The sequence below is a fragment of the Cervus canadensis genome, chromosome 2, assembly GCF_019320065.1.
Source record: "Cervus canadensis isolate Bull #8, Minnesota chromosome 2, ASM1932006v1, whole genome shotgun sequence".
Lineage (NCBI taxonomy): Eukaryota > Metazoa > Chordata > Mammalia > Artiodactyla > Cervidae > Cervus > Cervus canadensis.
Window position 1 is genome coordinate 18,434,640 of NC_057387.1, and position 105,537 is coordinate 18,540,176.

At 37.2% G+C, this 105,537-nt stretch overlaps 3 protein-coding genes, 2 non-coding genes and 1 pseudogene across 7 annotated transcripts; 1 reads left to right on the forward strand and 5 right to left on the reverse strand.

Moving 5' to 3' along the window:
• Positions 1 to 202: 202 nt before the first annotated feature.
• Positions 203 to 43,137, reverse strand: GOLPH3L (golgi phosphoprotein 3 like). Of its 2 annotated transcripts, XM_043457578.1 has the most exons (5): positions 42,932 to 43,137; positions 40,682 to 40,876; positions 23,329 to 23,460; positions 22,085 to 22,199; positions 203 to 2,605 (listed from the first exon to the last, which is right to left on the reverse strand). In XM_043457578.1, exons 2-5 carry the CDS (start codon positions 40,862 to 40,864, stop codon positions 2,178 to 2,180), a joined length of 858 nt encoding a protein of 285 aa, XP_043313513.1. In that variant the 5' UTR covers positions 40,865 to 40,876; positions 42,932 to 43,137; the 3' UTR covers positions 203 to 2,177. The 2 variants fall into 2 exon arrangements, with proteins under 2 accessions (XP_043313513.1, XP_043313523.1); XM_043457588.1 differs by lacking the exon at positions 23,329 to 23,460.
• Positions 19,462 to 19,568, reverse strand: LOC122437405. The gene has a single exon (XR_006268234.1). It is a non-coding gene; the product is annotated as a U6 spliceosomal RNA (small nuclear RNA).
• TRNAG-UCC lies at positions 26,747 to 26,819 on the reverse strand. Its single transcript has one exon. It is a non-coding gene; the product is annotated as a tRNA-Gly (tRNA).
• Positions 43,138 to 43,965: 828 nt separating the features above from the next.
• On the reverse strand, positions 43,966 to 63,001 carry HORMAD1 (HORMA domain containing 1). 2 transcript variants are annotated; one of them, XM_043446561.1, is made up of 15 exons: positions 62,839 to 63,001; positions 61,859 to 61,935; positions 61,019 to 61,163; positions 59,193 to 59,256; positions 58,754 to 58,790; positions 56,588 to 56,608; positions 56,298 to 56,324; positions 54,945 to 55,012; positions 54,294 to 54,445; positions 52,774 to 53,033; positions 51,267 to 51,333; positions 51,105 to 51,178; positions 50,283 to 50,366; positions 46,344 to 46,415; positions 43,966 to 44,636 (listed from the first exon to the last, which is right to left on the reverse strand). In XM_043446561.1, exons 2-15 carry the CDS (start codon positions 61,889 to 61,891, stop codon positions 44,556 to 44,558), a joined length of 1,185 nt encoding a protein of 394 aa, XP_043302496.1. In that variant the 5' UTR covers positions 61,892 to 61,935; positions 62,839 to 63,001; the 3' UTR covers positions 43,966 to 44,555. The 2 variants fall into 2 exon arrangements, with proteins under 2 accessions (XP_043302496.1, XP_043302487.1); XM_043446552.1 differs by lacking the exon at positions 58,754 to 58,790 and adding an exon at positions 56,904 to 56,982 and having other exon boundaries at positions 44,201 to 44,636.
• Positions 63,002 to 72,592: 9,591 nt separating this feature from the next.
• Positions 72,593 to 99,936, reverse strand: CTSS (cathepsin S). The gene is made up of 9 exons (XM_043457613.1): positions 99,918 to 99,936; positions 97,732 to 97,826; positions 96,625 to 96,751; positions 93,331 to 93,453; positions 92,298 to 92,447; positions 88,254 to 88,481; positions 86,852 to 87,017; positions 85,490 to 85,592; positions 72,593 to 73,310 (listed from the first exon to the last, which is right to left on the reverse strand). Exons 3-9 carry the CDS (start codon positions 96,748 to 96,750, stop codon positions 73,211 to 73,213), a joined length of 996 nt encoding a protein of 331 aa, XP_043313548.1. The 5' UTR covers position 96,751; positions 97,732 to 97,826; positions 99,918 to 99,936; the 3' UTR covers positions 72,593 to 73,210.
• Positions 99,937 to 104,608: 4,672 nt separating this feature from the next.
• On the forward strand, positions 104,609 to 104,951 carry LOC122426803 (annotated as a pseudogene).
• Positions 104,952 to 105,537: the final 586 nt, after the last annotated feature.

A 105,537-nucleotide genomic window follows, 5' to 3' on the forward strand; every position in this document is an offset into this window, starting at 1 on the left:
TGAACAGAGGAGCCTGCGGGCTACAGTCCATGGGCTCACAAAGAGTCAGACATGACCTAGCAACTGAGCATGCATACAGTTTTCCACACAGAATGAAACAGGCTGGTATCCTAGTGTAAGCAGGGAATCTTACTGGCCTTGTATGAAAGTTATTTCCAGTTAAAATAACTTTAGTTGTAAAACTGCACAGAGAGACCAGGGAGCCAATAATTGATCTTTATTATACAGAAATGCGAAGACCATATGCATTAAATGGTGTTTTGCAGTGAACATTATGCAGATTCAAACTGAAGACATCCTCATCTTAATGAGATACAATATAAAAATAAACACTGACCAAGAGTTGCCAGAAAGAACTCAATTTCCACTCTCCCAATCAAGCTGAAACTCTCCACAGGAAAACCTGGCTTAAATTCATGCCAAACTGTTCAAATGGAAAGAAAAACTAAGTCAGGTAGAGACACCCTTGGACTGGGTTTTATAGTTTTAGGGAGCCAGACTGAAGCTCTACTCAGCTTCACATTTTTTAGGAATTTGTTTCATTTAAACTTTTTATCTTTAGTCACCTAAGTGATAACCTAAAGTGAAAAAAATTAAGTGAGTTGGGGAATTTTGTGGGGCTAGACAGGTTTAGAGGAGGGAAAATTACAATCATTCATTTAATTACTTCTGATCAGGAAAATTTGATATCAGGTCTGGGACATCTGTATTAGCCCTTTGATAGACTGTTTCTCTGTAGTGGTCAAGAGGCAAGATCCTTGAAGTATCAGCATTAACATTAGCACAGTTTGGTGCCTGTCCTCTTTATATTCCCAAATGCTGGACTTTATATAGGATGTTTTTAACATCAAATTGCCCTTCTGAATAAGATTTTTCTCAATAAGCTTCTCTTTGCATTTACTACTGACTTAAAAAATGTTTTAGAGAATGAGTTAGACAAAGGATTGTGTTGAGACAAGACTAATGACTAGGAGGGCATCTGTGGATTAAATATAGATAAAACTACTTCCAGGACCTTTAAATATACACAAAGTAGGTAAAGAACCCGCCTGTCAATGCAGGAGACTAAGAGACGTGGATTCCATTCCTGGGTCGGGAAGATCCCCCGGAGGAGGGCATGGCAACCCACTCCAGTATTCTTGCCTAGAGAATCCCATGGACAGAGGAACCTGGCAGGCTACAGTCCATAGGGTCACAAAGAATTGGACACGTCTGAAGTGATTGAGCATGCACACACGTCAATTCATGTAGGATACCAAAACAGGGAACAAGGTCTAGAGTTTAGATATATTGTCTGAACTCAGGATGGTGCTATTCAGCAATTGAAATTTAAAACTCCCTAAATTCAATCAGAGTAGAGACATTTAAAGTAGCCTGGAGGAATCCAGATAGTCATGTGCTAAAGAGTGGAAATTCTGGTGCCACTTTCCTTCTTTGCAAATTTTATTGGTGACTGCATAAAAGAGGTGGTTGAGAGATACATTTTTTTTTTTTAATTTAGATTTCTGCTGTAATGAATGATGGAGTAGGACAATGCTGAGAGAGAGAGTAGAGAATATATTTATGGTTCTAGGACTGTGAGAACCAGGTAATCACATTTGGAATATTCCCATTAATTTAGAAAAGGAAAGATGACAAAATCACTAGTGGAACATACATTTATATCTCAGAGACCATCTGCTCCAAAAATCAGTTTTATTTCCCCTTATTCAAAGAGATGGTTACTTCAATTAGCTACATTACTTAGCAGAGCCTGGGAGATAGGCTGAAAACATATATTTAAGACAGAAAACAAACTTTAAAAAATGAGATAAATGGTTTGCTCTATATCTCATTCACATTCTATGGCTAGAGAAATCCAAATCTCACTGAAATATTCCTGATAGTCCAAAAGCACACTGGATGGAAGTGAACCAAGAAACGAGAGAAAATGTTTACTGGATGAGTGCTGGTTCACCCAATTTATTCACCTCTGGAGTGGAAGTATAAGGAGATATAAAGCCTGCTTATAAGAGACAAGGTCTACAGAGAAGCCCTGAATTGCTCTCCCCAAATAACAAATTTGATTCAAGAGGAAAAAAAAAATGATGGAAAACATCTCATCACACAAAACTTGGTGATGGTGTCTCTGACAGTCACTGGCCAGCAATGGAAAAGGAGAAACCCAACAGCTGGCTTTACGATTTATTGAAGGCTGCCAGCACAGCCCAGATCATCTCTGTGGCGCTGTGCTTTGTCCCCTCTACCTCAGGGTCCAGTTCTACTAGGTCCTTGGCTCGATTCATTGCCATATCGTACTTGTCGTCTGTCAGAGAGGAGAAGACATTCTCCAGCACATCGGAGGAGTGAGCCAGCACCAGAAGTGCTAGTGTTCGCTTGTCCATACGCTGAGGGTCATTTACCCACCGCTCTAGGACACTATCTTGAAGTTTTTTCACTAGTCGTTGCTTCTCTGTTGTATTGGTCACTGGGTGAGTAGTCATGTCAAATAGGAGGAAATTCTGCTTCTCAGTGGTTAGAATACCCTTCTCTACTAGGTTCTTTGCAATTCTCTCTCTTACATTTCTCAGCTGGTACTGTAATTTGAAAGGGTTCCAGGTCTCACCTATGGGAAAAATAAATAGAATGCTTGAACAAGACTATAAACCAACTAGACTTCAGAAGACATCTACAGAATATTCTACCCTATAACAGTAGAATGCCCATACTTCTCATTTCCATGATACACCATATGTTAGGCCATAAAACAAGCCTTAATAAATTTAAAAGAATTGAAAACATACAAAGTATGCTATTCAGTCACAATGGAATTATAAATTGATAACAGAAGGATATTTGGGAAATTAAAAAGATATGTGGAAATTTAAAGACACACTCTGAAATAACCAATGCGTCAAAAAAGAAATCACAAGAAAAAATTCAAAAATACTTTTGAGTTGAATGAACATACCAAAACTTATGGGATGCAGCTTAAAGCAGTGCAAAGAGGGAAATTTATGATCCAAATGCTATATTAGAAAAGTGAAAGTCACTCAGTCCTGTCCAACTCTTTGCAACCCCATGGACTGTAGCCCACCAGGCTCCTCTGTCCATGGAATTCTCCAGGCAAGAGTATTGGAGTGGGAAGCCGTTCCCTTCTCCAGGATCTTCCCAACCCAGGTCTTCCGCATTGCAGGCGGATACTTTACCATCTGAACCACCAGGGAAGTCCTGTATTAGAAAAGGAGATGTCAAATCAATAACCTAGCCTTCTAACTTCAAAAAACTAGAAATAGAAGATAATACTAAACCCAAAGCAAGCAGGATAAAGGAAACAATAGAATAGAGAGGAAATAGAAAAAATGAAAACAACAGAGAAAAATCAATAAAATAAAACTCTGGTTCAATGAAAAGATGAAAAAAACTGACAAACCCAGAGTGACCAAGGAAAAGAGAAGACTCAGAATTACTAAAATTAGGAATGAAAGAGGAGACATTAATACTAAACTTACAAAAATTAACAGGGTTATAAGGAATACTATGGAAAACAGTATGACAACAATTTAGACAACCTAGAAGAATGGATAAATTCCTTGAACTACAATTACCTAAAGTGACTCAACAAGAAAGAGGGAATTTCAGTAGAACTATAACAAATAATGCCCTGGTGGCTCAGACAGTAAAGAATCTGCCTTTAATGCAGGAGACCTGGGTTCTATCTCTGGGTTGGGAAGATCCCCTGGGGAGAAGGAAATGGCATCCCCTCCCCAAATGCCCCAGTATTCTTGCCTAGAGAATTCCATAGACAGAGAAGCTTGGTGGGCTACCGTCCAAGGGGTCGCAAAGAGTCAAACATGACTGAGCAACTAATACCACACACATATAACAAGTAAAAGGCTTTCTAGGTGATGCTAGTGGTAAAGAACCAACCTGCCAATGCAGATATAAGAGACGCAAATTTGATCCCTGGGTTGGGAAGATCCCCTGGAGGAGGGCATGGCAACCCATTCTAGTATTCTTTCCTGGAGAATCCTATGGACAGAGGAGCCTGGTGGGGTACAGTCCACTGGACTGCACAGAATTGGACACGACTGGAGCAACTTAGCACACATAACAAGTAAATAGATTGAATAGTAACTTTAAAACTTCCCACAAAGAAAAGTGTGGTCAAGACGGCTTTTCTGGTAATTCTACCAAACATTAATGGAGAATTAATGCCAATCCTTCACAAACAGTTAAAAAAAAAAAGAAGAGGCAGAGGAGGGAACACTTCCTCAGTCTAAACAGTAAATATTCCTCTGATACTAAAATGAGACAAAACTTCACAAGATAACTATAGACCAGCATCTTTTATGTATATAGGTACAAAAATACTGAATAAAATATGCACAAACAAATCTAGTAATATAATAAAGACATAGGGAACTCTTTGATGGTCTGGTGTGCTAGGACTCTGCACTTTCATTGCCAAGGGCATAGGTTCAATCCCTGGTCAGGGAACGAACATCCTACAAGCAGTATGGCTCAGCTGAAGGAAAAAAAACAAACAACCCCATCCCTAAACTACGTAATATGATAAAGGGGGACTTAAAACAGAAATGTAAGTTTGATTAAAAGTACAAAAATCAATAAAATGAAAAGCAAAAACCAAATGATCACTTCCATAGACAAAAGAAAAGCATTTGATAAAATCCAACACTCTTACATCATAAAAACACTCCATAAGCTAGGAATAGACAGAAACTTTCTGAACTTGATAGAAGAATTTATGAAAACCTCACAGCTAGCATAATGCTTAATAGGAAAGAACTGAATGTTGTCATCTTAGATCAAGGATAAGACAAGGAAGTCCATTCTCATCATTCCTATTCAGCACCATACTGAAAGTTCTAGGCAGGGTAATTAGGTAAGAAAAATAAATAGAAGGATCTGGATTAGACAAGTTAAACTATTTTTATTTTCAACTGAAATTTTTATTTCAATTTTAATTACAGCAAAATTACAAGTAACAAGAAAAAAGATTAGGTGAAATGGATCAAAATACAAAACCTATACTTCAAAGGATACCATTAAGAAACTGAAAAGACAACCCATAAAATTGGAGAAAAATTTTGCAAATCATGTATCTGAAAAGATTTGTATTTAGAACATATTTTAAAAGTACAACTCAATAGTAGAAAGCAAACCCAATTTAAAAATGGGCAAAGGATTTGAACAGACAATTCTCCAAAGAAGTATACAAACGGCCAATAAGCACATATAAAGATGCTCAACATTATTAGTCATTCAGTTCAGTTCAGTTCAGTCGCTCAGTCGTGTCCAACTCTTTGCGACCCCATGAATCGCATGCAGCATGCCAAGCCTCCCTGTCCATCACCAACTCCCGGAGTTTACTCAAATTCATGTCCATCGAGTCGGTGATGCCATCCAGCCATCTCATCCTCTGTCGTCCCCTTCCTGCCCACAGTCCCTCCCAGCATCAGGGTCTTTTCCAATGAGTCAGCTCTTCGCATGAGGTGGCCAAGTATTGGAGTTTCAGCTTCAGCATCAGGTCCTTCCAATGAACACCCAGGACTGATATCCTTTAGGATGGACTGGCTGGATCTCCTTGCAGTCCAAGGGACTCTCAAGAGTCTTCTCCAACACCACAGTTCAAAAGCATCACTTCTTTGGCGCTCAGCTTTCTTTATAGTCCAACTCTCACATCCATACATGACTACTGGAAAAACCATAGCTTTGAAGAGACAGATCTTTGTTGGCAAAGTCTCTGCTTTTTAATATGCTGTCTAGGGTGGTCATAGCTTTTCTTCCAAGGAGCAAGCGTCTTTTAATTTCATGGCTGCAATCACCATCTGCAGTGATTTTGCAGCCCCCCAAAATAAACTCTGACACTGTTTCCATTGTTTCCCCATCTATTTGCCATGAAGTGATGAGACCAGATGCCATGATCTTAGTTTTCTGAATGTTGAGTTTTAAGCCAACTTTTTCACTCTCCTCTTTCACTTCCATCAAGAGGCTCTTTAGTCCTTCTTCGCTTTCTGCCGTAAGGGTGGTGTCATCTGCATGTCTGAGGTTACTGATATTTCTCCTGGCAATCTTGATTCCAGCTTGTGCTTCATCCAGCCCAGGGTTTCTCATGATGTACACTGCATATAAGTTATTAAGTAGGGTGACAATATACAGCCTTGATATACTCCTTTCTTGATTTGGAACCAGTCTGTTCTATGTCCAGTTCTAACTGTTGCTTCTTGATCTGCATACAGATTTCTCAGGAAGCACATGGGTCTGGTATTCCCATCTCTTTAAGAATTTTTCACAGTTTGTTGTGATCCACACAGTCAAAGGCTTTGGCATAGTCGATAAAGCAGAAATAGATGTTTTTCTGGAATTCTCTTGCTTTTTTGATGATCCAATGGATGTTAGCAATTTTATCTTTGGTTCCTCTGTCTTTTCTAAATCCAGCTTGAACATCTGGAAGTTCACAGTTCATGTACTATTGAAGCCTGGCTTGGAGAACTTTGAGCATTACTTTGCTAGCATGTGAGATGAGTGCAATTGTGCAGTAGTTTGAACATTCTTTGGCATTGCCTTTCTTTGGAATTGGAATGAAAATTGACCTTTTCCAGTCCTGTGGCCACTGCTGAGTTTTCCAAAATTGAGTGCAGCACTTTAACAGCATCGTCTTTTAGCATTTGAAATAGCTCAACCGGAATTCCGTCACCTCCACTAGCTTTGTTTGTAGTGATGCTTCCTAAGGCCCACTTGACTTAGCATTCCAGGATGTCTCGCTCTAGGTGAGTGATCACACCATTGTCGTTATTTGGGTCATGAAGATCTTTTTTGTATAGTTCTTCTGTGTATTCTTGCCACCTCTTCTTAATATCTTCTGCTTCTGTTAGGTACATACCATTTCTGTCCTTTATTGTGCTCATCTTTGCATGAAATGTTCCCTTGGTATCTCTAATTTTCTTGAAGAGATCTCTAGTCTTTCCCATTCTACTGTCTTCCTCTATTTCTTTGCACTGATCACTGAGGAAGGCTTTCTTATCTCTCCTTGCTATTCTTTGGAACTCTGCATTCAAATAGGTATATCTTTCCTTTTCTCCTTTGCCTTTCACGTCTTTTCAGCTATTTGTAAGGCCTTCTTGGACAACTATTGTGCCTTTTTGCATTTCTTTTTCTTGGGGATGGTCTTGATCACTACACCTCCTATACAATGTCACAAACCGTCCATAGTTCTTCAGGCACTCTATCAGATCTAATCCTTTGAATCTATTTGTCACTTCCACAGTATAATCGTAACAGATTTGATTTAGGTCATACCTGAATGGTCTAGTGGTTTTTCCTACTTTCTTCAATTTAAGTCTGAATTTGGCAATGAGGAGTTCATGATCTGAGCTACAGTCAGCTCCCAGTCTTATTTTTGCTGACTGTATAGAGTTTCTCCATCTTTGGCTGCAAAGAATATAATCAATCTGATTTTGGTATTGACCATCTGGTGATGTCCATGTGTAGTCTTCTCTTGTTTTGTTGGAAGAAGGTGTTTGCTATGACCAGTGCGTTCTCTTGGCAAAACTCTGTTAGCCTCTGATCTGCTTTGTTTTGTACTTCAAGGCCAAATCTGCCTGTTACTCCAGGTATCTCTTGACTTCCTACTTTCGCATTTCAGTTCCCTATAGTGAAAAGGACATCTTTTTTGGGTGTTAGTTCTAGAAGGTCTTGTAGGTCTTCATAGAACCGTTCAACTTCAGCTTCTTCAGCACACTGCTCGGGGCATAGACTTGGATTACTGTGATATTGAATGGTTTGCCTTGGAAACAATCAGAGATCATTCTGTCATTTTTGAGATTGCGTCCAAGTACTGCATTTCAGACTCTTTTGTTGACTATGATGGCTACTCCATGTCTTCTAAGGGATTCTTGCCTACAGTAGTAGATATAATGGTCATCTGAGTTAAATTCACCCATTCCAGTCCATTTTAGTTTGCTGATTCCTAAAATGTCAATGTTCACTCTTGCCATTTCCTGATTGACCACTTCCAATTTGCCTTGATTCATGGACCTAACATTCCAGGTTCCTATGCAATATTGCTCTTTACAACATAGGAATTTTTTACTTCCATCACCAGTCACATCCACAACTGGGTGTTGTTTTTACTTTGGCTCCGTCTCTTCATTCTTTCTGGAGTCTCCACTGATGTCTGGTAGCATACTGGGCACCTACCAACCTGGGGAGTTCATCTTTCAGTGTCCTATTTTTTTGCCTTTTCATACTGTTCATGGGGTTCTCAAGGCAAGAATACTGAAGTGGTTTGCCATTCCCTTTTCCAGTGGACCACATTTAGTCAGAACTCTCCACCATGACCCATCCGTCTTTGGTGGCCCTACATGGCATGGCTCATAGTTTCATTGAGTTAGACAAGGCTGGGGTCCATGTGATTATAGCTGATAAGGTTCTTTAAAAGTTAATCATTGAGAGATTACATCTGGGATAATGGCAGCAACCATTAGAAATTCATCTCTCCACCGAGACAATAATTATACTAGTAGCATCTACCTGAAACAATTAGTTTTGGAACTCTTGAGTTTCCACCAACACTTGTAGGTTCCAGGCGAAGCTAGGCTGGCAAACTGTGGTCAATATCAATTTCAGTAAATTTCAGCCTTCAGTGCAGCAGTGACTACTCAGCCCCGGCCCCATGATAGGTACCTGTGGGAACAGCAATCTGTAGTTCTGGAATAGCCTGCTGGAGTCAGGGTGGGCAATGAGGACTCTGTCTTTGAAATCTCAGGACCAGTGTTCTGGTTCTGGATTTGTAGCTTCTGATGGCTGACATACAGCTAACGGCTGCCACTGTTCCAATCCCTACCAGTTGAAGCAGCTTCCAGGGGATTTAAAAGAGAAGCATTTTTTACATTCAGAAACAACTGCATGTACACAGTATTTAAGAAAGCAACCATGCTTGCTTAAGAAAACATGTAATCTCTGAAATACAACCTTGGAAAAGATCTGAAGCTTTCACCTCAGTTGGATCTACAACACAGAGAAACCATAATACAATCAACAAAATAACAACAAACAACTCAGCAAAACCTGGGAAATGGGGAAAGTCTGATCTGATTTCCAGAGTTACTGTATTGTAAGATTTCAATATTCAGCTTTCAACAACAAAAAAATTACAAGGCACATAGTGAAAGAAAAAGGTATGTCCCACTAAAAGGGACAAAAGAAAAAGACAAAATTTGTACTTGAGGAAGCCCAGATGTCATTTACTAGATAAATACTTGAAAACGGCTGTTTTAAAGATGTTTCTTTATGATGCTTTCTTTAGCAAATAGCTAAAGGAAGACATGGGCAAAGACAGGAAAATGATGAACAAAATTAGAATACCAATAAAGAGATAGAAATTACAAAAAGGAACCAAAAAGAAAATCCGGCTTTAAGGGAAATGCTTTCAATTTTTCACCATTGAGGATAATGTTTGCTATGGGTTTGTCATATATAGCTTTTATTATGTTGAGGTATGTTCCTTCTATGCCTGCTTTCTGGAGAGTTTTTATCATAAATGGATGTTGAATTTTGTCAAAGGCTTTTTCTGCATCTATTGAGATAATCATATGGTTTTTATCTTTCAATTTGTTAATGTGGTGTATTACATTGATTGATTTGTGGATATTAAAGAATCCTTGCATTCCTGGGATAAAGCCCACTTGGTCATGATGTATGATCTTTTTAATATGTTGTTGGATTCTGTTTGCTAGAATTCTGTTAAGGATTTTTGCATCTATGTTCATCAGTGATATTGGTCTGTAGTTTTCTTTTTTTGAGGCATCTTTGTCTGGTTTTGGTATAAGGGTGATGGTGGCCTCATAGAATGAGTTTGGAATTCCTCTGCAATTTTCTGGAAGAGTTTGAGTAAGATAGGTGTTAGCTCTTCTCTAAATTTTTGGTAGAATTCAGCTGTGAAGCCATCTGGTCCTGGGCTTTTGTTTGCTGGAAGATTTCTGATTACAGTTTCGATTTCCGTGCTTGTGATGGGTCTGTTAAGATCTATTTCTTCCTGGTTCAGTTTTGGAAAGTTATACTTTTCTAAGAATTTGTCCATTCCTTCCAAGTTGTCCATTTTATTGGCATAGAGCTGCTGGTAGTAGTCTCTTATGATCCTTTGTATTTCAGAGTTGTCTGTTGTGATCTCTCCGTTTTCATTTCTAATTTTGTTGATTTGGTTCTTCTCCCTTTGTTTCTTAATGAGTCTTGTCATCATAAAATTGACGGCTTGTCAATTTTATTTACCTTTTCAAAAAACCAACTTTTAGCTTTGTTGATTTTTGCTATGGTCTCTTTTGTTTCTTTTGCATTTATTTCTGCCCTAATTTTTAAGATTTCTTTCCTTCTACTAACCCTGGGGTTCTTCATTTCCTCCAAATGACCCAATCAAAAAAAGGGCCAAAGAACTAAACAGATATTTCTCCAAAGAAGACATACAGATGGCTAACAAACACATGAAAAGATGCTCAACATCACTCATTATCAGAGAAATGCAAATCAAAACCACAACGAGGTACCATTACACGCCAGTCAGGATGGCTGCTATCCAAAAGTCTACAAGCAATAAATGCTGGAGAGGGTGTGGAGCAAACGGAACCCTCTTACACTGTTGGTGGGAATGCAAACTAGTACAGCCACTATGGAGAACAGTATGGAGATTCCTTAAAAAACTGGAAATAGAACTGCCATATGACCTAGCAATCCCACTCCTGGGCATACACATGGAGGAAACTAGATCTGAAAGAGACACGTGTACCCCAATGTTCATCCCAGCACTGTTTATAATTGTCAGGACATGGAAGCAACCTAGATGCCCATCAGCAGACGAATGGATAAGGAAGCTATGGTACATATACACAATGGAATATTACTCAGCCATTAAAAAGAACTCATTTGAATCAGTTCTAATGAGATGGATGAAACTGGAGCCCATTATACAGAGTGAAGTAAGCCAGAAAGATAAAGCCCAAGACAGTATACTAATGCATATACATGGAATTTTAAAAGATGGTAACGATAACCCAATATGCAAAACAGAAAAAGAGACACAGATGTACAGAACAGACTTTGGGACTCTGTGGGAGAAGGCGAAGGTGGGATGTTCTGAGAATAGCATTGAAACAAGTATACTATCAAGGGTGAAACAGACCACCAGCCCAGGTTGGATGCATGAGACATGTGCTCAGGACTGGTGCACTGGGAAGACCCAGAGGGATGGGATGGGGAGGGAGGCAGGAGGGGGGATTGGGATGGGGAACACATGTAAATCCATGGCTGATTCATGTCAATGTATGGCAAAAACCACTACAATATTGTAAAGTAATTAGCCTCCAACTAATAAAAATAAATGGGACCAAAAAAAAAAAAAAAGAAAATCTGGAGCTTAAATACAACAGCTAAAATAAAGAATACACTATATGGGTTCAAAAATAGATTTAAGCAGGCAGAAGAATTAGCAAATTTGAAGATAGTACAACTGAAGTAATAGTTTAGGGAAAAACAACAAAAAAAGTGAATGGAGCGAAGAGGAGCCAAGATGGCGGAGGAGTAGGACGGGGAGACCACTTTCTCTCCTACAAATTCATCAAAAGAATAACTGAACGCAGAGCAAACTTCGCAAAACAACTTCTGATCGCTAGCTGAGATCATCAGGCGCCCAGAAAAGCAGCCCATTGTCTTCGAAAGGAGGTAGGACAAAATATAAAAGATTAAAAGTGAGACAAAAGAGCTAAGGACGGAGATCCGTCCCGGGAAGGGAATCTTAGGCGGTATTGCTTGGAGTAGGGTCCGGGCCTGAGTGCCCTGAGGACAATCGGAGGGAGCTTCTGTGAGTTGCCAACTTGAACTGTGGGAGACCAAAAGAGAGAGAGTAAATTAACCGGCCCGAACACACTGCCGGCCGTTCGCAGAACAAAGAGACCGAGAAAGTCCATAGAGGAGCTCGCAGGCTGTGGACCGGCCCAGCCCCGCCGGAGGCAGGAGGCGGGGGGAGGGGAAGGTCGCGGCGAGACACAGGGCGCGGGCAGGGACTGGGGCTGGGGACGCGGAGGGCGGAAGGCGCGTGCACCCGACTGGCGCCAGCGGAAACTGAGACTGGGTCCGTGGAAGGGAGTGGGCGCGCCACACCTGGGGAGAGAGCGCCCACCAAGCCCCTGGCTGCCTGGACCGCTCTGACGGGGAAGGCACAGAGAGCAGGAGCAGCTTTTCGTTCCGCGCTTTTGTGGAACACCCGAGGGCTGGAACCTCGCGCAGCGCAGGGTGCGCTCCATATAGAACAGCCGGGAGCCTGAGCAGCGCAGACGGAGAAACCAGCGTCAGCCCCTCCCGGCAGCACCAGCCCGCCCCCGCGGCGCAAGTCCGTCCCCACAGCGCCAGCCCCTCCCTGCCCCGCAGAGCGACGGAACTAGCTACCTGAATAAGAGTCCACCTCCGCCCGCCTGTGTCAGGGCGGAAATGAGGCTCTGAAGAGACCGGCAAACAGAAGCCAAATAAACAAAGGGAACCGCCTCAGAAGGGACTGGTGCAACAGATTAAAATCCCTCTAGAAAACCGATAACCCTAAATGCAAAACAGAAAAAGAGACACAGAAATACAGAACAGACTCTTGAACTCTGTGGGAGAATGTGAGGGTGGGATATTTCAGAAGAACAGCATGTATACTATCTATGGTGAAACAGATCACCAGCCCAGGTGGGATGCATGAGACAAGTGCTCGGGCCTGGGGCACTGGGAAGACCCAGAGGAATCGGGTGGAGAGGGAGGTGGGAGGGGGGATCGGGATGGGGAATACGTGTAAATCTATGGCTGATTTATATCAATGTATGACCAAAATAAATAAATAAAAATTAAAAAAAAAAAAAGTGAATGGAGCCTAAGGAATCTCTGAGACACCATCAAATGGACTAATATTTTCATTGTAGGAATCCGAGAGGAGGAGAGAGAGAAAGGGCAGAAAAATATTTGAAAAAATAGCTGAAAATGGTCCAAATTTCACAAAAGACATGAATCTACAAATCTAAGATATTTAATGAGCTCAATGTTGACTAAAACATCCGAGATACATTATAATCTATTGAAAGCCAAAGATAAACAATCTTTTAAAACCAATTTTAAACTGAAGTATAGTTAATTTACAATGTTATGTTAGTTTTAGATGTACAGTACAGTGATTGAGTTACACACACATATATTTGGGCTTCCCCAGTGGCTCAGATGGTAAAGAATACACTGCAGTGCAGGAAGCCTGGGTTCGATCCCTGGGTTGGGAAGATCCCCTGGAGAAGGGATGACTTCCCACTCCAGTATTCTTGCCTGGAGAATTCCACAGACAAAGGAGCCTGGCAGGCTACAGTCCATGGGGTTGCAAAGAGTCAGACATGACTGAGTGATTTTCATACACACACACACACACACACACACACACATATATTTTAGATTCTTTTCCATTCTAGGTTTTTATAATTTGCTGATTATAGTTGCCTGTGCTATATAGTAGGTCCCTATTGTCTACCTATTTTATATATCTGAGGTTAGTCACTCAGTCGTGTCCAACTCTTTGTGACCCCACGGACTGTAGCCTGCCAGGCTCCTCCTCTCCATGGGCATTCTTCAGGCAAGAATACTGGAGTGGGTAGCCTATTCCTCTCCTCCAGGAGATCTTCCTGACCCAGGAATGGAACTGGGGCCTCCTGCATTGCAGGTGGATTCTTTATCAGCTGAGCTGTTAGTCCCAAACTCCTAATTTATCTACCCACCCCACTTCTGCTATCCACTTTGCTATTTCTGTTTTGTAAATAGTTTATTTGTATCATTTTTAAAGATTCCACATATAAGTGATATCATATAGTATTTTTCTTTTTCTGTCTGAGTTACTTCATTTAATATGATAATCTCTAGGTCCATCCATATATACATACACACACACACATATATATTATATCTTCTTTATCCTTTCAGCTGTTGACAGACATTTAGGTTCCTTCCATGTCTTGGCTATTGTAAATAGTGCTATTAACACTAGGTTGCATGTGTCTTTTTGAATTAGAATTTTCTCAGATATATATGCCTAGGAGTGTGATTGACAGATTGTACATAACTCTATTTTTAGTTTTTTAAGGAAACTCCATACTGTTCTCCATAGTGGCTGCACCAATTTACATTCCTACCAAGTGTAGGAAGATTTTTTTTGCTCCACACCCTCTCCAGCATTAATTTAGTTTACAAAGATAAAGAATCTTAAAAGCAGGAAGAGAGAAGTGAGTTGTCATACACAAAGTATCTTCAATAAGATTATCACCAGACTTCTCATCAGAAACTTTGGAGGCTAGAAGACAGTGGGTTGACATACTCAAAGGGCTCAAAGAAAAAAATCTGCCACCTAAGAATTCTATATCCAGAAAAAGTGTCCTTGAACAATGAAATTAAGACTTTCCCAGGTAAATAAAAATTGAGGAAGGTTGTTACCACTAGACTTGCCCTGCAAGAAATGCTAAAAAGTACTGCAGGTTGAAATGAAGGGAAGCTAGAAGTGACTTGAAGCAGTAATGAAGAAATAAAGACACACAATAAAAGTTAAATACATGGACAACTATAAAAGTTAATTTTGGTTTGTAACTCTACTTTTTATTTTCTATATACTTTAAAAGACAGATGCATTAAAGAACAATTATTAACCTATGTTATTGGTCACACAATTTATAAAGGTATAATCTGTGACATCAAAACAGAGAGTGGAATGGAGCTGTATAGGAACAGAATTTTTGTTACTGAAGTTAAGTTGGTATAAATTCAAATTAAGTTGTCACAACTTTAAGATATAAAATGTAATCCCCATGGTGCAACAGAGAAAACGTCTACAGAATATACACTAAAGAAAATGAGAAGGGAATCAAAACGTTTCACTATAAAAAAATCAACCAAACATAACAGGAGATAGTAATGCAGGAAATGAGGGACCGAAGTCTACAGGCCATATAGAAAACAAATAGCAAAATGGTGGAAGTGTCTCCTTATCAGTTATTATTTTAAATGTAAACACATTAAATTGTTTAATCAGTAAAAAAAAATTGGCAGAATGGGTTAAAAAACATGATCCAACTAAATGATGTTTATGAGAGACTCAATTTTTTTTTTTTTGAGAGACTCACTTTAGATCAAAGGACACAGACAGGTTGAAAGTAAATGGATGGAAAAAGATATTCCATTCAAATAGTAACCAAAAAAGAGAAGGGATGGCTATACTAATTTTGGACAAAATAGAGTTTAAATCATACAAGACAAAAGAGACACAGAGACATTATATATTAATAAAAGGTTCAGTACAACAAGATAAAACAATTATAAATATTTACACTCCTAATAACAGACTGAAAATATATGAAGCAAAATGGATAGAACAGACAGAAGTAGACAGTTTTATATCACCCTACTTGCAGAATACATGTTCTTCTCAGATTTACAAGGCACATTCTCTAGGAGACACCATGTGTTAGGCCATAAAATACATCTCAATATATTTCAAAAGACAGATATCATGCAAAGTATCTTCTCTGACCACAGTGGTATGAAATTAGACATCAATAAAAGAAGGAAAATGAAAGTTTGCCTATATGTGTAAATTAAACAAGCTTAAACACCAATGTGTCAAAGAAGAAATCACAAAGGAAATTAGAAAATACTTAGAAATGGATAAAAACACAACATATGAAAGCATATGGGACACAGTGAAAGCAGAGGGAAATTTGCTGTAAATGCCTAAATTAAAAAAGTCTAAAATCAATCTCCTAACTTTATACTTTAATGGACTAGTAAAAGAAGAGCAAAATAAACCCAAAGTTAATAGAAGGAAGGAAATAGATTAGAGATATCCAAAAAGGGAGATCAGAAAAACAACAAACAAAATTAAAGAAACTAAAAGTTGTTTCTTTGAAGTGATCAACAAAATACACAAACATTTAGCTAGACTGCCAAAGGAAAAAAGATAGAAACAACTAAAAATCAGAAATGAGAGTGGAGGCATTACTATTGACCTTGCAGGGATTAAAAAAAGAATTATGAAATAATATTATAAATAACGTTAAACCAACAAATTAGACAACCTAGAAAAAATGGACAAATGCCTTGAAACATTCAAATTATCCAAACTGATGAAGAAACAGAAAATTTCAACAGATTTATAGCAAATAAAAATATGAAATCAGTAATCAAAAATCAAAACCTCCCTACAAAGAAAAGTTCAGGGCCAGATGACTTCATCAGTGAATTCTACCTTACATTTAAACAAGAATTAACACCAATCCTTCTCAAAGTCTTCCAAAAATCTAAAGAAGGAACATGTTAACTCATTCTGTGAGGCAAGATTATCCTGATACTAAAGCCAAATAAAGACATCACAAGAAAAGAAAGTTACAGACCAGTAAGTCTTATGAATGTAGATTCAAAATCCTTAGTAAAATATTAGCAAACTTAATCCAAAAGCATGATAAAAGGATTATTCACTATGATCAAGTAAAATTTATCCCAGGAATGTAACAGAAACTCAAATAGACTAAGGATCTAAATAGATATTTTTCAAAAGAAGACATACAAATGGCCAAAAGACACATGAAAATGTGCTCAACATCAGTAATTATCAAGGAACTGCAAATCAAAACTATAGTGAGATTATCACTTCACAATTGTTAGGATGGTTATTATTAAAAAGATAAAAAATAACAAGTGTTCAGGGAACTCTGCTCAATGTCATGCGGCAGCCTGGATGGAAGGGGAGATTGAGAGAGAAGAGATACATGTGTATGTTTGGCTGAGTCCCGCTGGCCACCTGAAACTATCACAACATTATTAATCGGCTATACTCCAATATATAATAAAAAGTATTTTAAAAAGATAGGGACTTCCCAGGTGGTCCAGCAGCTAAGACTCCACCCTCCCAATGCAGGGGACCCAAGTTCAATCCCTGGTTGGGGAACTAGATGCCACATGCTGTAGTTAAGATCCTGCATGCTTCAACTAAGACCCAGTGCAGCCAAATTAGTAAATAAATAAAAATAAATATCTAAATATTTTAAAAAATTAAAAAAAAAACACAAATGTTGGCAAGGACATAGAGAAAAGGGAACCCTCATGCACTGTTGGTGAGAATGTAAATTGGTGCAGTCACTATAGAAAACCGTATAGAAATTTCTCAAAAAATTAAAATAACTACCATATAATTTAGTAATTCTACTTCTGAGAATTTTTCCAAAGGAAATGAAAACACTAACTTGAAAAGATACATGTACCCCATGTTCATGGCAACATTATTTACAGTAGCTAAGACATGGAAGCAATTTAAATATCAATTATGGATGAACAGATAAAGAAAATGGATACACACACACAAACATACACATATACATACATTGGAATACTAATCAGCCATAAAAAGAGGAAATCTTGCCATTCATAACAACATGGATGGGCCTTGAGGGCATTATGCTAAGTGAAATAATTCAGACAGAGAAAGACAAATACTGTTATGATCTCACTTATATCTGGAATCTAAAACAAAACCAAAAAATTCCAAAATTTTAGATATAGAGAACAGATTAGTACTTGCTAGGGATGGGAAGGGGAAGAATGCCACAATGTGTGAAGATCAAAAGACACAAAACTTCAGTTATAAAATAAATAAATCCTGGGGGTGTAATATATAGCATGGTAACTATAGTTACTAACATTGTATTATATATTTTAAAGTTGCTAAGAAAACAGACTTTCAAATGGGCTTCCCAGGTGGCATGAGCGGTAAAGAACCTGCCGGCCAATGCAGGAGACATGAGCAACGTGGGTTTGATCCTTGGGTTGGGAGGATCCCCTGGAGCAGGGCATGGCAATCCACTCCAGTATTCTTGCCTGGAAAATCCCACTGACAGAGGAGCCTGGTGGGCTACATACAGTCCACAGGGTCGCACAGAGTTGGACACAACTGAAGCCACAAAGCACTCAAGAAAATAGATCTTAAAAGTTCTCATCACAAGGAAAAAACTATGTGTGATGATGGATGCTAACTAGACTTATTGTGGCGATTATTTCTCAATATACATAAATACTGAATCAACACGATGTACACCTGAAACTAATATAACATTTATGCCTATTTCAATAAAAATCAAACAAAGTATCAATAATACATCATTTAATATAATTAAGAAAAACCCCACATTACCATGTTACTTGATTCAGAAATGCAACTTAGAAACCAACAAAATTCTGTAAAGCAGTTATCCTTCAATTAAAAAAAAAAAAAGTAACTTGACGAAAACGAACACCCTTTCATTATACAAACTTCCAGGAAACTAGGAATAAGAGAAAAATCCCTCAATATGATAAAGAGTATTCATGAAAGCCTTACAGTTAGTATCATAATCAATGGTAAAAGACTGAAAGATCCCCCAAAAGTCAAGGAACAAGAAAGACAAGGATGCCTGCTTTCACCACTGCTATTCAACAATTTAAGGAAGTTCTATCCAGAGCTAGTAGATAAGAAAGAAAAATGAAAGGCATGGCAACCCACTCCAGTATTCTTGTCTGGAGAATCCCATGGACGGAGGAGCCTGGTGGGCTATAGTCCACGGGGTTGCAAAGAGTCGGACACGACTGAGTGACTTCACTTCACTTCACTTCAAGTTGGGAAGGAAAAACTACAACTATCTCTGTCTGCAGATGACATGATCCTATACATAGAAAATCCCCCCAAATACACAAAAAGCAACTAGAGCTAATAGACTTGACTAAGTTGCTGGGTACAAGATAAAAACACAAAAATCAGTTGTTTCCGTATATCAGAAGTGAATAATCTGAAAATGAAATTAAGAAAGCAGTCCCATTTGTAACAGTGTGTAAGAAAATTAAATATTTAGGAATAAGTCTAACCAGGGAGGTGAAAGATTTTTACACTGAAAACTATAAAACTGATGAAAGAAAATTAAAGAAGACCTAGATAATGGAAAGACAGCCTAAGTCTCTTTTTTTTTTATTTTTTATTTTTTTGCCTAAGTCTCTTTTAATGGACAGGAAAATTTAACACTGTTAAAATGGCAATAACCAACCAAAAGATCTACAGGTTCAACCCAATCCCTATAAAATTCTAACAGCCTTTTCCATAGAAGTGGAAAAGCTGATCCTCAAATTCATATAGAATTGCACAAGGTCCAGAACAGCCAAAACAACTTTGAAAAAGAAGGATAAAATTAGTGGATTCATACTTTTCCAACTTCAGAACTTACTACAAAGCTACAGTAAGTAAAACAGTATGGACAAACATACAGGTTAATACAACAGAATAGAGTCCAGAAATAAACCTTTGCAGATATGGTCAACTGATTTTCAACAAGACTTCCAAGGCCATTCAAAGGGGAAAGAATAGTATTTTTCTTCTATTTTTTTTTTTTTTTCAAAAATATGGAACGCTTCACGAATTTGCGTGTCATCCTTGCGCAGGGGCCATGCTAATCTTCTCTGTATCGTTCCAATTTTAGTATATGTGCTGCCGAAGCGAGCACAAGAATAGTATTTTTAACAAATGGTTCTGGGAAACTGCATATCCATATGCAAAAGAATGAAGTTGAACCTTTATATCACATTAAAAAATTAAGTAAAAATGGATCAAAGAACCAATTTAAGAACTAAAACTATAAAACTCTTAGAAGAAAGCATTGGGAAAATCTTTATGACATTAGATTTGGCAAAGATTTCAGTGATATGACACCAAAAGTCAGGCAACAAATAAATTGGACTTTATCAAAATTAAGAACTTTTGTGCATCGAGTTACTCTCAATAAAGTGAACAGATAACTTATAGAATGAGAGAAAATATTTACAAATCATGTATCTGATAAGGGATTACTGTTGAGACTATAGAAAGAGCTTCTAAAACTCAACAACAACAACAACAGAAGCCAATTCAAAAATGGGCAAAGGACCTGAATAGACATTTCTCCAAAGAAGATACATAAATCATCCATGAAAAGATGCTCAACATCATTAATCATTAGGGAAATGCAAATCAAAACCACAATGATATACCACTTTGTATCTACTAGGATGGCTATAATTAAAAACAAAACAAAATAAGTGCTAATGAGGATGTACAGAAACTGGAACCTTATCATGGCTGGTAAGACTGTCAAAGACTGCAGCCTCTGTAGAAAAGTTTGGTGGTTCCTCAAACTATTGAACTATCACATGACCCAATAATTCTACTCCAAGATACACATCCAAAGAATGGAAAGCAATGACTTTATCAGATATATGCACAAGGTTCACAGCAGCATTACCCTACAATAGCCAACAGATGGAAACACCCAAGTGTCCATTAACAGATGAAATTAACAAAATGCGGTATATCACATACAACAGAATATTACTCAACCATAAAAATGAATGAGATTTTGATGTAAGCTGTAAGATGAATGGACCTTGAAAACATGCTTAGCTTTCAAGTAAGTCAGGCATAGAAGGACAAATACTGTATGATTCCACTTATATGAGTTATTTAGATCAGGTAAATTCATAGAGACAGAAGGTAGACAAGAAGTTGCCAGGGAATGAGGAGAGGAAGGAAGAGGGATATTGGGATGATGAGAAAGCTTTGAGTGTAGAAAGAAGTAATAGTTATACAACACTGTGTTTTTAATGTCACTGAATTGTACTCTTACGATTAAGATAATAAATATGTATATTTTACCACAAGAGTTAACTATATACCCCCCAAATGAAAACACGTCCACACAAAAACTTGTCTATGAATGTTCACACTAGTCAAAAAGAAGAAATAATTCAAATGTCCATCAAATGATAAATAAATAACTGAAGTACTATAACCATTCAATGAAATATTATTTGGAAATAAAAAATCAAGTTAAAACTGGGGAAATTTGTGACTTCGCTGGCTGTTCAATGGTTAAGACTCTGTGCTTCCACTGCAGGCAGCAGGGTTTGATCCCTGGTTGGGGAACTAAGATTCCACATGCCACATGGCATGGCCAAAAAGAACAAAAAAACAAAACAAAAAACCTAGGCAAATTCTAACAAGATTGGTGAATTATATCAATTTCAGTACTCTGATTATCATATACTAAAACTTTGAGAAATTTTACCAATGGGGGATTCTAGACAAGGCATATAAAGATCTCTCTCTATATTAATTCTTACAACTGCATGGCAATATACTGGGTTGGCCAAAAAGTTCCTTCAAGTTTTTCTGTAAGATGTTATGGAAGAAACGGAACGAACTTTTTGACCAACTCAATACAAATGTCTCAATAAAAACTTCAATTTAAAAAAACTGTTCCAGAAGGTGACACTGGCTGTGACCTCAAAGTGCCCTGTGCAAGATTCTCCTATAATTTTATGCCATAGGCTTAGTTATTCATATTAAAGTTTTTGAACTTGCCTTTGAGGAAAAAAAGAATGAAGTGCTGATACATGCCACAACATGGATGAACCTTGAAAATATTATCCTTGGAAGTCAGTCACAAAAAACCATAAGTTGTATGGTTTCGTTTATATGAAATATCCAGAATAGGCAAATCTACAGAGATAGAACGTAATTAGTGGTTGTCGGAGCTGGGCAGGAGGGCTGGGAAATGTGGGGAAAACTGCTAGTGAGCATAGGGTTTATTTTGGGGATGATGAAAATGTTCTAAACTTAGGTTGTGATGATGGTTGCACAGCTGTGTGAATATACTAAAATCCATTTAATTGTATACTTTTAATGGGTCAACTGTATGATGACCCTGTGTGTGAATTACACAACCGTATGTGAATGATACATCAACACAGACGTTAAAAAAATTTATTGTGAGCTTATGAGGTGCACAGAGGTAAGGTGAAGCTTTGGAAAACTTTATGTATTGATTAATCATGCCTTTTTGGTCCCTCATTAGTACAGTTTAACAGTGAAATATATATATATCTTACTCAGCACCCTGAATTCCTATACTTCTTCTCCTAACCTTAAGAGTAGGGTAAAGATTATAAAATGTGGGATTTTTTAAATCATTCTGCATCATCTTACCGGTGAGTAGCTCTATCCATGTTTGGACAGTTTCTGTGGGTTCAGTTGCTTTGATGTGCTTGAGAGTTTCATCCAGTAAAACATCACCCGTTGGGCTGTCTGACTTTAGCAGTACCTTTCAGAAAAGAAGAAACAAGAGACTTTGCTTCATCTACTTCATTCAAATTAAAATCAGTGAATATGCTATACATATATTATTGGTTAAATGTCATAGGAAAAGCAAAGCAGCATAACATATTTTCTCTGTTTCCTCAAGAAATTTAAAACCTAGTATGGATAGATAAAAATAACATTTGAACTGGGCCCCAGTGGCAAACTGGATATAAATGATAATGGAGAAAAAAGATTCAATAATAACTCTTTGAGCCTGGAAAACCAACTTGTGAAACAATTAGTAAAGATAGGAAACTCAGGTAAAATTGATGAAGCTTGGTTTTAACTGATATGGGATAGTCAAGTTGAAATGTCTGGACAATAGTTAACTATGTTCCTGGAGGTGGAAAAAGAAGACAGGTCTAGAAATTTGAAAATATCATAAGGGTGATAGATGAAGCTGTAAAGGTAAATGATATCTCTAAAAGGATACAAAGTGATATAAATTGAGATTTAGATATTAAGAGGATGTAATATAACAAAGCTCAAGAAAAGAGGAAGTTTCAAACAGAAGGTAGTCAAAAGTGTCAAACACCACATACAGGTTAAAAGAGAAAAATAAATTGAAGACTGAAAATTAGCTGGTGACACCTAAAAATGTAGTTTCACTAGAGTGTTAAGTATGACAGTGAAGTTGTCAGTGGAAAAAATGAGTAATACGAAAATGGAGAGAGTGTATAACTCATGCTAGAGAGGACTTGCAAAATAATTGGAAGGAGGGAAACTGAATGGTTATCTGAGGTTGACCAGGGTTAAGACTGCATCTGACTCACATGTTTACCTCCTCATCATATAATACTCTGTTTCATAATATTACAGCTATAGATAAATACAGAAAAATAATCAACACCATCCTAGATGTGACTTTTCTGCATAAAAAGGGAAGACAAAACCGTGAACTTCTTATAACTCTTTAGACCTTGGATACTTAGATTTCTCTCTCTGCTACAGGATAATTAAACCTGTTAGACAATGGGACAAATGAATAAGTGGTATTTTTATTGTCTCACGTCTCAAATCTTCCTATTCTTCCAAAATGGACTGTTGGTATCTGCCCTTTCTTAAGAGGATATTCATGGAGGATGCTCTACCTTTCTGTCTAGTAGTCGCTTCTTACGCATGGTGGGGGGTTCTAGATAGATTCGACCTCGCATGGCCAGCTCTATCAGGATGCCACCTCGCAGGCCAGATGATATGCAGTCATTCCAGAAAGATGTGTAACCCTAGGAAACGGGAAAAGAGAAACGAAAGAACGTTCTGAAAGGGATATGGACTTGCAGCAAGCACCCAAAGAATGTTCCATTTTGTTCTGTGATTCATTTCATATCACATTACATGAACTCAAGGCAAAATATAGAATAAATGAAAAAAAATCTCTTTAACTTCCTTAATCCACCCCTCCCCCCAAAGTATGACTTTCTAACTTCAAGTTCTTTGTGAATTCCTATGGTTGGAATGTTAAGTTAATAATTGGCATGCCAAATTTCAATTTTTGAGAATAATTTTGGCTTCTTTGCTTTCATGACATTCTAAATTTCACAGTGGGATACAAATAAGTGAAGTAGAAAGATGTATACCATTTGAGCTTTTATACCGCCAAGGTATGTATTGGTTGCAAGCTATTTTGATGAATGGTATAGTAGAAACCCAACTCTGCCACTGACTAGTTAAGTGCATTGGGTGTGTTACTCAACCTTTCTCAAGTGCAATGTCCTCATCTATAAAACGAGGGAACTAATATCTATATAAGTTCGTCAAGAATAAGTAAGATATATATTATCAATATAAGAAACCATTTAGTATAACACCTGGCATATTGTAGGCACTTACATGTTAGTTTCCCTTCCCGAGGAACTACAGGGAATACAAAGATATACAATTAATAGCCACTATCTTAAGGATCTGAAAATGTAGCTGTAAAGACCTACAAACTTGAGGGAAGCTTTCTGTGACAATATAAAATTTAAATAAAGGCTCAATTGAAAAATGGAGTAGAAGAGACAGGTATAAATTACAATAGAAAGCCTGGTTTAGATGATACTTTTCCAATTATAAATTACTTTTGGGCTAGAGTTGTCAGGAACTCTTATGGGACTTGAGCTGGGATTTGAAGAATAGATTGGACTTAGCAGAGAGTGAGGGTTTTCCAGATGAAGGAAGTCATTCAAATTCTACCTATTCTTCAAAAGGGCATTTTAAGCAAAAGCATTAAGGAAGGAGACCTCAAATATGTTTAGAGATTTAACTCAAGGATTTAAAGAGAACTTACGAGATAAAGTTGGTCAGGCTAGGCTGTAGAAAGGCTGTAGCCTTGAAGCTCTGAACTTTTTACTGAAAGGCAATATTGAATTCTAAAAGTTTTAAGCAAGGAGTTGTGATTAACGCAAGGAAGACCTATCAGTTATGAACTGTGTAACACTTTTTAGCTATCTTTGGGTGCAGCTTTCCCTCTCACTGGAGAGAGGCTGGGTGTGATGTTGGCAGATTCTAGCATGGCTTTATTTATTTATTTCCTAGCATGGCTTTAAAGCATGACCAAGACTAAGTCACTATTCATAACAGTAATGTCTAATATATATTGAACACTTAACTATGTTGTAGATTTGTGCTAAGCTTCTTTGCATGCACTATATGATTATATCTTCACAACAATCCTGTAAGGGAGGTTCTACTATTATCCACATTTTAAAGATGAGGAAACTAAGGCTTATGGAGGTTATGTAACATGACAGAGGTCACAAAGCTAAGTGGCAAAGCCTTGAAAAACAGCTTTTAAAAATTCCAGGGACTTTCCTGGTGGTCCACTGGTTAAGACTGCATGCTTCTAAGGCAGGAGGTGTGGACTCGATCCTTGGTAGGAAACTAAGATCCTGTATGCCAAATGGTGCGGCCAGAAAAAATCCAGTTTTCCTATTTATTGATTTAGAAGTTATACATTCACTTTTCTTTAGGAAGTTATCTTTGAAATTTTAACATGCATGATAATTAATTTAAAATTAATATACTAGTTCATTTTTAAAACAAATCAATATATTAATCTATCCTAACTGGCCAATATTGAATCTTTTACTTCACAAATTAGACATCACTATTTTATACAGGTAGCACTTGTTTAGATTTACTCAGATGCTTACCAAATTCTTTGCTCACTATTCCTTCTTGCATCTCAGATCTCCTTTCTGGTACCATTTCCCTTCTTCCTAAAGTAGAATTTCCTTTAAGTAAAAGTCTGTTGAAGGCAAATTCTATTTTGTTGATCTAAAATGTCTTCATTTTACCATTGTTTTAAAAATATTGTTTTTCTGGACATAAAATTCTAGATAGTTTTCTCTTTATCATATTGAAGATATTATGCCCTCCTCTTCTAGCTTCCATTGTTGCAGTAAGAAATCTATCATTCTTACTGATTGTGGGAGGTGGCTTGTCTTTTTTCTTTGGTCCTTTAATATTTTTCTCTTTTGGTATTTTTCCGTTTGACTACAGCATAAGTGTGTGTCAATCTACGTATCCTGTTTGGTATACACTTCCCATATCTGTAGGCTCATTTATTACTTCTCAAAAAATGTTAATTCTTATTTCTAAGAATTTTGGCTTTCCTCTATTCCCTTAATTCTTTCAATTTTTCTTATTCTAACCTCCCGGCCTTTTAACCTCTCCTATATATTTTCCATTTCCGTTGCCTCTGTATTGCTTTTTCAAGAGTTAGTTCATATCTGACTTCCAATTTACTCTCTATCTATATTTAATATGTTAAACTAACCCTGAGAAAGTGTTAGTCGCTCAGTCGTGTCCAACTCTTTGCAACCCCATGGACTGTAGCCCACCAGGCTCCCCTGTCCATGGAATTCTTCAGGCAAGAATATTGGAGAGGGTAGCTATTCCCCTCTCTTTCCAGGGATTGAACTTGGGTCTCCTGCACTGCAGGCAGATTCTTTATCATCAGAGCCATGGCTTTACACTCTTAAAGTTTATTTTTCATATTTACCTGGTCATTTGTGATCATTTCATCTTTTGTGATTCATTTTGTATTCATTTTGTGATTCTTTTATTTCTTTACAAACATCATAGACATTTCATATTGTTTGATCATTTTAATACCTAAGGTCCTTGAATGAACCATTGTTACTTCTGCTGATTCTTTCTCATGGGTGTATTTTTCTTTGTATGTTTGATGACATTTGATTAAGAGGCCCATATTTAAGTTTTTGTAAATCTATGAGATTTTGGAGGCCTAAATTGAGGATGTATTCCTTTACTTTTTTTTTTTTTTTAACCACAACATGTGGCACATGGGATCTTCCCTGATAAGGGATCAGACCTGTGCCCCCTGCATTGCAAGCCTGGAGTCTCAACTACTGGATCACCAGGGAAGACCCTGAGGATATCTTCCTTTAGAGAAGATCTGCATTTGCTTCTGCTGTGAGTAAGGCATGGGTGGGAATGGAAGACTGCCAAGAATATAGTTTTGGTGGCGGTGGGGAGCACACTATATGACTTGTGAGATCTTAATTCCCTGACCAGGGATCAAACCTGGGTCCCTGGAAAAGGAAATACCAAGTCCTAACCACTGGACTACCAGGGAATTCCCCCAACAATACATTAAAAATTAAGTCTTACCACTATACTGCAGAACTAGAGGTCTTCTAATTCCATTTTTCCTATAATCTTCAAGCTAAAATAAATTATATAACTCCCTTCCCCTCTGCTCCTCCCAGTCAAATCCAAATTTCTTAGTTAAAGTAGTAGTGAAAGTGTTAGTCACTTAGTTGTGTCCAACTCTTTTTGACCTCATGGACAGTAGCCCACCAAGCTCCTCTGTTCATGAAATTCTCCAGGCAAGAATACTGGAGTGGGTTGCCATTCCCTTCTCCAGGGAATCTTCTCTACCCAGGGATTGAACCTGGGTCTCCCTTATTGCACTTAAATCAGGAGGCTGCTTACTTGTTCCTTTCTGGCTTATTTTCCCTAGAACACTATTCTCCAGCTTTCTGGAACAATTTTAAGTACTCTTAATGCATCTTTTTTGCCTACTGGCCCTTTGCACACACAGTTCTGTCTAAAGAAACAAAATTCTTTACTCAGCTCTTCCTTGTTCTTAAGGATTGAGTACAAGGGTCACATCTTCCACATAACCTTCTCTAACATTATCTTTCCCTCCACTCCACCCTTTGGGTTAGGTTCCTCACCTGGGTGTGTGTGTGGGGGTCTACTTCTCCCCTACCATTTATTATTTCATATTGCAATCAACTGCTTGTCCTCAGTAGAATATAAATTTATTATATATTCTATATAAGGAGAGAATATGAAACTGAATACTATCTCAGAATACAGAAATACTGTAGTATTTCTCAATAAATGTTTCTGGAAAGCACAAATTTATGATTTAAAGTAAATATGTTAACTTGGTAAAAGCTCAGTCTGAACTATAAGCATTCCTAGATTTATCCAAATTTTCTGAGGGTCTGATCTTAGACTCAAAGGTGGGATTAGTTCTCTTCGCTGCCTGCCTCATGGCTACAAGAGTAACCCTTGTAACTCCTCTTTAAGGAGGGAGTAAGCCCTACCCACCACCCCCCACTCCTGAGTAATACTTGGTTTTATAGAAGTTAGCTGCCTAGTTAAGGTTAAACTATAACTTTACTTTAGAATATATAATTTACTTAGGTATAACTTTTAATCCTGTTGACTATGAATCTCAACAGGTGTACAAACATTTCAATCAGTAACATAGCAATTAGAGGAAAGTTTTCCTTGTTTTTTCATTTCTACCTGACCATATAACTTCTGTTTCAGTAACAATGATGTCAGATTGTCAACAGAACTATAAATGAGAAGTACCGCAAATAAAGAAATAATGGCCAGGATGTACAAACTGTGTGTTTTTCAATATTACCCTTTCCCAACATAGTATCTCACACTATATAAAACTCTTCAAATCAGTTTTTTAACTTTCTTTTTATTGAATCATGTCATAATAGTAAAAACTATAAGAATACACATGAAGACTTTTAAATACAGTTATAACTCTGAAGTCCATTTTCCTCTAAATTTATCTAGCTGTCTTGGTAAATTCTCAAGCCATATATCTTGAAGATTCCGTGTTAAAGGGTCAGTGCTTTAGTATGCAGGATGATCTAGCATGTGCATACTGAAGTTCACCATTCAATCATTACATTTAATTACCAAAGGCTGTGTACGTGAGGGAAAAGAGAAAGAGAAAAATTTTAGAATCTACTGAGAAACCAAAATTGCACACTGCTTCATGGTCAACAGAAAATACTGGAGGACTGGCAGAATGAGATCTTTGAATAGTAGACTTTGTCTTGATTATAAATGTAATATATAATTGTCAAAAAAAGAGGAGAGATTTTAGAAATGTATAATTTAGAAAGTAGAAGTCTCATAATCTTATCACTTCCACGTAACAGTTTAGTGGATATTTTCTAGATTTCATATGCATAGTCTACTGTAGTATATGTTTGCTAATATTACATACAGAAATAAGATTATACTGAGTGGCAACTTTCCACTTAGGCATTATTTTGGATATCTTTCCACATTACTAAACACACAGCTACCTCAATCATTGTTATGGGCATAGTACTGCATTTTATTTTTTTTTTATTTTTTATTTTTTTATTTATTTTTTTTTTAGTACTGCATTTTAAATACACTACAGTTTATCTATTCAAGTCCTTATTGATATATGTTTGGATTGCCTACAGTTTTTTGCCATTATAAAAAAATGCTGTAAAGAAATATTCATTTGTATGTGTACTTCTTACACGTAAATAAATTCTTAGAAGAATAAATTCTTAACAGAAATGTATATATTCTTAGAATAAATATAAATTTATTCTTATAAATAAATTTCTTAGAAGAAATTTTTGAGTCAAAGATTATACATATTGAAACTTTTGATAATACTGTTTTAGTCTTGTAAAAGTTTGGGCAATTAGATTTCAGTAGGGACTTCCCTGGCGGTCCAGTGGTTAAGACTTTGCCTTCCAATGCAGGGGGTAAGGGTTCGATCCCTGGCAGGGAGTTAAGATCCCACATGCCTTGGGGCCAAAAAACTAAAACATAAAACAGAAGCAATCTTGTAACAGATTCAATAAAGACTTAAGAAAAAAAAAGGATTTCAATAAATTCTGATAGTCAACACCTTTGCACTGAATTTCCACTTAGTCAAGTGTTCGTTATTCAAACCTCTTTAAAGACACACCTTAAAACAACTCTGAAGGTTAAAGATTATAAAGTTGCCTGCTTGGGGTAAAAAGAGGAAAGAAACCAAAGAAGCGTAAAGCATCATTAAAAGGAGCTTCTAAAAATGTTAGAAAACCCTTACATTAAAGTTGAATGAAAAACAGGCAAATATATAATTGCATATTCAAGATTATCAGTTATGTAAAATACTGTCTACTTTAAAAAGTGGTTTTCTAATTTTTCCAAGTTAAAAAAATATTTTATTAGGAAGAAATCTCAGGAAAAAATCTTTCTCTCCCCCCTAATCTGAAGATTCAACATTAAAATTGCTTCACTTTCCATTTCAGAAGGAATTTTGGTGTGTCTTCCTGAAGCCTTTTCTATATGGGCAATGCTAAAGCCCAATGTCTGCAAGATGATTTCCAGGATTATCAAAAATTATACAAGAAAAAAAGTTTTACAAGCAAAATGAATTTTATTTCATTTTTTCCCTCTAAAAATTACTTTAAAGAAGAGTTAATCTACTATTTTCCTTTAAAGTACTCTATTAGGGACTTTCCTGGTGGTCCAGTGGTTAAGATTTTGCCTTCCAATACAGGGGGTGTATGTTCAATCCCCAGTCAGGGAGCTAAGATCCCACATGCCTCTTGGCCAAAATCCAAAAACAGAAAGTAGAAGCAATATTGTAACAAATTCAGTAAAGACTTAAAAAAAAAAAGTACTCTATTAAATGAATGGCTCCAAAATTTGATCTATTTTCCTCTTTTATAAATTAATGTGATTTATTCTAACTCCAATTAATATTTCTATGTCCACAGAGCTAAAAGAGACATTTTAGACAAGAGATTAAGCATTACTAAAAGCTCACTTTGCTTAACCACAATGGGGAATAAGGAACTGTGACCTGGATGTTATTCTAATTTTTTAACAGATGATTTCAGCATGATTGGGAAGAATGGATTATAAACCTAGACAAATGGATATAATTTCTCAATAAACTACATGAAGACTATATCCTTTTAGAATTATTCAGAACACTGGGTGGGAAGATGTAAAGCTGTTCATAATAATCAGTTTATTAGTTTTCTCAGGGCTGCCAATTGAGGTTTTTTGTGTGTGTATGTGAAAGCCAGGAATCCTAACCACTAAGCCACCCAGGAAACTCCTTTTTTTAAAAAAAATAAAAGCCACTATCAAAAGTTCAGAAAATAAAAACAAATAACACAGTGGTTGCACTAGTGGTGAAGAATCCAACTGCCAATGCAGGAGAAGCAAGAGGCATGGGTTTGATCCCTGAGTTGGGAAGATTCCCTAGAGTAAGAAAAGGCAGCACACTTCAATATTCTTGCCTGGGAAATCCCATGAACAGAGGAGCCTGGTGGGCTTCAGTCCATGAGGCCACAAAGAGTCAGACATGACTGAGCGACTAAGCAACGTGCCTTGTCAGTGCAAAAGAAATCCAAAATAAAAGAAAACTGGTCGCCCCCTCGCCTGTCACGCAACGTGTGTTCGTGGGGAACCTGGTGCTAAACCATTCATAGACGACCTGTTTCTGGGTCAGGGTTTCGTACGTAGCAGAGCAGCTCCCTCGCTGTGATCAATTGAAAGTCAGCCCTCGACACAAGGGTTTGTTAAATTAAAAAAGATATGAAATTTTTGAAAAAAGAAAACTGGTTATCTTTGAATATTCCTACCTTAGCTTTACACCTCATTCTGACCAGGAAAAAAGTCCTTAATTTTTATTCTAAACAATTTAAAAATGATTGTAGCATCAGAAACAGTAACTAACTTATATGCCTTTCTTTTCCCACAATCTGTTACTCAGCAGTATACATATATTTTAGAAAATACAGAAAGAAAAAAAAATCATATAAAATAAAATAAAAACTGCTCATAAATTCTGTCATCCTATTATTTGCATATATATGTGTATGTATATATAACTAGATTTTCTTCACACATATACTACCCATATCTTTTCTAACATCCACCAATTTACGCATCTGCTTCTTCTCTCACCACAGCTTTGGGGCTTTCCTCCATAGAACGTTTGTGTAAATTATGGAACAGAATGCACAAAAGAAAGTGAAGTCGCTCAGTTGTGTCCAACTCTTTGTGACCCTATGGACTGTTGCCTGCCAGGCTCCTCTGTCCATGGGGATTCTCCAGGCAAGAATCACACACTATAAATTTTCATAAAATGCTGAGGCACAGAGGCAGAAGAAACTGTGAGAGAATTTCGTAACTTTTCATAACAAGGAACCAATAGAATAGCCTAAAAGGGAACCATGATTTAAGAAAACATGATCCCAACACCCTTTTTGAAAAACACTTTTGGGAAATTCCCTGTTGGTCCAGTGGTTAGGACTCGGCGTTCACTGCTAAGGGCCTGGATTTGATCCCTGGTTGGGGAACCTTTACGATCCCATAAGCTGCGTGGCCAAAAACAAACAAACAAAAAATTGCAATACTATCACACCTGAAAAATTAACAATTCCTTAATACTATCAACTATTCTGTAAGCCTCCAAATTTCATTAATTGTTTAACATATTTTTTAGGATAATTGGTTTGTTTGAATTAGGAGTCAAACAAAGTCTACACATAGTCTTACGTTTCCCACAAGCTCTTTTTTAACCTTATTTGGGTCTTTTAGTAAATGACATTTATGAAAAGTGAGTGATGAAGAAAAGTGAAGGAGGAGAGTGAAAAAGTTGACTTAAAGCTCAACATTCAGAAAACTAAAATCATGGCATCTGGTCCCATCACTTCATTGGAAGTAGATGGGTAAACAGTGGAAACAGTGTCAGACTTTATTTTTTTGGGTTCCAAAATCACTGCAGATGGTGATTGCAGTCATGAAATTAAAAGACACTTACTTCTTGGAAGGAAAGTTATGACCAACCTAGATAGCATATTTAAAAGCAGAGACATTACTTTGCCAACAAAGGTCCGTCTAGTCAAGGCTATGGTTTTTCCAGTGGTCATGTATGGATGTGAGAGTGGGACCATAAAGAAAGCTGAGCACCGAAGAAATGATGTTTTTGAACTGTGGTGTTGGAGAAGACTCTTGAGAGTCCCTTGGACTGCAAGGAGATCCAACCAGTCCATCCTAAAGGAGATCAGTCCTGGGTGTTCATTGGAAGGGCTGATGTTGAAGCTGAAACTCCAATACTTGGGCCACCTCATGCGAAGAGTTGACTCACTGGAACAGACCCTAAAGCTGGGAAGAATTGGGGGCAGGAGGAGAAGGGGATGATAGAGGAGGAGATGGCTGGATGGCATCACTGACTCGATGGACATGAGTTTGGGTAAACTCTGGGAGTTGGTGATGGACAGGGAGGCCTGGTGTGCTGCGATTCATGGGATCACAAAGAGTCGGACACAACTGAGCGACTGAACTGAACTGAACTGAGGGCATAAAATATATAAAGATGTAATTTTGTAACATCAATAACTAAAAGGGGTGGGGTGGAGCTGTACAGAAGCAGTTTTTGTGTGCTATTTAAGTTGGTATAAATTCAACTTAAAATGTTATAACATTAGGATGTTAAATGTAATCCCCATGGTAACAAAAAAGAAAACAGTTACAGAATATACAGAAAAGGAAGTGAGAATTGAAACATGTCAGTATATATATGCTCAATTTGAACATAAATTTCACAATTTATTGTTTCAGTTTAACTTTGACTCCCATAAAGAGAGGATAATATTTGCTGTGCAGGATCAAGCAAGAGAAAGTGCAAACTGTTTTGAAAACTCTATTGCTATACTGATAAAATATAAGGAGGGAGGCAAGAGAGATGAAAAACTCACATCAAGTTTATAGAAGCAGTGGTCAGAGCCAAAAGTCCAAATTTAAGTGGATGGTTTTTGTCTTAACATCAATACCAGAAATGTAAAAACAGCGTGCTTTTGGGTATTTGGGAGCATATACAGAGGCAGGCTCTCAATGAAACAGCTTAAATTATATTTTCCTACTGTTAAGGACTTTGGTCACCCAGTTTATTACCTTTTGAACCAACAGTAAATAATCCTTTGGGATCACGTGACTATTTTTTTTAAAAAAGGGCAAGAAAAAGTTTCTTTTTTTTTTTTTGGTAACAGCCTATGTCAAAACCATAAAAGCTGACAAACCAGTCTTTCTGATACACTTGCCCTATTCACAATGGCAATACTAGTGACAAGAGATTTATTGTTCATTTTGTGCAATCAGGAAACTAAAAGACCAGGTTGTGACCTAAATTATAAATTACACTTTTAATCTTTTGATTGTAATAAAATGTTTTTGGACTGAGCAACTTTCAAAGAAGAGCAATTTTCTCCACCTAAATCCATTCATCCACAAGTTGTGTACTAACTTACTGCAACTGATTTTGCTTTCAACTTATAGATTGTTCACTGAGATTTTTTAACCAGCTTAAAAAAAATCTACACCAATCTACCATTGCTAATAAACTATAATGAGTAAATTACATTTGATGAAGGATCATTAGTAAGTTTGAAAAGATAAGCATTAACATATTTTAGATTTATAATTTAAAATGAAAGTTTTATTCAGTTTATCATTTTTCTTTTTTTTTTTTTTCAGTTTATCATTTTTCTATAGGTATGAATGGTGACATTGCTTGAAAGAACATTATTGGTAAAAGTACAAGAATATTGTTAGCAGCACTATTCATAATGGACTCCTGAGTGTTCATTTACCAGTAGAATGGCCATATATTCATATGAAATACTACACTGTAATGAACTGAATTAAATTATATTCAACAATATGGATGGATTTCAAACACAATGAACAAAAGAATACATGACAGTATTAACCCAAAAACATAAAGTTTAAAAAACAAGCAAGACTGAAATATATTGTTTAGGGATTTATACATGTTAAAACTATAGGGAGGTAAGGCAGCATATGGTAAGGGAAGGGCACAAGATGATGCCTCTAGGATGCTGACAATGTTCTATTGCTGGTAGTTACATAACTGTTTGCTTTTGGGGACTTCCCTGGTGGTTCAGTGGCTAAGACACCATGCTCCCGATACAGGGAATGCAGGTTCAATCCCTGGTCAGGGAACTAGATCCCATGTCTCAACCAAGAGTTCACATGCCGCAATTAAAGACCGTACGTGCTGCAACTAAGACAGCCACATGAGTGTTTAAAACTACTTGTTAAATTTTACATATGTGTTTTAAACAGTTTTTTGGATATGTTGTATTTTATAATTTTTAAAAGTTAAACAATAAAACACACAACTGGATGTCCAGCTCTGGCACTTCTTTAAAACATTTGAGTTTCATTTAAAGGAAATGGGATGCATTTAAATATCTGTGGTTATTCCAGTGAAATTATTACAAACATCCAACTGATGTTCTTTTTCCCTAGAAACTGTCTCTCTTCACTGACTCACTCTTGCTCATCTTCAGAATTCAGATTAAGACTTATCACCTCCCAGAAGTCTTCCCCAGTATCTGTTCTCTTTCCCTCTCCCACCTATTATTTTCCACACCCATCCAAGTTAGGGATCCTCGTTCCCTGTTCCCTCAGTGCTCAGAACATGGTATGCATATTTCTCACTGTACTGCAACAGTCTGCTGACTTTTCTGATCCCTCTCCTAACTTCTCCAGCCACTCTCAGGCCATAGACTATAAATAATCTCAAAAGCTGGGACTATTGTTTTTGTTCTCTTCTAATATTCAGCACTCGACCTATACGAGATACTCAATAGATTTTTGGTGACTAAACGAATGAATGAAAATATATTTCCAGGGGACTTCCTTGGTGGTTCAGCGCAAGGCAAGGGATACCGGTTTGATCCCCTGGGCCAGGAAGATTCCACATGCCCAGGGCAACTAAGCCTGTGCATCACAACTACTGAAGCTTGCATGCCTAGAGGCCTTGTTTAGCAAGAAGAGAAGCCACCACAATAAGACTGCACACTGCAACTAGAGAGTAACCCCTTCCTCCCACCTTCAGGTCTCTGTAACCAGAGAAAGCCCATGCTCAGCAACAAAGACATAGCACAACCAAAAAGAAATAAAAATTTTAAAAAGAAAATACATTTTCATAATACCAGTGAACAACACTTCTTGTCAAATTTTACTCCAGTGACATGAGAAGTACAGTGAAAAGCTTTTATGTCATATTGCATAGTTGTTGTTGTTCAGTCGCTGAGTCACGTCTGACTCTGCGACACCATGGGCTGCAGCATGCTAGGCCTCCCTGTCCCTCACAATCTCCCGGAGTTTGCCCAAGTTCATGTCCACTGAATCAGTGATGCCATCCAACCATTTCATCCTCTGTTGCCCTCTTCTCCCTCTGCCTTCAGTACTTCCCAGCATCAGGATCTTTTCCAGGGTCCAGTCTTCGCATCAGGTGGTCAAATTATTGGAGCTTCAGCTTCAGCATCAGTTCTTCCAATGAGTATTCAGGGTTGATTTCCTTTAGGACCAACTGGTTTGACTCCCTTGCAGTCCAAGGAACTCTCAAGAGTCTTCTCCGGCACCACAGTGTGAAAACATCAATTCTTCGGTGCTCTGCCTTCTTTATGGTTCAACTCTCACGCCTATACCTGACTACTGGAAGGACCGTATAGCCTTGACTACGTGGATCTTTGTTGGCAAGGTGATGTCTTTGCTTTTTAATACACTGTCTAGATTTGTCATAGCTTTTCTTCCAAGAAGCAACTGTCTTGAATTTCATGGCTGCTATCACCATCGCAGTTGATTTTAGAGTGCATATAAGTACTCAATAAAAGGCATTATTAAGATAGAGTTTTGCAAGGAAGGGAAGAGGGTTAAAAAACACTATCCAAATTTAAGATTATGACCAAAAGTCAAAAGCATTAGTAGGTTCATGCTTCTTATAGGTGACTTAGTTATAAAGATTTTCATAAAGGAGAAATTTTAAATATACTAACAACTTAATTAAAGCATTAGCTGTCCATGAGTCAATATTAGTATCTATAAAAAAACTTTTAACAAAGGTGATAATGACAAACAAGATCTTGATTTCAACAGGAAATAAACCTATTTTATTGTGGTCATGCTGGCACTCAAGTTTAATTCTCAGTTAACCTTAGTGTTATTGAACTGAGGAAATATCTAATTTTAATGTATTTGAAAGGTTAGACTCTTCAACATGTATTTAAATTTCCTGATTATTTCACAAGACAATGGAGCTTAATATTTTAAACCAGTCTATGGCAGTTACTCCTCAGAAGAATCTTGAGAAAGTATGACAGTAATATTTCACAAGCAATTTGACTATAAGACCTACTATAATTTCTTTCTAGGCCTATAATTCTTGAAATATTAGTCTCATTATGTTATTTTCTTACAGCTTTTTATAAATATAATTTTAAAAAATTATAGCATTAAGTTCTACACAGAAAATTTAATGGAAGTCTTCAGCAAAAGTTAACTTTGGGATGCAAAGGTTAACATTTCAGAATTTTTTTTTTGACATGTCACAAATGATGTAAAAACATGAAATTACACATATACCAAAGCACATACCAAAGAAAATAGAGCAAAAATATTCTCCAAGTAGACACAAAAATGAAATGGATGCTGCTGTTTTCATTAGGCTGATTCCCTTTTACTTAAAGGAAAGAGTCTACAAGTCTTGCCTGGCACTCAAAATCATTTCTACTCTGATCTGAGTCTAATTTGTCGATTTTGAGAAAACAATGAGATCACTGTTTTCTAAGAATACCACCTCCTTCAGTCATGCTGTTTTGGGTTGTTGTTTTAGCAGCTAAGTTGTATCTGACTGTTTCGCGACCCCATGTACTGTAGCCCACCAGGCTCCTCTGTCCATAGAACTTTCCTGGCAAGAATACTGGAGTGGGTTGCCATTTCCTTCTCCAGGGGATCTTCCCAACCCAGGGATTGAATCCATGTCTCCTGTATTGCAGGCAAATTCTTTACCACTGAGTCACCAGGGAAGTCCATATTTTAGTCATACTGGTACTCAATTATCTCCCAAATTCATCAAGCTCAAGATACCATTGCTAACTCATCCACAAGTCGATGAGTTCCATTCTCTCCATTTATGTAAATCTATGGGCTTCCCGATAGCTTCAGTAGATAAAGAATCTGCCTGCAATGCAGGAGACTTAGGAGTCTGGGTTTGATCCTTGGGTTGGGAAGATCCCCTAGAGAAGGAAGTGGCACTATTCTTGCCTAAGAATCCCATGGACAGAGGAACCTGGCAGGTTACAGTCCAGTGGGTCTTAAAGAGTCAGACAACTAAGCGTACAAGCATAACACCCATTCTTAAAGGTCCAGCTAGTTTCACTGCCTTTTGTTTTTCCCCAAATTATTCCAACCTATGATGATCCTTCCTCCCTCCAACTTCCTCTGCACTTACTGTTCTAACATGGAAAAACTTGGCGTTTTTAAATTGTTGTTTACTTTAAAAATCTTTTGGATTGTGAAATATAACGCACACAGAACACAGTACACAAAAGTGAAATGCTCAATGATTTATCCCTAGGTGAATATCTATGAAATTTTCTCCAAGTAGAGAAACAGAAAACTGTTAGAAAAGCCCCTTTATGCTCTTTTCTAATCACTAACACTTCCTCCTCCTCTACTTCTCACAAAAAGGTAACCACTACCCTAACAAACATGGTAATCCCCTTTTCTGTATAATTTTACCACCTAAATATGCAACCCCAAACACCATAGCTTAGTTTTTTGAAATTTACATACACATAATCATACAATATGTATTCTTTTGTGTCTGGCTTCCTTTACTGAACATTATATGAAAATCATATATGTTTTGTAAGAATGTTCATTTTCATTCTTTACATAAAATATATTTATATATTTTATTCATTTACATTATATATAATTCATATATTTTAATATAATTTATATATTTATGTGTATTTATTAATATATATTATATTATTTATTTATTTATATTCATTTAAGTAAATGAATGATTCATTTTTATCCATTTTGCTGTTGTTGGAGCTTTGTGTAACTTAATTTTTAAAAAGATAAAGATTTTGTTTCCCCAGCTAGAATGCAAGTTTCTTGAGGACAGGGATAATATATTATATTATAATATATATATTATATTATTTTATATTTACCTTACTATCTGTATAATGCTATGCTATGCTTAATTGCTCAGTCGTGTCTGACTCTCTGTGACCCCATGGACTGTAGCCTGCCAGGTTCCTCTGTCCATGGGATTTTCCAGGCAAAAATACTGGAGTGGGTTGCCATTTCCTGCTCCCAAGGATCTTCCCAACCCAGAGATCAAACCGCGTCTCCTGCAGTGGCAGGCAGATTCTTTACCACTAGTGCCACCTGGGAAGCCCTGTATAATGCTAAGCACATTAAATGTTGATTAAATAAATCAACAAGTGGTTTGAGAGATAAGAAAACAAGTTGAGTTGGAAATCAATGTAATATTTTTAGAGCTAGTTATGCGACTGGCATTTTGGAACAACTATTACAACTTTAATAAATCAGAAAGTTTGACTTCTCCTATTTTTGTATGCCTGAGGATTTATCATTTCTCATTCTTTTTGAACCAACCGAAAGCTAAAAACATATCAACTATCTCCCAAAATAAAATTAGAACAATTCAAAAGGTGGATATTATCTACCCATCTTTGTACAGTGTTTTACCAGTTTATCGAACACCTACTATGATCATATCTCTAAACAAGCTTCTTTATTTTTTTATCCTATTTCCTTAAGTTTATATTAACTATTATAAACTCAGAAACACAAGTTTCTGTGTCCAAAAGACAAGTCCAAAGTAAGTTTCGCTACAGAACCGAAGCAAAAATTCTAGTATCTAGGTTCAGCAGGAAATTAATCATTCCTATTCAAAACTAAACCAAACAAAACAGCTTTTCAGATCTAATATGTTGTTCTTTTATAGTCAGTGAATGTTTCTGAGGCACTATGTAAACATCTCAAAATCTTTATACCACCTAATCTTCAGACCTACTCTGACTTTGTCTTAGAGAGTCAGTTTTGCTTTTTCATTTATTTAACTTTTATAAAACTAGAGCCTCACAAACTTTCTCAGCAAATAGGAAAATATACTTCCAGGCAAGATTTTCTGGTATATTTGTGTCTTGACCAAGCACACACGGGCATGTCTCTAGTATTAGCTTTAACAATACACAGGTTATAATGTCTATAATGTCTTGTAATCTTGTTCAAGTTTGTAATTTGACATGACAAAAAAACAGAAGAGGGAAAAGTGATAGAGAAAAAAAATAAAATAGCATAATACAAAGTAAAACAAGTGTATTCTCAAGTTGAGGAGTCAGTGTAGTAAAGAAGAGATATTACTAGATGTATGTAGCCAATTCATTTCTATCTAAGGACAATTATCAAAGTCACATTTAGTATTTTTTAAATATAAAGTAACATTTAAATTTGATGTTTTCAAAACTGAGGGCAATAATAAATATGCCTTTTTGTATTTACCAAAGTCTTCTTGAAAAGGAAGTAAACTGTTTAAAATATTACTTATATATCTTTATAATCTCTTCATAAGGGAAGAAAGTGAAGGGAAAACACAATAATAGTTAAATTACAAATGAAGGATAATGTATACTACTAGTAGAAAAGCCAAAAAAATATTTGATTATATCACAAGACTTGCTATCTTAAAACTAATCTCATTATAAAATAAATGTTCTATTAATAAGGGAAAAATTAGAAAAAAAGAGAAAGATGAAATTAATTTTAAAATATCTTCTAAAATAATCCTCATCAATTGTTGATCATTAACTTCTAAAGATCCACAGAATAGAAGTTATTCTTACTGTACTATAAGAAACCTACCCACTATTTATTTTTGTAAGCAGTTAGCCACACATGTTCCTTGTCTTTTCATTTAAAACTTTTCTCCCTAAATCTCAAGAAGACTTCAATGTGTGTGGGTATTCTTTCTTAGTTTAGTAAGAGGTCATTTCACCATCAATCTCATTTGGAAAACTACACACACTTTACACTGTGTTGTATCTTCTAAAATTTTGGAGTAATTCTGTAATTACACTTCAAGTGATTATACTTCTGGATTTTACCCTCCAAGTATCAGCCATCCTTCCAGACTTCCCCATGCCCCAGATGGCTGAAGCACAATTCTAAGGCCAGTTTAGCATTAATGAAAATATTTTATCAGATACTTCTTAAAAACATCCCAATATTTAAGTCTTTGAGACAGCCAAGCAAACCGAACTGCATTACCTCTTTATCTTTTAGTCCCAGGAGCAATACTTCTTCCATAAGGGTGAGGCGGATATCCTTAGAATCTCCAGTGTCCTCACTGTCTTGATTTCGGTCTTGATTCATGTCTTCCTCACTTTCTACCTTCTTTTCAGAATTCTTCCCTACTTCAGTACGACGGGCCCGGTGAGTTAAGGTGGTCATTCTCACCTGTTTCTGGAAGGGGTGATGAAAAAATATCTATATGTATGCTTATGTAAATAAACATCTAGATATTAACACATACATACTAAAAATGTATACAGATAAGAAATACTTACAAACGTAAGTGAGAAAAGAAGGAAGGAGTAACGACAAGAAAAAATTAGGTAGATAACACAGTATCTTTTCCAAAGTATAACAAGTTGAACTGCACTGGAGGCACTGACAAGAAATCAAATCAGTAATTCCAAAGTCCAGGAGAAATGATACTGTTTTTTAAGCCTGCTGATTTCCTGTGCATAACCTATAACCTAGGAGGGAATGTCCATCATTGTGATTCCTTTCACAAAACGGATTCTCCACAAGTTAAATAATATGGAACAGCAAAAAAATGTGAGCATCCGACTCCAAAGAGCATACAGTAATTTATATATAATTTCTAAAAATATTCAATGATGCACTATAAAACAAAAAAATTAGTTTTAAAAAAATTAAGAAAAACTAAATAGAAATACATGTTCTAATACTTCCTTCCCAAACCCAAATGACTCATTTCATGCAACCACTTTGGAGATCCTCAGTCTAGAGAACACCACTCAGAATATCATGTATAGCATTTCCATATGGCTAAAAACTTTCATCTCTATTCCTAGGCTAATCATCTTGCAAATACATAAACAGGTGACAACAAAAAGTACTGGCAAGAGAATGTTAAAAGATTAGCAAATTCTCAATTACAAAAAAAATCAGCCTTTTTATATCATGCTTTTTATATCAGGTTTTTGGGGTTTTTTTTTAGCCTTTTCATACTGTTCATGGAGTTCATTTGGCCACCTGATGCGAAGAGCTGACTCACTGGAAAAGACTCTGATGGTGGGAAAGATTGAGGGCAAGAGAAGGGGCCACAGAAGATGAGATGGCTGGATGGCATCACTGACTCAACAGATATGAGTTTGAGCAAACTCCAGGAGATGGTGAAGGGCAGGGAAGTGTGGTGTGGTGCGGTTCATGGGATCTCAAAGAATTGGACACGACTGAGGGACTGAACAACAACAGCTGTTTTAAAAATCTACAGTCAAGAAAAATTGCACTATCATGTGTGATAAAATTTAAAGTTAGCATACTTTACATAAACCTAAATGCCAGTTCTTAAGATGAAGTACCATAAGTATTTTAAATCAGCAATTATTGAAAATAATAAGGTCAAAAGAGCACATTCAAGAGCCTCTGTGACTGGATTTCATTCTATCTTCTAGCAATATTTCCCATTACTCCAAATTATGTACTGTTAAGCCATTTCACAAACATGTCATGCCTTCCATTGTACAGGATGGAGTTCTCTCCCCATTCCTTTCCTCTCTAAATTCTACTCATTCTTTGAAGTCTTACTGAGGACCCACTGTAAAGCCTTCAGGGAATCTGCTTTTCCATTACCCTGTGTCCCATGGCTAGGTCTCTCCCTCAGCTGTACTTTCAAACAACTTTATACTTACTTCCTTTAAAGTATTTATTATAGTCTTTCTTTTGATATGGCTGTCTCTCAACTGTAAACTTCTTGAGGGCAGGGATATTGTCTTCTTGGGTTTTTATATTCTCCATAGCAACTAGCACAAATGTCTTTAACGTTGTAACTGCTCAACAAATATATACTGATTAAAACGAATACTCAGAAATGCATGAGAACATTTAAAACATAAATATAACGAAGTGACTTACAAGAGATTCTTTGTTCAAGGCTGTATTTCAAATAATTCTTGGTGGGAAGCAGGAGTAAGAGTGAAAAAAGAAGAGAACCATGAAATAAACGCTTATGGGCGCTAACCCTATCTGGCACTGTGAATAGGGCTTATTTTCTAATCCAATCCAAGAAACTTAGTATCTTCAGGGCAAAAAAAAAAAAGTGGGGATTTTCTTCGAAGAATTAATCATCTCTGGACCAGTTAAAAAGCCTATTAAAAAACAAACAAAAAAACCGATGGCCCCAAAATTAAATATAAACCTCCTTCTCTCCATAAAGTAAAATATTTGGAAGGATTTTTTTGGACGTTAGATATTTCCCCCGTTGCTTACCTGACGTTACTCCTGGGTTACAGCCAAACGCAGGTTGCAGCTTGAGCTCTATTTTATGGGGACATTTGTCCCCACCCCCACCCCCACCCCCTACCCCCGTCCTGCTAGGTGAAAAACTTCTCAGCCACGCAGAGAGAACAAACTTCCTGATCCTTCGATGCAGAGAAGGAATAACACATCAGCTTCCTCAGGATCACTAGGCAACCTACCTTGGTGTTTCTTCATTGGACCAATCAGAAACCTCCAAGGTTGAGTTCAGCCAATTAGAGCTTACGAGGGGAGGCTCTCCCCCCAGCTATTGTGTTGCGCTCCAGACAAACACCACCAAAAGGAGGCAGGTTTGGGTTTAACCTGACAGCTGGTCAATCCAATGAAAGAACCTCGGTAGCGAGAGGAAAGAGGGCTGCGATCCCCACCCCCATTAAACCGGCCAATCAAAGCGTTTAGTGAGCTATCACCAGCTACCGATCTACAAAGGTTTTTGTTGGGCAATCTCAGCGTAGCAGGTGTCTTCTGTAGCAGTGTATACTGGGACAATTAGGTGAGATGAGTTGGGATCCAATAAAGCTAAGAATACATAAACATTTAAAAATTGGTTGTTTTCGGCAATTAGCTTATCCCTAGCTTTCCTCTTCCAGAAAAACCTCATCTGTGTCAATTTGTGGACGTTTATTTGGTTACATTAAACAGGATAGGCACATTTCTACCCCAGCATTCATACTAACATTTTCCATTACTGTTTCTTACTGGCAAGTTCATGGATAATGTGTATTTTTTAGGATATGGCTGCTGAAAATACAAGAGGCAAACAGACTAAGTTTTAAGCCTTCCTTTTCCGGAGCACAAGAAATAGTCAAGTCTAGAACCAGGTCCCAGGTTTCTCACTAAAGGCACAATATCTTTCACACTACCACCCAAAAGTTCTAGGAAGTGTGCTCAACTCTTGAAAGAAACATCTACCAAAATGATTTCAAAATTAGTGCCTAAACATTTTCTACTATTTAAATAAAAATTAGAAGCCATGAGAGAGCCTAGACACTGAACAATATTTTATTTATGCTACCAAAAATGCTAGATTTTAAAATCAGTCATTTTGTCTTGTAAAAATTATTTAAAAAGGTAAAGTACCAATTTTAAATTGTACATTATATATTATCATGTTAATACATTGTATCAAAGTACTAAAGACATTGTTTTAATAACACAATTAACAAATACAGCCAGTTAAACTGTAGTTTTAACATAGGTAAAAAGTGAATTTCTAGAAAAATTTAATACAAAAATAAACATTGTTTACTTCAAAAAATGGCTTTTAGAGGGCCTTAAAAAATTAGTGTGTTTAAAGGAAGTGTCTGCCAAAATAGAAGATACATCAATATCGAGAGGATAATTAATAGAATTATGACACTGGTACTTCTGTTTTTATACTAAAGTTCTCTTGAATTTGTCTCAGATAAGATTAAGGATCATAATATGATAGTTAAGGATTCATTTTAGTGTGCTGACTGCTTAAGACTATATTTAAGTTTTCAGAGGTAGGACAAACACAACTTAAAACAGTAAAATAGCGACCTTTAGTTTAAGCGTTGTGAAGAACTCTGCAAACATGCAGAAAAAAAAAGTTTTATATATGCTCCTTCGGTTCACTAAACTTTCTTCTTTTTGGCACTGACTCCTGACTAGAAGAATCAAAGTGATGAAGGACCTGTCAAAAGAAAACAACTACTAAGAATACTTTCCAGTTTAAATATCTTTAGAGTTTTTTTGTGTGTCTCTGAGTTTCCTTCTTCCCTTTCTTCCTTCCTCCATTCCTTCCTTTTCTTATTTTAAAAATTTTGTTATTTATATCTCCTGATGGCTGCTGAAAACAGTCTTGCAAAGTGTAAGGTTTTCATTAGGGATATTGGAGTAGTTAGAAGATTTTATATTACGTCGCAAAATAGTAGAACTTCCCTGGTAGCTCAGTTGGTAAAAAATCTGCTCCAAATGCAGGCAACTGCCTGCAATGCAAGAGATCTGGTTTTGATCCCTGAGTTGGGAAGATTCCCTGGATAGGAAATGGCAACCCATTCCAGTATTCTTGCCTGAGAAATCCCATGGACAGAGGAGCCTGGCATGCTATAGTTCATGGGGTTGCAAAGAGTTGGAGATGAGTTAGAAACTGAACCACCACCTCAAAACAGTAAAATATTTTGAGGGGAGTGAGAAGGGGGGAAGATTAAAAAATGAGATGCAAATAGAGAAACATTTCACTTTGGCATCATGTAAGATTTAAATCATGTTTTGCTTTTTGTTTCACTGGTATTTAGCAGTGCCTGATAATTTTAGACATTCAATGTACCCTTGAATGAATGGGAGGATGAATTAGGAAAATTGCTAACAAGATTCTGAATTACAGAGTTTTTATTTCTCTGGTAAAACTCACTAATGATACAAACTGGATTATGATTTTGCAGAAAAAAATCAAGGCTTAAAATATTGGGAAAAACTAAAGAAACTAATCTATTAGTGAAATGTCAGGTTATTCCATTTCCTTTTTAAGATACATAAATTGAAAACAGGATTAACCAACTATATCTTTGAGACTATCCCTTTAACATTTGATTTTCAAAAGTTTTCAGTTATCTAATTTTTATTTATTTTTTTCGGTTATCTAATTTTTAAAAAGATTTTTCCTTTTTGGCCATGCCACATGGCATGTATGTTCTTATATGCCAGACCAAGGATCAAACCCACACCTCGTGCACTGGAAACGTGGAGTCTTAACCACTGGTCTGCCAAGCAAGTCCCTAAGTTGTCTAATTTTAACCTACTAATAATACTCAAAATTCTGGTTGAAAACATATAAATATTCATCTCAGAAATGACAAACACATTATCTGATTTGCTAAAATAAGGTTCCAAATATAACACAACTTGTTACAGAATTTAGGTCAGGAAAATTTTCTAAGGTACTAAGAGGAGATGCTATATTTTTAGAGAACATGTGGATTTAGTAACTTATCTTGTTTCTACTTTAGTTTTAATTTGTAGAAACCTCAGATCAAATCTGTGGCTCAATTTTAATTCTACATAAATAAAATGGCCTGAGTATTCTTGTACTCTCATTTTTTTCTTATTCTATTCATATTTTTCCTGATGTTGATTTTTACTTTATACATTCCTCCAACTATTTCAAATCATTCATGGAATAAGACAGTAAATGTTTACATGGGAAAATTAATAAAACAATGTACCACATTTTATTTTAAAATCACCCAATTTTTTAGAATCAAATATATTTAAACAAGATCTGAAAACTAGAGCTCTGAGGTATATCCAGGGATATCACATTTATCATTAACTTAATCTACAGCAATAATATTCTGATACTTGCCATTTCATTCAACCTATATATTATTATAAGACTTACTGTTTTCCCAGATTCAAGCTGAGTTCTCTTCCGATTTTCCTTAGAAGATTTTACATGTTGATTTCCATTAGCCTCCATAAAGAAAGAATAATTACCAATTGGTTACTTCTCAAAGAACAATCAGCATGATTGTTCAACCACAGGCAACTATATGCAGTTTTTAAAAAAACAACTTTACTGAGATATAATTAGGATACATAAAATTCATCTATTTAAAATATACAAACTTCAGTGGTTTTAAGTATAGTCACAGAGTTGTGCAACCATCACCGCAGTCAATTTTAGAGTACTTTCACCCTCTAAAAGGCTTCCCCAATGACACTAGTGGTAAAAAATCTGCCTGACGATGCAGGAGACACATGAGACCTGAATTTGATCCCCTGGTTGGGAAGATCCGCTGGAGTAGGAAATGACAACCCACTTCAGTATTCTTGACTGGAAAACTTCATGAACAGAGGACCCTGGCGGGCTACAGTCCATGAAGCTCCAAAGAGTTGGACATGACTGAGCACACAATATATCCTCTAAAAAGAAATCCTGTACTCTTCCCTGGCAGCTTAGACGGTAAAGTGTCTGCCTACAATGAGGGAGACCCAGGTTCAATCCCTGGGTTGGGAAGAGCTCCTGGAGAAGGAAATGGCAACCCACTCCAGTATTCTCGCCTGGAAAATCCCATGGACAGAGGAGCCTGTTAGTCCATGGGGTGGAGCTATCACTCCACTATTCCCCCATTCTTCCACCAGCATTAAGACTGTGTCTACAGAAATCCTTATTTTGGACTTTCATATAAATGGAACCATGTAATACTTTTGCATATGTGTGTGTGTATGATTGGTTTCTTTCACTGAGCATAATGTTTTCAGGGTTCATCCAAGTTGTAGCATGGACTGATACTTCATTCCTTTTTATGGCTGAATAATAATAGTCTACTGTATGGATACACCACATTTTGTTTATCCATTCATCTGTTAGGAACATTTAGGGTTTTTCCCCCATCTTTTGGCTATTGTGAATAATGCTACATATACAGCTTTTAAAATGAATATTAGATGGTGACAAGTTATTAGTTGTCATAGTATTATCCTCTAAAAGTACATATTTATTTTCTGATGCTCAAAATGTACTTTTCAATAACTGCCTTACTATATATATTAAATATTTTCATTTCCTGCCTGTTTCTAGCCATAATTCAGTCACTACTGACAAAATTAGGAGTACTTCAGTGGAGTAAAGGATAGTAAAGGATACTCATTTAAATAGAAGCTGCCAAAAAAAAAAAAAAATAGAAGCTGCCTAGAAAGAACATTTTGCTGCAAAAGATAGTAATTTTTGGAATTCTTTTATTTCTTGCTTCCCAGTTCTAACTTTCCATCAAGAATGTGGGGGGAAAAAAGGACACCTAAAAATGGTACTATCATCAGTGGTGTTCTGGTTAATATTTAACAACCAGTTCTCTGGGAGAAATAAATCCTGAGGTTAAGGCATGGCCAACGGACTGGAAAAGGTCAGTTTTCATTCCAATTCCAAAGAAGGGCAATGCCAAAGAATGTTCAAACTGCTGTACAATGCGCTCATTTCACATGGTAGCAAGGTAATGTTCAAAATCCTTCAAACTAGGCTTCAACAGTACACGAACCAAGAACTTTCAGATGCACAAGCTGGATTTAGAAAAGGCAGAAGAACCAGAGAGCAAATTGCCAACATCCCCTGGATCACAGAAAAAGCAAGGGAATTCCAGAAAAACATTTACTTCTGCTTCATTGACTACACCAAAGCTTTTGACTGTGTGGATCACAACAAACTATGCAGAACTCTTCAAGAGAAGGGAGAACCAGACCACCTCATGAGAAAACTGTATGCAGGTCAAGAAGCAACAGTTAAACTGGACATGAAACAATGGACTACTTCAAAATTGGGAAAGGAGTATGTTAAGGCTATATATTGTTACCCGGTTTATTTCACTTATATGTAGAGTACATCATGTGAAATGTTGGGCTGCATGAAGCACAAGTTGGAATCAAGACTGCTGAGAGAAATATCAACCACCTCAGATATGCACATGATACCACCCTAATGGCAGAAAGCAAAGAGGAACTAGAGGGCCTCCTGATGAAGATGAAAGAGGAGAGTGAAAAGGCTGACTTAAAACTCAACATTCAAAAAACTAACATCATGGCATCCAGTCCCATCACTTCACAGCAAATAGATGGGAAAAAATGAAACAGTGACAGATTTTATTTTCTTGGACTCCAAAATCACTGCAGATGGTGACAGAAGCCATGAAATCAAAAGACACTTGCTCCTAGGAAGAAAAGCTATGCCCAACCTAGACAGCATGTTGAAAAGCAGAGACATCACTTTACCGACAAAAGTCTGTCTAGTTAGAGCTATGGTTTTTCCAGTAGTCATGTATGGATGTGAGAGTTGGACCATAAAGAAGGCTGAGCACTGAAGACTTACATGATGCTTTCGAACTGTGGTGCTGGGGAAGATTCTTGAGAGTCCCTTGGACAGCAAGGAGATCAAACCAGTCAATCCTAAAGGAAATCAACCCTGAATATTCATTGGAAGGACTGATGCTGAAGCTAAAGCTCCAATACTTTGGCCACCTGAAATGAAGAGCCGACTCGTTGGAAAAGATCCCAATGCTGGGAAAGACTGAAGGCATGAGGAGAAGGCGATGACAGAGGATGAGATGGTTGGATGGCATCAATGACTCAATGGACATGAGTTTAGCAAACTCTGGGAGATGGTGAAGGACAGGGGAGCCTGGCGTGCCGCAATCCATGGGGTTGCAAAGAGTCAGACATGACTGTGCTACTGAACAAAAACAACGCTGTGAATACTTTCATTACGTCCAGTTTCAAGCTAGGTAGGAAAAACATGATGTCACTGAATGAAGAGGGGGAAAGAAATCCTCCAGCATACCACTGTTAGAGTGTGCCATTTGTTTCCTAACTTTGGATATCTTTTTTGTTGTTGAGCTGTGCAGCATGTGGGATCTTAGCTACCTGACCAGGGATTGAACCTGTGCCCCTGCAGCAAAAGCATGGAGTCATAACCACTGGACTGCCAGGGAATTCCCTGATATAATAGCTCATATATTTTATAGAATGCTTTTTATTTACCTTTGAACCTTGGAGAGTAACTTAAAAGGCCTAAAATAAAATATAAACCTCTATTTGCATACATGCTAAGTTGCCTCAATTGTGTTCTACTCTTTGTGACCCTATGGACCACAGTCCGCCAGGCTCCCCTGTTCATGGGATCCTCCAGGCAAGGATACTGGAGTGGGTTGCCACTTCCCACTCCAGGGGATCTTCCTGACCCAAGGATGGAACTCATGTTCTCTTGCGTCTCCTGCACTGGCAAAAGGGTTCTTTACCACTAGTGTCACCTGGGAAGCCCAAATCTCTATTTAGTACAACTCATATAAAAAACTAAAATAAAGGAGGGGTGTTTTTTCCTTAAAATATGAGATTCACTTTATGTAAGATATGTATGTATATATATTTTAATGTATAATCATTTTTAATGGATTATTATAACATAACCAACTCACAAGATAGAACATGGGAACACTTTAGCATTCTTGGAAATTTCCTTGGGAGTCTGGAGGATAGTGTCACTTCTCAAAGCTTCTTCTGGATTTCCCTCTCCACTGCACCTTCAGTAAAATTAACCATTCTTTCCTTTGTATCTCTATGTAGCCTATTCTGACTGCTATCATAGTGCTATATCACTGCTTGTTTACCTCAAATTACTAAACTTTAAGCTAAGAGCATATTATATTTCCAGTACCTAGTAAAGTGACACATATTAATAGTATTTGCTTACTAAATGTTGGTCCAATAAATGAAGTATTAAAAGCAAAATAAACTCAACTACAGGGAAAATTACAAGGTTAGAATGAAATCAAATCTAAAGAGATGCTTTTACCATTTTATTCTGAAAAATTTTTCCACTTCTTGTTTTGCTTTCAGACATATCAAGTTCAGATGTTTTACTGACTAACTGCTCAACCTAGAAAAGAAAATAATTACATGAAACCACTAAAATAATATGAGAAGCTTTTCATAATAATGGGGGTCAAAAATTCAATCACATAAAATTTAGGGTCTTGCTATGTTGAGTTAATGAAAGTCAATAATTTTGTGTTGATTCTTACTTCCATAAAAAGTACAAAGGTAAAGGTACTGAAACTGACACTGTATACTGTACATTGACCATTCACTGAATTGAGAAAGATCGAAATTATCACTATATACCACTCTTTCAAAACATAAGAACTTCAGTCCACACCCACTGGAGAAGGGCTGTGCAGAAGAAGGTAGGCAATCATCAGCCCCATTATTTTCATGTTGATTTTTTCTAAATGTTATTTCAAGATTTTACTATATATAGAAAACAAAATTAAACATGTTCTGCTCCAAGGCAACAAAAATGTACTATATATTCTATTTGCAAATACAAAGGGTGGTTGAGTTAAATTAATAATTACTTAAGATTCTATTTACCTCTGAAATTCTGAGATTCTTTGAACAGTATTTAGGTTTATTACTAAACAAATCAAACAATAATACACTCAAAACTTTTCAACATATAATTCCCAAATTTTGTTAGTAAGCATTCTTAATAACTAATTTTATTCTAAAATACCTAGAATATAAGAAAATCTGAGAAATAACCAGATAAGCATATAAGAACCTGTCTTTTGAAAAAATTCAAGTTAAAAGTGAGATAGAACTGTAAAGTTTATACCTGAGAATGAGAAATTGAAAAATCTGGACTTCCTTTAGATTTCACTTCATCGTCCTCACAAATGAAACTTGGTTCTGTTAAAAAAATAAATAATTAAAAGAGTTAAAATGGTATAAAGCTGAATTGAAAGTGAATTAATTTACATTTTCATTAACTTCTCACCTCTATGTACAGAATAGCCAGGGTTTTTTTCCTGCTCTTCCATTTTAGTATCAGTGTCAAACTCATCCTACATAATTACATGAAGGAAAAAAATGGACACATTCCAAAAAGAAATTAAAGCAACTGGGTAGTATTTATTAACAAGCTTGTTTTACATGAAGGTTAAATATAACATAACACTACAATGACCTCATGCTTTCTACAAATAAAGCGGTCCTATACTTAAAATAAGGATACTTATTTATCCAAAGTTAAAATCCTATTTTTCTTTACTTTGCAAGATTGCTTGAAAGTAGGTAGTAAAAATATACTACTTTTTGAAAAACGTATGATGATTCTAAGAACCCCAGATCTTACTACTGTTTGAGAGCATTGAATTAGACATGGTGACACAATAAGCTACAACTTCCGTAGCTCTGAAATTTCTGTATAGATACTAGTATAAACTCCAAACTCTCTTCAGCGAGTTGGGAAAGGATAAGCACAGTTATGGTATGACAGAAATAGCAAAGGTTTGATGTATACTTTATTATTATTATTCCCCTTGTGACATATGTCAAAGAGCTTTAAATATTTTAAAGAATGCTTCATAAATCCCAGCCATATTTGTTTATAAAGCAAGACTGGCATTTAGGTTTTAGGAAGACGATTCTTTCTTGACTGAACTAGTTGAAAATTGAGTTTTCTGTTTGTAAGGACTTGGCTACAGAGCCTAAAACAGAATAGTTAGTCCCTATAACAAGAACTGTGATCATTAATTTAGAATAAAATGAGGCAAGAGAAAACCACAAAGGTTAGATTAAAGAACACACACAATAATGATGGAAGATTTTCTGGGAATGAGGCTATAATTTTAAAAAAAGCTTTTTAAATACTTCAATTCATCCATTCATTCAACCAATATTGAGAATACATTCTGTAAATCTAAATGCTAGGTACAGAAGAAATACAAAGCTGAATAAGACACTTATCCTGCATTCCAGGAACTTCCAAGCTCCTTCAGGACACTGAGTTTTCAGGCCCTGAAGAAATTCAACCACAGTCTTACATGAGCAATTAATAGGGGAGATGAAGAAAAGATTCCAGCATTAGTCTGGGTGACTGGAGTCATTCAGTGGTTTTCTTTTCTTTTTTTGAACACAGACCCAGATAGTGAAAGTGCCAAGTCCTAACCACAGGACCACCCGGGGATTCCATGGTTTTCAAATTATGCTCCAGACAAAGGGGTTTTCTTAAGAGTCCACCATGATTGTAGGTGAGATGGTGAATGGCTGGGCCTCCAGGACCATTCCCTACTTCATTCACAATAGTTGTGCTTTTAAATTTCTGAGAATAATATTCTTTGCACCCACATGAAAAGTTTTGAAACCACAAGCCTAAACCTTCTTTACAGTACCTTTCAAACTTGAGTTTATGGTGATAATAAGTATTTACAGCTATTAAAGTACTCAGAATTGAATAAAACATTCATTACTACTGTACTTTCTAACTCTTTAAATATACTTACACTTGTATAATGCTCCTGGTCATCTTCTACATCATCTTTGTCCGTAAGAATTTTTTGAAGTGGTGTTTTTAATTGTTTTGGTGATAATATACCTGAACCAATATTTTCCATTCGTTCTCTCTCAGTGGTCACTTTTACTTTGAAAGTGTGAAAAGGTGTTGGAACTTCTCCCACATTTAAGTACATAGGCTCCCCTTCAAATATCACTCCTTCACAATCACCATCCTTAAAACCAGGAGGCTGGTAATCTGGGGGTGTAACTGCAGAAAAGTAAGTATAAACTATGCTGTTCATGAAATTGAAGAAAATATATTGATTTTTATTATTATAGAATATACAGCATATTAAAGAAGTTTTAAATAGTATAGAAGGACATATAGTATTAACTAAAATGCAGTCTCCTACTATCTCCAAGTTCCTATTTTATTCCTTAAAGGTAAACTTTTTTCCTTACACTTGATTAGCTATGTGACTTGAGGAAACTATTTGTCATTCTTGATTCGGTTTCCTCATCTGTCAAGCGGGGAAAATACTAGTACCGACCTCATAGGGTCACTGTGCTACTGAAGTCTATAAATGATCAGAACAGAACTGACACAGAAAAAGTATTCAGTAAATGTTAGTTATTGTTGATGCTTTGTGTTCTTCTAGAAGATACTATGCATGAAATATATATATATATATATATATATTCTTAAAAAGCACAAATGAAGTCATAGTCTTCTGTACCTAGCTGCTTTCAACATCACTTTTTAATCTGCTTTTAATATTTTTTGGATAACAATTTATCAGCACATTCTTTTAAATAGCTTGCATAGCATTCTATTATATAGATGCATTATAATTTACTCAATCCTCCAATAAAGAACATTCAAGGTTAAATTTCCAGTTTGTTTCCAGTTTAACAAATGCAATAATGCATAAACATATAATCTTGCATATTTGTCCACGTATATTCCCAAGATACTTTTCTAGCTACAGAATTTCTGGATTAAAGAGAATGTGGGGAAAAAAAAAGGAAAGAGAATATGGGACGGCGGAGCCTGGTGGGCTGCCGTCTATGGAGGTGCACAGAGTGGGACACTACTGAAGCGACTTAGCAGCAGCAGCAGCAGCAGCACTTAAAATTTTTATATTGCCAAATAGTCCTCTTAAAATGTTACATGGCACATTAATGGTTACATTCTCTCAAGAGTATACAAAAGTGCTTGCTTCCCCCCACACCCCTGCCAATAATGATTTTATAAGTTGTATGATCTGATAAGTGAAATCTGGTATCTCATTGCTTCATTTCTTTAGTTATGAATGAAGCTGAGCTTCCAATGGACATGTTCTTATTACTGGAGAAGTGTACATTTTTTCATATATCAACATGAAGTCGAAAATTTATAATTAAAATATTATATATATATTAAAAAAACAATTTAGGTGCCTAAAAATACTTGGGATGGAAACCAACTGTTTCATTAATAATAAAATAAACAGGTACCAACTAAAACAGGATGATCTGGAAATAGTACCTTCATCGTAGTAAAAAAGTTTCATGGTCAAACAAACATCATTAGGTAAAGGTCCCAGATTTTGCATTAGAATATAAATCTTGCGAATGAGAAGAATACTTGCTTTCTTGGTGTCAGCAGATGACATATTAGGTTCATTGCTTTGGTTTTTACTAGAAGAGAATCAGAGTTTCTTTTATGACAACCACAGCTTCTAATAACATAACTTCATGTTTTACTACCTAAGATTCTTATTCCTATTAACGTATCAAATTGTTAAGTTAAAACTTACGATTTCATGTGTTTAATACCACTATTATAAAACATTTAATATCATTGCTAATATTATAATTCTAAACTAATTTACATATATTAATACACATTTTATGTAAGCTGTTTTTTAAAGGAAACAAATGATGAATTTTATTGTATTTCTAATCACGTAAGCATACAATAGATTTCCTACTCTTTGGCTCTGTTTCGCAATTAAAATATATACAATTATCTGCAGAATTCTGGCTTGCAGCCACTCCAAAGATATTTTGTATCCTTGATAGTACATTAGGGATGTTCGAGAAGTTTCAGAATTATTTCTAAAGTTTAGCTATACAGTATTATTATGAATAAGTGGTAATCTGCAATATGAAGAGAAACCCATAGAATGATAATTACCTTGTAAAGTCCATGACTGGTCCATTACTGGTGTACTTGAATTTAAATTGGTAACATTCTGAAATTGTCTAAAATAGAAAATATCATAGTTACGAATCTGATACATAATACTGGTGGCTAAGTAGCTATATATGGATTTTTTTATGTCTCACCATTTAATAATTCTTTCTGCATGACAATCCATATTCATCCATTGAAACTTTCCAATCCTAAATAGTCAATTCCCAGGGTTTGGGAATTGGGACTTCATTGCCGGTAAGATACTTATTCCCCACTCACTGCAATTTATGTTTTACATACCAGAGGGCAGGAACTCCTTCACAGGCAGGTAAAGGAGGTAGCACATCTCTTCCACTAACAGAATGGTTAAGCACAGGACTTAAATTCTTATTATACGGTAAGCAGAAGCATTACTACAAACAAAGTTAGTGGAGGTGATGAAATTCCAGGTGAGCTATTTCAAATCCTAAAAGATGCTGCTGCTAAAGTACTGCACTCAATATGCCAGCAAATTTGGAAAACTCAGCAGTGGCCACAGGCCTGGAAAAGATCAGTTGTCATTCCAATTCCAAAGAACGGCAATGCCAAAGAATGTTCAAACTTCTATACAGTTGCACTTATTTTACATGCTAGCAAGGTAATGTTCAAAATCCTTCAAGCTAGGCTTCAACGGTACCAGTACTGAGAACTTCCAGATGTACAAGGTGGATTTAGAAAAGGCAGAAAACAATTTAGAAAAGGCTCCAGGTGCGTGGGCTCAGTAGTTGTGCAGCACTGGCTTAGCAGTTCCAGGGCATATAGGATCCTCCTAACCCAGGGATCAAACCTGTGTCCTTTGCATTGGCATGTGGATTCCTAACCCCTGGATCAGCAGGGAAGTACACCCTTTTGTTTCTTGTCTTCTGGTTTTCCCTTTCATTTCTTATAACCCTTTCTTTAATTGTCAGATGAACAGGTAGACGTGACCGGATTAGGGTTTACAGTCAAAGATTAAGGATTAATATCTTATTTTTCTAAAACTCAACTCCTTTTATAATTCTATAAAAAGAATATCATTAAAAATAAGAACACTGTAAAAGATCAGAAGTCAGGAAATTTAGGTTATTTCTAATGGTTTGTATCTTTGTGACCTTGAATCAGTCACACAATCTCCCTTATAGTTAAGGGTGTTAATCTGTTTAAGGGTAACAATACAAGCCTTGTCTTAATTCAGAAGTCTTTATGAAGTTCAAATGTGAAAATATATGTGAAAGTGCATTGACAAAAGCACAATTAAAGCATTAGAAACTATTATACTTTTATGTTACTTATAGATATTAGAGGCATTACGTTTCTTTACTAACTTAAACATACCTGAGGGTCTTCTGGATTGGTGTACACCTATTTAAAAATAATTTAAAACTCAGTTACGTAAGTTACATATAAGGAGAACTAAACTGGATATTTAGACTAAAATATTGAATGAATTCAGTAAAACAAAATACAGAACCCATCTCCCCACAACAAATATTACTTTTTTCTAATGAACAGATCAGTGGTTTGTATCAAATGATATAATAAATAGATTGTTTCAACATTATCTAATTAAGCAAGGCTGAATTTAACAGTCTTTTATAAGGGACATACAATTTAAAAATACTTACAGCTAGAACAACCATCCTCAGCTGAAATATAACAAAGAACAAAAATCTTATTTTTATTCTATATTTTTGCATGATGGATCATAAAAATTATTTGTCCTATTTCAACATTTATTCCTAATAAAAATAATCTCACAGAAAACAAACTTCATTTGTTGCAGGTAAAACAGTGTCTCAGATATCCTTCCCTATTCCCCCAAATATCTATTTCTAGTTATCTTATTGAAGGTCGAAATTCCTATCACTGACTTAAGCAAATGAGGCATTACTGCCAGTTACAAGGAAAATACATATTGTGAAATAACTCATTAAATCTTACCCAATATGAGAACTGGTTTTGAGACAAGAAAAACAGTTCAGGGCCCTGCTCATTGAGTAAAGGGAAGAGGCTTTGGGGCCTATCAGAATAGAGAATCACAGGAAATCATTCACTCTAGTAATCTGCCAAAATCCGAGTCACCCTTAACTTGGATCTTTTCTTATACTCCAGAACCAATCTATCAATAAATCCAATCAGTTCCATCAGATATATCCTGAATCTTTTCATTTTTTTCCTTTGTCATCCTGGTCTATGTGTGTGTGTGCTCAGCTGCTTCAGCCGTGTCTGACTCTGGGCAACTGTATGGACTGTAGCCTGCCTGGCTCCTCTGTCCATGAGATTCTCCAGACAAGAATACTGGTGTGGGTTGCCACCCCCTCCTCCAGGGGATCTTCCTGACCCAAGGATCGAACCTGGGTCTCCTGCATTGAGGGAGGATTCTTTACCACTGAGCCACCAGGGAAGCCCCATCCTGGTCTAAGACACCATTATTTTTCATCAGTACTTCAGTAATGGATTAAGTGCTATTGACCTTAATTACAATCTTATTCTTCTTTGATGGCATATTCTCTAAATAGCAAAGTGATTTTTCTTTTAATTTAAAATATAAATCTAATGATGATACATTTCTACTCAAATCTTTCAAATGGCTTTTACTGTACCTAAAATAAAGTCCAAGCTCTACCTACTCAGCCCTGAATGCTCTGGCCCTGTCTATCTTCACAGGTTCATCTCCTGCCACTCTCTTGCTCTGCTCATCACACTCCAATCACTCTGACCTTCTTTTTATTCCTTGAACTGGCCAAATTCCCCTCCAATTCTTTGCATTTGATGCTCTGTCAGGAATATTTTCCCAATATCAATGCCTAGCTGGTTTCTTCTTTTTTTTTTTTCATTTATTTTTATTAGTTGGAGGCTAATTACTTTACAATATTGTAGTGGTTTTTGCCATACATTGACATGCACCTCCTCAGAGAAGTTCTTCAGACTACTCAATCTAAAGTTACACCACCTCTCCATTTGCCACATCCTTTTTCTTAAAATGTTAATGGCATTTAACACAATTGGATGTTATCTAATCTCCTGGTTTTATTGGTTGTTTTCCCATTACAGAAGAGGCCCTCTTTGTCTTGTTGACCATTTTAACTTACCAGCTCCTACCTAGAATATATGTGCCTAGCACAGAACAGGCACTCATTTTATGAATATTAAAAACATAATGTCTTAATGAAGAAGGCTGGTAACCATGGATAAAATTCTATCTTTTTCATAATTTTTTAGAGTTAGATTTGCTTTGTTGATATAAATGTAAGCTCAGTAAGTATACACAAAGCCTTATCACTGTTTAACCTAGACTACATGTAAGTTTATTTTTAAACTCTCATGAAGAATAATTTATTAAATTATTAGTATAAATATGATTTTAGAAGGCATGTGAAACTAATGAAAAAACTATTTCAAAGGATTTTTTAATTCATTAAGCTTTTATAAGTTAATATATGTTATTAATGCAAATGGGGCTTCCCAGGTGGTGCTAGCGGTAAAGAACTCACTTGCCAATACCAGGTGACATGAGAGATACAGGTTCAGTCCATGGATGGGGAAGATCTCCTGGAGAAGGGCATGGCAAATGAGTGCTAATAATCAAAACTGGCTTGTCAAAATTTGTTAAGTAATAATTCTGTTAGCTTTAAATAAGTTGAATATTAATCTTTAAAATATTCAAATTTTTAGCTTTGGGCTGGTCTATACCCAAGTTAGTTTAAATTAATCTTTTACTATATGGTAACTACTGTTACATTTGTAGAATATAAACTATGAAAAAAAAGAATAAAGAGGTACTGACTTACATATTTTTTGTGTAAAGCATCATAGCATCCTAACATCCTAAAAAATAATCAAGGATTCATTTTTAGACTGAATGCACTTCCAGAAAATAGTTCTTTTAATGTCTCATTATCTCATTACTAATACACAATTATTGTTAATAATGAAGCTCCCTTATTTACTAGCTTAAACAATAAAACAAAACAATGTGGTAGAAATATAAAATGTCAATAGGGGATGAAAAAAAGGAAGACAGAGGAACAAAATAGGAAAATTAAGCCTGCTCACATGGAGTCTGAAATAAAGAAAATTTTAATGCAAAAATCCAAAGATCTGCAGAAGTAGTATCCAGTGTTAAAGGGGGAAATCACTAAAACTGGGTTAAACACTTAAATGTATACAAAGTACCAAAAAAATATGATTTAAGAAAAATAATTTCCTTTTATTATTTATTTTACTTACCACTTCACTAACTGTGTAGATCCTGGACAATTTTTATCTTCTCTCAGAATTTTGACACAAAGATCTAAATACAAAAATAAGGATACAGAGGTACTTAAGATTAGTAAGCATCTAAAATCTTTGAGTAAACTCCGGGAGTTTGTGATGGACAGGGAGGCCTGGTGTGCTTCGATTCATGGGGTCACAAAGAGTCGGGACACGACTGAGCGACTGAACTGAACTGAAAAACTAAAATGAAGATTATTTTCTTCAGTTGTGTATTACAGGTTTATTATTAATAGCAATGAACTTCCAGATGATTGATGTTAATAAAATTAAAGAAAGAAAGGTTGCATGGAAACAAATCATCTTTTTATCCTTATTATAAAATAAAATCATAATTGCTTAGGATGCATGTTGGTGGATAGAAAAAATTTTCCATTTTAAAAGCTATAAAACACTTAGATATAATGCTTTCATGCCATTGTTATCTAGGAAACTTAGAAAATTTGCTCTGGTCCCTTATCCCAATTAAATACTTGCAAAACACCAAGAAGTTAAAAGACTATCAGACAGAGTCCAGCAAGGAAGCAATTAGTAGTACAGTGGAAAGGACTAAGATCAATCAGTCTCAGGTTTCATACGTGAAAAACAGGAATAACATCTAACTCATAGGCCTGTAATATAAACTAACAAGATATCACACATAACATGTTGCTTAACATATTGCCAACAAAGTTGGTGAACAATATAAGGTACACATTATGTGACAGTAAGTCGTTATTATAGTATAAAATAGCTGTATTACTTTCACTTCTTTAAAATAACACAAGAACATATACTACCACTGTAGGAGACTATAAGTAATAGGATGTCTTTACCTATTTATTTCATCATTATAAGCATAATGTCAGGTGATATTATACTTGAGAGATTGAGGGAAAATTTTATGATTAAGTGCTTTCAAAGGTATTGAATATACTTTAAAAAATCACTTAGATGTCCACACAAAAATTTGTATATAATTGTGGCATTATTAGAAAAGCCAAAAGTGGAAACAACCCAAATATTCATCAACTAGTAGTAGATAAACAAAACATGGAATATTCATAAAATGGAATTCAGTTCAGTTCAGTTGCTCAGTCATGTCCGACTCTTTGCAACCCCATGAATCGCCAGGCCTCCCTGTCCATCACCAACTCCTGGAGTCTATCCAAACCCATGTTGGTGATGTCATCAGCCATCTCATCCTCTGTCGTCCCCTTCTCCTCCTGCCCCCAATCCCTCCCAGCAGTAGGGTCTTTTCCAATGACTCAACTCTTCACATGAGTTGGCCAAAGCATTGGAGTTTCAGCTTCAACATCAGTCCTACCTTTTTTTTTTCATGGAATATTCCATGGAATATTATTCAGCAAAAAAAAGGCAGTAATCCAAGCTACAAAATGAATGAAACTTAAAAACATTATGCCAGGTGAAAGAAGCCAATTACAAAGGACCACATATTATATGATTTCATTTATTTAAAATGTCTAGAATAGGCAAATCCATAAAAGAGAGAAAGCAGATCAGTGGTTGCCTAGGACTGGAAATGGGGGAAGAAGAGAGTGACTTAATGGGTATGGGGTTTCCTTTTGTGGTGATGAAATGCTTTAAAATTGATTGTGGTGAATACACCCAGAATCAATGAATTCTGCACTTTAAATCAGTAAATTGTTAGATATGCAAATCATCTCAATACAGCTGCTATTATAAAAACAAAACCTCTAAGTAAAAAACTACCATTCTAGAGCAAGCCAAACTAAAAAATAACATGTTTAAAGAAAGTTTTTAAATAAACATTACGTTACCATCTAGATATCTTGTTCCATAAGCACATTCCGGAAATATTCCTCTCAAATATGTGATGCAGGATACTGAAACTGCTAGGAGCCTCTTCACTAACACTAAAGATTGCTGCTCAGTTGATATCTTATTAGGAAATATCAGTGCACTCTAAAATTCAAGGGAAATTAAAAACATTTTATTTAGCTTTACTAAAAATAGTCTTCTTGAACTTAAAGTAGATCTAGTTTTTTTGCATAAACATGGTACTTCTCCAAAATTCTTAACCATGGTGGTTAGAATCCCCAGAAAATCAGGATGGCTTCTATACTGTGCGGGTGTTTCCAGGGTGGCAGTCTAAAGCTAACAGGCAAAAACTGCTTAAATATCACTAGAAATCCCCTTGTAGTTTAACTGCATAACACATGGATAGATAGCACTGATTTTTCTATCTAATTTTTTCCTTCTTTTCTCTTTAGTCACTGACTGGGTTTAACACAGACAGGTAACTGTAAAGCAAGATATGTGAAGAGAAGACAATTTTATATTTGTGGGGCATAAAAATTCATGTTCTAGGAGAGGACTGCTATTAGTGATAATTTCATCAAAGCAATATAATAGCATTCATTGATACCTAATGCAAGCTGAATTTGAGGGGGCAATTTAATGCAATGCATCAAGCATCCAATAAAATTCTCCATTAATTCAAATTAGTTTAGCAAGTATCTTCATTTCTTAAAACATGGAGTTTACTGGCATCATTAAACTCTCAAAGGTTCAACTCTTTCAAACATAAAAATAGTTGATAATTCAAGAAACAATAAAATTAGCTAAATTAAAATATATTAAAATACAAGAAACCATACCATAGAAGTTCTCTGTAATTGTGCAGTGGCCATCTTCTGATATTTTCTTTAATTCAACCTTGTGACAGAAATACAAGCTTTAAAAAAAAAAAAAAGAAATACAAGCTTTAACTTCACATTTTATTTTTATCTCTAATCTGGTTCACTACATGTAAAGTCAAAAGAGTTTTATGGGGATAAATGGAACTCTTTTTTTTTTTTTTTTTTACTTATAATCTTTGAAAACAGAGGGTCATTTTGCTTTAAAATTAAGTAAACTGTTAATTTTAAGCCGCTTGACTAGCAAGCCTGACACAAAAAAGGATTATTAAGAAAGCTCTTTAAGTCTTTTTTTTTTAAGGGATTACTAAGAAAGCGCTTTAAAAGAGCGCTTTTTTTTGTTTTAAAGCACAGACTATTTTCTTCACCTCACAGTATTCAAACATTGATAACACTGCACAGGTAGGTAATGAAAAACTGCCCCTGCCAAATCCTTTAAAATAATCTTTTAATTTTTGTTTTAAAGTTGTAGTTTCAAAATGACCAAATCAGGTAACTTTCCTTCCCTGAACTTGACCATGGCTCTGGATGTAACATATTGTTCTACCCTGTGGAACAACCATAAAACAGCAATAAAACATATTTTAGATTTTTTGAACTGATTCAGAGTTCTCATTTCTTTGATAAAAGTTTTGAGTATTTTTTTTTTGTCCCAATTTTATTTTTCTTAACCAGACAATTCATCTAGAAGAATTCACAGAAGAGTCTGTTTATCGTAACCATTTACATTTATCCTAATAAGGCCTGGACTGGATGCCAGAGTTCACCTAATCTCAAGAACCTCTGTGAAAAATAAGCAGGTATACATTTTCCCCCCTCGCCTGAATGTTTCACCACTAAGAGCTTAAGAAATTTAAAAATAGATGGGAGGTAACAGAGAAAGACATTATAAAGCAAAAGACGAAAAGAATGAAAACAAAAACGAAACAAACATGTATTACGTATCGTTGGAGAGTGGGGCCGACAGCAACCAGGAGACCGGAAAGAAACGGCACGCGCTCCGTCGGTCGCGCATGCGCCTTCCTTCAACGGTTGCCTGCGCAGGCGAGACAGTCGATTTTGACCCCAGATACAGGTCACCTTTCCCGCCAAGAGCAGCGCAAGGCGTGCTGGGAAACCCGAGAGTATGAAGGTTTCCTTCTCAGTTGCAAAAGCCACATGCCCGCGGGGAAGGTCCATTGTGAGTGCCAAGCCCTCCCAATGTACATAACCGTCTTACAGTGAACAAAGTGTTCTCAACAGCCATTTAATTAATCGTATTAATTTCTGATTGTTTTCACACTTTTGATTTTGTTACGGCATCTACCACACATTGCGTGCCTTCCCATCTTACAGTCTCCTGTGTCTTCAGGAAACAGTCGCTCTAGCAGTCTCCTACCTAGATATTTCTACTTTGCTGTGTCTGTGGGGACAGTGATAGCTTGAGTGTAATTAATGTCTCATTTAGAAGCAAAATAATACGCAGAGCTGGTAGGTAGTTAAAGATTGTCTAGTAATACAAACTTAGTTTGCAGATTGTTATATATCCAAGTAGTGTCAGTAGTGTAGACATATATTAGTAATTCATAGTCTTTGGTAGATCTACCTGCCTTACCAGTTAGAAAACAGCCACCCTAGATATGAAAAGATTTTCTCACAGTAAATTTAGAGAAGAATGAAGACTAGAACTCTGTTTTCACTGTCAGAAATAGTGAGAATCCCCTGGTCTAATTATTTTGCTTTTTGTTTCCCTTACACTTAATGTTTTGTAAAAAATTAAACAGAAGCCCCACTTAAATGAAGTTGGGAGATCAGAATGGAAAGTTCTCATGCCCTGAGAGACAGGAAGAAGGACTTCATTTCTTTCCTTAATTCAGCCAATGAAAAGTCATAGACTCTTTGTTTACTGTGGCCTTCCCAACTTCCTTTTTCTCTCTGTAAAAGCACTCTCCTCCCTATGCTACGTAAGGACTTGCACATGGCTGGCCCTGGTTGCAAACCATTGGAATTGCAATTTTCTGCTGATCCCAAATAAACCCATCTTTGCTGGAAAAATATCTGGCAGTCTGTTTCAGGTCAACAGCTTATAAAGAACTTTCACATTCATTACCTCATCCTTCTGTTACTTTACGTTGCTTCTTCCAAGAATTTTGTGAAGATAACACAAGTATTACTCTATTTTAGGGTAAAATTGGTTTCCTGAGATGAGCTCACAAGTAATTTCAGTGCTGGCAGATGGGCAGTCACTAGACCATCTAATGATGACATATTAACTTTATGACACAGTGCATGCGTGCTAAGTTGCTTCAGTTGTGTCTGACTTTGTGCAACCCTATGGACTGTAGCCTGACAGGCTCCTCTGTCCATGGGATTCTCCAGGCAAGAATACTGGAGTGGGTTGCTGTGCCTTCCTCCAGGAGATCTTCTCCACCCAGGGACTGAACCTGAGTCTCACATCTCCTGCATTGACAGGCAGGTTCTTTACCACTAGCACCACATGGAAAGCCCTACGATACAGTGCTTCATATTAAATCTATTTTTGAGTCATTAACAACTATACAAAAAACAAAAAACATGTGAAAAAGTAAATAGCTCATCTGTGAATGATAGAATCATAATAAGGTTGTATGGGAGGAATAATTTCTCCTCTACCTTGTTAGAGTCTCTGGCTGGGCCTATGAATTAAACTGACAGAAGGCAGATTAACAGCAGAAAACATACAAGTTTTATTTTTTTTTATTTATTTTTTTTTTACAAAATGTCTTTTTACTACCTCGACTTTTAACATATATCAGGCACTTCAGAACATCTAGAAAGACTAGGTATTTCAAAAAAGTACTTATTGTCAACTATATATACAGTAGTGAGGAATAAAATGCACACAGAAAACAATGGTTATATAAAAATGTCTTCTAAGTATGACCAGTCTGGCATAGAACTTTCTATTCTTCCTCCTCAAGGTCTTCCATTCCACGTCCTCCAACCCACTGAACAATCGGGGACTTCGGTGGCTCCGGAAGTTGCTTCTAGAGGTAATCAAACAACTCCATTTCGAAAAGTCATTTCCAGAAGACATTTCTTTAATATAGTTTTTTTTTTTTTTAAACAAACGGGCATTTACAAGACGTGATTTTTCTAACTATTTTATCATACGTCGGCAACCTCTTTACATCTAGGAGGCCTAGATGTAGCGAAAGTTTTCTTTTGAAAGGTTGGGGGTAAAGTTGAGAGCAGCTTTTTCATATTATATACACAGGCCTTCTATCAGCGGCCAGTAATCTTCCCAGAGGGCGGCGGGCACTTTCTGTTGGCCACAAGGGGTACGTTATTCTACCATTTCTATCTTCTGACATCAAGGTCTCGGTAGAACGACGATCACCGCCCGATGGCCCGCTAACGTTCCACCCGCCGTCGACGGCGGCTCCGCTCACCTTGCGGGCCCGTTAAGGCCTTTGTCCGTCGTTGTCCAGACGAGGTGAGGTCTCGTCCAACTGGGACAGAGCGGTCACCTCAGGTCGCGGATCCGCGTGGCCCCAAGGCCTAAGGGTGGACGAGCTGGCGTCCACAATCCTTCCCGGGCCCCCGAGACTCTAACGGCCCTCCGCAGAGTTCGAGCGGCCGCCATTCTTCCAGTCCTGCCACGCCCGACTCCCAAAGGCGCCACGTTCTCGGTGGCCAGGCGGAGGCTTCGCCTAAGCCCAAGCCCTGCAGCGCTGGGTGAAGAGACTCAGCGGTCGGCAGGATCCTGGTTCGGAGGGGCCGACGCCATTTGGTCGCGGCGGTGGGGGTGGGGTGGGGTGGGGTGGGGTGGGGGGGAGAGGTTCGCAGCTGCTTCCAGTCTTGGGCCCTGCCAATTGGCGGCCTCGGCGACCGCTCTGCAAAACACATCCGAGAATGTCCCGGGGCCCCCCAGTTCACCTACCGACCAGAGGCCGGAGGGCCTGGAGGGCCCCAGGGTAGAAGTCCACGATCCGCTTCTAGCCGCGCTCTCTGCCGGAACTCACAAGTTTTAATTATATCTTTTTTACAGGTACATGGGGTCTTCACAAGAAAAGTGAGGACCCAAAGAAGCAGAGTTGAATGCTTATATATTAAATTGGCAAGTAGTAAAATTGTGAAAATGTGACTAGGCAAAGGGGGGGTGGTGCATTGGGATAGTTAAATGAGTGGAGAAGTGACTAGGAAGGTGAAGGTTAGTTAAAGTTTGTACAGATTTATTTCAGCATGTCCTTGATAAAAAATGTTTCTTTCCTTCTGGTAGAGAAAGGACATCTTTCACATGGGAATTTGATCTCCTGCTTTTAAGAAAAAGAAGGAAGATCAGAATGTCCTTTGTGCAGCTACTGTTTTTCAAGTGCCTTTAACTCAAAATAGTCAATACACCAGAGTGGCACATTTAGGGTTGGCACATTGAACTCCTTCAATGCAATATCTAACTACTGGTTAAACCAACTGTATCACTGACTCTATTTTGAGGATGAGAGTGGAGAAATGGGTGGTGTTGGTGCAAGAGATCTAAAATATCAGCTACCATAATAATAAGCATATAGATACCATTTAAAATTGATAAGTAAAAAATAGCAATACAAATCTATCAGAAGGTAAATACTAGAAGAAACAACTAAAATAATTATCATTGATGTAAAACTATTCAGTCAGTTCAGTTCAGTCGCTCAGTTGTGTCTGACTCTTTGTGACCCCATGGACTGCACCACCCCAGGCTTCCCTATCCATCACCAACTCCTGGAGTGTACTCAAACTAATGTCAATTGAGTTGGTGATGCCATCCAACCATCTCTACCTCTGTTGTCCCCTTCTCCTCCTGCCTTCAATCTTTCCCAGCATCAAGGTCTTTTCCAATGAGTCAGATCTTCACATCAGGTGGCCAAAGTATTGGAGTTTCAGCTTCAGCGTCAGCCCTTCCAATGAATATTCAGGACTGATTTCCTTTAGGATTGACTGGTTTGATCTTGACAGTCCAAGGGACTCTCAAGAGTCTTCTCCAACACCACAGTTCAAAAGCATCAATTCTTCAGCACTCAGCTTTCTTTATGGTCCGACTCTCACATCTATACATGACTACTGGAAGAACCATAGCTTTGACTAGACGGACCTTTGTTGGCAAAGTAATGTCTCTGCTTTTTAATGTACTGTCTAGGTTGGTCATAGCTTTTCTTCCAAGGAGTAAGTGTCTTTTAATTTCATGACTGCAGTCACCATCTTCACTGATTTTGAAGCCCAAGAAAATAAAGTCTGTCACTGTTTCCATTGTTTCCCCATCTATTTGTCATGAAGTGATGGGACCAGGTGCCATGATCTTAGCTTTTTGAATACTGAGTGCTAAGCCAGTTTTTTCACTCTCCTCTTTCACTTTCATCAAAAGGCTCTTGATAAAACTATTGATAAAACTGAGCCTAAAATGAGGCTCTTGATAAATCTATTACTGCTTTTTTTTTTTATTACTGCTTTTTAAAATGTTGATTGAGACTAAGAAGTTCAGCTTTTACAGATACACACCATAAAACAATCTTCAACTATGCATAGTGTAAATCATAGTACCATTTTGTATATGCCTCTGAATTGTTTAATAATAGCTGCTAGGTACTCCAGGGAACATAATATTTTTGCTGTCTAGAAATTGATAAATTCTTAGTTATATTACACAAGCACCGCCAACATACACATATCTATATTCTACTGATCAATTTTTATACAATTTATTTGCTATTCGAAATTGTTAGGGAAGGAAAACCTTTCCTCTACCCTCTTAGTCTAATACTTGGGACCTGAAAATTAAACTGACAACAATCTGATTGGCAATAGAAAAAAAAAACACCCCACAGATTTAATTATATATATTTTTATGGGAATTCATAAAGAAATGTGACTCAAGGATGTGGTTAGAATGTGAAGTTCATATGCTATCTTAATAAGGGATAGAGAGGGACAGAGGGGAACTTATGGGAGAACAAATGACTTACAGGAAAATATAAACGAACCCTTAGGAGAATGGATGTGATATATGTTAGTTTTATGACAATTTCTGCTTAGGTGATTTCTTATCCAGGTGTTGACTTATATTGACTTTTTCTCTTTGGACAAGTTTGTGTTCTGTCTTCTTGTTTAAGCTCTCCTATTGTACATAAGTATTTTTTTCGAAGTCTTTTTAGTACCTTTTACTCTATTTTTTTTTTTTTTTTTTTTGCATTTTTGTGTCTTTTCTAGAAGGGAGGTGATTTTGCTGTTTAAAATAGATAGCGCTAGTTGTGTTCAATGTTCCTAAACATGAGGAAGTTGTTATATGCCTTAAAGAGGAAATACAAGTGTTAGATAAGATTTGTCTAGGCATGAGTTATATAGCGCTGCTGGCTGTAAATTCAATATTAATGAATCAACAAAGTATATTAAATAAGGTGTCTTTAAGCAGAATCATACACAGAAGAAGGTCATGTATCAATCAGTTGATTAAAATGATGTGACCAGGGTCTTATAGGAAACTTACCTTGCATTTCCCTTAAAAACAATAGTTCAGTATTTGATAATTCATTGCTCATGATATTATTTGCTGGTCACTACTAAAAAATAATGAGAATTGACTGTTATACACTTATAGGGTTCAGAACACACTACCCAAAATATGGCATTTTGATATATTGAATATTTTAAGCTGAAGGAATTCAAAGAATGGCAAGTGCAGAATTCCTGTCCCTTTCCCCCTGAAGCAGTTCATAGAAACAGCAGGTGCTGGAAGGATTCTCTGTCACCCCCTCCCCTTTCTGAAGCAGGCCATAAGACCCTCATGTGAGTGGTGCCCTCCCTATACCTGGAAGAAAGGAGCATCCTTATGTTCTAGACAAGGGATGCTCCTGAATGTTTCTGAACTTAGCAGAACTTGCTGAGTTTCTCCCAGTTTACCACCCCTTAGCTCATACTTTTTTGTCTTCCCACATTTTTCCAGGACTTCCCACTCTTCATCAAACCTAGTATAAAAACACCCAAGTTTAACTGTTTCTTCCAGTCTTTAAATCCTTTTGATGGCTCCCATGTCAAGTAAACTTAAATTTGTATGCTTTTTCTTGTTTATCTGCTTTTTGTCAATCCAATTTACAGGGCTCTGGCTGGAGAAACTAGGAAGATAGTAGGGAAAATAACCCCCCATCCCACAATACTTGCCGATTTTTGAGCCATGTGAATATATAGTATGTGTTAGTCACTCAGTCATGTCCGACTCTTTGTGACCCTGTGGATTATAACCCACCAGGCTACACCCTCTGTCCATGGGATTCTCCAGGCAAGAATACTAGAGTGAGTAGCTATGCCTTCTTCAAGGAATCTTCCCGACCCAGGGATAGAACCTGGGTCTCCTGCATTACTGGCAGATTCTTTACCATCTGAGCCACCAGGGAAGCCCCATGTGAATGTATTAGCTCTTCTAAACATTAAATTAAGTTTTGAATAATGGAGTCTTTAAATTTTTAACAGGAGTTCTAAAATAGTTTCTCAAAGTGTTGGAGTTCATTATTGTGAATAAACTAGGGCATATTTTTACTTCTAACACTTACAATGTGCCAGTCATTCTTTTTTTTTTTTTCATTCATCACTCATTCATTCTTTCAACAGTGACTGACTACTTTGGCCACCTGTTGCGAAGAGCTGACTTGTTTGAAAAGACCCTGATGCTGGGAAAGATTGAGGGCAGGAGGAGAAGGGGACGACAGAGGATGAGATGGTTGGATGGCATCACCAACTCAATGGACATGGGTTTGGGTGGACTCCGGGAGTTGGTGAAGGACAGGGAGGCCTGGCGTACTGCAGTTCATGGGGTGGCAAAGAGTTGGACATGACTGAGCGACTGAACTGAACTGAACTGACTTTAAGGCAGGTAGTATGCTAGGGTCTGGGTACAAAGTGTCATGATTTCAGCCCTCCGTGACCATACAATCTAATGAAGGAGAGAGATGTTATATGAATAAACATACATCAATATATACATAATTACAATTTGATGTAAGTGTTACGGCAGAAAAACACTGAATTCAATGAGAAAGTCAAGAGCAGAGAAGTTTAATTTAGATAGGAAGGAGGGTCATGGAAGAGCTCTCTGAGGAAATGTCTTTTGAGTTACAACCAGAAAAGGGGCATGGAGAAGTATTTTGGGCAGAGAAAATACTACTTGCAAAGGCCCTAAAGTAGAAAGTGCTTCAGAAACTGAAGGGAGGCCACTATGATAAAAGCATAGCAAATACATAAAACTGTCTCCAGATGAGAAAAGAAAGCCAGGATATGCAGAACTGAATAGTCCACATTAAGAAATTTGTGCCTCTCAGGTGTAATGGGAGATATTGAATGATTACAATTGGAAATGATATTATCTAATTTGTATGTTCACAGGCTCCCTCCGGCTGGTAGGAGGATGAATTGAAGATTGGTAGTGGGGTGGGAGGCATCAGCAAAGATACATTGATTCATCTTGAATAGTTGTATCGCTTAAGGGCTGCTTTTATTTTTGGTTTTAAAGACAGACATGTAAGTTAGAGTATAAACGTGTATATGAAGCATCAACAAGATTCTCATCTAGAGAAGTGTAAGAAAAGGATAATTCTTTTCAAAGAAATAATGTCTGTCTTCATATTTTTCTTATATTTTTAAAAATAATTTTTATTTATTTTTGGCTGTGCTGAATCTTCATTGCCATACGGGCTTTTCTCTAGTTGCGTGAGTGGGGGCTACTCTTCCTTGTGGTGTGCCAGCTTCTTATTGCAGTAGCTTCTCTTGCTGCAAAGCGTGGCTCTCTGCAGGGGATTCAGTGGTTGCAGCACATGGGCTCAGTAGTTCTGATTTCCAGGCTCTATAGCACAGCTCAGTAGTTGTGGCACACGGGGTTTCTTGCTCTGTGGCATGTGGGATCATCCTGGACCAGGGATCAAACCCATGTCTCCTGCATTGCCAGGTGGATTCTTTACCACTCAGCCACTGGGGAGCCCCTTTCTTAACAGCATTTAACAGCATGCTGATTTTAACAGCATTGTTCAGTGGATTCCTAGTTCTGGAATGTTTAAATCCTCCTGTTTATTTACCTTTATTATCCATTTAAATCCTAGATGTGCTCGTTGTTCTCGATTTGTTTCTAGTTTCTTCCTTTTTTCAGTTACTAAATTTGTCCAGGGTTTTATCACCACAGGCTTCTTTCATAGCTCAGTTGGTAAAGAATCCACCTGCAATGCGGGAGACCCCAATTTGATGCCTGGGTTGGGAAGATCCCCTGGAGAAGGGAGAGGCTACCCAAAAGGCTGCAGTATTCTGGCCTGGAGAATTCCAAGAACAGTCCATGGAGTCACAGAGAGTCGGACACGATTGAGCGACTTTCACTTTCACTTTTATCACCACACATGTATACTTACTATAGTATTTTCTAGCTACTATCCTTTTTATTTTCTTCAAATCACCCTATATACAGCTCCCAGAATATTTTTCTTTAATTTATTTTTTGATTTAAACTTTCTTTTGTGTAAACTTTTTATTTCTTAAAAAAGACTATTTCCATAGTTTAAAATTACTTATGGCTGAAAATTCCCCTTTGTTAGACATACAATGAAGATTTTTGTTATATATTTCATTATTCTACTTACTAGTTCAGAGGTTCTTCACCTGGGATCCACAGATTCCTAAAGGATCTATGGATAGAATTTAGAAAATTTGTGGATTTTTATGGGGAAAAAAAATGATACCTTTATTTTCAGTAATCTCTAACTGAAAGCATTTCCTTCAATTCTGAACATAGTCCATAAACCACAGTAATAATAATACTTGCAATTCTGTCACCAAAAGAAAACTCAGGTATTTCTATACCACATCACAGTTTTTTTCAGATACCTTCAAATATCATTTATATTTGTCACTATTTCAAAATTAAGATAGTCATGGGCTCTTGTTATTTAATGCATTTTAAAAGAAGCATGTTTATTTCTATTGCACAAATTTATATTCAAAAATTTTAATATTTTAATATAATCAGTATCCTTTGTAATTCTATGAATTTTATTTTAAGGAGTTAAAAACATTTTTCTGAGAAGGTACCCATTCGTTTAATCAACTGACAAAGATTAAGAACCTATGTTTTTGTTCCATTTACAGTGCTTGAAAAATTGTGGGCAAAATAAAAATTTAAAAATACTTACAGAAAATGTTTATTTATTTATTTGTCTGGGTAGGGTCTTACTTGTGGCATGTGGGACCTAGTTTCCTGACCAGAGATCGAACCCAGGCCCCCTACATTGGGAGCTCAGAGTCTTAGCCACTGGATCACCAGGGAAGTGCTGTCAACTAAATACTTTTTAACTACAATGTTTTTCTACAGTTTTGATGATAGTCATATGTTACGACTATGTTATTATAGTGAGCAATTCTTGTTCTTTAAAGTGTACTTTGTGACAAGGGAACCAAAGATAGTGAAATTAGTTTAAGTTCAGTTTAAGATATACTGATGATATCATCCCATCCATTTTTCATGCCATAGACATGAACTTAGACAATTTAAAGTTCCTGCTACCTCTTCAGGAACTGTCTCTTAATCTAGAGCAGGTGTGAGGAATATCAATCTGAATTAGATAAAATATGAGCAATGCATTATTTTAAAGAAATCCAGTTTATTTATTCAGGTTGACTTTTTGCCCCCAAAAGATACTAGCCAAATTGCTAATGACTAGGTAAAAATAATTTGAATTAGTATATTTATTGTTGATCAATAAAATAATTCTTACAAAGTGCTTGAAAATAGATTGTCTCCTTAGCATTTGTCTTCTTTGACATCACTGATTTTAAAATATTTACTGATCCTTTTATGTGCAAAGATACAATCTGAGGACATTAATAATCTAATAGTTTCTTCCATAAAGTTGCCATAGCACATCACCAGCATATTACAATTTATATTCTCATAACAGATTATAATAGTTACTTAAGAATAAAAGAGAATGGTATATGGTAATGATACAGAGTTGAAAAGATATATATTTATTAAGCATCTATATGCCATCAAGTTTCAAGAGCATATTAGGAAACTTTAAAAGGACAAATAAGAGTGATAAACATGACAGATTGTCTTAGTTGACTAACTTTCATACAAATATATCTATTGTACATTATTAATTTACTTAGCAAACTTTTCCCCAAGATCTGCAAAGCTAAAAAAAGTACATGAATCAAACTATACTTTGTTAGTACAGTAAATATAAATTGATCATATCATACTTATTTCTACTGTCACAGCAGGTAAAATTAAATTGTGAGAAAGTGTTTCTTTTTTCTTGAATTGTTATAAAACAAAGAGGTCCTCTAGATTTCTGGATAAGAAGCATAATTAGCAATCCCACAGTGATTTCCACTATTTCTTGCCATCCGTATATATCCTCGGTCACCAAAGTTGAGGCCCCAGCTTTAGAAAAAAAAAGTAACACAAAATTACAAATAAATATAATCAAATCACATTATCAATTTTCAGTCTTAGAGTGCTTTTCTCCTAAAGTGATTATATAAGAGAACCTATAAAGCAAAATTAGAACAACACAACATATAATAATTTCCCCAGTGCTTTCAGGCAATTTTTCACAGGATGGTTTGATAGGTTTTAATGCTATATTGATGAATAGATTAATACCTAATTTAATACCTAGGAAAATAATATGTTTCATCACAAACCTATAAATCCTCCTGCTTCTGCAGAGAATGAGTTTTATTATATTTTCCAAGGCTCCATCTTGAAGTATTTTTGTATAATAGGATCACAGGCGATGATTTCCTATCAAACTTCAATTTCTTCAGAGTGTCATGTAGAAATATTTTGAGAGACCACTAAGGGAAAAGGCATAGGACAGGGGTTCTCTAAAAGAGTAGCTCTCAAACACCTTTTTGAAGTGGAGCTAAGACTTGTTCATAGTTAAAGCTATTAAAAAAAAATGGAATATGCTACCTTGGGAGGAGATGAGCTCCCTGGCACTGGAAGTGTTCAATCAGAGGTTTACATAACTTGTTAGAGATGTTGCTAGAGGGGGAATTTCTGGGTCAGATAAGGGTTAGAGGAGATCAATGGTTCATGACTTAAACATTTCATGGACTTTAAGAATTTCAAAAACTTTTGCAGATTGACATAAAGTTACCAGTTTTTAAATTAGCAAGTACTAAACATTAAAAAGAAAAACTCTTTATTATCACCATCATATTGTAAAAGAAAGGAAATTTTAACACCAAAAACAAAACTTAAGGGGACATAATCTCCAATCTAAGGATAGTCCTTTGAATCAAATAAATTTAGATTTATGAAAGATTCACCAAAATATTTCTTCTCCCTTTTTCACATACTAGTGAAAAAACTGACAAAATCCTTGCAAGAGAAATGACTTGTGAGGTTCTTTATTATTCTGAGATTTTATAATTATATAATTATACAGATAATTATAATATGCGGCAGTATTCATACTCTGTATGAATTGTGCTATAACTAGCATACAAATAAGAGCATAAAATACTGTGATTTTATTTGAAGAGCAGCAAGAAATTCAGTTGGAAGGAAAATTAAACGTCCTTAGGAAACCAGTGGGAAAAGAAGATAGAAGGTTGGTTTGGGGCCATGTTGTACAGAGCATAGAACTGCAGACTGAGGAACTTGTTTAACTCCCTAGGTAAAGGGAAGTTGTTGCAAATTTTTGCTCAGGACTCAAAGGAAGGTTGTGTTTTTGCCTGCAGTGGAGGGACTAAGACATGCTGGCTTATTGGAAAAAGAAAAGTGGCATAAAAAGTATGCCACTTTAAAATGGCTGTTCTTCAATAGGCCTTAAATGTTCTATGTATCAGCCATTCACTGGACAATCTTCAGGCATTATTTCTTCCTCTCTCGTACCATTTAACACAGTTGTCTACTCTCACCTCAGAGTTCCCTGTGGCTCAGCTGGTAAAGAATCCGCCTGCAATGCGGGAGACCTGGGTTCAATTCCTGGGTTGGGAAGAACCCTTGGAGAAAGGAAAGGCTACCCACTCCAGTATTCTGGCCTAGAGAACTATATAGTCCATGGGGTCACAAAGAGTAAGACACAACTGTGATTTTCACTTTCACTACTCTCACCTCACTTCCCTCTTGGCTTTAAAATACTACTGTATCCTGATTTTCTCTTCTCTCTCTGATCACTCTTTCTTAAACTCTCTTATGGGCTTTTTTTTTTTTTTTTTTTTTTGCCTCACCACAGGCTTCTCTGGTGGCTCAGTGGTAAAGAGTCTGCCTGCCCAAGCAGGAGATGCAGGAGACACAGGTTTGATCCCTGGGTCAGGAAGAGCCTCTGGAGTAGGAAATGGAAACCCACTCCAGTATTCTTGCCTGTGAAATCCCATGGACACAGGAGGCTGGAGGGCTACAGTCTAAAGGGTCCCAAAGAGTCGGACACGTCTAAGCGACTGAGCACCCACGTCATACACATGGCTTGGAGGATCTTAGTTCTCTGATCAAGGATTCAACCAGGGCCCTGCAGTGAAAACACCAAGTCCTAACCACTGGACTTCCAGAGAACTCACTGGGCTCCTTTTTTGATTCCTTTCATTTATTGCCATTCCCGTTTACAATTCTTGAATGCCTCCCTAACACATTGAGAATAAAATCCAAACTCCACTGTCACCTCTCATCAATGGAGGCAGGTTTTTCAGTATCCAGTTTGATAAGCAAAAGCAATAATAAACTCTGGCTAAGCTATTATTAGTATCAATAGCCACCACTTATTGAGCACTTACTCTGTGCTAAGTAGCTTAACATATATTATCTCATTTAATCATCATCCTATGAGGTAGGTATTATCTTCTTTTTACTAAAGAAAAAAACAGGCAGAGGTAAAGTGGCTTGCCCAAAGTCATGCAGGTGGTTAATTGCAAAGCAAGGGTTCAAATCTAGGCTTTTATGTCAAAGAATACACTAACTTTTAAACTATCCTTTTTTCTACATTCTTTCTGTTAGTGAGGTAGTATAGGGAATGAAATTCAAACCAGAACATCCAGGATCTTTTTACTGCAAAAAATAGGTAAAAATTTTAGAAAAACTGAGTTTAGACCTAAGTTCTGGTAATGAAAATTGAGTGGAGGTTCTTATGACTAGTAATATGAACTTAGTCAGTGAGATCGAGCTGTCCCTGATCCCATTCAATATCCCAGACCCCATTCAATATTCAATTCAATTCAGTCCCAGTCCCAGAGAAGGTCAACTGGCCCAACTTTGTAGAACATCCCAGACCTCTTTTTGGCTGAGTACTGCTAAATCTGCTTTTAAAAATACAACTGATTAAAAACCTCAAGCTAGATAAATATTTGAGGACAAATTCTTGTCTTCAGAACTGTGCAAGATCAGTTCCAAATGTTCATTCCAGTTCTTACCAAGTTGTTTACTTTTATTAACTCTATAGACCTTTCACTCAAACTGTTCAACTTTGGGCAAGTTTCTTAATTCTCTCAGAATCAGGAGCTTCCTATTCTGTGCTTTGGGGATAAAATGCCTATCTCATAGATTACCTTAAAAATTAAATGAGAAAATGTATTTAAAGTGCTTGCACAGTGTCTGTAGTAAATGCTCAACAAGCAGAGATGGCTATTTTTGTTTTTATCCAAGTATAAGCCCATCTGATTGGACTCAAAGGTGAGTCCATCCCCTTTAAAAATATGTAGTGCTTTTCCTAGGGTGACTAACAGTTCCATTTTGCCTAGGATTGTCCTGATTTTAAAAATAAAGTCCTATGGACTTCCCTGGTGGTGCAGTGGATAAGAATCCACTGACCAATGCAGGGGACATGGGTTTGATCCCTGGTCTTGGAATATTCCACATGCTGCAGAGCAACTAAGCCTGTGTGCTGCAACTACTGAAGCTCAGGTGCCCTAGAGCCTGTGCTCCACAAGAGAAGGCACTGCAGCGAGAACCCTGCACACCGCAAGGAAGAGCAGCCCCCGCTCACTGCAAGCAGAGAGAGCCCGCGTAAAGCAACGAAGACCCAGCACAGCCAGACATGAAATAAAGAAGTAATAATAAAGAAACAGCATTTAAAAAATAATAAAGTCTTGTGGCCTGGGAAACGTCTTGGTTGGTAACAAAACAGGGTGTTTGGTCCCTCTACTTTCTCCCTGAATATTACAGACACTAACTTATCAGAAATTCCTTCTAAAATATATGCCGATTTCCTTTCTAACAAATTACAGCCTTGAACTTTCTAGGCTGTGCCAGACACTACTCTGGGCATTAGGATTATGGAGGTAAACAAGGCAGACAGTCTTTTTAAAGCCTATATACATTCTACAGGGGAAACATACAATAACCAAAGAAATATGTAATATGGTAATAAGTACTATAAAGAACCTGGAGAAGGGAATGGCTACCTACTCCAGTATTCTTGCCTAGAGAATTCCATCGACAGACGAGCCTGGTGGGCTATAGTCCATAGGGTCCCAAAGAGTTGGACATGACTGAGTGACTAAAACTGTCACCTTCTTTCAGTATAAAGAAAAATAAATGGTAAGGGGATGCAGAGTGTTGGGAGTCAGGGCTATATTTTATTTTATTCTTTGGCTGTGCCACATAGCTTGCAGGACCTTAGCTCCCTGGCCAGGTATCAAACGTGGGCCAGAAGTGAAAGCACCAAGTCCTAACCCCTGGGCTGCTGTGGAATTCCCCAGGGCTACATTTTAGATAGTATAGTCAGAGAATGCTTATCTGAGGAAATATTTGAGCAAAGACCTAAGTAAAGTGAAGGAACAAGTGATGCAAAGACCTGGGAAAAGAGCTGGGAATACTCTTGGTATGTCTGAGAAACAGCAACAAGCCTAATGTACCCAAAGCTGAGTGAGAGAGGAGAAAGGAGTTGGAGAGGCAGGTTGAGACCAGATAATGCCATGCTTTACTTACCATGGGTTTTATTCCAAGCGTGAAGGAAGCCATGAGAGGGGTTAGAGTAGAAGAGTAATAAAATCTGGTTTTTTTAATTTAAAAAAGATCATTCGGGCTACTATGTAGAGGATTGACTATAGGCAAAAGAGAGGGAAAGTGACCATCGGTTGGGAGATTACTGCAGTAGACCAAGAGAGATGTGCAGTGGCTTGAACTAGAGTGGTAACAGTAGCGCTATTGAGAAGTAATAAGATTTGGGGTAATTTAGTGACGGTAGAAAGGACGGGATTTGCTGATAGATTAGATGCAGGGTATCATATGAAGAAAGAAAAGATGGCTCTAAGGTTTGGCCTGGAGTAAATGCTGTTGCATTTACCAAGATGGAGGAAATTGGGGCAGTAGCAGGGGGTCAAGGGTTCTATTTTGAACATGGTCTAGAGACACACAGGTGGAGAGGTCAAAGGGTAGACAGTTGGACATGGAGTCTAACACTCAAGTTATAAAGGTAAGAGTCCCCCAGCACATACATGATGTTTAAAACCATGAGACTAAATGAGATCACCTAAGGAGTGAGCTGAGAGAGATGGGGAACTGAGGTCTAATGTTTAGAAGTAAGAAGTGAAAAAAGGAACTAAGGAACTCAAGAGACTGTGAAGTAGAGTAGAAGGAAAGCCAGAAGAATGCAGTCCTCTGGAAGTTAAATAAAGTGTTTCAAAATGGAGAGAGAAATTATACATCAAATGTTAAGAGAGCAGGTAAGATGAGACTTGAAAACTGTTTAATGAGGCAAGATGGAGGTAAGTGGCAATCTGGGCAAGAGTGATTTCAGTGAAGTGGTGTAATAAATATCTGTCTTGAGTTATAAATCAATAAGCACATTCTTAATCTCTTTATATAGAAATTTCTAAGAAAAATCACTAGGTTAAAACTTTTTTCTTTTTAAATCTTATTTCAGCCTTTGATTCCATTAAGAAGAGGCAGTATGTATGAATTTAATATAGATTCTTATAGTGTTTCATGTAAAACATGTACCCTAACTCTACATTAAAAGTCAGGATCTCTTGAAAGATCAGATAAGTTTTCAGTGAGGGAAAATGGAGTATTCTTTTTTTTCTAGCTTATATTTTAATAACTTAAGGATAAAGAGGAGTCATTTCTGTACCCACTCCCAACCCACTCCATCAACTTACTGTATTACCTAGAGGCCCATCTATTTCACAACTGTTTATCTTAGAGAGGTCACCAGGTATCCTGGGTACTTAGTTTTTGGTGTGTATGTTTACATGAGTGTGTGTATGTGAATACGTGTGTGTTTCACACATGTATGTGTGTGTGAATAAAGATCTATTGGGCACATAGTTAATACCTTTAATTTTTTCCTCAGGTCAAAGTTGTTTTATGCCCAATAACTGTGGAGCCTTCATTTCTCATTGATCTGCATATTAAATAAAACTCCTCCCTTTTTTTGCAAAGACAATCTTGGTCCATCTTGAGGGCAGTCTGACCAAATATGTCCTTGTCAGGCTCCTAAATTTTTCTAAGTCCTTGGCAGTTGTATCTCTAGTTCAGCTAGCTTTCTAAATTTATAGATCTGCCCATCATTGGCAACATAGACTATCCAAATAACTAAGGATCTTCTTAGGTAGTTTAACCTCAAAAGTCTCTAGTGCCTAATATTTAGGGAGAGGTCCCTGAAGAAATATGTAGTTCATCATTCTTCACTTATATGCTCTAGTTTTATTCCTGGATTCAGTCAAACCATCAGAGGGTTTATAATCAGGTATTTTGCATTATTTTGGCTCCCATAAAATAATTTTTACTCAAGTGTATTTTGGTATTAAGTCATTTACCTATATTGCTAGACATTATGAAAGCATTCTGTAAAACTTATAACTGCATTTACATTGGGATATTGCTGAGGGCATAGTTTTCTGTATCAGGTCATATTCTCTTAATAAAGATTTAAAGGAGGAATAATAAAAATAATAATAACTATGATTTATTATACATATTCTGTGTCAGATACTATGTGATAAATGTTTTACATACATTATCTTGTTTAATCCTTATAGTAATCTTGAGACTATTATTCCCATTTTACAAATGGGAAAACTAAAATTTATTCAAGATATTAAGTAAGATGTTAAATAACCTGCCTAAGGTCACACAGACAGTAAAGGAGCTAGGATTCTAAGTAAGGTCTCCCTGACTTCAAAGTTAATGCTTTTATTTATTATGCTATACTGTATTATAAAAAGGAGCTAAATACTCATGTCCAGAAAGGGAGAAAAATTGAGGGACGTAGAACAGTGTCATATACATACCAAAAAGAGTAAGTAGAAACAAAAGGAAGATTAAAAAAAAGAAGAGGCCAATTAGAGAAAGACTCCACATTCTTTTACTGAAGGTTAACTTGGTATCATTGGAAATCACATAGAATCTAACCTTTCAGGAGAGCATTAAGAACAAGGTTGATGATATTAAGACGGCTTTGTTTGAGTCAACCTCTGTGGAGCCTGGAATTCATGATTATGTCCAATCTGTTTTTGTTGGGCCAGCAATTGCTGTGGTTGTTCATAACTTCTTCCCTTCCTATCTCACATCTCTTTCCAACAGGCTGCAGTTCTCTCAACTCATTTACTTTCTCTCAGTTCTGGACTTTGGCACATTTACCTTCCTCTGTTCTGATTACCCTTCTTCATCTGGCTATTTCTTTCTCCTCCTTCAAGATTCAGTCAAATAATCTGGCTAAAAGGCCTTCCTAGACTCCCCAGGCTAGGCCAGGTACTCTTCTGTACTTCCACTGAAATGGATGCATACCCCCATCTTAGCATTTACTACATTCTATTGGGATGGTCACCTGTATCAGCCTGTTTCCTTGACTCTACATTTTAGAGCATGAGCATCTTGAAGGATTTTGTTTTTTTTAATTTTTTAGAGTCGCTCAGTCGTGTCTGACTCTTTGCAACCCCATTGACTCTAGAGTCCATGGAATTTTCCAGGCCAGAATACTGGAGTGGGTAGACTTTCTCTTCTCCAGGGGACTCTTCCCAACCTAGGAATTGAACTGGTGTCTCCTGCATTGCAGGGGTATTCTTTACCAACTGAACTATCAGGAAAGCCTCCCCCCCCCACCCCCCTCAAAAAAAAACAAAACTTGAAGGATGATAAAGGCTACATTTTTCATTGTCTAACACTATACTTGGTGCATGGTCAGTGCTCAATATATGTTTGTTGAATCAATGTATGAAATGAAGATGTAAACAGGAGCAAGAGACTATTCTACCACTGAGGAGTTTATATTTTAGTGAATGGAGCATGATTTTTAGAAATAGCTATAACAGAAGCTACAATTTGCTAAATGCTATAATAGAATTCATAAAGCATTGCTAGAGCTTAGAAGTTAGAGAAACAATTCTGAGTTAATGAATGGGGTATGGAGGAGATAGCATTCAGGGTAGGTTTTGAAGAATAAATAGAATTTTAATAAGTTTTTTTTTTTTAAATAATAAGTGGTTTGTTAAAGATGATTTCAAAAATACATAAAGGGAGACAAAGACAACCTTTTTATTTTTTGCTGTGCCACAAGGCATTTAGGATCCCACTTTTTTCCTTGGCCGTGCGTGGCATGTGGGATCTTAGTTCCCTGACCAGGGTTGGAACCCACATCCCCTGTAGGGGAAACACGGAATCTTAACTCACTGGACTGCCAGGGAAGTCCCCAAGACAACCATCATTAACACTTGGTATAACTCTTTCTGGTCCTTTAACATAATGTATATCAGAGAAATGAGCTATAAACTTAATACTTATACTGAATATAAATATTGTATTTATATGTATTTTTCCATTTAAATATATATTCCAAGTATTTTATTCAGTTATTGATAATGATCTCAATAAATATAATTTCTAATACATGGGCTCATTATATCATAATTTACTTAATACTACCTATTTTTAGGCACTTCTGGTTGCTTACTAGTTTTCACTATTAAAGAAAAAAAATGCTACATTTACATAAATCAGGTATGAAGTTTTCCCAAAATTCAGGATTATTTTCTTCATATACATTCCAAGAAATGGAAATAATTGGATGAAGAATATGAACAGTTAGAAAGTTCTTGATTCATATTATCAAATTGCTTTCAAGAATTTTTACAATTTTACAAAATTTTACAAAAAATTTTACAAATTTTTGCTTTCAAAAATTTTTTGTAAAAATTTTTACAATCCTTCCACCAGAATGTATGAGGGTGCCCATTTGACCACAGACAGTGGGATTTCTATAGGCAGCAATGGGATTTAAGGGCATTTCAGAAAGATGAAATGGCATAAGTAACAAATGAGAAATAGCTAAGTGTCTCTACATTTAGGGAATGATGAGAAAGTGGTTCACTGTGGCCAGAGTGTGAGTATCGGTATATGAAAATATAGTGGAAGAAATGTCTAGAAGGCTATGTTTAAAGTCACTTAGCGGAGACCCTTGAATGACTGGCCAGAAGTTTAGACTTTATTTTGATGAAAATGGTAGACTATTTAGAATTTTGACCATAGGTTTGGATGATATATATTTTAAGAAGATATTTCCACAGCTGAGTGAGAACTGAATCTGAATTAGATGTCATTAGCAAAGGAAAAGAGAAAACCCATATAAAGTATTATCAGAAGCCTGAAGGACAGCGCTGTGGGTTTAGGGAGAGAAGGAAGAGCACAAGATGACACCAAGGCTTTGATAATCTGAAGATGGTAATGTATTACTAAAAATAGAGAATAATTTTCCCTTGAGCTTATTCTAAAATCTAGACATATTATATCATGATGTATTGTATTTTGTTGTTCTAATTCTCGAGTGGGCTGTGAGCCCTTACAGAATAGGATAACTTCTTACTAATTTTTGTATTTCCAAGGCCTAGATACTGTCTATCTCATTGTAAGATGCCTAGTAAATGCTTATTAAATTAGCAAGTGTTGAGAAGAGGTTTTGAATTAAGACTCTAAACGATGTATGATCTTCGAGAAGAAACTTCAGTAGAGAAGAAAATTTAGCATACCTACTGTAGGGAGTAAATAAGATATATAGAAGTGAAAGTATTGCTCCATTTTAAAAAGCCATCTCTGGTTTGGACCCAAACTGATTAGTGCTGTGAATAGCTTTTAAATGAACCAAGATATTAATCACTTCAACTATTTCCTAAAGGGCCATGCAATCAAGAATATATGTATAATGGAATACTCCTGCTAAATCACTTCAGTCGTGTCTGACTCTGTGCGACCTCATAGACGGCTGCCCACTAGGCTCCTCCGTCCCTGGGATTCTCCAGGCAAGAGTACTGGAGTGGGTTGCCATTTCCTTCTCCGATGCATGAAAGTGAAAAGTGAAAGTGAAATCGCTCAGATGTGCCCGACTCTTAGCGACCCCATGGACTGCAGCCTACGAGGCTCCTCCGTCTATGGGATTTTCCAGGCAAGAGTACTGGAATGGGTTGCTATTGCCTTCTCCATAATGGAATACTACTTAACCATAAAAAAGAGTGAAATTTTATCATTTGCCGCAACATGGGTAGACTTGGAGGACATTATGCTGAATGTAATAAGTTAGACAGAGAAAAATAAATACCATATGATATCACTTATATGTGTAATCTAAAAAATACAGTAAACAAATGAGTATAACATAAAAGAAGCAGACTCACAGATATTGAGAACAAAGCAGTGGTTCCCAGTGGGTGTGTGGGGGAGTGGGTGGTACTAACTATTGGGTGTAAGATAGACTCAAGGATGTATTACCCAAACTGGGGAATATAGCTGATAGTTTGTAAAAACTATAAATGGAAAGTAACTTCTAAATATTGCACAAAATAATTTTTAATTAAAAAAATTTTTTTCCTTTGTTGTGCAAAAGCTTTTAAGTTTCATTAGGTCCCATTTGTTTATTTGTGCTTTTATTTCCAATATTCTGGGAGGTGGGTCATAGAGGATCCTGCTGTGATTTATGTCGGAGAGTGTTTTACCTATGTTCTCCTCTAGGAGTTTTATAGTTTCTGGTCTTACATTTAGATTTTTAATCCATTTTGAGTTTATTTTTGTGCATGGTGTTAGAAAGTGTTCTAGTTTCATTCTTTTACAAGTGGTTGACCAGTTTTCCCAGCACCACTTGTTAAAGAGGTTGTCTTTTTTCCATTGTATATCCTTGCCTCCTTTGTTGAAGATAAGGTGTCCATAGGTATATATAAGCAAGGTGAAAAGACAGCCTTCAGAATGGGAGAAAATAATAGCAAACAAAGCAACAGACAAAGGATTAATCTCAAAAATATACAAGCAACTCCTGAAGCTCAATTCCAGAAAAATAAATGACCCAATCAAAAAATGGGCCAAAGAACTAAACAGACATTTCCCCAAAGAAGACATACAGATGGCTAACAAACACATGAAAAGATGCTCAACATCACTCATTATCAGAGAAATGCAAATCAAAACCACAATGAGGTACCATTACATGTCAGTCAGGATGGCTGCTATCCAAAAGTCTACAAGCAATAAATGCTGGAGAGGGTGTGGAGAAAAGGGAACCCTCTTACACTGTTGGTGGGAATGCAAACTAGTACAGCCGCTATGGAGAACAGTGTGGAGATTTCTTAAAAAACTGGAAATAGAATTGTCATATGACTCAGCAATCCCACTTCTGGGCATACACACCCGAGGAAACCAGATCTGAAAGAGACACGTGCACCCCAATGTTCATCGCAGCACTGTTTATAATAGCCAGGACATGGAAGCAACCTAGATGCCCATCAGCAGACGAATGGATAAGGAAGCTGTGGTACATATACACCATGGAATATTACTCAGCCGTTAAAAAGAATTCATTTGAATCAGTTCTAATGAGATGGATGAAACTGGAGCCCATTATACAAAGTGAAGTAAGCCAGAAAGATAAAGACCAAGACAGTATACTAACGCATATATATGGAATTTAGAAAGATGGTAACGATAACCCTATATGCAAAACAGAAAAAGAGACACAGATGTACAGAACAGACTTTTGGACTCTGTGGGAGAAGGTGAGGGTGGGATGTTTTGAGAGAACAGCATCGAAACATGTATATTATCAAGGGTGAAACAGATCACCAGCCTAGGTTGGATGCATTAGACAAGTGCTCAGGGCTGGTGCACTGGGAAGACCCAGAGGGATGGGGTAAAGGGGGAGGTGGAAGGGGGGATTGGGATGGGGAATACATGTAAATCCATGGCTGATTCATATCAATATATGGCAAAAACCACTACAATATTGTAAAGTAATTAGCCTCCAACTAATAAAAATAAATGGAAAAAAAAATTTTTTTTAAATAAAGGGGACCAGCTAGAAAGCTACAGGGTTAGACCAGGCAAGAGATGTCTGAACTAGAGTAATAAACAGAAGAAGTGGAGAGGGAGCAGGATCAAGAACAGACATGACATAAAATTAATTTGACTTATTGCTTGATTAGACCTGGAGGATCTAAGACAAATTCGTAGTATCTAATGGGGTAACCATGTTGTGTTGTGTTGCCTTTGAGTGAGATGGGAAGTTCTGAGAAGAAACAAAATGGTGGGGAGGGTATTGGGTTCCTTGGACATATTAGGTTTGGAGAAATTAAGATACAGAGAAGTGTATGTGTCCAGATACCAATTTTAATTAAATATACATCAAAGTATGAGGACATTACCTGTTTTTCACAAGCCAGTAGTCTCTCCCATCAAGGTTACCATAGCCAACCACTAGTACACCATGATTCACAGTCTGAGTACAGGACGGGTCATAGTAGACACCTGAGAATAACATATGGGTAAAGAAAAAGAGTAAGTGGTGTGTGACACTATCTTATTAGCCTGTTTTGGATATTTGTGAGGAACATACACTCTTATGTTTAAACTATTTAAAGTTCATGATTCTTTGCCATCAATGCTATAGTTGTCACAACTGGGTTTTTCTATTGTTTGCTTTTTGGTTTCACAAAGTTTGGCATCAAGTTAATCACAGTTCCCTTAGAAAGCTCCTTTGATGAACTGCCACCTTTTTCCAATTAAGAAAAAATGATTTATTTGGCTGTGTTGTGTCCCAGTTGTAGCCCATGGGATCTTTTGTTGGGTCACAGACTCTCTAGTTGTGGTTCAAGGGCTTAGTTGCTCCACGGCATGTGTGATCTTAATTCCCCCACCAGGGATCAAACCCATGTCTTCTGCATGGCAAAGAAGATTCTTCCCACTGGACCACCGGGGAAGATCCCTAACGTTTTTTTAACTTATATTGTTGTATTTCTTTGTATATATTCCTAAATTGTTATGCATTTTCATCCTTTACTGAATTAAATGATCATTAGACAAGTGCTCTAAAGCACTTTAAAACAAGATGATAACCTTCTAGTTTGTTTAATATGATATTCTGTGTTTAGTGGGCGGCCTCCTTGTACATCTGCTGTGCTGCACCTACACGCCACAGTGGACCGGGAGGCTAGGCGCTCAGGCTCTGGACTCAGGCAGCACGGTTTCTCATCCCAGTTGACCACCTGCAGACTGTATGACTTTAGGTAGGTTAACCTGTCTAAGATTTGTTTTTTTCATCTGTAAATAGGGTTATTATAAAGATTAAGGGGCTTCCCAAGTGGTACTAATGGTAAAGAATCCACCTGCCAATGCAGGACACGCAAGAGATAAAAGTTCAATCCCTGGGTCAGGAAGATCCCCGGTTGGAGGAAATGGCACCTTACTCTAGCATTCTGGCCTGGAAAATTCCACGGACAGAGGAGCCTGGAAGGCTATAGTTGATGGGATTGCAAAGAGTCGGACACGACTGAGCAACCAAGCACACATGGGGATTAAATGAGATAATGTGCAGAAAGAATTTAGCACAGGACCTGGCATGCAGTCTTAGTAAATTTTTTCCAGTCTTACTTTACTAATTAGAACCGGGTGTAAAAATATTTAACCTAATCTAGACATTCAGAAGCAGAGAGATGGGAAAGGAGAACATTCTTTCCTCCGGTGCGAGGGCAGTATAAATCATGAGGGTAATATGTCTGGGTTTTTACCAGTTTTGTAGAAGAAGAAAGAAGACTGCTTCGCGTCTATAGCAACAGACACAGGTCCTTTATTGGCCACGGCTTCTTTTAAGGCTTCTTCGCTGCCGAAGGGAAGCTCAATATACCTTGAACACGTGGCAGCTCGATTTTTTACATCATACCGGCACCTTCCATCCTGTGCGGAAAGGATAAGTCAGATAAAGAAGTGGACTTCAACTTCCTTTATAAATTGACGGTATCCTAAGTCTGCATTGCAAATAGGTTTTCTTTTCTCATTCGTCCTTTCAAGTATCTAAGACACTTTCTTATTTTAAAAAAAAGAAATATAAAATCTTCCAAATCCTAGTAGCTCTACGTTTCACCAGTAACAGAGGAAATATAGAACTACTCTATTGCTTTAAATTGTGAACATCTTCATGTGTACAAAAGTTGCCAGGGTAAAGTCTCTCAGACTCTAGGTGGATTGTTAGGGAAATACTACATTAAGACTCTAGATTAGAGCTTTAAAAACTTTTTGATGGTATAATGCCTGGAAGATGATCTGCAGATTAAATATTGGTTTGACTGTTTAGTTGCTAAGTCGTGGCTGACTCTTTTGTGACCCCATGGACTATAGGTGGCAGCTCCTCTGTCCACGGGGTTTCCCAGGCAAGAATACTGGAGTGGGTTGCCTTTCCCTCCTCCAGGGGATCTTCCTGAACTCATGTCTCCTGCATTGACAGGTAGATTCTTTACCACTAAGCCACCAGGGAAGCCCAAATATTGGTTTAAAAATACCATATCTTAAGTGAGAAAGGGGAAGTTGCAAATTCATGTTTGTTGTGTATACAACTAGGTTTTAAAAATGCCTTATAGGAAAAAGAACTTGAAAGAAATAAACCAAAATAATAGTGGTTAAGGTAGGAGGGTTTGAATGATATTTTTATCTTTTCTAAATTTTCTGTCATATCATTTAACAAAATGTGTGTGAGACTTGGAGACAGAGGAGGGCATTATTTAGCTTTTTAGTAAGGTAAAAGAACTGTGTGGTTGATGACCTGAGAATAAGGTTGAGCACAGGAATCTGCAGGACAAAAAAGTTTAAATACCAGGCAGATATACAAAGAATTTTAAGGAAGGTTTGCTGAAAATCCATTTTTAAGCATGAACTCCATCTGCTTGTTTTAAATTATTGTGCCACTGATAAATTAAGAAGGCTGCTGCATAAGAAAGAGAACTCTTGAGAATTTAAGAATTCTTGATTGAGGTTCGTTCTACACACACACACACACACACACACACACACACACATACACACCCACCACGCAGCACTGCTTCTCAAGCACTTGGCTTGGTGATAAGTTTGGTATAGTGAGCTGGAGGGATAACATAATGTCAAGGGGCAGCACAAAAAGTTAACTTGCGGGCACACCATGGCTTTGTAGGGATAGGAAGCGTCTGAATCGATGCCATTGTTGTCAATGATATATTGGAAAGCCTCTGTCATGAAGCCGCCATTGCAGCCTTTATTCCCATATTTTACAGTTGAGCAGTCCACCAGGTTCTGTGCACTCAGAGACACCAGCTTTCCTGTTTTCAGCTTCACTTGTGCTTCCAGGGCTCCCACAGCGCTGAAAGCCCAACAAGCACCACAGGCACCCTACAACAGAGACAAAGTCACGAGGGCAATCACAGTTAGTAAGGGTGGCTTCCATAACGCAAACTGGGCAACTCCCAACATGTCAGCACTTCCATCAGTTCAGGAAGAGCTCCCCCTCTACTGTCTCCCCTCCCCTTAGACCCTGGCCATGAAGATCGAACACTTGATTATTCTCTGGAACAAGGTCTAACTTTAGTAAATATTTATGAATGGCTGATCTCACAGCATAATTGCCATATTCAAATATGTTAAGAAACAGTATTTACTGAACATGTACCAAATACCAGCTATTTTCACCCCATAAAAGGGGAGATAGATGCCAACAGGAAAGGGATTTTTGAGAGGAACCAGGATGATTCCCTTGACCTAAAACACCCTTCCTTCTGCCAAATGTTGCCTGAAAGATAAGACTAGCATTTTTTGGACATTTTTAGCTTTAGAATTTTTTTGATCATAAGTTATTTTACTGGGAAGCATAAATAGAAAAACAGAAAGCTGCTTTAGTTTAAAAAGGTGCAGAGGGGCCAGAGCCACATCATAATTGCACTCCCTCTCCTCCTCTCATTCCACTTGTCTGTCTATTGGAAGGAAGCAAGTTCAGTCTGCTTTTGGTTAAAGTAAAATCACTCACTGAAATGCAAGCACTCAGAGAAAGGAGCTCATTAAATTATTAATATTTATAGTGAACACTTAGATGGGCAGTTATTGGGTCTTCTCAAACTTTTAGAGAATTCCACTAAGAAACTCAAAACTAGTTGAAAGAAAAATATCTAGATGGAAAAGAATTATGAGATTAGCAGTATCATTCGTTTCCTAATTTTTATATTTTTCTTCGGTCACAGGCTTGGGACAGCTTCACAGGACATTGATTCTTCTCCCTTATCCTGACCTCCACGGTGATATATATGTTTTATCCTTGCGTGCTAAGTTGCTTCAGTCGTGTCTGACTCTTTGCAACCCTCTGGACTGTAGCCTGCAAGGCTCCTCTGTCCATGGGATTCTCCAGGCAAGGATACTGAAGTGGATTGCCGTGCTCATCTCCAGGGGATCTTTCCAACCTAGGGATTGAACCCGCATCTCTTGTGTCTCCTGCAATGGCAGGCAGGTTCGTTACCACTAGCACCGCCACCTAGGAAGCCTTTTATCCTTCGGGTCAGTTCAGTTGAGTTCAGTCACTTAGTCGTGTCCGACTCTGCGACTCCATGAATCGCAGCACACCAGGCCTCCCTGTCTATCACCAACTCCCAGAGTTTACCCAAGCTCATGTCCATCGAGTCAGTGATGCCATCCAGCCATCTCATCCTCTGTCGTCCCCTTCTCCTCCTGCCCCTAATCCCTCCCAGCATCAGGGTCTTTTCTAATGAGTCAACTCTTTGCATGAGGTGGCCAAAATATTGGAGTTTCAGCTTCAGCATCAGTCCTTCCAATGAACATCCCAGACTGATCTCCTTTAGGATGGACTGGTTGGATCTCCTTGCAGTCCAAGGGACTCTCAAGAGTCTTCTCCAACACCACAGTTCAAAAGCATCAATTCTTCGGTGCTCAGCTTTCCTCACAGTCCAACTCTCACATCCATACATGACCACTGGAAAAACCATAGCTTTGAAGAGACAGATCTTTGTTGGCAAAGTAATGTCTCTGCTTTTTAATATGCTATATAGGTTGGTCATAACTTTCCTTCTAAGGAGTAAGTGTCTTTTAATTTCATGGCTGCAATCACCATCTGCAGTGATTTTGGAGCCCAGAAAAATAAAGTCTGACACTGTTTGCACTGTTTCCCCATCTATTTCCCATGAAGTGATGGGACCGGATGCCATGATCTTAGTTTTCTGAATGTTGAGCTTTAAGCCAACTTTTTCACTCTCCTCTTTCACTTTCATCAAGAGGCTTTTTAGTTCCTCTTTACTTTCTGCCATAAGGGTGGTGTCATCTGCATATCTGAGGTTATTGATATTTCTCCCCGCAATCTTGATTCCAGCTTGTGCTTCTTCCAGCCCAGCGTTTCTCATGATGTACTCTTCATATAAGATAAATAAGCAGGGTGACAATATACAGCCTTGATGTACTCCTTTTCCTATTTGGAACCAGTCTGTTGTTCCATGTCCAGTTCTAACTGTTGCTTCCTGACCTGCATACAGGTTTCTCAAGAGGCAGGTCAGGTGGTCTGCTATTCCCATCTCTTTCAGAATTTCCCACAGTTTATTGTGATCCACACAGTCAAATGCATTGGCGTAGTCAATAAAGCAGAAATAGATGTTTTTCTGAACTCTCTTGCTTTTTTGATGATCCAGCAGATGTTAGCAATTTGATCTCTGGTTCCTCTGCCTTTCCTAAAATCACCTTGAATATCTGGAAGTTCATGGTTCACATATTACTGAAGCCTGGCTTAGAGAATTTTGAGCATTACTTTACTAGTGTGTGAGATGAGTGCAATTGTGCGGTAGTTCGAGCATTCTTTGACATTGCCTTTCTTTGGGATTGGAATGAAAACTGACCTTCTCCAGTCCTGTGGCCACTGCTGAGTTTTCCAAATTTGCTGGCATACTGAGTGCACACTTCCACAGCGTTCTCTTTCAGGATTTGAAATAGTTAAACTGGAATTCTATCACCTCCACTAGCTTTGTTCATAGTGATGCTTTCTAAGGTTCACTTGACTTCACATTCCAGGATGTCTGGCTCTAGGTGAGTGATCACACCTTCGTGATTATCTGGGTCGTGAAGATCTTTTTTGTACAGTTCTTCTGTGTATTCTTGCCACCTCTTCTTAATATTTTCTGCTTCTGTTAGGTACATACCATTTCTGTCCCTTATCCAGCCCATCTTTGCATGAAATGTTCCCTTGGTACCCCTAATTTTCTTGAAGAGATCTCTAGTCTTTCCCATTCTGTTGTTTTCTTCTTATTTCTTTGCATTGATCGCTGAGGAAGGCTTTCTTATCTCTCCTTGCTATTCTTTGGAACTCTGCATTCAAATGGGAATATCTTTCCTTTTCTCCCTTGCTCTTCGCTTCCCTTCTTTCACACCTATTTGTAAGGACTCCTCAGACAGCCATTTTGCTTTTTTGCATTTCTTTTCCATGGGGATGGTCCTGATTCCTGTCTCCTGTACAATGTCATGAACCTCCGTCCATAGTTCATCAGGCACTCTGTTTATCAGATCTAGTCCCTTAAATCTATTTCTCACTTCCACTGTATAATCATAAGGGATTTGATTTAGGTCATACCTGAATGGTCTAGTTATCCCTAATTAATTTAGGACTTTTGTAGCTTTGTTTTTAATAAGCAAATTAAAGGAAATTTAAAAAATATAGGAACACATTTATAAAGCCCATATTTCTTATCTTAGCAATGTAAGCCTAGTCAAAACTAACTTGACTGGTACAATACTGGTCACATTTAGCTTTAGTTATTTCCTCTCCATCAATCCTGAAATTCCTAAGTGAGATGGAGGAATAAACTTTTTGATTGAAATTTTCTCACACATATGATACTATTTCTCAAGTAACTGACTGGTGAAGGGTCCAGTGCAGTTGATGGACAGTAAGAACACTAAAAGTCTTTCTTAAAGACCCATTTGCTAAGTTCACAGTTTTTTGCTTAGTCAAATATGACTCTAACTGTTGGTATTCTCAGCACTATGGGAAATTAAAAAAGTATGATGTGTGGTCCAGGCTCTTCAGAAGGTCATAGTGTAGTTGGGAAGATAAGAATAGCAAACATATTTAGAAAATAACCTAAGGGACTATGAGATTCACTGATAAATGATATAGATAGACTAAGTATTTAAGGAAGAGAGACCTCTACCTGAGGTACTTACCTGGTATTTCACTTCAGTAACACACCCCTTCTCTCTCCAGTCCATAGAATCAGGCAATTTCTGATTAGGGTTTGACTTGTAAGTGACATTTCTTGGCCATTGGCTGGGAACTCTCAAGGAACTCATCAAAGATATCACTTCTTCACTGGTCTACAAAGGTATACACATATGTCCTTTCACTTATATCCATCTGGTCAATATCTTGAAAATTATAACTGTGAATATATTTAACAACTGAGAAAAAGTAGTGGTAGTTGTGATTAACATAGGTAACTATCTGGTAGGTGAATTATCCGGGTCTCTTTAGTCATACACTTTGCCGTTAGCATCCCAGTCAGACATTGGGAAGGAGAAGAAGAAAAGATAAAAAACTAAAAGTTATAGAGAGGCATATTTTTCTTTCAAAGCAGGGCAGAATTTTATAAGAAGGGTCTCTAAAAAGTGGACTAAACTGGTTTTGCTTATGAGAAAGAACTGTAAAAGATTCCTGCATTTAATCCAGTTAGGGTGTTCCCTTCCAAGGGGTACCATGATTCTTAATTTTGGCCACAGTGAAAATTTTTTCTAAGATAGAGCAGAGTCTAATAACTAATGAAAGGTTACTTTATATTAATGCCCACATTCCCCCATTGAGAAAGCAGGTGGACCATATTAAATTATCAGTTTAGATTTACATAAGTATGGTGATATATTCTAAAATGTTGTGAGTAGTCTTTAGGCAATATTTTCTAGAATTCATAAAAGTAAAATTAATGGTGGTCTGTGAGTTTAAAATATTCCCCTTAAAAAACACCAAAAACAAACAAAAATAAAAATAAAATATTCCCCTAAAGAAGGGATATATTAAGGAACGTGGTCACAGTGTAGATCAATAAGCAATCTGCAAATTCTTATGTCCCTAAATTCTATTTTCTAATTTTATGTTCATATACATATAAAACATTCCTTTGTTGTTTACCTCCAAATTGCCTTTGGGGAGAAAGAAATCCAGTTTACCCAAAGATGAATGTAGGATTAGTTATAATTTACCTACCATGTCTCCCAGGTGGTTCATGCCTAGATCATATGAATGCATTCCCATTGAATGCTCCAGATTGTGAAGCATAACAGTTTTCAGATTCTTTTCCCAGATGAGACGCCGTGCCACTTCCTCATTCTAAAATGAAAAAGAAACGTCATTATACTGAATCCTGCACAAATGTGTTCAATAATGAAAACATACATATTATGAAGCATTCCATTAAATGTGGATCTGTCTGGGAGCATGCAAATAAATGAAAATGAATAAATAAATGTAACTGGGAAAAACTGCACACCAGTCTTAACTCTTCCTCATAATTGCTCTCTTGGTGATTAATATCATTTTAGATATGTACAATGAACTTCCTCAATATGCTAGAAAGTTGTTTTTGTTTTTGTTTTAGAAATTGCACTACAATATTGTAAAGTAATTAGCCTCCAACTAATAAAAATAAATGGGAAAAAAAAAAGAAATTGCAATTTGTTGAAGTACATTCTTTGTAAGTGGTAAACTCACTTAATCATTATAAGCCTTTTAAAACATCTTTAAAAAAATATATATATATATATACACATATATATAATTATTTATTTATTTAGCTGCACTCTGTCTTAGGTCTTAGAAGATCCTGCAGGATCTTTGTTAGAGCATGTGGGATCTTTAGTTGTGGCATGTGGGATCAAGTTCTCTGACCAGGGATTGAACCGGAGCCCACTGCATTGGGAGCAGGGAGTCTTAGCCACTGGACCACCAGGGAAGTCCCTACCCTCACTCTTGAAAAATAGTTTAGTCTGATTATAAATTTATAGCTGTTTTTCTTCAGTTATTTAAAGGTATTTCTGAATTGCCTTCTGGTATCTATTATTGTAGATTAGAGGTCTATTGTCAGTCTAATTGTTGTAATGTTTCTAACTTCGGTAACTTATACGATTTTCTTTTTTTCTTTGATATTTTGCAGCTTCACTACATGTTTGTGGATATGGGTTTCTTTATATTCCTCTGTGTAGTAGTTTTTACTGAAAAGCACTTTTGACTAGAGGATTCAGGAACATTCTTTTTTCCGTATCTGGAAAATTCTCAACCGGTATCTCTTCAAATATTGCTTCTGCATCATCATTCCATCAGATGTATTTGGAGCCTCAAACTTTCTTTAATCTCTTTTACTTGCATTTTCATAGTTTTCCCATTTTATTTTTGTGTGCGGCCTTCTTGGTGGATGCCTCAGTACTATCTTCCAGATCTGATTCTATCCAGCTCTTTCCAGTTTGGAGTTTACCCCTTTTATTGAGTTCTTATTTCAATGACTCTATTTTTTCATTTCTGAGGTTTCTAACTGGATTTCTAATACATTTCACAATTTCTTTTTCATTCATGTAGATATCATTCCATTATTCATACTTTTAAAAATAAGTTTGGTCCTATTATCTTAATTTTATCCAGCATAAATTCATATTCAGGCTATTGATTTTCTTGCCCTCCAGGAGCTTAATTTACATAGAATTCAATATACATGGTGCCTCTTAGAATTGCTGACCCTCACCTCCACCCACAAGGCCATAGTTTACAACAAGCCATAGCCCAGTGAGCAGTCAGCAACAACTCTTTTCTGTCTAATTTCTTTGAGTGTTAGAACCCAGGCCTAAGCACTGGTTCTAGGCAGTAAGTCTAGGTAGTAAGTCTAAGCAGTCCCTCTGCCTTCAAGCAAGATTTTACTGTTATCCTAGTAAAAGACATATACAGATATACTTCCAAACCACTAGAGTGAACAATAAAATAAAGATAAATCTAATGAAGTACAGGAAAGGGAAAAAAAAGAGAACTGTGAGATAGATCTTAATAGTGGAGTACTAATCAAAAGTCACTTTCACTCCTCCTGATGGACTAGAATCATTAAAAAGTAAGATAACATTCATTTAACCAGATAGTGGTGCTAACTGCACATCTAACTGTGGTTAACATGGAAATGAGAGGCCTGAAATTCCCCCATAAAGGGGAAAGGGTGAGGGTGAAATTCATCACTACTAAGAAAACAACTCAGGGCATTTTTATACAAAAATCATATATCAAATAAACAAATTTATACATAATCTTTGCTTACAAACTCATATATTATAGTTTTAGGAGGAGAAGGAAATAGCAACCCACTCCAGTAAACTTGCCTGGAGAATCCCACGGACAGAGGAGCCTGGCAGGCTACAGTCCATCGGGTTGCAAGAGTTGGATACGACTTAGCGACTAAATCATCGTAGTTTTAGGACTTAGTTATTTGAAGCACCAGGGCTAAGTATTAAACTCAATTAAGAAGTATGTTTAGAAATAAAAACAAAAGTACAAAGTGGGAAGTGAGAGTCAAGAAATAACATCTGCCACTGCTTCTCTGTGCCAGGGACTGACAACAGGTCTTTTAGTTCCTCAAATGTGCACTCTTTCCCTCTTGGCCTGGGACCTTCCTATGTGAGGTCTTCCCTGAACATACTGTCACAGGTGTAAGACAATCACTCCCAACCCCTCACAGCCATCACTCAAGACCCTCCTCCAACCCCCTAAGTCTTGTTTTATTTTTTTCCACTGTTTGCATCATATTGTTGTTCAGTGGCTAAGTCATGTCCAGCTCTGTGCGATCCCATGTACTGCAGCACACCAGGCTTCCCTATCCTTCACTATCTCCCTGAGTTTGCTGAAACTCATCGCCATTATATATCTGCTTATTTATTTACTTCTTTCCTATCTCTCCTTTTAGAACATAAGTGCCCTAAAAATAGGAAATTTTTGTTTCCTGATGAAGTTCTAGTGCCAAGAACAGAATCTGGCAAGAAAATGAGTGTGTAACATTTATTGAAGACACTGCTTGTCAAAATATATAGGGGAGGGACTTCCCTGGTGGTCCAGTGGTGAAGATTCCATGCTCCCAGTGCAGGGGGTGGGGGTGGGGCAGAGTTCGATCCCCAGTCAGAGACCTAGATCACATAGGCTGCAACTGAGAGTTCACATCCTGCAAGTAAGGCCTGGTGATAGTCATTCGGTTGTGTCCGACTCTTTGTGACCCCATTAACTGTAGCCTGCCAGGCTCCTATACTATCCACGGAATTTTCCAGGCAAGAATACTGGAATGAGTTGCCATTCCCTTCTCCAAGGGATCTTCCTAACCCAGGGATTGAAGCCAGGTCTCCTGCTTTGTAGGTGCATTCTTGTGAGCCACCCGGGAAGCCCCCAAATCTGGTGCAGTCAAATAAATAAATATTTCTTTTAAAAGAACATGTAGGGTATTTGAGTAAAAGCAAACTGCTCAAGTGGCAGCCCATCTACCTTTTCTTTGTATTGTTTCCCATAGGTTTTCTTCCAGAGATCCCAGTGATGATCCAGAGTGGGGTCTCTGTGCACTTGTGCCAATGCAGAGGAGGCCAGCAGGAGTGCCCACACCAGCCATTTCATTCTGTTAAAGGAAAGATGACATAGGAAGACTCAACATTAGCTGCATCTAATGTGACGGTACTTTTTTCTCAACAAGAAGCAGCAATGCAGAGGCTGTCAAAGAGACAGAATGTTACAAATCAGAATCATGCAGGAAACTTTCTGGATTATATAGTGACAGGGAGTAACTGCAGGTTTTTGTCTGAAATGCCACTTCCAATTCTAAATAGCATTTAATTTTCAAAAAATTTGCTGATATCTGGTAAACCAAATTTACATCCAAATTTGGGAGGATGTGGAGATAAGGGAAGCAGGGACTTTACAGGATTGACAACAAATCTAATCAAGGGAAATCCTCTTTTCTCTGTTCCAAAATATTAATAATATTTAAGAAGAAGGCAAAACTTTGAAAAAATCAGTTTATCTTGGTAATTTTTGAATACACAAGCTCTTCTTAACTGGTCTATTCAAATATCCACAACCGTCAGAGGTAGTTAAAAGACAACTCCCATGTACTACTTTCACATCCTTGGATCATTTTACCTTTTTATCCCTAAAAATCAAAATATCTGCTTTAAAAGAAGCGTTAAGTATTTTTGAAAATGTAAATTCTCTATTTAATACAAAGAGACTGTAACAGAAATTCAGTGACTAACTCCCTCAAACTGGATTCTACTTTCTTTTCCACTTCTTTTAAATTCAAAACAGCTGTATTTTTAACCATATAAATCTTCAAATTATAGTCCAAAGAAAGCTATGTGTTAGCCTCAGGATTTAGATATTCAAGCCGACACTGAACTTTTCAAAAATGGATTCTTTTTTTTTTTTCCTTCAAAAATGGATTCTTTTTAGTCAAAAAAAATAAGAGGCAAATTGAGCGACAATGATTATTTAGTTTACTTCCTGAAAGAAACGATGTAAAACCTGGCAGGCAGAGCAAGCTAAAAACACCAATGAAAGGTTTAAGGACCAAGGAGGAGAAAAAGAACAGACAGTACATACGTGATGGACCGAGCAGGCGCTCCCAGACTAAGGATGTTGATGGTGGGCTCTCGTCAAAGTTTTCAAAGGCAGCAGTGAGACTTCAGCTAAAGTGACTTTAAAAAGAAATTGGAACTTGTCACATGAGGCATCCACAATGAGGAAGTGAACTTTCATTTCAGTTTCATTTAAAATCTAAGTAAGTGTGCCACCTCCAGCTCTCTCACTATGGTTTTGGAGACAAAGTGGGTACAGTAAACCAACAAAAAAGAGCCCCCAGTAATAAAAGAGATCAATAGAGCAAACTCAGCAAAATAACATGAGTACAAGTTTACCCTTCAAACTCTCATCATTTTGATTATTCAACTTACCTAAAAACAGCAACTTTCAGATGGAAAATTTTAGTTATGAAGAGATTAGGATTAAGTTCCTGAACTGGTTTCCTCCATGATTTCCTAGGAAAAACTGCTTTATTCTTTTTAATGCAACTCATCCATGATCTACTGTGGTCTAATTCTCACCCAGACGAGAATTTCCATTTATACATGGGTCAGTTTCTGAGCTCACTAATATGTTCTCTTTCCTATTGCCCCTTCAATAACACAGGGTTTTTTTTTTTTTAATTTTTTTATTAGTTGGAGGCTAATTGCTTCACAACATTTCAGTGGGTTTTGTCATACATTGATATGAATCAGCCATAGATTTACACTTATTCCCCATCCCGATCCCCCCTCCCACCTCCCTCTCCACCCGATTCCTCTGGGTCTTCCCAGTGCATCAGGCCGGAGCACTTGTCTCATGCATCCCACCTGGGCTGGTGATCTGTTTCACCATAGATAGTATACATGCTGTTCTTTTGAAACATCCCACCCTCACCTTCTCCCACAGAGTTCAAAAGTCTGTTCTGTATTTCTGTAACACAGGGTTTTAATTCAAATAGCTTTGAATATGTTTTGATGTCTAACAGGGTAGGTCACTCTTACGTTTATTCTTCTTTATCGAAGTTGTCTTAATGTTTTGTGCCTGTTAACTTTTCCACATGAGTTTTAAAAATCAGTTTATCAAGCTTTCTGAAAATTTCTGTCAGAGTGTTTATTTAAATTGATATTTATATTGAATTACTATATATATCATGAGTGAGTGAGTGTGTTAGTTGCTCAGTCTTGTCTGACTCTTTGTGACCCCAAGAATGGGGGCCCACCAGGCTCCTCTGTCCATGGGATTTCCCAGGCAAGAAAACTGGAGTGGGTTGCCATTCCCTTCTCCAGGGGATCTTCCCAACCCAGGGAATCAAACCTGGGTCTCCAGCATTGCAAGTAGACTCTTGACCATCTGAGCCACTAGAGAAGACCTATGTATCATAAATATGTTCAACACACATATTATAAATTTGTGGAGACTCAAGATCATTACAATGTTGAATATTCTTATCTGTAGTAGACATTTTCATGCTTATGGTCATTTTTTATTAAAAAATTTAATTGAAAAAACAAAATTTTACTGGAGTATAATTGCTTCACGATGTTGTGTTAGCTGCTGCTGTACAGCAAAATCAGCTATAGGCATCTAGCTTTTAAAAAAAAAACACTTTTATTGTGGACAATTAGACATAAATAAACATAGAGATATGGTAAAGTGAGCCCCATGAGACCATTATCCTGCTTTAACAATTATCAATATGTGGCCAATCTTGCTTTATTTACCTTCCCACTTACCCAGATTATTTTGAACCAAATACTAGACATCAGATTATTTCACATGTAAATATACCAGTGTGTATCTCTAAAAGATAAAGACTCTGAAATAAATAAAATTCCAATACCTTTATCACATCTGATATTCTCAAACATGTCAGTATTTATATTTCCCTATCTTTAAAAAAAAAATAGTTTGTTCTGAGTTGCAAATACAGTCTGAACATTGCAAACCTTTGAGTTATTTTTGTATCATTATGAATTCATGGGTTTAACCATATTTTATGTGCTTCAATTCAATGCAGCTTTATAGTTAATAGTTAATGTTTCTCATATTTTCCCATCTGCGGTCAGTGAAAACATTCAAAATGGCTTCTGAAAAAAAAAAAAGGCTTCTGAGTCCTGCGTCCCTATATTTGGCATGACATTAGTGCTCTTTAATGGACTCTTTTCTAATATGACAAACTATGGCAGGTTTATGTTGAACACTCCCAGCCCAGAGAGCTTCCTTACCCCTTTCATCTTGGAGGACACAGCTCACCATGTGTTCACAGACAGCCATATATGAACAAGGAAAGAAAGCCTTTCTTTGGAACTTGTCACATGAGGAAGTGAAGCCTCACCAGACAATGAATCTGCCAGCGTCTTGATCTTGGACTTCCCAGCCTCCAGAATTGTGAGGAGATAAATTTCTGTTGTTTATAAGCTTCCCAGGCGGCTCAGCGGTAAAGAATCTGCCTGCCAATGCCGGAGATGCAGGAGACATGGGTTCATTTCCTGGGTCAGGAAGATCCCCTGGAGGAGGGCACGGCAACCCACTCCAGTATTCTTGCCTGGAAAATCCCATGGACAGAAAAGCCTGGTGGGCTACAATCCCACGGGGTTGCAAAGAGTTGGACATGATGAAGCACACAAACACACACACATTTATAAGCCACCCAGTTTATGGTATTTTATTATAGCAGTCAGACTAAGACAGCTCTTCTCATACATAAATCTTACACTCAAAGCAGCTAGCTTTCTTCATGTTTCAAGGACATTTATGCTTATTATCCTCTGCACTTTTTCCACACTTTATTATTATAACAGTCCTAGCTAACGTTTGTTGGACGCACCAAATATGCCAGTGAATGTGCTATGTGCGTGCATGCGTGCTAAGTCACTTCAGTCGTGTCCGACTCTTTGCGACCCCATGGATCTTAGCCCACCAGGCTCCTCTGTCCATGGGATTCTCCAGGCAAGAATACTGGAGTGAGTTACCACTTCCTTCTCCAATGTGCTATACTCTTTTATACTATTATTTAATCTTTTCACTGCTGTGAGGTAGGACGATTATTATCCTCATTTATGGCTCAGTTGGTAAAGAATCTGCCTGCAATGCAAGAGACCTGGTTAGATTCCTGGGTCAGGAAAGTCCCCTAGAGAAGGGATAGGCTACCCACTCCAGTATTCTTGGGCTTCTCTTGTGGCTCAGCTGGTAAAGAATCCATCTGCAATGCGGGAGACCTGGGTAGGGAAGATCCCCTGGAGAAGGTAAGGGCGACCCACTCCAGTATTCTGGCCTGGAGAATTCCATAAACTGTATAGTCCATGGGGTCGCAAAGAGTCGGACATGACTGAGAGACTTTCACTTCACTCACTTTCACTCAACAGAGGGGAAATTCAAGTTCTGAGAGGCTGTATATTTTGCCTTTCAGAACCTGGGATTGCTGACCTGGTTGCTGACCTGGGATTGAACCCAGTTTTAAAGGAGTACTTCTCCAACGAATCATTTTGCTTCCCACTGTCTGGAATTTCCTTCCCCCATCACTGCCTCTTGAAATCCCGTTTCTCCTTCCTGGCCCATCTCAAAAGATATCTCGTTCCAAAAAACCTTTATTTATCCCCAGTTTAATGTCTCTTTTTGAGCCTCTACAGTACCTGGAGGCTCTGTTGTGGCAAACTCATAGATTCTGAGACCAGAAAAATCATTCTCATAATTCTCTGTCTAATCTCATAATTATTTGTGTATTGGCCATACAAATATACCAGTTGGGCCATACAAATGTACCAGTTGGTCTCTTAAGTACAGAAATTAGGTGTACCTTACTCATTTTTGTATCCTCCACAGTATGAATGCAATGATACAGTAGGAACTCAATAAATATGTACTGACATGATTTAAATTATTTCAACAGCCTTCAATCCAATCTACCTTGCAGTTTCATCCTGTGTATCACTACCAAGTTGTTCTCTTAAGACACATTTTTTTAAAGTTGGTTTATTGTTTATTTTTTGGCTGTGTTGGGTCTTTGCTGCTGCATGCAGTCTTTCTCTAGTTATGGCAAGAGGGGGCTATTCTCTAGATGCGACGCTTGGGCTTCTCATGGCAGTGGCTTCTCTCGTTGCAGAGCATGGGCTCTAGGGCAAGCAGTCCTCAGAAGCCATGGCGCACAGGTTTAATTGCCCTGCAGCATGTGGGGTCTTCATGGATCAGGGACTGGAATCTGTGTCTCCTGTATTGGCAGACAGATTCTTCACCAGTGGACCACCAGGGAAGCCCTAAAATGCACTTTTACCACACCACTTTTACAAATGCTTTCTGTAGCCTGCTGCATTGTCTCGCAATCTGATCCATCCTTAAGCATTTTACTCTGTTAAGAGTAGATTTTTAGAAATGTTCACCCTCTGCTGTAGTCAAGCTGGTCTTGTGAGCCCCCACATTACACAGCCATTTGTGTCTTTCTGAAATGGCTCTCTCCACCCCTTGGCCTCTCTACCTTGCAAGTTCTATTTCCCAAGTATTGCCTTTCCCAGTCTTCTCTGGCTACTTCACCATCTTCCATTTCTATGTACTTTTTAAATGTAATTTTTATTGTATATTAGAGACAAGTTGATTTACAATGTTGTTTTAGTTTCAGATGCACAGCAAAATGATTCAGTTATACATATACATATATTCTATATACTTTCAAGAAACAAATCGTACCATGCAATTCTGAACTTATTCTCTATTTGCATCACATAAGATCGTTTCATATTATGCTGACTTGGGAATACAGAATCCTGTCTTACTTTTCTTTGTATTGTTTTGTTTAATACATGTTTAAGCAAAAACTAATAAATATTTATTGGATTAATTTTCTAATTATCATCTCCTACATGTTTTATCTTCACTTCTGATGTATCGCCCATTTGGCCGTGTCTTCTGAGGCTTTTTAGCTAGCCTTAGGTTTATCTGCTTCTTTTGCTCCCCTCCTGATATATAGAAGTCTATAAACAAACATACTATTTAAAAACACTAGGGGAATACGTTATTACATAAGTCTACCCTTGTGTACCCTTATTGCATGTTATAAAATGAAATTCATCCTGCAACCTTCTAAACCTGTAAGTTGGATTTTTGCACAGTAGTTTCCTTTGAAATGGGGCATACTTATTGTTGCACATTTAGCTAGAGTTTTGTTTTTTTTTTTTTAAGAGAGGAAATCTGCAATAGTACATTACTAAATCTCTAGCCTGCTGCCTCCCTTCCATCACGGATGAGGAAACATCTCCTGAATGATGTCAAAAAGGGAAATGAAAGCAGAATAAGGAAGCCTAGTGCTTTCTCCAGGTTTTAAGTAACCACCCTGTAGGCTTATGCACTCTGAAAGTCAGCTGCTTCAAGTTTCTCTGAGGAACTATCTTACGTGGTTTTACAGAAAAAGACTGATTTTTAGGATGATACCAATGCTAGTTTTACTCTCTGTTAATTTACCCAAGGGATTAATTTTGTGCTGGGAATTTAATAACAGACATTATTCCCATAGTAAAAATAGTTCAGTTGTTACTTACCCTTCTGTCCCAGAAGTACACAAAGGTAAGAAGAATACACTTAATAGGGACTTCCCTGGAGATCCAGTGGTTAAAATTCCAGGCTTTCACTGCAGGGGGAATGGGTTTGATCCTCGGTTGGGGAACTAAGATCCCACATGCCATGGGAACATGGCCCAATATACTCTCATACTTAGTACAGTATGGGAGGCTAGAAAATTAATTAATTCTATGTCAAAATTATCCAGTTTACATTTTCTGAAGAAAGAAAATAGGATTCTTGAATCACTGAGAAAAATAGACATTTTTAATTGAAAATCTACAGTATTTCTAATACTTCCTGTATAATTATCTGCTTGGTGCATTATTATGAAAATATTTGATCCAGTAGACATCCCCCATTATCTTGGGTGCCCGCCTTGGTCACTTGGCAATGTGTGCTCAAAGAAAGAAGGTTAATTTTACCAAGATATCAAAACAAGACATTACTCAGGAGTACTGGGGTACCAAAAATGAGACCCTTCCTCCAACAAATGTATAACAATTGTGACACACTTGGGTTATAATCAATTCCAGCTTAAGCCTCAGAAATTTGTCGGTAATAATAAAGTACCAAAATTTACAAGTGATACATTTAAAATTAATAAGATTCAGGTTATCTCTGTAATAGTATCACTTTGATAGAATATATGTACATTCCAGTATGCTTTCCAGGGGAGGAAAGGGAAGTTTATGGATAGCTACCAGAGACAGACATTATTTTGTGAGTGTACCCATGGAAATGTGTCACAAGCAATAGATGTGAGCAACATCTGTCTTTTCTACAGGGGTAGAGAATACTAGAGCTAAAGCATGTCTTACAGTGTACATTATTTGTCTATTTCACCTAGCCATCATTTCCCCTTCTTGTGGTAATACCATCTTTTTTTTTTTCCATTTATTTTTATTAGTTGGAGGCTAATTACATTGACATGAATCAGCCATGGATTTACATGTATTCCCCATCCCGATCCCCTCTCCCACCTCCCTCTCCACCCAATTCCTCTGGGTCTTCCCAGTGCACCAGGCCCAAGCACTTGTCTCATGCATCCAGCCTGGGCTGGTGATCTGTTTCACCCTAGATAATATACATGTTTCGATGCTGTTCTCTCAAAACATCCCACCCTCGCCTTCTCCCACAGAGTCCAAAATTCTGTTCTGTACATCTGTGTCTCTTTTTCTGTTTTACATATAGGGTTATCATTACCATCTTTCTAAATTCTATATATATGCATTAGTATACTGTATTGGCCTTTATCTTTCTGGCTTACTTCACTCTGTATGATGGGCTCCAGTTTCATCCATCTCATTAGAAGCAATATCATCTTTATTTAAAATGGGGCAGAGCAGGACAAGGGGGAGGGAGCAATATGTTTGAGGAAGTCTCTGAGGCAGCCTCCACAGAGGAGCAGAAGGAATTGGAAGATAAAGTGACCAGTCCAGAGAAAGCTGAAAAAGTAGAATGAATAGCAAGGGATCCTCATCTGGGACAAAAGCCTAGAGGTTCAAATTTTTTAAGCAAATGATTGCAGAAAGGGCAAAAATACTTCGATTCTGGGGATTACAACATGGCTAAAGCGAAAATGAAGAACAAGCAATTTCCTACTGCAGCCCCAGATGAGACAAGAGGTCACTGGCAACCACAAGCCTACTCCACAGGATCTTTCTCAACGGAAGCCTTGCCTTGTTCCAGCAAGCTGGCTGGCTGATTAAAAGAGCTGAACTGCGTGAATCTTCTAATTCCCTTTATTTCAGTGCTGTTCAATCTATTCAGAAACATAGGTCTCCCATTATTTCTCCTTAATATGTTACTTCTCCACTTTTAGTTTAACAATGCACTGATGAAAAGAACATGTTGTTCAGTTGCTGAAGCGTGTCCAACTCTTTGGAACCCCATGGACTGCAGCATGCCTGGCTTCCCTATCCTTTACTATCTCCCAGAGTTTGCTCAAATTCATGTCCACTGAGTCAGTGATGACATCCAACCATCTCATCTGATGTCGCCCTCTTCTCCTTTTGCCTGCAATCTTTCCCAGCATTAGGGTCTTTTCCAATGACTCGGCTTTTTGCATCATGTGGCCAAAGTATTGGAGCTTCAGCTTCAGCAACAGTATTCCAATGAATATTCAGGGTTGATTTCCTTTAGGATTGACTGGTTTGATCTCCATGCAGTCCAAGGGACTCTCAAGAGTCTTGCTGTTGTCTAAGTCATATCTGGCTCTCTGCAACCCCATAGACTGGAATACAGCCCCACATATCAATAGATAGGCTGCCTAGTCATACTAGCTCACATGCTGAG

Bases quoted from the DNA above. Each gene is read 5' to 3' on its own strand.
- GOLPH3L (XM_043457578.1), bottom strand. From the start codon at position 40,864: ATGACCACCTTAACTCACCGGGCCCGTCGTACTGAAGTAGGGAAGAAT. The intron at 23,461-40,681 runs GTAATGCAGTTC...CCCGTTTCCTAG, and splicing joins TGGGACTAAAAGATAAAGAG to GGTTACACATCTTTCTGGAA. The intron at 2,606-22,084 runs GTAAGATGATGC...TTTTTCCCATAG, and splicing joins ATGGATAGAGCTACTCACCG to GTGAGACCTGGAACCCTTTC.
- HORMAD1 (XM_043446552.1), bottom strand. From the start codon at position 61,891: ATGGCCACTGCACAATTACAGAGAACTTCTATG. The intron at 59,257-61,018 runs GTAACGTAATGT...TTTTGTATTTAG, and splicing joins TGGAACAAGATATCTAGATG to ATCTTTGTGTCAAAATTCTG. The intron at 56,609-56,903 runs GTAAGATTTAAT...GTTATATTTCAG, and splicing joins AAAACCAGTTCTCATATTGG to CTGAGGATGGTTGTTCTAGC.
- CTSS (XM_043457613.1), bottom strand. From the start codon at position 96,750: ATGAAATGGCTGGTGTGGGCACTCCTGCTGGCCTCCTCTGCATTGGCA. The intron at 87,018-88,253 runs GTGTGCCCGCAA...CTTTCCGCACAG, and splicing joins CCTATCCCTACAAAGCCATG to GATGGAAGGTGCCGGTATGA. The intron at 73,311-85,489 runs GTAATGTCCTCA...TTTTTTCTAAAG, and splicing joins TACTGGCTTGTGAAAAACAG to CTGGGGCCTCAACTTTGGTG.